Here is a 144,179-nt window from a genome sequence, read left to right as displayed (position 1 = left end):
TGCTCTTAAACTCTCTAAACGCTCATCAGGCACCGGCATATCCAAAAGTGATCTCATGTATGCATTGATTATCTTGTGGGTTTGGCCATAACGATTCTTTAAAAGTTCAATAGCCTTGTAGTAATTTGGGTTGGTCATGGTGAGGCCTGAAACTACGTTTGCGGCATCTGATTGCAATAAGGACTTCAAATATGAAAATTTCTGAATGTCGGATAGTGTACTGTTATGATGAATTGTCGATTCAAATGAATCCCAGAAATATTGCCATTCTAATATATCTCCGCTAAAATTTGGTAGCGTTAAGTTGGGTAGGCGATGATTTTGGCTTGAGGTTGAACTTGTTTGTGACGGCTCCCGACTGGAATGCGTAAATGGGTTTGAATGTGGTATAAACTCTTGGGCATTACTATCTAGAATTGAAGAAGTGGCGGTGGCGACGGGTTTCAAGAACTTTTTGTATTTTCTAATTTTACTTTCTAACTCTAAATAGTACTCATCTGTTTCTATAATTTCATCAGTAATTCCCTCCGAGTCCACTGTATTCAAAATCTGTTCGTCAATATTGGCTAAAGTTTTCTTTTTCTTTTCAACTGCTTCCAATAATGTACATATTTCCTCCGGGTCTAAAGGTGTATCAACGATGGCGTCCTCCAGTTTGTTAAAAACTTTCGTCACCGCTGCTCTGTTCCCCGCTCTCAACGATTTTAATCTGCTTATGTCCATTCTCTCTCTCCGTTGGTCACGGCACCAATGTTGGGTTTTGAGTGTGTTTGTACTTCGCGTTGTGTTCGTTTAGGGTTTGACTAACAATAAATACAATCGTGTGGTTCAACATTCATTCAAAAGCATAGATTCATAAGATACAATATACATAGTAACGCGACGTCACATCGTCAGTGGCGACGGCACACATACGAACGCATAACGTTCCCGCAATCCTCGACACACAGCTAATCAAATGCTTACATTAGCACACGACAGGTGCAACATGGGTATCAGGGTCATCTGACCATGCTGGGCCATGTGAGAGGGGTTCGTTATGATCAGTATTGTTTTCATTGTTGTTTTATTGGACTTGTTTTCTTTTGGTCGTTTTAGGTTGCACTTTGTAAATACAACTGTTTCTCAAACCACGCCTATTTTGGGGAGATATAATTAAATTTTTTTACGTATTGTTTCCCAGTTATGATCTGTATGTTTCAACTCATAGAGACATAACTTGGGAATGTTACCAGTAAATATACACATACATATTGGTGGCATTGAAAGATGTGGTGGTCCTTAGGTCAAGGAAAGGGTAGTTAAGAAATTTAGTGTTAAATTAAACTCTTAGAATTTCGGAGCATATGAACGTTGAAAATATGTCGCACAGCCCTATATTTTGACCTTTGAAAAAAATAGTAGTGCATATAAAATTTCCATTGTAGGATATCTTTTTTTCAAAACTTCATTATAAAAGTGATACAGTTTAAGTCGTAAAAGGAGTCCCTATGTAAAATTGCATTGTCAAAATTTACTGAAATTAAACCTGTAGGTTTTTATGCCATGCATTGCAAGTTCGTTTCTACTTTTGAGTTTGAATATCCCTTCAAAATATTCATATAGTTAAGACGTCTTACAAAATAACATTAAATGTTTCCTTTTTTTTTTTTTTATTTCACAACGAATAGGAATCACACAATTTAACGTTTGTCATCTTGAGGGATTATATTATTTTTTCTCTCATTCGAATGATAACTCTTTTTTCATAACCGTTTTACAGGTGTTTTATGATGATTATGTTTAGACTAAAATGTAGGAATCATTTACTATTGAATCGAAACATCCTTTTAAGGGACATTGAATGACATCTCCCTTATAAGATTGTAAAATAGTAGAAATCAATCAATCTGAATCTTTACTGATTTTTATGGAAACTGCAGGAAATGGAATATAAATAACACCTTGTAATCTTAATGCGTTCACATCGTTTTTATTTTTTAATGTGTAATCAGTTAAACCACACAAAGTAAAAAAAACCCGCCAACAATACTCAGTCAGGACAAAACTATAACTTTTGACATGAATAATTGTATACACTTGGTTGCAATAAAAATTTTATAACATAAAGATACATTTCGTAAATGGTTTACGCACAATAAATCTGAAGGAGATTAACATTGTAATAACTACGATCTTTGTCTGTAGCCATAGATATAGGAAGATGTGGTATGAGTGCCAATGAGACAACTCTCCATCCAAATAAAAATTTATAAAAGTAAACTATTATAGGTCAAGGTGCGATCTTCAACACGGAGTCTTGGCTCACACCGAACAACAAGCTATAAAGGGCCCAAAATTTACTAGTGTAAAACCATTCAAACGGAAAAACCAACGGTCTATTCTATATAAAAGAAAACACGAAACGAGATACATTCTCATTTGAACTCTAATCTATAGTTGCTAGCTGACAATTTTAAATTGTTTTCCTTATTCAAATAAACTAAATGTATCTTTATTTGATGTCTCAATAAAATCGTTAAAAAATAATTTTTAAATACTTCTACGAAACTAATACCAAAAAGGAAGTTTTTTTTGAAATGCAATACAGTCAAATGGGTATTTATGAATACATTTGACAAACTCGTCTCTGATATTTATGTGAAACATTTCCTGATCCAGTCATATTAAAAGAGTGTAGAATTTCCGAATGACTGTTTTCGATCATGGTTCATAAAAATTTGTAAACGGAAAAGAACATTTATAACTGTGTATTTAAAGAATGTGTACACTAATACCACAAAAAAATTCAGAACAATAGAGTAGAATAGAAATGCTACCAGCTCAGCTTGACAATTAGTAATTTTTTGGTCAGACATTGGAGATTTAACAATACAAAATGTAGGTTATACGTGTTCATTCTGTCCAAAGAAGTGGAAAATGAAGATAAAGGATCAATAAAAATGTATACAGTTATATACTGTAAATTTAGCAGTTATGCGAGGTTTTTATCTATTAGAATAATTCTTAAATAAATTCACACAATAATTTCTGGATTACAGTATTCAACCAAAATATGAAAACTCTAGAAATTGAATACATACAAAGCTTTTCACACCATCCGGGTATTATTACCGGGATTTTTAAGGCTGAGATTCACTTAAAAAAAATTTAACAGCGATATTTCGAATTTCCAAAACTCTTTAAGTAGTGTTATTTGGTTTTACAAAATTTATATTGCCAATTAACTTTTCTGTTTCGGGTTTTGTTGAAACAGGGTCAAATTGAATCTTTACTGGTATCGTTGTTTCCATACTAACAAAAGAAATTGACTTTAAAGTTTTTGTCATGGCACTTGATGAGTGCCATAGCATGATATTACATTGTCCTTCTATTGAACGTCTCATTTTATTCAAAACTTCTTGACCATTTTCAGTTGCTTTTTCAATATCCAAAATTTCTTGTTCCAACTTCTGTGATTCTTTCATTCTGTGTTCATCAATAGACTTCAAATAGGAATCTTTTGTGTCATTAAGGGCATTAACGATGACATCCACTCTTTCAACAATATCCTTTTTAGCCTTGTCTGCTTCATCTTTAAAGTTTTTTAGAGTCAACCGAGAAGTGCTGATTTCTTGTTTAGCCCGTTTAATTTTGTCTTCCGCTGCTGAAATATCTTGTTCCAAGGAAGACCGGAATATTGGAGCTGCTGCATCGATATGACAGCAATCATGTTTACTTTGATATGGAAAACAAATGTCACAGTTCCGTGATGCACAAACACTGCAGTAATACATAAACTTTTTATCGTGTTTACAAATGGATTTCTTTACTTCCGTATTGGCAATGTCGGTATCTTTAAAGACATGATTACTGAAAAATGTAGATTTTAAATGTGAAATTTCACATATTTTACAAAAATATTGCTTACAATTGGTGCAGAATCTACTTCTCGGAGATTTCTCACAAATGTCACAAGATTTTACAGGACACTGTGCCATTATAATATCAAGTGACACGTACCTTAAAAGCGAATAATCTTCAATTGAAAGTCACGGTTTTATACAAGGTCGAAGTTTGTGTATCTGGTTGTTAAGTATAGTCAATCAATAGTATTCTGTCTATCGAGTCAAAACTGATAAACTTGATTTAGGGTTTAATCTTATTTATCTTTCATATGGTTACATCGAAATGAATAACGGCTTGAAAGTAGTATACCTGTATGAAGTCTTTACGTTTACATATTTCTATCAATCATTCAAATTCAAACACAAAAAAGACCATCATGAAATGGAATTACTTTAAGAGCTAAATTGCCGAACTTGACTCTACATATGTAAAATTGTCTCATTCATAGTATATTTATAAGAAGTATTAAAAAAAATTGTTTATTATTGAACAATGCAAAAGGGTTTTTGTGTATTTATTGTTTAAATAAATTTTGTGTATTTACAGTATATTCTGTACTGTATTTATGAAAGGAGTTGGGATCTGTCTCGCGGGATCTGTGAATTTGTTCATTCATTGAGGGGAGATTGCGAAAGGGGAAATAATGACTGAAACCCAGAACCGGGTCCTCTTTTTCTCCCTTTTTTTCTAAAACCCTATTATATCAAAGCTTTTCGGGCTTCATTTAAAAATTTTATCCCACTGAAAATTGGTATTTCCATGCATCATCTATACAAAACCAAACAATTGTGCACATCATATAGCTTGCAAAAAAGCCCATAGATCAATAATTTGAATTTTATTTTGGAAAATATTATGATATGAACTTTATATTTTGCAAAATATCGAAAACCCGAATTCGTTTTCTTTCAATCGATTTGTGACTATTGAACAGCGGTATACAATATAATACTGCTCCTTTTTTTAATACATGCGTTTTAAATAGTTAATAATTTGGGTTTTTTGTGTTTTTTGTAACTCATTGGTCAATGGGTTTCTTTACATGAACATAAATAATAAGTCTACATGCAAGACATCTTTTTCAATTCGACGGAGAAAACCTTCATATCGGCTAACAATCATATTAATGAATTAGTAAACAACATCGAATTTTGTAATGTTGCTCGACTGGGATGAATGGCGGACAATTTTGAGTGCGTATGGTGTATTCGAAAGGCAGACATTTTGCCTATAAGATATATTTGCAATCATTATTTTACGGATTTTTTTTTAAATAATGTTCTTTCATGGCATATCAAATTACACACTAAATATATACGCATATAAAAAGAATATTAAGAACGACTGCTTATGAGACAACTATACACCAGAGACCAATTGACATGGATGAATGGAGTTCTAGACTAAAAATTCAAAACAAGCATATATAAATAGCTTTTCCAAATTCGACTGAGGAGTTCTCCAATAAGACTAATCAGTGACATCATGGTACCAGTGCTATCATGTTACTATTTATTCTTTAATAATAATTGTAAACTCTGGTAACGGTCTTCTACATTTTTGTAGTTCTAATACCAGGTGAATCTAGGAAGCTTATTTTTCCAATAAGTGTTTCTGGTTCGGGTCTCCTTGAAACTGGATCAAACCGGACACGTGTTGGCAATGTTTTCCAATCTCTCATTCCAGAAATTGATTCTAAAGTTTTTGTCATGACACATAATGAATCCAATAAATTAATGTTATTGTTCCCATCGACTGCTCTTTTAATCTTATTTAAAACCTCTTGGCAATTATTAGTCGCATTTATTCTTTTCTAAATTTCTGGTTCTATCTTTTGCGATTCTTCCAATTTGTACTCGTCGATTGACTTCAAAAAATCATTGTTCATGTCCTTTAAAGTACCCACAATGACACCAAAGAGGGACAAAAGATACCAAAGGGACAGTCAAACTCATAAATATAAAACAAACTGACAACGCCATGGCTAAAAATGAAAAAGACAAACAGACAAACAGACAAACAATAGTACACATGACACAACATAGAAAACTAAAGAATAAACAACACGAACCCCACCAAAAACTAGGGGTGATCTCAGGAGCTCCGGAAGGGTAAGCAAATCCTGCATCACATATGTGGCACCCGTCGTGTTGCTTATGTGATAACAAATCCGGTAAATAGTCTAATTCGGTAGGTCAAATTCGTGAAAGGGAAGGGGATTGTAGTTACGACGTAAGGAACATATCAGATATCATTTGTGAAACGGTTATTCCATAACGGTCAACCAACTCGTGATGGCGTCCGTAAAATTACACGTTTTACAATAATGAGTACAAAATTCCTCGTGCTGTTCACAAACAGGTGTTTTTACTTCCACGTTTACTTTATCGCCATCCTGAAAAACGTGTTTCCTGCAGGGTCTAATTTTCAAATGTGATATTTCACATGGATGACAGAAAAACTGTTCACAGTTCTTACAAAACCCCTTTGCAGGAGAATTTCACAGATTTCACAGGATTTAACAGGATACTGCGCAATGTTTTCACTTACGGTCGTCTTTTTTGTTTGTTTACCGAGAGACACAATTTCATATCGTAATTCAGATTTCAACATGTTTATACAGGAAAGAATTCATTGGATTTTATCAATATTTGACCGCATTTGTAATTCGATTAAAAAATACCGTTGAATGTGTTCAATAAATTCTGCTGTATATATTCTTTTTTCCTAATTTTTCATTTTCTGCATCCTTTTATTTTGTCTTGTTTTGAAGATCTGAACAAAAATAAGCCTATGTATGTTAATTGTTTACTATATTGTGCGGGTTTTGGAAACCTTGAAGGCACCCCGGTTATTGCAATTGACTTCCTTGTGTCGAGGTCTTTGTTTGATCGTGGTCTCAAATGTCAGCCCATTATTTTTATTTCGTTCCAATGAAATAAATTAATAAGGAAAAGGTATCCACATTATTTGCAAAACTCTAATAAAAAAAGGAGATGTGGTATGATTGCCCATGAGATAGAAATATGGTAATCTTGCCAATGGTACAAAATCCAACAAAAATATCTGGATTCAAAGGCCAATATAAGACCTTCAACAATGAGCAAAACCCATACAGTATAGTCAGGTATAAAAGGCGACATCATAACAAAATGCTTAACATTTCAAAACGAAAAGAATCCGCCCCCTATTTTATGAAAAAACAATAAACGAAAATCAGAAATAAAAAGTTTGACATAAATACCGAACACGAGGGCAATTTCAAAAAGGAGGTCCATAAAAACTGACAAAATAGAACGTTGGACTTTATCAACTAACAGAAACAAATGTCACATTCCTGCCTTGGTACGAGCATAATCCAATGAAACTCGAGTGTTAAACCTAGTTTTATAGCTGGCTAAACTTCCTATTTGTATGATAGTTGTTTATAGCTATGTAATACATGTTATGTTAACAAAATAAGGTGATCAACCCAAACAGACATAGCAGATCAATGTGACAGTAATTGTGATCTTGCAGCTGAAACTGTGTAAACAAACCTTTCTGACATACTGACCAAAATATTTTATACAAACATACAAAACATCTAAAAAATGATGTTAACAAAAACGTTTTTGTAATGATAATACACACACTCATACGGTTTATAATATATACTTTCTCGATAAATTACAAATACAGTAACATATAAATTCAGACTACAAAATTATATAACAACTTTGTATAAGTCACATAGATTGCAAGACGCATGAAGAATCGTACGACTAATAGGAATGTAATACAACAAAATGCTCAGGAATGTATATCATTCATACTTATTCGTATTTATCTTATTTAGTATTTAAACTTTCCAGGTCTTACCAGTGACAAACTGAAAACGTTCAAATATTTCAATATAAGTTTACATCGATCGTCCTAAATTTGTATGATTTCTGTACAACAGAACAGTCCTAACAAGGGTGTAATATCAAATTTGAAGTGACGGTTTGTTTCATGAACACTAAAATTTGCGAACCAAATCTCTGTCTCTGTGAAAGAATTTCTTTATTCCCGACTTTAAAGTTTTGAGTTGACGGATGATACTTTTACCTGTTCTTATCCTGTGGACACACCCATTTCAGCAAAAAACCTATCTACCCCCAGTAAAAGATTACTCTAGCTGTAATTGGCAAATTTTTATTTTAAAAAATTTGTGTCCTCAATGTTCTTCGTGTTTTGTTTTGATATGCGCGTCACTGTTGAGTCATTTGTTGACGAAACGCGCCTCTGGTTTATACATTTCAATCCTGGTGTCTATGATGAGTTTATTTACACCTTTTTAATTCGTTCAAATTTGGAGCCGACTTGACATTTCAATGTATTTGGTGGTAAACGTCAGAATGGAAAACGTTAATGTAAAGTCACGTAACGTTATCGGGGCACCTGTTATTAACTGTCTAATTTCATAATGCTGTAAAATAAAGTTTTGTCGTTTTCTTGACAGTAAATTTCTTTCATATCAATAATTTGGCTTAAATAAAAAAAAAAAAAAAAACCGTTCCACAAATATTGACGACTTTCAAAAAACCCTTAAAAAATGCAAACAAAAATAATAGGTTCGCAACTTATTTTGTTATTTTTCAAAAGCCAAGAAAACATCTTGTAAGGGTATTTCGACTTGCACGTCGTAATTATTCCCATACACATTTCCTCGTGAAGCTTTACAATAGAGGAGCGAAAGATACGGGAGGAACGCTCAAACTCATAGATTGAAAATAAACTGATAACATCATGGCTAAAAATTTAAAACAAAAACTGGTAGACAGACAAGTAATAGTACACAAGACACAAAAAGCTGACCTAAAAGGTATCATGTGATTAATTATCTCTATCAGGATTTTAGATTGAATAATCAGACATTTGACTTCTTTGTTAATATTTATTTGTTTTTATAGTGATTAAGATTAAAACACAATGTTGACTGCTGTACCCATATTTTTGACATATTTACCTATTATGTCTTTTTGTTTTGTTCACACATCGTTGTCAATATAATGGATTTGGATGCGACTGTCATACAAGTGAAAGGTTTAGCTAGCTATACAAACAGGTTTAATCAACCATTTTCTCAAAAAAGAAAGTGCCTGTAACAACTCAGGAATATGTCAGTTGTTATCCATTTGTATGATGTGTTTAAGCTTTTGATTTTGCCATTTGGTTGAAAACTTTCCGTTTTGAGTTTTCCTTGGAGTTCAGTAATTTTGTGATTTTGCTTTTGAAAGTTAACATGATCGTCTTTTTATACCCTTATCACAAAAAAAAATGAGAAAATTTGTATCTAAAGCTAAAATTTAATTTATCTGAAATAATCTGACTTAATACAGGCACAAAGATTAGGAGGGTTAAACAATCCTGGACCACATGCTGTAATGGTAAAATATACACGTAAGACGTGGTCTTACAATTATGCCTGAATAAATTATTAATATTACCAATAATTGAAAAGTTTCAGGTCGACGGGTTCAAACCGACAAATTTTGACAGCAGAGAAAACTGTGCAACTTATAATCGGCATGACTTTATCAGATGACAATACCAATACTAAAATAAGGTTTACGCATAGTTTTATACTATAATTCAGTCAAGGACCCGCGACATCACGGGTGTGTTCTAGTAATTATTATGATGTCATTATTTAAGACAGATGGTAATAACATTGACAATGGAAACGGGGAATGCGTCAAAGAGATAACAACCCTACCATAAAAGTGGGATGTAAAATACTTACAGCGGATTTCATTGAGTGTGAAGCCAAATGTAATATCTTTGGTTAGCTTGCTTGTTAGCTGAACCGTGAAGTCATTGTTAGGTCAGGCAAACTACCCTCCTTTAAGCGTATACTAGTCCAGCAGATAACCAATCTATCTCTCTGTTGGACTAGGCTACTTCGAAAGGAGGGTAGTTTACCTGACCTAACAATGACTTCACGGTTCAGTTAACAAGCAAGCTAACTAAAGATATTACCTTTGGCTTCACACTCAATGAAATCCGCTGTAAACGTATAAGATATCTGCACGTTGATTTATATTTACAATAGATGTCCTTGTACCGATGATACGATTGTTTTCACAAGATTGTGATATATCAAAACCTGATTTAAAAGAATTTTAGAAATACAGAGACTTCTTTTGTTAAATGTAATTGTTCTTTACACGAGGTAATCGAATACGTTAGGATATTTAAACAGCATAAGATTGTGCAAATAGATTGTCACCATCTAAAAAGGGATAACTAACAATAGGAAGGCTTACGTCATTTATTGATCGTACATTTTACAGTTAAGCTTCCCGTTGAAGATATAGATAACATGATCCAATAAAGGGTAGTATTCATTGTTAGTATAGTTTGATTCAAGGTCAGTTCAGCAAGATAAATCTCTTTAGTGTACACATTAAAGTCGTCATCATTGAGAGCCAATATATCATTCAAATATCTAATATTTTGTATCAGATGTTATTTTGATGGGTCTTTGCTGATTTAAGTCATACATTGTTACTAGTAACAATACAGAAAAGGGTTCGCAATTTGAGGTTAACGGTTGGTCTCAATTGCATTACGATAATTTGACGATATCCGGAATCTCAATAGAAAACTAAAATATTATCTAGCAAAAATTCAAAAGCAGGTTAAATTGACAATTTTTTTTCTTGTCGTTGTTCGTATAAAATAAGCTAAAATAGGCTTTATTTGAAAAAAAAATTCCCATGTTTATTTTTATTGAACTAAGTGTAGTTGTAAGTAAACACACAGTCTAGTGTGACAGAATGGCTTGAAAACGAAACAAATCTTTATATTATTTTGTGCAGCTACGGAAGTCAGTAAATAGTTTGAACATTTATGATATTCGGTTCTGCAGAAAAGTTTATGTTTGTTACAGGTATCATTTTCTGAAAATTAAGATAGTTTAGAATTTATGTTATTTAATTCATGATTTCTTTTTCTAGTACCTTAATATGAAATGAACGTCAAACAGTAATGATATCATGGATGTCATTTGCAGCCTTGTCAGCATGGACAAAAACAAATTTCTTGGCGAGTTATTTTTAGCTTACGTTTGATACTAAAAATAAGGCTATTGTGTTTGTTGTTAATAGTAAAATGTGTTTTCAAATTTTAAGTACGAATATCAACTATGATCATTACCGAATTTAAAAAAAGATCGATGTTATGGTCTCCTGTTATAACAGGGGGAATGAGGTCATTATGTATTTGGAATTTCTGCAATTTCATGACGTAGATGTAGTGTAATCATGGTAATTGATATTAACATTTTTACACTCCTCTTCGTAATCAATCACATATTTCCGGGTTGATTTGTTTAAAAACATTACAAATAAGAGTGAGCTCAGTACTATCAAAATAACCAGTAATTTGTTCTTTTATCATTAAAACTACCGGCAATATTTCAAAAAATCAAAACCTTAATTGAAAAACTTGATTTTAATGAACAATTTTGTTTGATCCTCAGCATGTTAAGGGCGATTATTTTTTTTTCTTTTAGAACAGCAATATGCAATTACAATTTTTTTTGTCGATTTCATACTTTAAACTGTAATATGGAATTGTGTTGCAAAATTTAATGTCATTTATTAACAGGTAAAGAGCAGGACTTGGTTAACAGAAAATGTTTGTGATTAGTTTTTTTTAATAGTAATTAGTTTCAAACTATTTGTATTGTTAGTGCGATCTACATCTACAGCCTTGACACTAGTTTTTACGAACAGTTTTAGAACCTTGAATCAAAATGTTAACAAAATTAGTTCTTTGTACATTACCAATTTCAATGTTATTATCATCAAGATCGAGAGTATAGTCTTGTAAAACTATGAAAAATGTTCTTGTGTGCGTTTATACAAATAGAGTCCTGTTTCACATACGTATTTTATACCGCATTCCTGTTTGATTCAGGTAAGTAAATTGTTATCAGTTTCAACATTTAAGGAAAGGAACATTTTCGACCGTTATACGCTGCATTGGAAGTGGAAAAACGGGGGCATTTAAGCCAATTTTTGGCATAACACTCATCGATAGAAGGGTAAATCCTATTTTTCAGATAAACGATTTTGAAGATTTACAAGTGTAGATACCCTTTGAACGAGTTTGGTTTTGAGAATTTTTATTACATGAGTTTCATACATAATTTAATGAAGTAAAATGATAAAACAGATCGGCTCAAGACGCCATGCATTATCCATCACCAAACACCCGACAAAATATGTCAACTTCAAAATCAGGGAACAAAAACAAATCGTCGCTGGGCTTCTAAAATGTTGTAAATTACGATTTTTTCAAGAAAAAAATTCTCACAAACAAGGCTTTGAAAATTTTGGCAAAATGCATGCTTCCAAAATGTCGTATGTGAACTTGAACATTTTTGTAAATAGCAGTGAAATAAAAACGTTGACATTTCTGGATTATCCAAGAACTTAAATTATTTTCACAGAAATAAAGAAATGTACAATTATTTTTTACCCAAAACCATTGTACAACAATTTTCAAGTTTTCATACAACATTTTGAAAGCAAACTTTACAAACAACTGACATTGGCAATTTTGTAATATGTCTTATTTCACACATTTTGAATGGTCTAACTGTATGCTATTTTGTGATAACAAAGATTTCCTCCCGCCCAGACCATTGGTGTCAAAAAGTATTTTTAGCCAAAAAAGTCATATACGACATTTTAGAAGCCCAGCGACGAAATGAAAATGTAACCAGGGTAGAGCCTGGCGTCTGACGTAATAAAAGAATGGGGCTGAATCATAAAAGATGAGTTTCAGGTAAATATTTCTAATGTAAATAACAAAGAGAAGTTCTCGCACGGACACACACTCCAGTAAAGTCTTGACTGATGGTCTGTATTTTTTTAGGAAATAGATGAACTCTATCAGACGTTATTAATATTTGTGCAGATGAAAGACAATACAATAGATTTGTATAAAAAGGGGGACATATTTGATGGTAATTCATATCTTGGAAGTTCAAAATTAAGATTAAAAAAGGGAAAAAAGCCTTGGGTGGGAGAACCATCTGGTAAATGTTTTTTGAATAATTTAATCCATGTTTGTCTTCTTGGAATTAATATTTGAAATCCTATCCGTTTTATTACAGTCATTTTAAAATAAAGCACACATATCAAACATTAATACATTAAACAAAATATACGTCTGAGTTTTCCCTTTAACCTGATTACCATACCTATTTTTCTTTTATCTAAACCAAAATTGATTAACATGTTTAACTTTAGCTTCCGAAAAACGACCATGACATTGGCTTGTTATCTGTGAATATTTCTTCTTCCTTCAGATAACACCAAATTGAATGTGATTCAGAATGGCAGAGTGTCTTAGGTCCTGTGAAATCTGTGAGAAATCTCCGGGAATTCGGTTTTGTATAGATAGTGAGCAGTTTTTCTGTGAGTCCTGTGAAATATCACATTTAAAAACTAAACCATACAGGGATCATGTTTTTTCAAATTGCCGACGACGCAAATCAAGACGTAAAAACATCCTTTTATTTTACTTACTTTTGTAATACATGTACATTGTTGATATGTAACACTTGCGTGCCAAAAACTCACAAGACTCATGATTTCTGCCTGATAAATTATGATGCTTCCAAACTGCGATCAAGCTTTGGTTACGAAGTACAAAAAGTGGAAAACAGCATAAGGAACGCGAAAGATAAAATTGAGTCTTCACTATCGATTCATAAACACTTTGAAGATCAAGCAGACAAAGCTAAAAGCAATATTGAGGAAAAGGTGGTTGTGTACGTAAATGCCTTCAATGACACAAAAAATAGGTGTCACAGTGAACTTGACATATACCAAATTAACGTATGGCTTATACCAGACAGTGACTTTAGTACCACTTTTATTACTGTAAATATACATTTATTTCAACATATACAAATCTTTCAACAAATTCGGAAACAATTACATTCATTCATACTCTAAATATAAAACCACAAACTACAATGAAACAAGGACTGACGGACTAATGAATTCGACAATGCACTTTTAAAATTACGCCATGAATTAATATCGCCAATAAAACAATTTCTAGCTGTAATTCAGTAATTTGAACTTTACCATAAAACTATGTAAAAAGTACGGAAAAGCCGTATTGCAGATTATGATAAAACTATCATAATATTTCCATTTAACTTTTAATGAATGAAACTCTATCGAGAAACTAAATAATATTTTCCAAATAACAAAATTAACTAACCTGTAAATATTGCTTTAGCTTTGAAGCGTCAACTTTGAAAGGCTGCTTTTCATTTAATGAAATCCTAAATCTCTATATAAAAATAAGGCGTACACATATTTTCCCGCGCTCGTGCAATAATATTTTATTTTATTTAAATCGTTCAGGTGTGAAGTGACGTGTATATGAAATTGTGCAGTGACGTATATTAGAAATGTCGTCAGTCTCAGTCAATCGTCATAATGAGTATGATGAAACAGACAATGGAATGAATGAATGGATGAATGAAATGAACTGATGAATAACCATTTAATATACACATAAATACGACGGTGACATAGGTATTTAGATTCAATTGAAAAACACAAAATTGAACAATCAAAGCAGAAGAACCAAGAAATTTTGATGCTGAAGAATGAGAAAGACAGACAAGAAGAGGTTCTAAAGAAAACTAAAAGCTTGATTGATGGACAAAATAATACCCTTCTATTGAGTTCATTCAGTGACATGTCAAGAACTTTACAGTCAATTCAAGACGTTCATATGTGGACATCAAAACCATCACATGTCCAGTTTGACCCAGTTTCAAAAAAATTAGAAGTAGATACACTAATCGGGAAAATAAACTTCCTAAAACCAGTGATTGAAAATATCCAAGTAGGTGATAGAGTTCGGTTAATAAAACAAGGTGTACGCATAAGATCTCAATATTATGACTCATATATTTGTCTGTCAAATCAAATTGGTACGGTTTCAAACATATCAGGAAGAACTGTATACATCAATTTTCCAAATTATTATAATTGGAGTGGCTTACATTCAGATTTGCAATTACCATGATGTTATTCCGTCTTCCTTATGAGTGCGAATGCTGACTTAACAGTACTTACCCTTCCGGACCACCTGAGATCACCCCCAGTTTTAGGTTCGTGTTGCTACAAAATGAGTTATATAAACATTGAAATATATTTGTAACTGCATGAAGTATAACAATTCAGACTTTTTCAGACAGTATATGTTAATTTTTTATAATTGTGTTATATATGAATGTGTATGGTCGGAGTATGTTTCTGTTCGTAAGAGAGAGTTGGTCTCCTTTTACCAGTATTTTGTATTTTTGTTTGTGATGTCATCTTTGTCTGATGAAAAAGTAGAAAATTGAAGCAGCTGTGTTATTTATCTGTCAGCATTTGTCTTTCGTGTATAACTTTACAAATAGAATCACCGATAACTGAAAAGTAGGTTTAAACTATTGACGACACTTTAAAATGGTCTTTTCACATGTCAATTGATGCGAATCTTGTTAAGCGATGTTGAAATGTCATCAACAGACAAAAAAGACAAATTGAAATAACAATAAAACAATAAAGAGAACTCCAACTTGATTTGATCGTCTACAGATACGCATGCATCAGCTACCATGCGAATCTGTACTACTCGGTCACGGGAATGAGACTCAATCGATAAAATGACAGATAAGACGACACTTCTGAAATTGAAAGATCTAAGACTTCAAAGACATATTATCGTATCTCAATTTCTGACGGTGATTGTTAAAATTTAGAAGTAGCCATTTCAGTCATTCTTCCTCATAGATCTGTTAATACAGTGCTCTTGTGAGGAGAATACTCCTGCTTATGAAGTACATATATTAGGTAGTGTGAATATGCACGAGCGTAACGTATCAATCACAATGTTGTAGGTTGAGAAATGTGAAGTTGACAATTGAAAAATCGAAATCCCCACATTGTGATAGAATTATATTTGATACCCTAATAGTTTCGGAAGTATCCTTCGTTCATTTTCACTGGTATATATGAGATGCAAGCACTCACAGAAATGTGGATTATTGAGTGAGAGGACATCATCAATATTTCTGAACGGCGTAAAATTAAATACCGCTGAAAGATTTTTTTCTGTCTCCGAGATGGTTTTTCATTAATTAAGTGCAAAACAGGTCGCCCGGTAGGCGTGCACAAAAAAGTACGCATTGGAATACGTCAAAACTTAACACAAACGTTTTCCCTTAGATCTGACTGCCATTATTCTATATGTATTCGGTATATTTGTTTTTGTAACCAGTGTATTTCTTTAGAAAATAAATTTTTCTGGGCCTTGAAAAACCGCAGAAAGAGTACTGTAATAAGTATGTGACTTGGACGTGTGTTTTTGCCTACGTGAGAGTCATAAGTTTCGCTCGAAACGAAACAGTTGAAGATATAGCAGATATTTCGGGTTTTTAAGAATCCACATTTGAGTAACAACGCATAGAGTTTATAGAATTTTAGAATAAAAACAAATTGTTTTAAGAAATTTGAAAAGCTTTTTGGTCAAACACCTTGACATAATAATAGTAATATACATGTAGGGGGTCTCATTGGGGGGTTCCGATCCCGGATCCCGCTTACTGTTTTGTCAGATTCCCGTATCCCGCTTACACTATGTACGTAAGCAATTCTCATTTTTTTGTCATTTCCCGGGTCCCGCTAGACCTCATTTCCCGTTTTCACGACACAATAATTTGACTTTCCCGTGTCACGCTTACCAAAAATCGACAATCCCGCGTCACGCTTAGACCCCAATGAGACCCACCATGTATGATTAACATGTTGAAGTATAATTCATAACCTTTCCAATGTGTATGTGTAAGCGTTCTTGATAAAGGTAAATCCAGAAGAGTGATTCGGACGCATCAAATTTATAAAGTGTTATTTTTATGTTGTTGTATTTGGTGGGTATTGATGGTGTAAGACAGAAAGTTTACGAACTTCATACAGGAGCTTATTAAGCTGAAAGAATACAGATGATGTTCTCTCATGTGTCTATGTTGAACGCATTTATTCCATCAAACTTTATATAAAGGATACAGTTAAGTCTGCCTCAAATCTTTAATTACATCTAGAAATCGACAATGTGGGTCGGTTGAGAACAAAATAAATGAATTCAGACTCCCAATTGTGAATGTTCTATTTCTATTTAGCAATATTCCAGCACAGCAGCACCTATATATAAAGTAGATATTTCACAGTTGATAGTAGCTTGCATTTTCTATAATAATTGCCTTGTTAGAGGTGTGTTGCTTACAAGGGAATTAGATCCCTTTGAAAATGTTACGGACGCCATCACGAGTTTGTTGAATAGAATAGAATATCTGTTTCACAGAAGACGACGGATATGTTTCATTCTGTTTTTAATACAATCTTGTTGTAAAGGGACAAGAAATAATGTTGGCAAACAGACATGTATTTATCAGCTAGGAAAATGATAAGATATTTAAACAGATTGTCTTTTCGTGAAACAAGAGTGCACACGCTGAAATGTCTCGCCTTCTTTACTTATCATTGATATTATTTTGATAGTCCTAAATATAAAGCTTTATTACAACTGTCACATGTAAACTTAACATTAACCAAGATAACTAAACATTGACCAATGAACCATGAAAATGATATCAAGGTCAGATGAACCATGCCAGGCAGACATGTACAGCTCATAATTATGCTTCCATACTACAACAAATATAGTTGACCTATTGCTTATAGTTTAAGAAAAATAGACCAAAACACAAAAATTTAACACTGAGCAATGAACCATAAAAATGAGCTCGAGGTCATATAAAACCTGTGCGAATGACATATAGATCATAACATATTTCCATACACCAAATATAGTTGACCTATTATATATAGTATTAGATAAAAAGACAAAAACTCAAAAAAATACTTGGACCACTTAACCATGAAAACGAGGTCAAGGTCAGATGAAATCTGCCCGCTAGACATGTACACCTTACAATCATTACATACAACAAATATAGTAGACCTATTGCATAAAGTATGAGAAAAACAGACCAAAACACAAAACCTAAACTATAACCACTGAACCATGAAAATGAGGTCAAGGTCAGATGATACCTGCCAGTTGGACATGTACACCTTACAGTCCTTCCATACACTGAATATACTAGACCTATTGCTGATAGTATCTGAGATATGGACTTGACCACCAAAACTTAACCGTGTTCACTGATCCATGAAATGAGGTCGAGGTCAAGTGAAAACTGTCTGACGGGCATGAGGACCTTGCAAGGTAGGCACATGCCAAATACAGTTAGCCTATTACTTATAATAAGAGAGAATTCAACATGACAAAAAATGCACTTTTTTTCAAGTGGTCACTGAACCATAAAAATGAGGTCAAGGACATTGGATATTTGACTGACGGAAACTTCGTAACATAAGGTATCTATATAAAAAGTATGAAGCATCAAAGTCTTCCACCTTCTAAAATATATAGCTTTTAAGAGGTTAGCTAACACCGCCGCCGCCGGATCACTATCCCTATGTCGAGCTTTCTGCAACAAAAGTTGTAGGCTTGACAAAAAATCCTTTTGTTTATAAAAAATAGACATAATTTGTAATCGTTAATTCTCAAATTAGTTACTTTCTATTGTTCGCGAAATTACCAGATGGTTAATAGATATATTAAATATTATATACCTTGCAATTTTTGATGGAACATAACGTTAATTGATTGTTCCTTATGAGATTAAGGTTTTCCTCTAATTTTCTTTGTAAGATTCGTAACTGACAGTGTGCAAAACATGTAAAAGACAGAATTTCAGCTTGTTATGTTCTAATGATTCTATATGCACATCTCCATCAAATTGTGTGACTTTTTAAAAATCTAGTTCTTTGGACAGGATTTCATTTAATGGAAAGCAAAATATGCAATGGATCAATTCATGACACAAAATCACTGTTTGGCGCAAATGCAAAACCCAAGAATAGCGCTTTAATAGATATTCTTCGTGTCAAAGTTGATTTAAAATTGTCACACGGTCAACATTGTTCTATTCAATGCTCAGTAAACAACATTTCCTGCTTTTTTGCATACTTACGTTTTGGTGAAAGGAAGACAACTCTAATTAGAAATGTTGCACCACCCTTTTATCAACCTTGCACGTGCATCAGTGGACATAATAAATGAAAATAGGGAGATATGATATGATTTCCAATGAGACAACTATATACCTTGTATGCTATATGATATAGAAATAAAATAATATGCCAATGATAATTCCGATAAACAAATGAAGAACGCTTCGTTCAGACGTAATTTAGATATTAGTTTGATAACCCTTATTTCATGTATTTTGAAGCAAACATTGTATTTGTATACGTGTAAGTCAGCAAGATCAACTGATAGAATAGTTTGTCTTTAGCTGTTATCAAAAATAATTATAGCATGTAATTATATTTTCTGGTAATTTCTCGTAGTTATTGTCCAAATGCAATGTTTTATGAAAGATCGACTTTCAGGCATGATGATTTCCTATTGAGTTTCACAGTCAATACTAATGGAGTATAACCCGTCAACACAATTCATATGGCAATAATAAGTAATATCGTTGAAGTCTAACTTTTCAACCTCAAGATATTTTTTTGTTTTGTTGTGGTTTTGTTTTATTTTATTTTGTTTTGTTTTTTTCCTTATTAATGTATTTTGGTTGGTGTCTCATTGACGATTACTCTACATCTCCGTTTATTCAGATAGTAAAAAAAATTGTTCAATGGCATTTGAGCAGTCCCTGACGGGTTAGCTTAGGAATCCGTCCGAAATTATACTGAAATCCAGACAAATATAACAAACTAATCTCTTCAAATGAAGCTATATATTCTGAATATCTATGTAACCTCATCCAAACAAAAATCAACAAATCAACTATCCACCAGTATTTTCTAATTGACAAACGACTAATGTCAAGTAGAAAATAGTATATGCATGTTCAAGAAGAGGACATAATAATGTGAACTTTGTCATGACTGACACGCTCAATCAGATTTTAAAACCAATACGTAGCAATTCAAAATAACATTGACTGCAGACATATCGACCCAACCAGACACCACTGTCCCATATCTGGAGATGAGAGTATGTGAAGAAGGTGTGGAAAACATATAAACCCTGTCACATTCGGTATGTGCCTGGTGAAAGTGAAGAACTTATAATTCAGAGGTTGTCGATAGTCTGCCTGTCATATTTGTGTTCAGTTTATTTTGTTTGGTAAATAAATCAGGCCGTTGGTTTTCTCGTTTTTCATTGTCTTCATTTTTTCATTGCCTTTTATAGCGGTAGCCTAAACGGTAGCCTTGTGATGTAGACACTGCATGTTTGTCTTTTAGGTCCTGGTACTTTCCGATGAACTTTTTAAGAAAATGGATGAGCCGTTTTTGACACATATTTTTTATCAGACACTGGTGACGTTTTAGAAAGTCTTCAGTAGCAGTTGTAAGCTCTTAGATGTCGTATGAGTTGTGAAATGTAGACTCCACACGCTGGTGAAGTAAGAATATTATTGATAAGATAAGAAACATTTGTAGTTTCAAAATTGAAATCGTCTATTTTGTCATAAATTCTGGTACTTGATATGACCGTTGTGGTCAATTTCAAGGTTACTGTCTATAAATAAGGCTGAGGAAGCTGTATCTGTGGTTTCTGAGTGTCTTAAATTATTATCGATTGTAGTTGCTATAAATTAGTGTTAGCGTAACAGTCGACTGAAAAGAATATTTGTATAAAAAGGGGGCCTATAATCAGAAACAAGCCTGACCAACAAATAACTCCATTTTTTTTATTTAAACATTTAGTGTCGTTTATTTTCGGAATTCGCATTGTCAAATGTGAGTTAGTTATAGCTTTGTTGACAGAAGTAATTGTACTATTAGTTCGAATGATTATTTTTTACCTATTATCATGCATGTATTATGCCAAATTTGTTTTTTTTTTAAGAAAAAATTAGTATACGGTGTGTTGTATTTTTGGCTGATTTTTTGTTTCATTAAATTTCGACTTGGTGTGGTTTTTTTTTTAGTCGTATCATTATATACAGGGCAATCTATAATCCATACAAAAAAGGGATGCGTCAGAATACAAAACTACACTTTGTGAATGCTAGATTTAAGGCGCATATCTCCTCTATTTGTATTATAATTTTCAATACGATGCGTCAAAAGCGCTTTTCACGGTGTCTTTTCTTGATTTATCTAGCAACATCAGGAACGATCAAAACCGAATATTTAAAGGCAAATTTGGCAAAATTTATTACCAGAATCAAACAGAACTAGTCATTAGCTAGATGGTGGTCGTTTAAAATATATCCTCCAGAACTAGAAATTAAAGAAACAACAGACACGTCTTCCTCTGTTTCATTTTTAGAACTATGTACCTCGAACTTGACATAAGCGTTCATCTCAGTACCAGGATCTATAACAAACGAGACGATTTTAATTTTGAAATTATCAATACCCTCCACCTTAACAACAATATACTAACTTCACTTGCATTTATGAAATCAACCTGGTTTTATAGCTTGCTAAACCTCTAACTTTTATGACAGTCGCATGAAATTCCATTATATTGACAACAATGTGTGAGCAAAACAGACAGACAAAACAGTCACAGCGAGGCTTCAACACTGAGCAAATCTCAACTCACTTCAATTTAAATGGTCAGCAAATCATATTCCTGCAATTTATATAACGACATTTTGGAAAAAAAGGGAGATAACTTTAACTAGAAATGTTCCGTCGTCCATTTCAGTGGAGGTGGATGTTGGACATGAGTAAGGCAACATCGGAAATGAGGGGAAGGAATCGGGCACCACTAAAAAGGGAAGAAAACATAGGGGTATTCTAAGGATACTTTTTACCGAATATTGTACAGGAAAACGTGGATGGGAGTTAGGGGTAGGGAATCGGAAATAAGAGACACACTGTCCATGTCCTCATTTCAAATACTTTATAAGTTCACTTGCTTCGTTTTTATCCCGTGTTTATTCAATTAAAGATGAACGATAAATTTCGATTTTTAAATTGTAAATATCATCAATATAATAAAGTCATCAAATCAGTTTTTGAATGTCAAATTGTTACCTAAAATGTCGACGAAATTTCATCTTATCTCCAAAGATCACATTCAGTGATAATGCATCGCACTTACAGTTTTAACATGAATCGCTTTCAATAATTGATATTCAAGATTATGTTGCTTTAATTACACATATTTGGACTTTAAACATGTTAGTGTACACTGTGAAGTAATGTTATAATGACACTGTGTTGAATCATACAAATAAAATGAATTATTTTGTATTTTCAAAATTTTAACCAACACAGTTTTTCGAATTCTCCTTTATCAACCATAGTAATATTCACGTATGACAGTGAACATGATCTATCTGAATTCGCACTTTGTATGTGATAAAGTATACAATAAATAGTTATCAAAGGTACAAGGATTATAATTTAGGCAGCAACCATTTGATTTTCTGGGGGGGGGGGGGGGGGGGGGGGGGGGGGCTATGGTTTTTTTTGGAAAAAAAAGTTTGTTTCTAGTTTTTGGAGAAAAAAATAATTTGTTTTTGATTCTGAGAAAAAAATTGTTTGTTTCACCCTCAGCTGCCACTATATGTAATGCTAAAATTGAAAGAAATAAATTGTGTTCGACTTGTCGCGAAAAAAATAGATAAATTTGTCCAGAAAAAAAAACATAGCCACCCCCCCCCCCCCCCAGAAAATCAAATGGTTGCTGCCTTAGTACGCCAGACGCGTTTCGTAAAAAATATTTTCATTTACATAACTTAAATTTTGATAAAAAAAAAAAAATACACGTTATAACTGTCATGCGTCCATAGCGCTTTTTTTATTTGTTTTACTTTCATCAAGAACGCTCAAAGCGAAATATTTGTATAGATTTAGTTGAATAGCACTATGACCAAAAGGGCATAAAAATAATTAAGTTTTTTAATAAGTACTAAATTAATAAATGGACATTTAAACAAGTTTGTTATAAATCATGTCAGTACCGAAATATGAATACTGAGCTGATGATATACAATGATACATGATATACTCGAAGATTGATAGTTTTGGCATTAATTTAATCGTAGTCATATTGTTGACAAACTTCAACTTCTGGTATGAATCTCAGATTATCAGGATCAGTTTCAACCAGATATTCGTTTGGATTTACAAAGTTCAAATTTCCGGTCAGATGATGAGCGTTGGGTTCTGCTGAACATGGAAAGAACTGAACCCGCGCTGGTAACTCTGTACCCATACTAACTAGAGAAACTGACTTTAAAGTGTTCGTTAATTCACTAAAGGCTTCCATCAGAATGATATTATTTTGTCTATCTATCGAACTTTTCATTTTATCCAAAACTTCTACGCCCTTTTCAGTCTCCTTTTCTATCTTCATAATTTCTTGATTTATCTTCTTGATTTCTTTCAGTCTGTGTTCTTCGACTGATTTCAAGTAAGTATCCGTCGTGGCATCAAGAACATTTATGACTACAGCAACTCTTTCCACAATATCCCCTTTAACCTTGTTTGTTTCGTCTTCAAAGTTTTTGAGGGTTAATCTAGAAGAGATGATTTGCTGTTTGGCTCTACTGATGTTACCTTCAGTTGCTTTTACCTTTACGTCCAAGCAAGGTCGCGTTTTTGAAGCAGCCTCATCTATCAGGCAGAAATCGTGCTTTTTATGTGCTATCGGCAAACACATGTTACAAATCAATGATGTACAGGTATTACAGTAAAAGGTAAACTTTTCCTGGTGTTGGTTACATATGGGAGTTTTTTTACTTCCGCATTGGCGTCTTCTGCATCTTGAAAAACATGATTCCTGCACGGTTTTGTTTTCAAATGTGATAATTCACATGGCTTACAGAAAAACTGTTCGCAGTCCATGCAAAACCTTTTTCCTGGAGAACTCTCACAAATTTCACATGGCCTAACTGAACACTGTGCCATATTTATATAATCTGATTGGCTTATGTAGGCTAAATATATGGAGATAAATAATATCACAGTCGGTTTTTTTTTATCTACACATAATTAGGCGGAATATCTGATATTTATGAAATTGTGAATGCATTTTTATATAAAACTCGATGAACTGCATCTAAAAGTCGAAAAAATAGTGTATATCTTGTACTTCCAAATTGAGATACAATCATTTAATAATTAATATTAAAACAATAATATACAGATATAGTATGTACGACTAACGCCGTTTTAAAAAAAAAATATTCAATAATATTAGTTTTTAAGATGCACGTCATATTATAGATTCATACGTTCATATGGAGAAGAACATGATTTGAGCATGACATGAAAGGGATAAGAAAGGTTGTTGACAAACAGACAAGTATTCATATTTTTTATTATTTTTTTTTATCTCATTGTTTGTATTATATCATGAAAATTATTGATGTTGTAATGTTTATGCCCTTTGGGGCCCATAATTGGAAATAAAAAATATCTTCTATAATCTAACAATGGGTAGAAAATAAAAATTCTTTCAACAGATGATCCTTCTTGCCAAAAACAATTTGCATTATTTTTTTTAACAGAATAGTCATAACTTTGTTATTTATAAAAATTACTATTGTTTGTTTTTCACATTTAGCATTTAAACAGTAGCATGCTATTGTTCGTTAATCACCTATTATCATAGCGAGGTCTACTGCTACAGACACGGGTTAACGAATGAAACACTTTGGTACCATACGAGATCAAAGATTAAAGGTAATAAGAAATGACAATTATGTATCGTCAGTATATCCAAAACGAGTTTCCAAAGTGTGGCCAGGTATATGGACATTAACATATATTGTTTTAATATACCCGGATTAAAATTTGCCATTATCTGCTGAAACATAGTCAATTAATTCTCCCCTTTTTGGATTACGGTTATCCTTTTACGTTATATTTGCAGGACCTGAAAGATTACAGAACATGAAAAAGAGATATTTTCATCATGAATGATGCTAATTATTACTCCATTTAACATTGAAATACTAGTTCGAAAACTTTTCCGTCCCCACGACTCCAGCTTGTCTGGCAAAACAGTCGTTGGGCTTCAGATTAATCTCGGACTGGCCAGTGGTATGCATTAAACTACAAAAGTAAGATTCAAATTCATCACACAAAGTATCACAAACATGAACAAAAAAAAGAATAACACTTTATTTTACTGATTATTGTTCTTCGTCTCAAAGAAACAGCGAGCCCCGAACACGATGCAAAAACTCTGACTTTGCTACAAATTCGATGGTCAATCAACACCATGTCCTGTACCATATATTTAAATGTTGGTTAAACAGTTAAAGGAAGATAACTCTAATTAGGATTTGTCTTCAACAATTTCAATTACCTTGCAAACTTCTAACGCCGATCGCTTCTTTAGAATGCTTCTACATTTTGTTAAATAAAATAGTTATCCATTTCCATCCGTTGTTTCTTCTATGCAGAAAGGAATATAACTTTTAACACTTCAACACAGTTTTGAATTTTAAATTAAGATTTAAACACGGGACACATATATATAAATATAAGAAGATGTGGTATGAGTGTCATGAAATATGTGACAACTCTCCATCCAAGTCACTATGTGTAAAAAGTAAACAATTATATATAGGTCTGGGGAGGACCTTCAACACGGATCCTTATTAATCGCTGTTTTTTTATTCAGGTAATGGCACATTTATTCACTGAAACTTTATTATTCGGAGAAGGGTCAGATCCACGAAATCCGTTTAAATATATCAAAATCCTGACAATTCATATAAGTATCACACTGCATGATTTGATTTCGTTTTCAAAATATGCACAAATATTCTATCCTCAGACAAAAAACAACAGCAATCGTGCTATCAACTGTCCATCGAACTTATGTATTGGTGATGTTTTAACGTCCAGTGGCAAATATTTCATTCATATATAAAACAAGAATATAATATAAAACTAATATGAACCTGCTTTATTCTAGAGTGACTTGCATTATAAAAGGATCCCTTACTTTATTCTAGAGTGACTTGCATTATAAAAGGATCCATTACTTTATTCTAACTTAAAGTAATAAGATACTTTAAATTAAACACGAAAAAAAGACGAATATATGTGTTATATATTCTATCTTGAATGTTTTTTTCTATAAACACTGATAGACTTTCTTTTTTTATAAAATCTTATTTCACAAATATTTATTGTTTTCCCGTACTCTTATTCGCCAACAGATTTTCTGTATTTTTAAATTACAATATTGTGATCGATAATGACAGGTCTTATCAAGTAAACGTGTTGGGTATGTGTGGTAGAAACAATCTTTATGTATGTGCCTGTCCCAAGTTCAGTGGTTGTCGTTTGTTTACGTAGTACATATTTGTTTTTCGTTCATTTTTTGTATATAAATAAGCAGTTTTCTCGTTTGAATTGTTTTACATTGTCATTTCGGGGGGTGCATTTCATTTGCGCCAATTTTTAAAAAATCCAATCTTTCATTTGCGCCACAAGGTTATATTTCATTTGCGCCAAAAAATTAAACTTCATTTGCGTCATTTTACAGGTAAAACAGGTAATATATAACAGAAAAGTTAAATATTCATTGCTCTAAAAGGTTTGTTTATGCAGTATTCCCCCTGTTTGAATTGAGTTTGAGTAAGTTCATACTCTTTTTCTTTTACAAAACTGAGAGTAACAAAGCCATGATTTCAAATTATATGTAGTGTTCACATGTTTGAGCTGTCAAGATATTCATTGTCAATTCAGAGACAAACAGATGATAAGTCTGTAATTGTTGGTGACCACACATATAGGTATCTTATGTTCTGCAAAATGGACAGTGGCGGATCCAGAACTTTTTCTAAGGGGGGCCCGCTGACTGACCTAAGGGGGGGGGGCCGCTCCAGTCATGCTTCAATGATTCCCTATATAATCAACCAATTTTTTTCCACGAAAAGGGGGGGCGGGCCCCCACGGCCCCTGGATCCGCCTATGATGGAGGCAAGTCGCTTAGGTGTAAATAAAAATAGACCCAAACAGCCAGAACAACAATTGATATGTACTGTAGTTCCTTTGAATAAATATGGTATCCACTTAAGAGGCGACATTTCCAGACATAAATACAACGGGACCGTCGCTCACAAGTTTTGTGAAAGGAACAGACTTACTATAGTGTACAGTGCTTATTACTGTCTAAATTTTTTACTCCAGTTATATAGTGCTTTCTTTTATATTTTATAAGAGGTTTTACGATAACAGAACTGGGTTTTATCAAGGTTTATCATAACTTGTATGGTTTTATGAAAACTGATTTCTGAATATATATGTTTAACTATGCAAACTTTATCATTAAAAGTCTTTTTTAAACACTTTTTTGCACTATTTACCTGTATTTACCTGTCATATTAGCGAAAATGAAAGGTTTCAGTTTTGGCGCAAATGAAATATGGTTTGGGGCGCAAATGAAAGATTGTTTTGGCGCAAATGAAATGCCAATTGGCGCAAAAGCAAAGCACACTTTCGGGGCCTTTTAAAGCTGACTGCGGTTTGGGCTTTGTTCATTGTTAAAGGCCGTACAGTGACATATAGTTGTTAATTTCTTTGTCATTTTGGTCTCTTGTGGAGAGTTGTCTCATTGATATGGCGTTATACATATAAATATATATCAGTTAACGTTATCAAGGAATTCGGTCAACAGAAGAATTTTTAAATGAAATCATATCATAAAACCAAATACAAAATAGAAATATAAAGTTAAAGCTTAAGAGATTACAAGTTAGGATAAGTAAGATGACGTGTCCACTACGACCTCAAGAAACGAGTCTATAAATTTACAAAAAACAAGAATGTGTCCTCAGTACACGAATGCCCCACTCGCACTATCATTTTCCATGTTCAGTGGACCGTGAAATTGGGGTAAAAACTCTAATTTGGCATTAAAATTAGAAAGATCATATCATAGGGAACATGTGTACTAAGTTTGAAGTCGATTGGACTTCAACTTCATCAAAAACTACCTTGACCAAAAACTTTAACCTGGAGCGGGACAGACGGACGAACGGACAGACAGACAGACGGACGGACGAACGGACGAACGGACGCACAGACCAGAAAACATAATGCCCCTCTACTATCGTAGGTGGGGCATAAAAATCGTGATAAATTAAGAGATCGCAAGGCCGTAACTACCATTGAGGCAAGTGAGGCAACTGAAATTTCGACACAGATTTTTTTTTTGGGTAATTAAATACGAAATATAAGTCATTTGTTGTCCTGTCTCAACCTTAATTGTTATAACTTGTCATCATTCCTTTTAAATTTTTCTTCCAGTATATAACTCAGCATCCCAACAGGTGATGTTCAGTTTCGATTACATTAACCTAGTAGCGAAAATCCTCATGGATATCTGGTTAAAAACAGGCTCTGCATGGCAGAAAAAGAAATAGCGATACTGAAGGTAAAAAAGGAATAATTCTAGTAAACTAATGTTGTTTGTGAACAGAGTCTGAGTATCGAATCTAACTTCATTGGAACTTTAATCCAAAGACATAAAAGTAGACTGACAAATCCAGTACTGGGTATCGCAAGGGGGCAGTCCTGTCTGCGTATTCATTTCTCCGTTTCACCAAATTTACTCGTTCTCTTTACAGATAAACAACATATAAATAATATGAAACATGCATGGATTATCCATGTTTCTTAAATCTTAAAAGTTGAAAGAACATCCCGTATTTCAATTTGACATTATTGAGGAACGGTAGGAAACGGGATTTTGTTTTTACTTATATTCGGGACTATGGAATTTCATGTCTTTATTTTCGGGATTTCGAAATCGGACACCCCAACCCTTAAATTTATAGATTCTGAACTAAAATATCTTACCACTAACTATTTCCAGAAATAATTTGAAATCACGGACCTCCATGTAAACGTCGAAAACTCTATTCCAATTCCCCTGTACCCATTTCATACAAGTAAACTAACTCTAAATAGAATAATCTATACATGTATCTTATTTCTTTCTATCCCTTGTTTGTTTACTCTTTGTCAGCATAAAAGCGAGTTTAATATTTTGTAACAGCGACTGTATGATGGTGATTACAGGAAAGCTTAATTCCCTTTTGCAAACGAAACTGTTACTACCGATACTGCTACCGAATTACTGATGGAGAAGAAATCAGAAGAAGGCGTTGATGATAGTGTGTTACCGCTAGAAACAGACTGCCCCGAAACGACTAAAATCTTGGAAAAGTGCATGCATGAGTGGCGAGAGATTAATATGCTGTCTTGCCATGCTCCATGTCCATGGCGATAAGGATGTCAGAAGACCAAATATTCTGAAACAATGTGACAAAACCGGTCATAGAAAAATTGGCAATATCTACTGAATCGATGTGTGTTCTATGTTCTGGCGACAGACTCACATTGATGTTTGGATGTTTATGTGACATATAAATTTATAATAAATAAAGATGTTAAACATTTGGTGTTAGTAAATGTCTTTAAATATGAAAAATTTATATAAAAAGTGTCCAAATTTAAAACATTATCAAACTCTCTGGAAATGCCTAGAATGCAGGATTTTGCACCATTCATTCCATGAGTACCCTCCAAAATTTTTCATAGACAGAAAGGAATGCATGAGCGCAAAAGCACGATGAATTGTATTATATGTCTCTGCAGTGACTAAGCATTGATGAGGGGAATAGGACCTTTATCGGGACTCCGGGATCGGGTGTTTTTAGGATCGGGATTTGGGGATTGACCCTTTCGGGATCCGGGAATTCTTTTTTCGACTTTCGGGATGTCGGGATTTAATTTTATTTAACCGATTTGGGACCTCAGGTTTTCGTGTTTTTAAGCCCGGGATTTCCAACTTGTGGTGAGATAATTCTTTCGTTTATTTCATATGGACAAAAAATGAAATATATATCAACGATAAATGTTAGACAAAAAATGAACAAAACAACCATGGACATTGCATGCCCATTACTGTAAATATACCGCAACAGTAGAATAAGATCCATGGAATAAGATGATTCTAAGATGATGAAGTAGTTAAATAAAGCAAAATTACAAGGCATTTAAAAATAAGTTGAAAAAAGCTTGTCCTGGTCGGACTGACAATTTTCTGCATTTGAGAGCTTTAAGCCCCCACCTAGACCCTTTTGTCTAGACCCTTTTGTCTAGATTAGTTCCAGTAAGTTTTATATAGACTAGTCACAAAATATATATAAATCCTTGATACCGATTTCGTTAAGACATTTATACAAAATGTGACAATTTAACAAAGATCTATATCTTATTTTTAAATGGTGAATCAAAAATAATTGATTTATTTCGTTTATACCTTTTTTTATATGTGTGAACAATTGTCTACCTTAATTTGAAGAAAAATGATTAATTGAAAAAATGTAAATTGATACGGAACTAGAAATTCCGAGTACCTGTTTCGCGTTGCATTATGGGAGTATTTCTGACGTCACGCGGCTAAATGTAGCATTAGAAGCTCCGTTGGAGTGAGGATTTTACCTTTAGAAAGGGATTTTACCTTGAACTTCTTCCTCTTTTATGGTTTTAACACAGAAATGACATATTTTAGAATTGATTGTCCATAATATGCACTAGATTTTCACGATGTTTAAATGTATACCGCTTTTTAAAGCTTGTAATAGACAAGTTGAATATATAGACAGGAGACACAATAATCTGACAGATGTGCCTGATGATATTTTACGCTATACACGTTGTTTAGAAGAACTTTTATTAGATGCAAATCAGCTGAAGGATTTACCAAAGGTAACTATATCATACAGTATGTTCAAATGTGTTTATTTAAAGCAAAACAACCGGTAATCTAACATTGTTTATATTATATTTCAGGGTTTTTACCGACTTGTTCAGCTTAGAAAACTAAGTTTAAGTGACAATGAAATCGGCAGAATCGCACCAGAGATCTCAAATCTTATTAACCTCATGGAACTTGATATCAGTCGGAACGGTAAGTCTCTACAGTAGCTAGAATATTGAAAATTGTCTTTGACAGAAGGCAATCGGAAGTAGACCACATCCGCCATTTTGGATGCATGAATCGAATGGGTGTCAAAATTTCTGTTTATAAATTTGACAGATTCACTTGAATATAAATTTTATTAAACATTCATTGAATGTCAAATACAAATGACTACAGCTTACACACTCAACTTCATAAGACAATGCTAATTGAATTGATATTATGGAAAGGGAAATAACTCTGTTTGACCTGTTCATCATCTTGGAATGTATGGCATTTTGTCAAGATGCAGTGGACCACATCCACCATGTGTTGATGTTACTCACAAGATAAATCAGAATGTTAATAAAATTAATAAAACCACCTGTTGATATACACAAGACTGTTTGTAGTCTGTTTATATACAAACATTAGTTAGTGTTTCCTGCAGCTTTTAAAAAGGGCAGGGTAATTGTTAGCTCAGAGGGCACATTAAGCGCGATGGACAACAATTTTAGGGCACTTACTTAACATAAACAGGCAATTTCTATAAAATGGATTCATTTAAAACATACTAGTTTATATTTAAAGATGTCATAGAGAAAACCAGAGAGAATGTGATTGCTTTAAACGAATGTCTACAGGAGTGATTCCAGAATAATAGCGTATACATATTAACTGTGAGGAATAAGCCTGAAATCAAAGTGAAATTGATGATTTACTCCCATTTACCTTATGGAGGCAAAACGCATTCGGAAAAAATACTATATTAAACTTGCTTGGATGCATTATTTTCAAGTTATACTACAACGGAGATCTATGAACATACTGATATGCCTGGACTGGGAATAAGACACCAGGGTTGGGGGGGGGGGGACCCCCCTTTTTATCTGTTGTTATCTGTTGTATCTAATATACATTTTTTTTTCTAAAAATCTGATTGAAAACACAATCCTACTTTTGGGGACAGGTTACACGTGCCTACCCTTTTCCCTAATTTCCTATGAATTAAAAATCGCCGAACAATTTAAATGAAATATCGTGCATAATCATATGAGGACCTTACTTTAACCAAACTTCACAGAAAAAATAAATTCAGGATCTTTTGTAATCATAGATAAAGCCAATAATGAATGGCCCGACTATTTACTTTACAGGAAATTCATAGGCAGAACAACAAAAGAGAGAATCATTTTTGCCCCCCCCCCCCCCCTATAAATACCCAGATTCCTTTAGAATATTAGAATAAAAAAAATCGGAATCAAATGTATATTTTTTTTATTTGATAGGGTTCTTTTTCATAAAACGATGTTAGACAATATATTTTAAAACAACTTGTGCTTTATTTAAAACCTTCAAAACACGATGTTATATCTTCATTTTATTTTTGGCCGGACAAATAGCGAAAACCCGTAAAAATGCTATTCCTCCAGCTTGCCGTATGAATAGACATTTTTGACTATTTGTCCGGCTAGCCGGACGAATAGCCACTGCCTTATTTTAAATGTCTATAAATAGCCAGACATAGTTGTCTGTTACTTAGGTGTTTTCCCAAGTATTTTTCCCGCCTAAAATGATCATGTGACATGTTTGTAAACAAAAGAAAACATTTGATCAAGGAATTCATTTATTTTCTGGATTATTCTGCTTTTAATAATTTAGTTTGGATTTTTATTCATTTCATTTAAGTACAGTCAAGCATTTGTATTTAAAAAATAGTTTGCAAAGAATTTTTACTTTGCAATTTGACAAATGTCTCATGATCGCCGTTCATTGGCTTGTTCAACCATGCAAACAACGTAAATTATGTAAATTAGAAATCTATCAGCTGTAAAAAAAAATTATCTAAGCATCACATCGATGTTTTATCATTAATCTTCTAGGCAAAACGATGTTTCTGGGACTTGGGGGATACAATCAGGACCCGTGATTAGTTATATGTATTCACTATTCAATCTATTGCAGTTTGCTAATCAGCTGATTACGAAATCGATTACAAAATGGCGACCTAGTGAACTTTTGTTTTGAAGGGAAATAACTCGAGCGGTATTCATAAAATATGTCTTTCAGTACCGGTTGTTAATTACGACGATAAAGGCATGGCGTCAGGAATTTCGACAAAATTAGGGCAGGGCGCCAATTTTTTTTCCCAAAAAGGGCAGGGCGTCGAGAAATCGCGGCAGGGCGCCATTACACGCCAAAACCACCTGTAGGAAACACTATTAGTATTTGGGATAGTATAAATATCTTGCAATTTATTCTGAGCTTGGTTAAACATGATTTATTTTTTACACATTGTAATTTTTAAACAACCAAGGTATTTTTTTTTAGAGGCTATTACTCATTAATAAAACATGACTTTACCCATCGAGTAATAACTTGAACTTTACACATTAATCTTGTGACTAGTTATATTTATTTAGCACAAATGATTAGTCAAAATAGATCTGATTTTACCACTAAAAAATGTAGACATTTAAATTTGAAAATCGGATCGTTTTTAGTGACAACAAATTCTATTTTCTATATAATTGCAATTTTAATACCATGCAAACTACAGTGATGTGATATGTATTATGATTGACTTTGTCAATGAGACATCTATCCACCCAATTGAAGTGGATGTAATTAATTAAAGGCAACCATTCAGCAACTAGAACAATCATACTGGAATGCATTAAGTTTTCTTTAAAAGGCCCTGACATGAAAAGTGTGACACACTTCAATTGAGAAACCTAATGACCTGATTTATTACAAAACAATTACGAAAAACAAATATGACAGACATGAACCAAGAAAACCACTGAGCAACAGGCTCCTGATTACATATTGAATTATCAGCAAAATAAATTTGTGTATTGTTTAGGTAAATGATTACACCATCACACTGCAAGTTAGTAAACAGATAAACAAAAAGGTCTTTTTTAAAAGACCCCCACAAATCATTGCACAAGAAAACTAAATGTTTTAATAAATAATTGAACACTCTCCAGGTTGACTAAGTAGTTGCAGTTATTCCTCATTTGTTGACTTATTATCTTTTTGTGTTGCAGATATTGGAGATATTCCTGAAAATATAAAATTCTGTAAAAACTTGCAAGACTTCGATGTCAGCAGCAATCCTCTCACAAAGTAAGTCTTTTGTTATTATCAGAACCTACTGTTATAGTGTCGAATACTACCAATCTAGGATACTGCCAACTGCTGTCAGGTCAGACAGTAATAATGCTTGATACTGTAAAAGGTTAATATGGTACTCACAAGGTCAGTATACAGGGTAAGCCACTATTCTGATGCCCCAGACTAGTAAAATTTCATTGGGACTAGTAAGTTTTTGCAAAACTTTGTTTGGTCCAATAAGAAAAATGTCAGAATATTGGTTTTCGGAATAGTAGTTGAATTTTTTTTTATTGCAGACTGCTTGAAGTTTTTTTTATGGTAATATCATTCTTGCTTGTGTTGAGTGAAACATTACATCAAAGTAAGCCAACCATGATGATTTCTGTTGGTTTAAAGTGCCAATATGTATAAGTAATGAAAGAGTATTTAGAGAGAAGCAACCACAATACCACATTCACCAATTTGTGTCTCTATGTTCTCCTTCAGCTGTGAAATATCATCATCATTGTGGCTATAGAATATGAATTTAACCTGGCATTAGTACATATATACATGTAGACTTCAGAATTATTGAAGTTTACAAGCAATTCAATTGGTATTATGTCAGTTACATTTTTTGAACAATATACTGTGATACATGTACCTTGGAGTGATGGTATTTGCAGATTTATCTGTAAAGCAGTGAACACGAAAAGATTGAACTTGTATGAAGGTTTAGTCTGTGATATGTGGTAAATTGTGATTTATATCTAACACCAGGCAACAGTTGTGTCCGCTTGTTCCCCTTCACAACTCTAGACTTCCCCTTTTGATCTAGCAACTAAACATCTTAAACGTTAAATTCTCAAGGTCAAAAGTTCCACTGGTATATTTTTGTTCTTTCTCACTGCAGGGGTTTCATTATCTTTCATGTTGACTGGTACTTTCCATGTTTCTAGGTGGTACTTTTCAATTTATTCCATGAATATCTTATATAAAAATTCCTACATTTAGGCGGTACTTGTCAATAGCATAGGAGGGTAAAAGTACCGGGTACCGCCTCCTAATGAATGGCCTGTCTCAGAACATGGATTATGCCTCAATTTACACATTACTTTTAGTCTCTACTGTTAATGTTAAAGCTTGAATCCTGCAATACCCAATTTGATAGTTTATACAGAATTCTCAGCCACAGCCTATTTAACATTAGTGTACTACACAAATTCTCTATTCATAAATTTTTACAAATGTTAACTTCTCGTAAATTTAATTCAAACACTTTTGAAGGGACCTCCACTGAGTACATTTACTGTTGATGGTTGAATTTCTCTAGGAATTTCAAATTGTATACAATTTATAGGGGAACCAAGCATTCATTTGAGTTATAATTTTATGATGCCCAATGAGTGTAACCACATATCGCGTACTTTGAAGATTCAGGCTTTGAGCACTATACGTACCCTGTTCTTTGAAAAAGCTGTCAGAAACGCTAAACTATAATGACTATCAGTACTTTTAGGCTGCACAATCTAAAAGTGTCATGAATATTTCTTTACAGATTGTTAAAGAAACATTATTATATATCAGTGGTGGATTCAGAAATTATCATGAGAGAGGGGCCTCAAAATTTGTTTATTCGAGGTGGATTCAGAAATTATCATGAGAAGGGGCCTCAAAATTTGTTTATTCGAGGTGGATTCAGAAATTATCATGAGCAGGGGGCCTCAAAAATTTGTTTATTCGAAAATTAAGAAAGGAGATTGGGTTCCATCAGTGGTTTGAAAAATTAAAGGTCATTTATCAAGATGCACCTGATACCACACTTAATTAGCCTTAAACAGTCTGTTGTGATCCTTTCATAAAGAAGCAAGTTTGGTGCGGGTCATATTTGATCCTGAATATTAAGTCTATTGTACTAAGATTAAAAATTTTTTTAAATGGAAAGTGAAAAGACTAGTATGAAAGGGAGACTAGTCGCTACATGAATGTCAATATTCACATTTTCTGAGGAAAAAAGGTAAATTTCCCACCTAGTCAATGTTTAACAGGGTTTGAAATTAGCAAGGGCCCACTTGCCAATGGCCCCTAAAATTTCTGCTTTTCTTATATAGGACTATATATGTGGGATACAAAATTTAAGCTGTGGGCCACAATTGCCCAAGTCTTAAGTTCAATCCCTGTTTAACTGTATATCTATACTAGCTATGATTCATTGTAATATTGGTCACCAAATCCTAATTTGAAATTTTAACTTGAAATAGGAGGCACTACTTTAAGGCTTTATTTAACCCACTCCTTTCACAGAACTGTATTCTCTCCTCAGGTCTAACTTATTTTTGTTAGTTGATTACCTACATTTATATCCCTACAGAAGCTCAGTTCTTCTCTAGGCACTCAGGCTACCACCACTGACAGCCACTACATACATGTTTTTACCACAACAGTGTTTAAAGTGGTGTTAAACACCAATCTATTAATCAACATGTCACATGATATAACAGGGTATTTGTACCCCTCCCCCCCCCAGGCCGTTATCTCCCGTATTGTTGCTTAATTCAACTGGTTCTGAGGATTTAATATGTTTTATGTTAAAATAATGAAAGCCTTAAAACCCAAAATTAAATTTATTTAGACTTATTTTTTTGCATTGATGAAACATAATTTACCAACTGCTTATCTTGAGCAAGTTCAATGAAGGGGAAATAGTAACAGATATATCATTATGCATTTTCTTAACAGTTTCCTAAAAATTTGAATAAATTGCATAATACTGTACAAAATATGCATCAGCTGAATTTAAATAGTTTTGAAATACAAAAACCTACTAACTCTTAGTATTTATGTAGTATTACATATAATTTCTACACCTAAAAGTTTGTTATGAGAACGACCAACATTTAATATTTATCTACATGTATGAGAGCAACTGTATTTTGATACGGCCAACCAAGGAAGAATTTGTGACAAATTGAACTTATCAAATTAAAAAAAACATCTTACAGGGGGCACCTGTTTATAAAGTATTTGATCCCAATCTTTGTAAATATTTACTGAGTATGCAGGTCAGTCTTGATTACTGATCTTTATCTACATTTATTTATGTGACAGGGAAGGATTTAAACAACCATCTAGATTAAATGTTCATTGTATCTGTGCATTACAACAGAATATTAGGTGTTTTGATAAGCCATGACAAGGTCAAAGAATGTTATCTTACAGCTTATTAGACCAAATAAAAAAATATGTGTGTTTCATATTATCCTTCCTACCCTATATTTTAAGCTAAAAAAAGCCTATCATAAAGTTTTTTTGTCACTTAACTTTTCAATTTAAGCACTGTTTAAGTCAGAATTTCTCTCCAATAGATCTAGACTTGATGTAAATTTAAAAGAAAATCCCTACCTACCTACCTACCTACCCTTTCTTTTCAAAGATAACACACATATTATTTTATTTGGCCTTACATCTTATTATTAAATATCCTTAAGTGGCATTTGTATTTTGTAAAATAGTCATTTTACATGTTATATTTAGCATGTTGAAAATTAACATGCAGTGTGTATATTGTAAAATATATTTATATAAACTTTTAACATGCACTGAATGTCTTTTGGATCTACATGTATGTTACTGTAAAGGTGAAAACCTCCTACATTTGCATTTAGGAATATTTAACATATATTTAATTTATAATTACATGTGCTGTTCAATAGAATATATATACATTTTGTAAAAGCTACATCATGTGTACATTGTGTACATTGTAAGTCCAACATGTTAACCTTTTTGGCACCTTTGAATGTCTTCAATCAATAAGGACTGTCTTATAATGATCCTGAAATAAGACAAAAACAAAAATAGAAGCTTGTTTATAAAAAGACCTCATTATATGTTTTAAAAAGGAGTAGGTACATGTACTAGTAAGGGAATTTAATAATTAATATAACTTTGAATTAAAGACTATTTTGGACTTATTTAGGTTTCAATTAAAATACCAATTAATGTTCTATTTGTTTTTCACCTACAATACCAATTTATATTCTCCCCATTAATCCTGGGATTTGAAACAGCACTGTATCCCTTCATATTTATAATACATGGTATTATAAAATGTGTACAGCTAGACTTGTGTTATAATGTTCTATGGTGTTATAAAGCCCTGGGGAGAACAGTGATTGGGTAAATACCAAAATTAGGTGAAGTTAGAGAAACTTTTACAGACATAGTTTTTTTCCTGGTCTGGCTTGAAGTAGGAGAAACTTCAGTGATATTGATGACTCTGTTTTTTCATCGTTATTAATCTCGATTAAAAGCTTTTATATTCCCATACCTCATCCATCAAATTAGGATTAAAACTTTTGCCTGTAAATCATGATAGCTGTCATATTTATAATACAATAATTTGATATCACTAGAATGTTTTCTGGAATCCTGTCATCCCATCCATGTTGAAGCTTCAAATTGACATAGCACATTTGATTGATTTAGCTAGACTTTGGCTTAGCTACAGCTTATAAGGAGATTTTTGTGTCTATTTTCGATAAAGTCAGAGTGTTTGAAAATATCAAACAAATAAAAGTATATTTATGTACTGACTCAATGAGGACATTGTACATCAGTATAAGAAGATATGGTATTAGTGACAATGACACAGGAAACCATTATTGTTCAAAATACAGCCTTCAATAGGAGCCTTGGCTCACACATAAATAGCAAAACATTTCAAACCAACACATGAAGTTTTGTCATGCGACTTGTTTAGAAAGTTTTTTTTCTTCAAAGCTATACAAAGGCCTCGGTGGCCGAGTGGTCAAAGAAAGTACTACTGTAATCACTAGCCTGTCAACACTGAGTTTGTGAGTTCGACTCCAATCTTAATTGACTAGGATTGTCAGTTTTCCTATTGAAAGTCAGTGGTTTTCTCTAGGCACTCGGGCTTCCTCCACCAATGAAAACTGCCTCCCACAAAATAGTCTAAAAGCAGTGCTAAAAAGTGGCGTAAAAACACTAAAAATCAAATCAAATGAAAGCTTTACATGTGTAGTTAGAAATTCCATACGGACAAAGTATGATAATGTTGATGCTTTGGCAGAAATATAGGCACTTTTAGTTTGGTTATCAGAAATTATTTATTAAAAAAATTTGAAAAACATTATTTATAAAAGCATGAAAACCGATAGACTAGGGTATGGCTGTGGTGTATATTTATGTTATAAAATAAATATAAACTGCACATTCAAAGCTATTCTAATTTATAATTTAGACAACAAGACAATGATGTCACATAATGACAGCACTTCACTTGTATAAACCAAAGAGTTGAATTGTAAATTCAAAGAATTGAATAAGTTTACTTTATTTTCAATCAAATGTTTAAACAATGGCTATTATTATTCCTCCTTCATTTCTAATCCATATTCCTCCTTCATTTCTAATCCATTGTAGATGTTATTACCTTTATTTTTTTGGGTCCCACTTTTTATACGACCGCAATTTTCGTCGTATATTGCTATCACGTTGGCGTCGGCGTCGTTGTCGTCCGGCGTCCGAATACTTTTAGTTTTCGCACTCTAACTTTAGTAAAAGTGAATGGAAATCTATGAAATTTTAACACAAGGTTTATGACCACAAAAGGAAGGTTGGTATTGATTTTGGGAGTTTTGGTCCCAACATTTTAGGAATTAGGGGCCAAAAAGGGCCCAAATAAGCATTTTCTTGGTTTTCGCACTATAACTTTAGTTTAAGTTAATAGAAATCTATGAAATTTTGACACAAGGTTTATGACCACAAAAGAACGGTTGGGATTGATTTTGGGAGTTTTGGTCTCAACAGTTTAGGAATTAGGGGCCAAAAAAGGGCCCAAATAAGCATTATTCTTGGTTTTCGCACAATAACATTAGTTTAAGTAAATAGAAATCAATGAAATTTAAACACAATGTTAATGACTACAAAAGGAAGGTTGGTATTGATTTTGGGAGTTTAGGTCCCAACAGTTTAGGAATTAGGGGCCAAAAAGGAACCCAAATAAGCATTTTTCTTGGTTTTCGCACCATAACGTTAGTATAAGTAAATAGAAATCTATGAAATTTAAACACAAGGTTTATGACCATAAAAGAAAGGTTGGGTTTGATTTTGGGAGTTTTGGTCCCAACATAATAAGGGGCCCAAAGGGTCCAAAATTAAACTTTTGTTTGATTTCATCAAAATTGAATAATTGGGGTTCTTTGATATGCTGAATCTAACTGTCATGACTGTGTATGTAGATTCTTAACTTTTGGTCCCGTTTTCAAATTGGTCTACATTAAGGTCCAAAGGGTCCAAAATTAAACTTAGTTTGATTTTGACAAAAAATGAATCAGTTAGGTTCTTTGATATGCTGAATCTAAAAATGTACTTAGATTCTTGATTATTGGCCCAGTTTTCAAGTTGGTCCAAATCGGGGTCCAAAATTAAACTTTGTTTGATTTCATCAAAAATTGAATAAATGGGGTTCTTTGATATACCAAATCTAACTGTGTATGTAGATTCTTCATTTTTGGTCCTGTTTTCAAATTGGTCTACACTAAAGTCCAAAGGGTCCAAAATTAAACTTAGTCTGATTTTAACAAAAATTGAAATCTTGAAGTTCTTTGATATGCTGAATCCAAAAATGTACTTAGATTTTTTATTATGGGCCCAGTTTTCAAGTTGGTCCAAATCAGGATCTAAAATTATTATATTAAGTATTGTGCAATAGCAAGTCTTTTCAATTGCACAGTATTGCGCAATGGCAAGAAATATCTAATTGCACAATATTGTGAAATATCAAATTTTTTTTTAATTAGAGTTATCTTTCTTTGTCCAGATTAGTAAGCAAGAAATATCTAATTGCAAAATATTGTGCAATAGCAAGATTTTTTTTTAATTGGAGTTATCTTTCTTTGTCCAGAATCAACTTAAATCTTTGTTATATACAATATACAATGTATATTCACTTTTTACTACCAACTGATAAATTAAAATAATCTTTACCATTCAGTGATAACAAGCAGTTTTTTTACATCTTAATATTTTATGATGTATTTAAATGAGTAGTTATTGTTGCAAACTCCATTAGAAATTTTAATTGAGATTAGTTTTGGAATAAGGGAAAGGGGGATGTGATTAAAAAAATTGGGTTCAATTTTTATACGACCGCAAATTTTGAAAAAATTTTCGTCGTATATTGCTATCACGTTGGCGTCGTCGTCGTCGTCCGGCGTCCGAATACTTTTAGTTTTCGCACTCTAACTTTAGTAAAAGTGAATGGAAATCTATGAAATTTTAACACAAGGTTTATGACCACAAAAGGAAGGTTGGTATTGATTTTGGGAGTTTTGGTCCCAACATTTTAGGAATTAGGGGCCAAAAAGGGCCCAAATAAGCATTTTCTTGGTTTTCGCACTATAACTTTAGTTTAAGTTAATAGAAATCTATGAAATTTTGACACAAGGTTTATGACCACAAATGAACGGTTGGGATTGATTTTGGGAGTTTTGGTCTCAACAGTTTAGGAATTAGGGGCCAAAAAAGGGCCCAAATAAGCATTATTCTTGGTTTTCGCACAATAACATTAGTTTAAGTAAATAGAAATCAATGAAATTTAAACACAATGTTAATGACTACAAAAGGAAGGTTGGTATTGATTTTGGGAGTTTAGGTCCCAACAGTTTAGGAATTAGGGGCCAAAAAGGGACCCAAATAAGCATTTTTCTTGGTTTTCGCACCATAACGTTAGTATAAGTAAATAGAAATCTATGAAATTTAAACACAAGGTTTATGACCATAAAAGAAAGGTTGGGTTTGATTTTGGGAGTTTTGGTCCCAACATAATAAGGGGCCCAAAGGGTCCAAAATTTAACTTTTGTTTGATTTCATCAAAATTGAATAATTGGGGTTCTTTGATATGCTGAATCTAACTGTCATGACTGTGTATGTAGATTCTTAACTTTTGGTCCCGTTTTCAAATTGGTCTATATTAAGGTCCAAAGGGTCCAAAATTAAACTTAGTTTGATTTTGACAAAAAATGAATCAGTTAGGTTCTTTGATATGCTGAATCTAAAAATGTACTTAGATTCTTGATTATTGGCCCAGTTTTCAAGTTGGTCCAAATCGGGGTCCAAAATTAAACTTTGTTTGATTTCATCAAAAATTGAATAAATGGGGTTCTTTGATATACCAAATCTAACTGTGTATGTAGATTCTTCATTTTTGGTCCTGTTTTCAAATTGGTCTACACTAAAGTCCAAAGGGTCCAAAATTAAACTTAGTCTGATTTTAACAAAAATTGAAATCTTGAAGTTCTTTGATATGCTGAATCCAAAAATGTACTTAGATTTTTTATTATGGGCCCAGTTTTCAAGTTGGTCCAAATCAGGATCTAAAATTATTATATTAAGTATTGTGCGATAGCAAGTCTTTTCAATTGCACAGTATTGCGCAATGGCAAGAAATATCTAATTGCACAATATTGTGAAATATCAAATTTTTTTTTAATTAGAGTTATCTTTCTTTGTCCAGAATAGTAAGCAAGAAATATCTAATTGCAAAATATTGTGCAATAGCAAGATTTTTTTTAATTGGAGTTATCTTTCTTTGTCCAGAATCAACTTAAATCTTTGTTATATACAATATACAATGTATATTCACTTTTTACTACCAACTGATAAATTAAAATAATCTTTACCATTCAGTGATAACAAGCAGTTTTTTTACATCTTAATATTTTATGATGTATTTAAATGAGTAGTTATTGTTGCAAACTCCATTAGAAATTTTAATTGAGATTAGTTTTGGAATAAGGGAAAGGGGGATGTGATTAAAAAAATTGGGTTCAATTTTTCTCATTTGAAATTTCATAAATAAAAAAGAAAATTTCTTCAAACATTTTTTTGAGAGGATTAATATTCAACAGCATAGTGAATTGCTCTAAGAGAAACAAAAATTTTAAGTTCATTAGAACACATTCATTCTGTGTCAGAAACCTATGCTGTGTCAACTATTTAATCACAATCCAAATTTAGAGCTGAATCCAGCTTGAATGTTGTGTCCATACTTGCCCTAACCGTTCAGGGTTCAACCTCTGCGGTCGTATAAAGCTACGCCCTGCGTAGCATCTGGTTGCTATTGCCAAAAAATTGTATTTGTGGATTCATGATTTTTTTGTTTGGCTTTAAATGCAGTCTGCATACCAGCATATAGAAAACTTATATTTGATTCAACATTTAAATTCATACAAATGAAACTCATGTTAAATTTTACCTCATGAATAATGATGACTCCACAGTAATCAGAAGATACTGGACATTGCTATTACCCTTTCTGATCTTACTTACTTTCTCTTTAAACTTTTGCCTGTTTTATCATTTTACAAACCGAAAAAACTTTCTCGGACTTAAAGTGTTGGTTGGTTTTGATTTTTGCATTGATTTTAAGAACTTTTCTTTGATAACATATCTATAAATACATTTTGTTTTCAGATTACCACCAGGGTTTACACAGCTCCGTAACCTGACACGGTTGGGATTAAACGATGTTTCCTTGGACCGACTGCCTCAGGATATTGGAAGGTAAGGTTAACTATAGATTAATTTATTAAATTTTTTTTCGAAAAATTTCCGGTGACAAGTATTTCATGCCTATTTGTGACAATCAAAGGATAGAAACATGGTTGGTGTACTATATATGTAGATTGATTAATTAAATTTTATGTTGAATGTCCAGTGACAAATATTTCTTGGTTATTTCTGAAAGTCACACACAGCATTGGAATTTGATTCTGTACATGTGCATGCTACGCTTGATAAGCAGATAGTGCTGGAAATAATGTATCATTAAGAATGAAATTAAATATTTGCCTTACATTGTTTTTATCTCTGTCTGCCATGCCTAAGTTTTAATTCTATTTATGATTTCTATTTCCAGTTTATCCAACTAAGTATCATTAGAACTATGTGAAAATATGATCAGGAATGAGTTTATTTCTATTTATGATTTCTATTTTCAGTTTATCCAACTTAGTATCATTAGAACTACGTGAAAATATGATCAAGAATCTTCCTCAGTCTATTTCATTTTTAAGCAAATTAGAGATTTTAGATTTAGGCAGCAATGAGATCGATGAATTGGTAAGTATCATAAGGCCAAATAGAAAAAGATGTGTTTCTTATTACATGTACCCTACCATCCTCAAAAGTAGCCTACCCTTAAACAAAAATTGACATTTTTCAATAAGCAGTTAAACATGTTAAAGTCAGAATGTCCCTCCCATAGACTCAATACATGTAAAAACAAGGGTAAAACTATATGTCCCCGACAACTTTGTTGCAGGGCCATAAAATTTTTTAAAAATCTGTACCTACCCAATATTTTTCCAAAGATGGAATAGGAAACATATATTTTTTTTTGGCGTAACTGAAAAATATCCTAGATGGTAATATATATAACTTTTCAGGCAAATTCTTTTGCCATAATTAGTGAAATTTCTAGCAAAATAAAAGAACATAAGCCTAAATTTTGAATTAATTTAAAAAAAAGGGTAGGTATGGATTTGAACGTACATCAGTTTTGTTTGAATTAAGAAATATTAGATTTTACTGTTTGAAGGCTAGTCAATCTTAAATTTTTATACGACCGCAAAATTTGAAAAATTTTTCGTCGTATATTGCTATCACGTTGGCGTCGGCGTCGTCGTCTTCGTCGTCGTCGTCGTCGTCGTCGTCGTCCGGCGTCCGAATACTTTTAGTTTTCGCACTCTAACTTTAGTAAAAGTGAATGGAAATCTATGAAATTTTAACACAAGGTTTATGACCACAAAAGGAAGGTTGGTATTGATTTTGGGAGTTTTGGTCCCAATATATTAGGAATAAGGGGCCAAAAAGGGCCCAAATAAGCATTTTCTTGGTTTTTGCACTATAACTTTAGTTTAAGTTAATAGAAATCTATGAAATTTTGACACAAGGTGTATGACCACAAAAGAACGGTTGGGATTGATTTTGGGAGTTTAGGTTTCAACAGTTTAGGAATTAGGGGCCAAAAAAGGGCCCAAATAAGCATTATTCTTGGTTTTCGCACAATAACTTTAGTTTAAGTAAATAGAAATCAATGAAATTTAAACACAATGTTAATGACTACAAAAGGACGGTTGGTATTGATTTTGGGAGTTTAGGTCCCAACAGTTTAGGAATTAGGGGCCAAAAAGGGACCCAAATAAGCATTTTTCTTGGTTTTCGCACCATAACATTAGTATAAGTAAATAGAAATCTATGAAATTTAAACACAAGGTTTATGACCATAAAAGGAAGGTTGGTTTTGATTTTGGGAGTTTTGGTCCCAACAGAATAAGGGGCCCAAAGGGTCCAAAATTAAACTTTGTTTGATTTCATCAAAATTGAATAATTGGGGTTCTTTGATATGCCGAATCTAACTGTCATGACTGTGTATGTAGATTCTTAACTTTTGGTCCCGTTTTCAAATTGGTCTACATTAAGGTCCAAAGGGTCCAAAATTAAACTTAGTTTGATTTTGACAAAAAATGAATCAGTTAGGTTCTTTGATATGCTGAATCTAAAAATGTACTTAGATTCTTGATTATTGGCCCAGTTTTCAAGTTGGTCCAAATCGGGGTCCAAAATTAAACTTTGTTTGATTTCATCAAAAATTGAATAAATGGGGTTCTTTGATATACCAAATCTAACTGTGTATGTAGATTCTTCATTTTTGGTCCTGTTTTCAAATTGGTCTACACTAAAGTCCAAAGGGTCCAAAATTAAACTTAGTCTGATTTCAACAAAAATTGAAATCTTGGGGTTCTTTGATATGCTGAATCCAAAAATGTACTTAGATTTTTTATTATGGGCCCAGTTTTCAAGTTGGTCCAAATCAGGATCTAAAATTATTATATTAAGTATTGTGCAATAGCAAGTCTTTTCAATTGCACAGTATTGCACAATGGCAAGAAATATCTAATTGCACAATATTGTGAAATAGCAAATTTTTTTTTAATTAGAGTTATCTTTCTTTGTCCAGAATAGTAAGCAAGAAATATCTAATTGCAAAATATTGTGCAATAGCAAGATTTTTTTTTAATTGGAGTTATCTTTCTTTGTCCAGAATCAACTTAAATCTTTGTTATATACAATATACAATGTATATTCACTTTTTACTACCAACTGATAAATTATAATAAATAACATTCAGTGATAACAAGCAGTTTTTTTTACATCTTAATATTTTATGATGTATTTAAATGAGTAGTTATTGTTGCAAACTCCATTAGAAATTTTAATTGAGATTAGTTTTGGAATAAGGGAAAGGGGGATGTGATTAAAAAAATTGGGTTCAATTTTTCTCATTTGAAATTTCATAAATAAAAAAGAAAATTTCTTCAAACATTTTTATGCCCCACCTACGATAGTAGAGGAGCATTATGTTTTCTGGTCTGTGCGTCCGTCTGTCCCGCTTCAGGTTAAAGTTTTTGGTCAAGGTAGTTTTTGATGAAGTTTAAGTCCAATCGACTTCAAACTTAGTACACATGTCCCCTATGATATGATCTTTCTAATTTTAATGCCAAATTAGAGTTTTTACCCCAATTTCACGGTCCACTGAACATGGAAAATGATAGTGCGAGTGGGGCATTCGTGTACTGAGGACACATTCTTGTTTTGAGAGGATTAATATTCAACAGCATAGTGAATTGCTCTAAGAGAAAACAAAAATTTTAAGTTCATTAGAACACATTCATTCTGTGTCAGAAACCTATGCTGTGTCAACTATTTAATCACAATCCAAATTTAGAGCTGAATCCAGCTTGAATGTTGTGTCCATACTTGCCCCAACCGTTCAGGGTTTAACCTCTGCGGTCGTATAAAGCTACGCCCTGCGGAGCATCTGGTTTTAATTTTTCTTGAATTATTGCATTCTGGCTATTTTCAATACAATTGAATTAACATGCACCAACAATTTTGAATGTGCCATTTTTAACTGAAGATAATTTATTTATCTTGCAGCCAGAGATCATAGGGACCTTACCTAGCCTTCAGGAACTATGGTTAGATGGTAACGATCTCACTGAATTACCTCCGGTAAGTTTATCAGAATTAACAGTATTCCTATCACTACTTAAAGCTTTAGTACTGAGTAAATAATTCAATATTACTCAATTAAGGTAAATTTAAAAATGTTGATTTTTCTGTGTTGTGCTTTATCATGTTTATGGAGTGTTTTTTTTTTTCCGTTACCATCATATCATTATGCTTGTGTGCAATTTTGAAGAAATTAAATCTCAAACCAACTTATTTTCACTGATACTCATTCCAGTTGAAAATTTGTAAAAAAATAATTAAGAATTCCTATGATTATCATCCTACTGCTTGTAATTTTAAGTCCCAAAATGGCATTAAAGGGACCATTACAAAACAATTGTTGGGTAAATCACACAAAATTGCAGTTATGAATGCAGTCTTACAGGTGATTATTAGGTTTGCCTTGATAGTATTTCACTTAAAGAAAATTACATGTAGCTTGGAAGACAGCAAGTACATGTACATGTATACATGTGTTAATTAAGGTTAATTGAACACACTTGAGATAACAGACTGATCAAGGTCAGGATAGCAAATAATAAGTGGACGAGAGAAGAAAAAATCATTGGCTATTGTAAATCAACAATTTGTTTTGTATCAGATTTAGTAAGTACATAGTTACAACAAACTATGAAACACCATGTCGTGATAGAAAGATCATATATTTCTAATATTGTAAATAATTTAAAATGAATATGTTGGTTGTATTTATTTATCATTGTCCAAATGATCAATTAATTTTCCAAACATGACACTTTCATCTGACAGTTATTTATATTGTGTTTGATGATATGGATTTTTTATAAATAAAATAGTAAAATTGATTTTCTTTTCTGAATACTTCTAAATAATGTCTTTTTTTGCTGTTTTATTTTGAGAATAGAAGCATTTTACACATCTTTTTTTAGCTCACCTGGCCCAAAGGGCCAAGTGAGCTTTTCTCATCACTTGGCGTCCGTCGTCCGTCGTCGTCGTCCGTCGTTAGCTTTTACAAAAATCTTCTCCTCTGAAACTACTGGGCCAATTTTTACCAAACTTGGCCACAATCATTATTAGGGTATCTAGTTTAAAAATTGTGTCCGGTGACCCAGCCAACCAACCAAGATGGCCGCCATGGCTAAAAATAGAACATAGGGGTAAAATGCAGTTTTTGGCTTATAACTCAAAAACCAAAGCATTTAGAGCAAATCTGACATGGGTAAAATTGTTAATCAGGTCAAGATCTATCTGCCCTGAAATTTTTAGATGAATCGGACAACCCGTTGATAGGTTGCTGCCCCTGAATTGGTAATTTTAAGGAAATTTTGCTGTTTTTGGATATTATCTTGAATATTATCATAGATAGAGATAAACTGTAAACAGCAAAAATGTTCAGTAAAAAAAGATCTACAAATAAGTCAACAGGACCAAAATGGTCTGTTGACCCCTTTAGGAGTTATTGCCCTTTATAGTCAATTTTTAACCATTTTTCGTAAATGTTAGTCATCTTTTACAAAAATCTTCTCCTCTGAAACTACTGGGCCAAATTAAACCAAACTTGACCACAATCATCATTGGGGTATCTAGTTAAAAAATTGTGTCCGGTGACCTGGCCAACAAACCAAGATGGCTGCCATGGCTAAAAATCGAACATCGGGGTAAAATGCAGTTTTTGGCTTATCACTCAAAAACCAAAGCATTTAGAGCAAATCTGACAGTGGTAAAATTGTTTATCAGGTCAAGATCTATCTGCCCTGAAATTTTGAGATGAATTGGACAACCCGTTGATAGGTTGCTGCCCCTGAATTGGTAATTTTAAGGACATTTTGCTGTTTTTGGTTATTATCTTGAATTTTATTATTGATAGAGATAAACTGTAAACAGCAAAAATGTTCAGCAAAGTAAGATCTACAAATAAGTCAACAAGACCGAAATGGTCTGTTGATTTCTTTAGGAGTTATTGCCCTTTATAGTCAATTTTTAACCATTTTTCATAAATCTTAGTTATCTTTTACAAAAATCTTCTCCTCTGAAACTACTGGGTCAAATTAAACCAAACTTGGCCACAATCATTATTGGGGTATTTAGTTTAAAAATTGTGTCCCGTGACCTGGCCAACCAACCAAGATGGCCGCCATGGCTAAAAATAGAACATAAGGGTGAAATGTAGATTTTGGCTTATAACTCTGAAACCGCAGCCTTTAGAGCAAATCTGACATGGGGTAAAATTGTTTATCAGGTCAAGATCTATCTGCCCTGAAATTTTCAGATGAATCTGACAACTTGTTGTTGGGTTGCTGCCCCTGAATTGGTAATTTTAAGGAAATTTTGCTGTTTTTGGTTATTATCTTGAATATTATTATAGATAGAGATAAACTGTAAACATCAATAATGTTAAGCAAAGTAAGATTTACAAATAAGTCAACATGACGGAAATGGTCAATTGACCCCTAAGGAGTTATTGTCCTTTATAGTCAATTTTTAACAATTTTCATAAAATTTGTAAATTTTAACTAACATTTTCCACTGAAACTACTGGGCCAAGTTCATTATAGATAGAGATAATTGTAAGTAGCAAGAATGTTCAGTAAAGTAAGATGTACAAACACATCACCATCTCAAAACACAATTTTGTCATGAATCCATCTGCTTCCTTTGTTTAATATTCACATAGACCAAGGTGAGCGACACAGGCTCTTTAGAGCCTCTAGTTCCTATTTTGGTCCAAAGATTTTAAAAAAAACATAAAAAGTCATGATATTGATTCCCATTTCAATTTAAAGCTGAAGAATAGTTTATGGATGACGATTTGATATTCATGTAGTTATTGTGACACAATTTCTATGGCTTATCAAACAAACTACTTGCAAGTAGGGTTGTTGTCGCTTTGACACATTCCCCATTTCCATTCTCAATTTTATTTGCAATTTCTGAATTTGCAGTATATGAGTTTAAAGTAAACTTTACTGTTAGTTTGCATTTAGAACACTTGTTTCTCTATAATTGTACAGTTGATAATCCTCATTGATTTACATAGAAGCTTCAGAATTTCTTCCAATCTAAGAAAGTAAATGTTGATGCTAATATTGTTAATATTTGTCGTTAAGATCAGGTTTTTTTTACGATTCGTGTTTGATTACTGATCAGTGAATTATTACAGAATTGCCTCAGGGCTATTCCAGAAAAAAATGTAGGGGGTGGGGGGTTGGAAGGCAGTTTTTGTCAGCACCCGCCACCCAGACAATTGTAATTGAGAATTATAGTGCATTATAGTGTGAAAAGTTGCTCTGATACCCATCACCCATGTATTATTAATACAATGTGTCTTCCAACTTTTCACACTATAATGCACTATAATTCTCAATTACAATTGTCTGGGTGGCGGGTGCTGATAAAAACTGCCTTCCAACCCCCCATACATTTTTTTCTGGAATAGCCCTCAGAATTTCTTCCAATCTAAGAATTTAGAAAGTAAATGTTGATGCTGTTTTTTATTCAGCTAATATTGTTGGTTGATATTTATCATTAAGATCAGAATTTTTTTACGATTCATGTTTGATTACTGATCAGTGAATTATTACAGAATTGCTTCAGAATTTTTTCCAATCTAAGAATTTAGAAAGTAAATGTTGATGCTATTGTTTATTCAGCTAATATTGTTGGTTGATATTTATCATTAAGATCAGAATTTTTTTACGATTGGTGTTTGATTACTGATCAGTGAATTGTTACGGAATTAATATCTGACTTCCTACAGAGGATCTTTAATTCTATTTTCTCCCAAAGGATATTGACCATATTGTTGTACAATATTGGTTACATCTGTACATCGAGATGTTTCCGAGTTGTTATTCCCATGTCCTTAACTCGGGATAATTTTGTTATCTCCTGTCAGTTTCGTTTATTGATTATCTTTATTTAATTGGTCCTTGATACAGGAAATCATCTATATATAGCTTGAAAACTTCTCGATATAAACCTGTCCATAATCAATATAGGATCTTTAAGGTTAAATTAGTCGATGTCACAATTATAAGACGTTGTAGCACTGGGTTAATGAGGCATGATCCTACTTAAGAAGGACTAGATTGATAATGCCTGATTCTACTTGGGAAGGACATGCCATTTTAACTGGATTAATCACGTCAATAGACCAGATGTAACTCAGAAGAAATATCATCTACAATTTAAATTTATAAGAAAAATATATGAGGACCCATTGGAGAGAATTTTTAGTTCCTTGAACCTGCTTTTATGTGAAATATATTATAAATCTGTGTAAGGGTTATTCCATTAAAATGTATGCAGTAAGGGAAGTTAAATTATTGAATGTGGGTCATGAGTCTTTTTATGCCCCACCTACGAAAGTAGAGGGGCATTATTATTTCTGGTCTGTGCCTCCGTCCATTTGTCCGTTCGTGTGTCCGTTTCAGGTTAAAGTTTTTGGTCAAGGTAGTTTTTGAAGAAGTTTAAGTCCAATCATTAGGGCTTGAAACTTAGTACACATGTTCCGAATGATATTTTAATGCCAAATTATAGTTTTTACCCCAATTTCATGGTCCACTAAACATAGAAAATGATAGTGCGAAGTTCAGGTTAAAGTTTTTGGTCAAGGTAGTTTTTGATGAAGTTAAAGTTACATCAACTTGAAACCTAGTACACATGTTCCCTATGATATGATCTTTCGAATTTTAATTCCAAATTAAAGTTTTGACCCCAATTTCACAGTCCACTGAACATAGAAAATGGTAGTGCAAGTGGGGCATTCGTGTACTATGGACACATTCCTGTTTCAATATGTATCTATTACCATTATGCAAAATAATTTTAGAAATGGTTCTTGGTTGTAGGGATATTTTAAAAAAGTCTCTTCCTTCTCTCCCTTAAACATTTAAATGGAATAGTCTAAATCAACGAAAGATGGCTTGAAACTCCTTCTTAAAGCATAGTGAACCGCTCTTCCTTAAACATTTAAATGGAATAGCCTAAATCAACGAAAGATGGCTTGAAACTCCTTCTTTAAGCATAGTGAACCGCTCTCCCTTAAACATTTAAATGGAATAGTCTAAATCAACGAAAGATGGCTTGAAACTCCTTCTTTAAGCATAGTGAACCGCTCTCCCATAAACATTTAAATGGAATAGTCTAAATCAACGAAAAAGATGGCTTGAAACTCCTTCTTTAAGCATAGTGAACCGCTCTCCCTTAAACATTTAAATGGAATAGTCTAAATCAACGAAAGATGGCTTGAAACTCCTTCTTTAAGCATAGTGAACCGCTTTCCCTTAAACATTAAAATGGAATAGCCTAAATCAACGAAAAAGATGGCTTGAAACTCCTTCTTTAAGCATAGTGAACTGCTCTCCCTTCCTTATAAAATATTTACCCAGACACTTTTTGTCTGCTCATTAAGACCCTATCCCTCACTACCACCACTCTAAAAAAATTCTTATGTCCTCAAAAGGTACTTATTACTTATTTGATTGTAGAAGAATATAAGGACTTTTTATCCCCTTACACTGCCTTAGTACCATGGCTGATAGACAAAACTAATTAAAAAATTGTGACAAACTGCTGTGTGACTTGTCTTAAATGATTGTTTATTGATTTTCTCATCATATGGTGATTTTACAGCAGAAATGTCACATGACTAGGGATATGACCGCTATGACAATGTTCAAAATTACATAAAAAAATATCCATATTTGGAAGAAAGTATTGCTTGTCTTTTGATCCGTTTCCTACTTTGCCATGGTGTCGTCAGTTTATTTTCATCCTTTGAATGTAATTGTCCCTTTGGAATCTCCCATTCCTGATTAGGTTCAAATACCTACTAAGTAAACATCCATATTTGGAAGAAAGTATTGTTTGTCTTTTGATCCATTTCCTACTTTGCAATGGAGTTGTCAGTTTATTTTCATCCTCTGATTGTTAATGTCCCTTTGGTATCTCCCACTCCTGACTAGGTTCAAAAATACATACCAAGAAAACATCCTATTAGGAAAAATGTATAAAATACAATATATGACAAATGTTATAGATGAGAGCATCTGGCATATTCCTTGGTCAAGCCAAGATCATGTTAGGTTTTGATATATTTGAAGAGAAATGATTATAGTTTTGTTAGAAATTGGTCAAACATGGTGCTTATTTTTGTCCATTATCAAATATGTAGTTGATTTCAGATGCCTAATATTGTTAGAGATTAAATTTTCACCTGACTTCAGCATTTAAAACATTGTCCAAGATTGGTCCTACCACCAGAATGGTATTTGCTAGTTCCATTGTAATCAACATGTCATCAAAAGACAACTATTTCCATCAAATCTGAATTTTTCTGTAAAACCAGTCAAAAGATATTTAACATAAAAAGTTTCTGAATAAAGCATAATACTTTTGTGTCAAACAGTATTCCAGATTTTTTTGTTGTAATTTTAAAATCCCTAATATTTGTTTGTTAAAAAGACAATTCCCAAAGGGTCAGGAAAATCCCCATCAAATCAATTAAATCTCATGCAACTGAATATAACTGATATCTATTTCTTTGAAAGAAGTTAAATCCATGTTTCCATCAAATAAGTCTAATTTCCAAGGGGAAAATGATCACATCTTAATTTTAATGGATCATGCTTCTGCAGGCTTTTGTAAGTTGGAAATTTGTAATTATTCAAATCAATAAATTTTGTTGGAGACGGACATTAAAATAATTGTTCAACTTGCACACCATGCAAATACATTTAGAGATGATTATTGCATTACAGATTAGTATATATAAGAAGATGTGGTATGAGTGCCAATGAAACAACTCTCCAAGTCACAAATTGTAAAAGTAAACCATTATAGGTCAAAGTTCGGCCTTAAACATAGATCCTTGAACAGCAAGCTATAAAGGGCCCCAAAAATACCAGTGTGATACCTTTCAAACAGGAAAAATAAATGTTCTGATCTAAATTAAAAAATTCGAGAAACTAGAAACACTGAGTCACTTATGAATCACATCAACAAACGACAACCACTGAATATCAGGTTCCTGACTTAGGACAGGTGCAAATTAATACATGTTTAAATATTTTTAAACAACTGCAAAAATTTTGCTTTTGTATTATTTTATGGCAATCCTAATGGGGCTTTTCCTGAGACTGCCTCACTCTCTGCATTTTAAAAAGTCCATCATATCTGAAGGTTTTCATGGTTTCTATTTGATAATGTTCGTCGTTAAACTTTTGTAGAGATACATGTAGATTTGTTATGTAATATTATTGGCTTGGAAACATTGTGGTTTCATAATTGCTTAAAGCCTTTCAAACTTGTTTCCAAAATGTAAAAATATAAGACCCAACACCTGAAGTGGTGATTGTGAGGTAGGGTAAAAACGAGTGGATATCACTAGGTTATTCAAAGTCATCTTTAAAAAAAACGAATATGTCGACAATTTCCAAAATGAACGAATTTGATTTCCTGCTTAAATTGTCAACTTCTAACCTTGAAAAAAATATGAATATTTTTGAAATTGGCATGAAATACAGGCAGAATTTTGATGATAACTGTAGCCATTGAATGATAACCTTTAATAACACAATCTATTATTTTACCGATTCTATTATTTGACCATTTTACCGTTAGTATTGAATTGATGATAAGATAATTAACAGACAAAACCTATATAACCAGGAATGAAGATTGGTTTATTGATTTTATAATTCAGTTTTATGACTTGTTATATGGGGATTTTTTTGTCAATGGTAATGAGGTATTAATGAAGTGATCGTAGGCCTTGAAGATATACATCAGAAGTCTTACAGCTGAACACTTGATCAACAAGTTAAATGAGCAGTAGACGGTTCTTCAGCACTGACATGATTAATACCATATCTACTCTAGAATTGACCATTTAGAAATTGTTATGGTTAAAAATTCCTCAGGCAAAGTTGACCTTATATAATTTGACCTTGATTTTTATTGATTTTACAATAAAAAAATGGATCAGATAGCTCTTCAACTTTTTTTTGTTCTTTTGTATTTTGTTGAACATTGATATTTGGTAGTTCACATTTGCTTATGAAATCCCTGAAAATCAGTCTGCCATGAATAGTAACTAGTACTTATAAAGTAATAAATAGCATCAAACCAGTCATCTTGATAGTTTGAAATTTTTCATTTTGTGCCTCACATCAGGTCAGGCAAATGAAAAGTTTGTCCAGACCGAAGTTAATTGGCATGGCAGATATATGAATATCACATAGAAAAAATATGAAAAAAAAAATACAGACAGGTAAGTACAGATTTATCATAAACAAGGTTTTTACTTTAAAAAACCATATTTGCTCAGGCATATTTTGGGACCTTTTATAGTCTTTAAGGTACATGAACCAAATCTGCAGGACCTCTACTACAATTGGTGATCATGTGCAAGTTTAGATTTAAAACAGTATGAATAAATAAAGCAATCATAAATGTTTGCTTCAACTTTTTCTTTCCTTCCTTTCAGGAAATTGGCAATTTGAAGAAGTTATCTATCCTTGATGTATCTGAGAACCAGCTGGACTACTTACCAGAGGAACTTGGTGGTTTACAATGTTTGACAGATCTGTGTTTATCTCAGAACTGTTTGGAGAATCTTCCTGATGGAATTGGTAAGGTTGATGATAATTCAGGGTTTAGATGTGTTTTTATGCCCCACCTACAATAGTAGAGGGGCATTATGTTTTCTGGTCTGTGCGTCCGTTCGTCCGTCCGTTCGTTCGTCCGTCTGTCCCGCTTCAGGTTAAAGTTTTTGGTCGAGGTAGTTTTTGATGAAGTTGAAGTCCAATCGACTTCAAACTTGGTACACATGTTCCCTATTATATGATCTTTCTAATTTTAATGCCAAATTAGAGATTTTACCCCAATTTCACGGTCCACTGAACATAGAAAATGATAGTGCGAGTGGGGCATTCGTGTACTGAGGACACATTCTTGTTTTCTTCAGTTTCTATGTTTTGCCCATTATTATCTACTCTGTAAACCCCATCCAGGTCCACTTAATTCCTAGCTTTCTAATTTTATATTTCAATCACCATCTTTTCTGTAAATTTATGAAAAAAAAATGCTTGAAACTTGTCTACCCATAAACACAATCACAGAATTTTTTTCTCCAAAATGTCAACTAAAAAAAAGGAATATAACAATTGAAATTAAAAGTGATGTGACTAGCCTTTAATCAAGAGGCATAAGCTGTCAATCTCATGATCTTGGTTGAGTAAGTAGACGCTATGTAAGAATGGAGAATATATTATTTTAAAGTTGTATGAGCAATGGCACATTTCATAACCATGTAAATTTTTGCCCGTCTCCCATCTGTCATAGTACATTGACTTTGAGTATATTATTTTTTAGGACGATTGAGAAAGTTGACGATATTTAAGATTGACCAGAACAGACTGCTGAACTTGACCCCAACAATAGGAAAGTAAGTACCAAGTGGTATGGATATAAATGTATACTATACATTCAGAAATGATTAAATATTAATTGGGTGAATAATGCAATAATATTAACTCTTATTCTGATAACTGATACATATATCTGTATGCGGATGTTTTGAAACCCTAATTCTTAAATTTGGTATATGTGTTCATTCTTCAAAAGTCAGAATTGGGCAATGCAATCTCTAGTAACAGGGGATAGAAGTAGAGTTTCTATCGATTATAAAGGTGAAAAAAAAAGTGGGAATGTTTGTATTAGAAAACAGAGATTCTGTTTTATAAATTTTCAAATTTGGAATTTTCCTTCTTGATTTTTTTTATATTGTGAACAATTTGATCTCATTGTCATATTTTATATTTTTCAGTTGTGATAACCTGCAAGAGCTAATAATAACAGAAAATTTACTATCAGTGAGTATATTTTCATAGATTAATCACTATAAATTTTACTGCTTTAACAGTACTTTAAAGTTTCAGACTCTCCCGAAAAACATTTTAATCAATTCACTGCTAGTTATCCAAGAATGTTCAAATAAGCAATTATAGGCAACCATACGGTCTGTAACAAAAGAAAAAAAAAATATACTGTTATAACAAAGACATGAAACTATTGAATTGAGAAAACTAACAATCCTGCTAATCATCTTAATCTGTGAAGAAAAAAAATAACAAGTAATGATATGTTGATAATGTGGATTGAAAAAAAATGTGTTTATAATTTTTCAGGATTTGCCAATTTCAATTGGGAAATTAAAAAGTATGACAGTTTTTAATGTAGACAGAAACAGACTGACAGACATCCCTGTAGAAATTGGTAAATGTCTACGACTGAATGTGTTATCACTACGAGACAACAGATTGTTGAGGTTGCCACAGGAATTAGGAAGATTGGAAGATTTACATGTCTTAGATGTGTCCGGAAATAGGTATAGAATCAAAACAAAATATTATCAGGTTAAAACTATTTAGTGAAGGTGTTCAGAGAAAATACACAAAGACTGGGAAAACAAAAAGGGTTCCAATGATACCATTCACTAGATATATTGTACAGATATATATTTTGTCATATTATGATTTAGAACACATATATATACATGTATGTTTACATTTGTCTAACCAATTATGTCTAAAGTAGGAGGAATGAGTATGACAATTGGTCCGAGACCACAATTGTCGTCCCTTGATTTTCGTTGTTCACGAATATAGTCCCTAGTGTTGACAGTGGGTTACTTGCTTATGATTTTTATACCTCTACAAAATTTATTTCTCCATGTTTTATGCCTCAAATTGAAAGTAGGGGGTGAAAATACACTGTAAAAAAATTTGGGTCCAGAATTTTAAAGGAAAGTAGTCATTTGGTCCAGCTGGAAAAGGTTAAAAATTAGCACTTCGGAAGCTGTCAAAAGATTTCAAGACACCCTAAACATAAAATTGTCCATATTTTAAGTTAGAGGCGATGAATTTTTCTATAATTTTGATATAATTTGTCCCAAAAGTAGAACAACACACTGAAAAAATTTCATTGAGAAAGCGCTGGTGGGATTTTTTAAATTTTCATATATGTTCTAAAAGAAATGTACTACGAAATAATTGTGGTCTCGGACGAATGTTAGTATTGAAAAATCTATCAGATTTGTGACTATCTTTCCTTACTACAACACATCTGTTCCTTTCATAAGAAAGACGTAAAAGTTTTACTTTTAGAAAAAATTGAGTTTTCAAAGGAAACATGTAAAATTGTTATTGGTGCAATTTCCATACTTGAAGAGGATTTCTTATTAGAGAAAATTTTGTTTTATGATATTCAAGTTATATGTATTTTAACTAATAATTCTGATATCATTTGCATATCTATAAATACTTGAATTGGATTTGTCAATTAGAATTTTTCTCTTGGTTTACACTTCGATAAACCATGTTTCCGAAACTACTTTCGTAATCTATTCATGCGCGATACACATTCTTGCAAGGATACTGGGATTTTCAGCAAATTGAGATTATTAAACAATTGTATGACAGCTGTTTCTATTCTAATGCATATATATAATAAAAAAATAAATAAAATAAATGCCTTAAAGCTTCGAAAATGTATATAAATAAAATTTTGATAAAATTCCGCGAAATTTCATGAAGGATTTGGCGAAGTTTACGTCATGGCAAAACAACACGTCACACAAATGAAAATTTTCAAGGGAAAGATTATTTCGTTACGTGTACGCTTCAAATTCGGATAATATCTAATTAAAATGAAGTTTTTGAGGTAGGTGCTATTTCATTTTAGGTTCTGTTGCATTTATCGGACATTTATGGTTTTTAGAAAGTCAAGGTGGCGGCGTACTCCTTAGTTACGACATGCCATTGTGCTTTGGCGGTAAATATAGTAGCCGTCAAACAAATAATGTAAATTAATAATGGCGTATGTTTGGCTGAAGAATTATAAGGATTAAACACATTTTTTCTAGAGGTTATTGATGTGTAAACCGGGGCGATTAACTCACAAACTGAATAAAAGTCTTTTAAACACATTTTTTCTAGAGGTTATTGATGTGTAAACCGGGTCTCTTACTCACAAACTTAACATAAAAGTCCTTTGGACTTTTATTCAGTTTGTGAGTTAATCGCCCCGGTTTACACATCAATAACCTCTAGAAAAAATGTGTTTAATCCTATAGTAAAGTAGCAAACATAAGTTGCTGTTATAGTATATTGCTTACTACATTTAATGAATCATAATGTGACATGAGTTGAAAGATAAATCTGACTTAGGATTTTCCTTTTCGTTTCAGGTTAGAATATTTACCTATAACTGTAGCTAATTTAAATCTGAAAGCTTTGTGGTTGTCTGAGAACCAGGCAAAACCCATGTTAAAATTCCAGACAGATTTTGATGAGAGAACTGGGCAACAAGTCCTGACATGTTTTCTGTTACCCCAGCAGGATTTCCACACAGAAAGTATGGGTAGGTTTTATGGTTATAAATTTTCATAGTTTTTGATATTATAGAAGTAAACATTGAAAAAGTTTACCATGTCCGTTAGTATGCCTCAAAATTGGTTTTGCTTCAATAACTTAAGTTTTCCTAAAAAAATATGATGTAACTTACACACAATGCTTGTGACCATAAAAGCAGTTCAATTTTGAATTTGGTTGGCATCACTTTTACCTTTCTATAGTTATGCCCCATTACAAATGGAAAAAAATACTCAATATTTTTTTCTGTTCTCTAACTTGAGCTTGCCTCAATAAATCTTATACACAATGCTTATTGCCAGAAACTACAATCATGTATGAATTAGGGTCGCATCATTTTTATTGTTCTTGAGTTATGTTCCTTGATAACATTATATGCAACAAAAGGACACATTTCCCATTTATGTTTCTTAATCCTATGAAAATGAAATTTATCAACAGTATTACATGTGTTCACTTTATTTGACAGAGAATTTATTACGTGGTAGTACAACAACTGACCAAGACAGTCGACTAAGTGATCATATTGAAAGACATAGAGACAGTAAAATCCACTTCGATGTACCAAAAGAAGATGACACAGACACAGAAAGTGAAGGGGTTAGTTTGATCTTGATTGCACTGTTATGAAATATACTTTTATTCATGCATCTGTATTGAGATGATGGTCATTCTTTAAAGGAGCAAGTAGCTCCAAATGGTTTGATACTACCTTTCCATACATACAATTTTTTTACAGATAAATATTTTTGAAAAAGCCAGAGGTCGTACAACACTACAATTTCAGATGGAATTTTGAAGAGGCAACATGTTATCTATGCCTTCTTTTCTCTTTTTGATCATATTTAATCATATCTGTAAGGTGTCCGTCAACTTCCCAAGTTCTGTGTTTGAAGGCTGTAGGAACTAAGCTTGTGCTTCAGAACAGTCTTGATGTAAATCTTAATATTACTATTGAATGCCAATTATACTGTATAGCGGATTATTTTCGGGGATGTAAAATTTCGTGATTTTCATTGAATAAGTATACAAAATATTTTGGCAGTTATTATTTTGGCGGATTCAAAACTTTTATCAATACCTTTGCATGTGCCGTTTTAAAATGACGGAATTTATTTTGGCGGTTTTGTTCTATACTCAAAAATAAGCGAAAATTTGAACCCTGCAATAATAACCAGTATACAGTGTTACAAATGCAATGTATGAAATGTTAAAAATACATAATCAAACTTAAGCTGTTTTTTTTTTTTTTTTTGTTCTGATTTTTGACTTTTTTCCCCTCCAAATATAAAGAAAAGTTATTATTCACTAGGATGCAATGCAAACTGTGTTTTTAAATCCTTTCAATTCTTTTATCTGCAAAATAATGCTATGGAGCACAGCTTCATTATTCAGCAGCTTAAACAGAATTTTTCATCTTTATACATTGTTATTGAGGGTTGGGTGGCTTTCTTCATGTGAGTTAATAGGGGGGATTTCGTTCCAAAAAATCAAATATTACCTTTATATTTGATGCTAAGACTGTTGATGCTCTTCATTTCTTCAAATGAACTTAAGGTGGTACCTAACACTACAGGGAGATAACTCTGTAAAATCAGTTAAACGTTTAAATTACGTTGTGTTAAGGGAATACTAAGCTTCTCAATGATCAAAATAAGTGTTTGTCAAACTGCTATATAACCAGTGTAATTTTTCTGATAAAACGGTTGGTTCAAATTTTTTGAAATTTTTATATTTTTGTAAAAGGGTCAAAGTAAATACTTTGTCAAAATTTAAAGAAAATTAAACGAGCCAAATTAATTTTAGTTAAAGTGTTGGGTACCACCTTAAAATGAATATAAAATGTTTATTTTATTACAAATTACTTTGAATTTTTTGCATTATCTTTATTATAGCATGTTTTGACATAAAAATCCAATGGTTGTTTATGGGTACTGCATGTGAATGATTCTATGCTTTATTGCATTGTTCTATCTTGTATATTTTCTGTATATATAGAGCCATTTCCAGAGGCATGATACACCTCACCCTAAAGATCTTAAGAAACGCTTCTTGAAAGGAAAAACATCTATTGACGGCCACGTCATCCCACATCAGGAAAAGAAAAAGGAGGTAATGTTCTAACAACGATTTATCTCTTTTAAATGCTACCTTAAAAATTATACATTATTAAATTGTTTATGTATATATATAATTACATAAAAATGATTCACTGTAGAATTGAATGTTTGGTTTTTCTGACCTTGGCCTCATATTCTTGGATCATGTTAAGTTTATGTGATACTTGTAATAAAGCTTTCTATTTAGGACTATCAACATAATATCAATGGTTGGTAAAGATGGTGAGGCATTTCAGTGTGTGCACTCTTGTTGAAAAAATATACTGTTAACCAACTAATTTTCACGAGCGATTTATTTTCGCGACTTTCACAAGTAAAAACATATTGCGAAAATAAAAAACTTGAATCTATTTTCATTTAACCACACCGAACAAAGATGAGAATGGCAAAAATAAATCGCCACGAAATGAGTTGGTAAAGGCTAAACACAAAACAGAGTATCCGCGAAAATAAGTATTTGAAATTTTAACAAGTAACCTTTAACATTTTGTTATGAGGCCTCATGCTTTACTGTAAAATGAATTTTCAGATTTACTGACTCAGTTATCAGCAAGTAGAACCTCACAGTTTATTTGAAAAAAAAACTTTTTTGGAATACTCTGTTTTCAGTACTTGCAATATTTTTTTGTTTCAGGATCTAGTTTTTATGCCATCACGAGACAATGATCCCAGATGGTCTATGACTATTGATGTAGAAAAACCACATACAGAAAAGAAGAGTTCTCACCAATCAGAACATCCACCTGTTATAAAAGGTAAGCTAAGGCTTAACTCAAAATGAGTATAACAATACTAAATAACGGTTTCATGATTAAGTGACACAGGTATTGTACTAGGCAGAGTGTTTCATTATTGAGAGGGGCTCGGAGGGGTCCTGATCCTGAAATCCCAGGCTTAAAAACAGGAAATCCTGAGGTCCCGAATTTAAAGAAATTTAAAACCCGACATACCAAAATTCTAATAAAGAATTCCCTGATACCGAAAGGGTCTATCTTGAAATCCCAAGCTTAAAAACACCTGATCCCAACGTCCTGAAAAAGGTCCTGTCCCCCCCCCCCCCCCCCCCCCCATCTTTCCTGTCAACACTGAGGTTGTGAATTTTAACCCAGGACGTGACAGTCTTAATTGACTAGGATTACCAGTTTTCCTTTAAAGTTCTTTATACTGTAATTCATTTAATTTTGTGAGGACCATCTTTCCTGCATTAACAAAAATTGTATGTTCATGTGTTTTTTTTGTACATGTTGTAAGTCATCTTACAGGCCTACTCTATTGATCCATTGAACATGTAGTTATGCTTTAAACACAAAATCAAAAAAAAAAGTTGTATCCAAAGAATAATAAATGAATCCATGATAAATAATTTTGTAGTTTTTAAATGAGATTTCGTATAAAAGAATTTGAAACTCGGAATTTGCTCTAGTTTAATACTTTTATGGATTTTTGTATTTTTACTTCAGCTCCAGAATTAGAGGGACCACCTCGTTACCATGGACCCTCTGATCATAGACACAAACAGGAGAGTGAGGAGGAAGATGAAAGGGAGCATGCTAAAGAAACACAGCCTCTTATCAAGGAGGTCATTATCTCTGAGGCACCCAAGGTCACTTATGAGGAGCATAATGGTTACTATGACGACCAAGTAGAGGAAGAAACGCACGAGAAGAGTGAAACGGAGCACGAGAGGCAAGATCAGGATAAAGAGGAATATTCAGATTCTGATGAGGTACTTATAAAAGTTTTGTAAATTAAGAAATAAATGCAATGTTAGTGTTAGTAGTTGAAATAATATCTATCATTAATTAATTCAGTGTCACATCATGTTAAATAATATCTACCATTAATTAATTCAGTGTCACATCATGTTTTTGTCTTTCGGTTTGAAAGAGTACAAAGAACATAGATAAATGTAATTAGATACGGAAACTCATTTATGACAGTTTCTTGCTAATACTAGGTTACACCATCAGAATTTGAATAGAATAATAAAATATAAACTAGGAGACAACTATCCACTGAAGCCCAAATGCCAGGGAAAATAACATCTATATGTAACCGTAGCGTCTTCAAGAATGAGCAAAATCCATACTGTACAGTAAGCAGTAAAGATTTCAAGATAACAAAATATCAAATTATTTAAAAACGAAACAACTCATGTGGGTTGAAGTCATCCATAATAACATAAGTGGATAATCAGTTATGGGAGGCAGCAAGCAATGAAAACCACTGGTTTACAGGCCTTGTTGTTTTGAAGAATGTGGTGGGTTAAAACATGTTTGTCAGAGCTTTAAAAGATGATTTATCAAAAGCACATTGATAAAATATGTTTATAGTCAATTTACTGACAATTTGATATGTATGCCCTTCTTAATTAGCTTCTTCAATATCAGAGAGTTTCATATTTTATTAAAACCAACATATGATCTTTCTTTTTAGGAAAATGGATACAGAGAAAAAGTTGTTGGATTTGATGTAAAAACGGAAGAAAACACAGAAAGAACAACCGGCCTACGTCGAAGAGACACACCCTACTACAAGAAAAACAAAAGGGTTAATCTCAAGGACGAACAATCAAGGGATAAAGTACTGGAAATCTTGGCACAGATTGCTGCAAAGAAGGACGGAGGAGAAACACAGGTTAGATAGATGTCAAATCTTATATTGATTTACAGGAAAATGCCTTAAGTGTGTAGGTAAAGATAATATTTTTGGTTAGCTTGCTTGCTAGCTGAAATAATAGACTAGTCTGACAGATAACCAATCTATCAGTCTGTTGGATTAGACTACTCTGATAGGAGGGTAGTATGACTGACCAAAGATATTACTTTTATCTACACACTCAAGGCATTTTGTTGTAATTCAATACATGTTTAACAAATTTTCTGACAACCTAAATTTTGAACTTTTTAATTATTCATTTATTGAAGACTTAATTACAAAGCTGTACATTTGTTTACCAATTTTCTCCATTTTCTGACAAACTAAATTTTGAACTCTTCATTTATTCATTCATTAAGCCTTACACCTGTTAACCAATTATCTGGAAAGATAACTTTGGAACTTTTTTAATTATATATTCCTTGATGATTCAATTTCCAAAATGTGTTTAAAGTAGAAAATAATAATTTGTATGCTTTTGTTTACTATGCATTATATGTTTTTGAAGAAAAAAAAAATTGAACAGTTTTCTTGCAACTTGTGAATATAAAGGTTGTTTTAAGAAGACACTTGAAATGAATAATTGGTGATTGGTTGTATTTTACATAAAAGGAATGTTTTTAAAGAATTATATAGAAGTTTGAAAATTTAATGATATTTTGTGGATGCACAATTTAAAATGAAAATGTGAACATTTTTAACAGAGTGACAGTGCTGATGGTGAAAACAAGGAACCAGAAATGGAAACTGAGCTAATAAAGATCCAGATAAACAGGCAACCAGGTCAAGGTCTGGGTATCTCCATTGCTGGTGGCAGAGGTTCTACTCCATTCAAGGGAGACGATGAGGTCAGTGATAATGCTTATGTGTTCATTTTTGGTAAAGATTGCATGAAATGCAATCAAAACTCTACGGGACTGACTTAATATCAAAATCCAAGATTTATCACTACCTTTGAGATGCACAAAATATAGTGCATTGGTTATATAGACAATAACTGTTTAGTGTCTTTAAATATCAGCTGTATTTGTACGAGGCTAGGAAACAAGGTGTATGCGAGCTTTTAGCGAGCTATTACACTTTCGAGCCGAGTACAAATACAGCTGATTTTTAAGACACTAAACAGTTATTGTCTTTATCCTGCAATTAATTCTGTATATTGTTTGTTTTGAAAGACACAAAAGCACATGTTTTGCATTTATTTTCGATTTGAAATCCCTTGAGGCCCATGTAGTAATACGTACAATACAGTAATCACACATTCAGCTGCAGATGGGTTCGCAAAAAAAGAATCTCGAATGGTCAACAATAATACATCGCTCAAGCTGAATAATTATCTATTTTAACATATCAATTAATTTCAACAGTAAAAACAAATAACAAAACATTGTCCAATTTGAAACAGGAGTGTACGAGTTGTCCTACGCTTCAGACTCGACATTCACTAAACATGTTCTGAAATCGATAGTTAACTTGTCATCGTATAAAAGTCTGCTGTTCATGTGTGTATGACTGTTATCAGAAAGTTGGTGTGATTCTTATCTAAAGAGATGTTTGAAAACAAACAGAACGTATAAAAGTAATTGTTAATTCGCAATTGATACGTCAGTGGAATGCGACTTCAATACACATTCTTAGGTCATGCAGGTTCATACAATACTCAGTCCGGCAGTGGGCGGAGCTTTAAAGCGATATCTGTATAGTATACAGATACAGCATAGCGATATCTGTAGGACTGTATCTGTATAGTAGGACACCCAATTGCAAGATAAAACATTTTATTCATTTTATTCTTGAATATTTACAGAAGTTTATCAATGAAATATATGTTCAGTATTCAAGTCAATAAATATTGTTATACTTTAGATGTTAAAGAAATTTATCATGAAGCTGCTGTCACATAAACATAAACCATACATGAAGTCAACATAAAAAAATAAATGCCAAATTATGATTTTTTTTTAATACTGTTTTCATGTTCTGAATCACTGTTAGTGTGATCAGGACATAGTGTCTTATGCACACATTATTGTTAAAATATACTTCCTATACAAAAAATAACAAATCTGTATACTTCCTATACAAAAAATAACAAATCTGTATACTTCCTATACAAAAAATAACAAATCTGTATACTTCCTATACAAAAAATAACAAATCTGTATACTTCCTATACAAAAAATAACAAGACTGTATACTTCCTATACAAAAAATAACAAATCTGTATACTTCCTATACAAAAATAACAAATCTGTAAGGTTTTATTCATAAGCAATACCATTATTGTTTCTTTATATCTATTCCAGATTATTATATGTAACATGCCCTTTATGCGGAGATCATTGATTTATTAAAATGTTCATATTTATACATATTACTGACTTTTTCAGAGTGTGTTTATTTCGAGAGTTTCAGAAGACGGTCCCGCAGCAGCTGCTGGTGTCACAGTCGGAGATAAGTTACTTTCGGTAAGATTATATTAATTCTACAAATTTCTTGGTGTAATCATGTTTGCTGGTTATGCTTATTTGGTGTCTTACACTGAGTATTTATTGAATTTTCACTTTTAAATATAATCATTCTGAATTAAATTCAAACCCTAAAAGTGTGATGGTACAGTTATATTTCATTAGCCAAAATATTGAAGTGAACACTGTATAAAACTGAAAGTTGAAGAAAACAGCCTAACAAGCACTTACACAGAAAACTAATGATTTTATCATTTCTTTGTATTCCAAATGCTTGTTTGAATTCACTTGAGAATTATAGATTATCGTTGGTGATCTCAACATAATTGTTTTTCTCGCTTGAGCCAGTAGTTGAGATGACCAATGATAATCTGTTTATTGCTATTTTACCTCTGACGACGTTGTCAATTTCATGTCAATTTCATTAGCAACACCACATGTCTCCTTAGTTTCTAGCGATAATTTTCCATCTCACAAAAAAAGATCAAAGGAAAAATGCACAGAATAGCGATAATTCAAATTATTCTATTGAATTAAGAATTACAGTCTTCAGGCACTTTTGAATTGGGATAACTACCTACTGAAGCAATTATATAATTATTGTACAAAAAAAAAATTGACACCTTTCATAGTTAAAATTTAGAAGAGCCTTTCCTGGGTCCCATGTATGTTTTAATTGTACAACCCTAACATTATTCTTCAGGTAAATGGTGTGAACCTGATTGATGCTGACCACTATGACGCAGTAGATGTACTTAAGTCCAGCGGAAATAATATAACAATGGTTCTTGGGAGAGAGAAATTGGTTGAACCAAAGGAAGAGGTAAATTTTGAAATTGTCGTACAAATTGACATCAGATAGCAATAGATAAAAGAAGATGTGGTATGAGTGCTAATGAAACAACTCTCCATTCAAGTCATAATTTGTAAAAGTAAACAGTTATAGGTCAAAATAAGGTCTTCAACACGAAGCCTTGGCTCACACCAAATAGCAAGCTATAAAGGGCCCCAAAAAATGACTAATGTAAAACCATTCAAATGGGAAAACCAATGTTCTAATCTATATAAAGAACGCTTATGGTGGTTTCACACATACATGTATCAGTTCAGGAGATTTTGGTATCCATTTATAAGATGGACATAAAAAAAAAGATATTCAAAGGTTAATATTTAAAAAAATTGCAGTTTCAAATGTACTAGGAATTTTAAAAGTAAAATTTCTAGGATCACACTAAAAATGACCTACAACTTGCAAAATCCTCAAAAAACTATAAAATAAGTTATATTTATTAAGATTATTCCTTTATGACAAAAGGTTAAAATTGCATTTGTACCTTTACAGTATCCTTGCTTTCCTTCTTTGGATACTGTTACCTTTTAAAAGTAATGCAGACCAAAACCTTTCATTTCAGACAAAAAAACTTATTTCTATTTAATGCCTCAATTGTCATTACTACCACAACATAATTCATGGACATTTTAAGAACCTTTCAAGTCCAGAAACTTTGGTCATGAACTATGCTATACTCTAAACCAACTAGCTTTGCAAGCGATTTATTTTCCTGAGTAGCCAGTAGAATAATTTCCGAATATGAAAAACTATATTAAGTGAAGGAGTAGGTTCAGCAAGACCCCTTTTTGGCCCCAAAATATAGCAGTTTTATAAAATTGTTAAAATGTAAACTTTTAGCTATTTAATGGAAAGTAGAATACTTCTGTTACATAGAAATGGGCTGTTTTTGACAATACAATGCACATGCAACCTTAAGAGTTTAAAAAGAGTCCAAACCTTTCATCAGATGTACCCAAAGTTTGAGACTCACGAAATCAAATCGCTGCGTAATGGACTAAAAAGGGTAAAAGTATCCCCAAAATAAGTTGGTTTACAGTAATAGCATAAATAAAATTTAGATACAAAAATAAAACCTACTTACTTCCTCTTGTATTTCTGCCAGGAAATAGAAAATATGTTTGTATTTTTTTGGCGTAATATTGAAATACATTTGTTACTATTTATAGGAACCAAAAGAGGAAGAAGAGGAACCTACAACAGGATTTGCTACAGTTTCGTTTGAACAAGAACCTGGAACAGAAGTTTATGGAGAGGTATTGTATAAGAGTTAACTTCATAGATATGGATAAAATTAGTCTGCACAAAGATGGATGGATAAGTCTGTTTCGTCATTAATGTTAAAGAAATAGTTCATTCCTCCATAAATTTTGCAAAAATTAGTCAGTTTTTTCAGAGCTGGATTAAATAAATTTATTCACAGACAATTTAAAGATATGAAGAAATTTTTAATGATTTAAATGTGAATCTTTGTTTAATAGTATGCATTTTGATATCAGAACATTTATAGTCTTCTAATATTTTTTTTCAATTTCAGAAAATTTCGACAACATTACTACGTGATCATACAGGGTTAGGATTCAGTATTGCAGGTGGTCGTGGATCAATACCATTTAAAGGCAATGATCAGGTTTGTGTCAAGACCAGCTGCTAATTATATTATACACATATCACTTAAAAGATCCTACCATAAAAAAGCTAAAAGCATCCTAAAGTGAGGCTTGAAGCTTTTACAAAAAAAAAAAAAAAAAAAAAAAAAAAAATTATTTTGAGATGGGCGTTCTTATTTTATGTAAAGAAGATGAAGTTTTCTGGGTTTGATAAATTTTTATTGATATTAGAAATTTGAATATGTTGTACAATCAATTAGCTTGTTTATTGATAAATATGAAATTGATGTAAGCTTTGAAATGCACGCTGGACACATGCTTTGACATTTGTTTGCTCACAATACTTTCTTCAATCTTATTTTTCTATCATGTTGGCAAAATATTCCAAATTTTAGGAAGGGGAAAATTGAGATTGTTCTTTCAACTTCTTTGATACAATATTTCCTTAGAAATATACAGAAAACCTAGTTTGCTTTCCTATCATAACATTTTCTTAAACCAGTTTGAGCTTTGTAAATACAAGACCAAACCCAAGAGAAAGGAGGGGGTTCCAACCATATATGCAAATACACTGATTGTCAAAAAACAAGGGAGATTTCATTTGTCTGTCAACACTGTCCTCTACTCATTAAAAGGAAGTAAAATTGATCAATTTTAAAACATGAAAACAAAACTGAAGAGTGGGTTATTTGAAGTTTTGAGGCTATGATTGAGGAAAGTATTGAGCTATAAACTCTGTTCATTATTGCTGTTCCTTCATTTTGTTTTGTAAATTTATTTTCCCCTCAGATATTGATGTGATTCTAAGTGAAAAGTAAATGTTGTACTATTATGTTTTGTACTATATTACAGGTTTTTACTTTTTCAGAAAACTTGTATAAGATTATATATATTTTTTACACGTATTAATTTTGACCTTTGAAGGTCATTGAATGTAGGATGTTGATGTTTTTTTGTTGAATTTACAGAAAGTTTATTCCTTTCTGGAGGTTGGTAAAGTATTGTTGGCATGGTAACCATTGAATGTATTTAAGTTCCAGACTTTCTAGTTTTACCTGGTTTAATAAATGAAAAAAAAAAAAAAAAATGTACATCTTTTAAATAGGGTACCATACTTTGTAATATCACAATTTTGAATGACAGAGGTGTTATTTTGCCTGACAAAAATGGTGAAAGATTTAATAAGTTGGAGGCTAAATTGTGATTTCTTAATATCTGTTCATGGTAGATACTGTCGGATTAATCTGAATCGCCTTATTCACAATCATTTTTGACTAAAAGAATAATAGACTTTCAAATATTATTTGGTAAGGTCATAGGACTAGTTACTGCAGTTTAAATTTTAAGTATACCAATATAACTCATATACAAAAAAAGGTTTATGACTGATTTGGTTGCATAGATCATTTTATCATATTAGATCCTCAAAAGTGTACATTGCAAAAGTTCTAAACTGTAGCAATAGGGTCTGTTCCAGATTAAGTCACAATAGGGATGGGAGACTCACAAATTGATAAATTGTGGGTGTTGCATTTTATTCTGAACTTTTTAAAAAAATTAAAAAACAAAAAAAAATATATAATGGGTGGTTTGAATCTGAACAAAGATCCTCCCACCCCCCTATCATTTAAATATGGAACAGTCTTTTCAATCAAGTTAAGAATAATGTAAGTTATATAAAACTATATAACCAGGTAAAACTCGGCCCAATAAGCATGACAATTTTTAACAGAAACTTCTCAGTGTTGTTAAACTAACTTATCTATCCGACAGAGACCTCCAATTCAACAATATATACTCGACCTCGCAGTCTGTAGATTTTAAGCATCTTGTGTAGAAACAGTTGTTTTATAAGTTTATTTACCACTCTTGACTTTATGGATGTTTGTTATTATGATTTTGAGTTTGATCTTTATTTTTTCGTTAGTTTTAGGATTTTAGAAATGTTCTTTTGAAGGTCTTGAATGACTGAATGTTAGAAGTGTATAGTTTGTTTGTTATATTACATGTTGTTGTTAAGCTTTAGGTACATGATATTGGATCAATTCAGAAATTAGATTTTGTGAAAGACTGATTTATTTTTGTATACCAATTTTAGGGCCATTTAATAGCAAAATTTCTGAATTGTTCACATTATCATTTGACATTAACATGTAGTTTGCTTTAAGCTGTATTTGAAACCTGTAAGTAAATTTGATAGAATAATATTTTCCATGTCTAAGGATCTTGAATGAAAGATGGTGCATGCCTTATGGCCTTGACCAGAAATTATTCATTAGTTACAAAGCTATTAAGAAATTTCATGAAAATTTGAGAAACATTACATAAGATTATGAATAGTTATAGAAACACAAAATCATCCAATCACGTGTTTAGGGTTTGCTGACCAAAACTAATTTGGAGCTTTGACACTTTCACCAATATTTTAGATTTTATAATTATACCTCTCTCAAACAAAGTTTTAATGGCATACCGGTACATTGGAATCACCTTGTCATCTGCTTGACTGTCCATTTGCCACATAAGTGCAACTCCTCCTTTACAGCTAGATGGATATTTATGAGGCTTTACACAGTTGTAGAACTGCTTGAGGATGTGCATATAACGATATAATGCTGGTCTTACTATGGGACAAGAAAAAGGTTACCAGACATGACTGGTTTTGCTGAACAGAAGTGACCCATATAGGAGGTTTTGACTGTATTCTGCAATAAATTTAAAGTTTTTTGGTGGAGGCTAAACTCATAAATGGATTTATTTTATTCAAGCAGATGAGGAGAGCATGAATGTATGCATCTACAAATTTTGTCTGAAATCTAGTATATAAATATCCCCTATCTTTGCAGGCTATTTATATCTCTCGTGTGGTCGATGGAGGGATTGCTCAAAGGGACGGTAAAATTCAGGTTGGCGATAAACTTTTATCTGTGAGTATATTTTTTTAAGCAAGATTATAAGCCTAATACTGTGGATTCATTTATTTTTCATGATTATCAATTTTCATGGATTGTGGAAAAATGTAGGTTCTTGGATATTTTGTTGATTTGAGTCTTCACGCTGAGTGGCAGCCTAGGCAGCCCAGGCTGGTAAAATTTCTCTCGGGCCTGTAAAAATCATATCTACAGGCCAACAGAATCTAACTAAAAAATTTCAAAAATTGAGCTCCGGGCTTGTAGATTTAATAGTTCAACATGAAGATTGGATTTCATTGTTTAGCTTGAAAATAAGGTAATTTTGTACGTCACTGTACATTTAAACACTTGGTTTTCTCATACCAAAAAAATCCCCAAAAATTGGTATCCCACGAGTAATCATGAATCCACAGTATGTTCTTATTGTAAGTTTAGGTCAATGTGATTTACTTCAGACAGCTTCAGATTTAAGGCAAGTCTTATGAAAATAAGGGGATGTGGTATGATTGCCAATGAAACAACTACCTTGTTGAGTGAACTTAATTTTAATGTAGTGCCCAACATTTCATATGTTATTGAATATGGATTTAATGAAATACAGTTGTTTCTCAGCCGACTGCAACTTATTGACAGTAAATGCCAAAAAAAAAAAAAACAAACAAAAAATTGGAAGTTGTTAAAGAGAAAAAAATCAAGTACACATAATAGAATGTGAATCTTTATTTATTTTCTATACATGTACATGTATATATACAACAAAGGAAGACACATATGCATATTTTTGGTGTATTTGCTTTTGTAAATTCAGAAATTATTGCAAATTTTTTTTTATTGTGAATAATGTGACTAAGTCAGTATGGAAACGATGAGAACTCACATTCTGAAATATTTATTTACATGCAGCTTTCTTTCAAAATAATTATTCACACGATTTGGTCATATCAAAATCCCAATAGTAACTGCATGTTATAATTTCTGAATTTACAGTTATTTACTGTAAATTCAGAAATTATCGCGTGCATTTATTATTGTGATTTTGTCATTTTAGACTTAAATGCAATTTTAATTTATAAGATTTTTGAGAAAAATCCTGCTAAATTCATATAAATATTTCAAAATGTGAGTTTAGATTATTGTGTTTACCACTCTGTCGCGTTTTTCGCAATAATATAAACATGGCACTAATATCTGAATTTACAGTATTCTATAACAATGGATTTGACATGTATATTTTTGGTGGGTTAGCATTTAATTTATTTAATTTATTTGATATATTTGATAGATTAATAGTGTAGATATGCAGGATGCCAGACACGATCAGGCTGTTGCTCTGTTAACTGGTGTAGATAATGAAATTCGATTGGTTGTGTATAGGGAGAAAGTTGTCCCAAAGGAGGAAGCTGTGGTGTCGCCACCTAGTGGTGAGAAACTGGAGAAAATAACTCAGCCACTAATAAGCTGGCAGCAAACACCTCCCACAACAGGACTTAATGATACATTTTTGATTACTCAGTCCCCTGTGGTGGCCTCATCACCGGCAACAATACCGAGTGAAACCTTTACAATGACCCAGTCATCAGTGGTCTCGTCTGGTCCTACTGTTCAACCCATCAGCAACAGTCCAAGTCCATATTCGACTGCTACACCATCTTCATTTACATATCAGTCACAGAAATCTCCGCTTTCACCTCATCAAATTTCACCGCAGGCTACTTTGTCACCTCGTCAAGAAACATCGCCATCTGTTAGTCCACGTAATGTGTCCAGTGAGTGGTCGACGACACCCACTACTGCTGTTCAACCGCCAAGATTTGTTTATCCTGGTTTCAAATCACGGACTACATCCAGCAGTAAAACTGTAGAAAGTAAAAACATTGAAAATGAAAGTAGAAATAGTCAAAGTGAAAGTAGGAATATAATGCACGAACAACAAAATAAAACAGTAACCTTTGAAAGGGAGACAATCAAATCAAATCATGTGACTTTTAACAGCAGTGATTCTTCTAAGCATGCAATAGACAATATAACAATAGTGAAGGCCGGCGGACCTTTAGGTTTAAGTATTGTGGGAGGAAGTGATTTATCTAGTCATCCTTTTGGCGTAGATGAACCCGGAATTTTTGTGTCAAAGGTAGGTTCATCTTATTTTATATTTGGATAAAGGTTAAGCAGACTAGGAAAATATATCTTGGATTTTAAACTGAAAACTAAATGTATGCCCTGTATTCAATAGCATATTGTTCATGCTGTTTGTTTGCAGGTCCATCTATTTGTTTATTTATCTATCCACCCTTCTGACAGAAGTCCATCCTGTATAAGGATTAAAAAAATATTACAAAATTAGGAATTGGAATTTAAGTGTTAGTGTGGCATGGTGTTCATATTCTAATCACCCCTCCAGCTGTCTATCAACTTGTCAGCACAACTCCTGTTAGATGGATATTAATGAAAATTCACACAAATGAAGAACACTATCAAAGGATGTGTATGAAGGAATATGATATAGTGTCAACTTCTTAAAAGGGAGATAATCAAATTTACTTTTTTTTTAAACTCAGCTATTCCATCAGAGTGTTACATGTATGTGGGAGGGACTTTCAAAATATACCTACAATCAAGAACGTTTTTTTGGATAATTTTGCATAATGGTAATAGATACATAAGACCCATGACCCACATTCAATAATTAAACTTTCCTTCCTACCCTCCCACATATATTTAATGGAATAACCCTTATAGAATACAATGGCTGCATGTTCCTTTTACAAGTTAACTCATAGTTCTAGTTTTGATATAGTAGCACTACAATTTCATAGGTACATAGTAAATCAATTTTTTTTTACAGATAAATCCTGATGGTGCAGCATCTAGAACTAACTTAAAAATTGGTGATAGAATTTTATTGGTAAGTATTTGATCATTAATAAGGTTTGATAAAGAGAATGGTATGAATAATGTTTACAGTTTAATCGAGACACTAAGATTTCTTCTAGAATAGTTATCTAATCCCATATTTCGTATGATTAACCAATTTATTCATCATGTGTAATTTATTTCTCTTATTCAGCTGTCATATACAGCAATTTATTTTTACCAATTCTTATCTTAGTCTATTTATACGTATAAAAGAAGAATCAACTTTGAAATATTTCCAATGATAACATCCTGAGTGTCAAATAAATAGGTCCCTCTGCAAATAAAGAAAAAAAGAGTGTCAAGATAACATGGGTAAGGGCACAGGGTGTTGGGTTTAAAGGACACGCACTTCACCCTACACTAATACAGGCTGGTAAATTAGTAGGACATATCATATATATGAAAGATGTTGTAATTTCACTAATATATAAATGATAATATTTTTTTGTTATTTTTTTCTAGGTGAATAGTAAAGATGTTACAAAATGTAAACATCAAGAGGCAGTAATGGCATTAATAGCTCCTACTTATGATATACATCTAGTTGTAAGACATGACCCTCCTCCTAAAGGATTACAGGTTGGTTCTCTCAAATAGACCTTGTTAATATAATGGCATTAATAGCTCCTACTTATGATATACATCTAGTTGTAAGACATGACCCTCCTCCTAAAGGCTTACAGGTTGGTTCTTTCAAATAGACCTTGTTAATATTTTGTATTCTGCATGTTGGTGTTAAACAATAATTTCTTTTTCAGTTAAGTATAATGGATTATGAAGTTCAATTTTTCTCTCAGCCATTGAGAGACTCTGCCTCAGTATAAAAACCAATGCTTATTTTGGTAAAATTTCGAAACGACAATAAATAGTCTTAATTATTTCCCCTTGACTCATCAATAATGAGTTATTATCTCCCCTTGATAATATCAATCATGAGTTTTGCATATTTTTCAGGAATTATCAGTATTCAAGTCACCTGGTGAAAAGTTAGGGATGAGTATAAAAGGAGGTTCTAAGGGAACATACAATCCTGACGAAAAATTAGATGAAGGAATATTTATCTCTAAGGTGAGTTTTGATGTCAAAATAAAAAAAAAAATTGGAAGGATTGCCAAGAGACAACTCTCCACAAGAGACCAAATTACACAGACATTAACAACTATATGTCACTGTACTTCCTTTAACAATGAGCAAAGCCCTAAAGGCATAGTCTGCTATAAACGGCCCTTAAATGACAAATGTAAAGTAATTCAAACAAGAAAATTTAATAGTTCTCTTCGTTCACATCTGTTGTGCTTTGCTGATAATCAAAGCTTATTAAAACTTTCCATTACTTTCTCAATTATGAAAATGTCTCTTAAATCCTTAGAAAAGTTTAAATTTAAGTCTGGTCCAAAATGAAAAGTAAAGAAGAAATATTTTTTTATTTGAGCATATTCTTTCTTTACAATTTAGGAAAGTCTTAACCTTGTATAAAAAAAAGGAATACATTTTACTTTATTACATTAATGAATATAACTGATGAGTTATGTTTTTTTTTAGGTAAAGATTGCATAAAATACAATCAAAACCTTATGAAACTGACTTGATATCTAAATGTTCCAAGGCTTATCATTACCTTTTTTTTACACAAAATATAGAGCATTGATCATAACTTTCTATACATACTATCCATGAACATTTCCAGAAATTTATCGATGTAATATATGCTCAGATATTCAAGGCAGGAAATGATGTTTCACTTGTCAACAAAATTACATAAATTTTGCAAGGTGCAGGAATCTTATATCTGTTAAACAATATAAATAATGTCATTGTTAACCTCATCTTTAAATAAAATTTGATTTATCTTCCTTTGTCTAGAATAGCTGTTAAATTAACAACAACCAATGCAATATCTAATTTTACTTCCAACTGATAAATTGAAGCAATCTTTACCATTCAGTGCTATCAAGCACTTTGATTATTATTAAGTCTGGACTGTAATCTACATATAATTGTGATATATGACGAAATTGCAATATATGGTAAAAATACAGAAACCTGCTTACCACCAATACAAGATATTGAAAAATAAACATTTGTAGGTCAAGAATGAATATCTCTATATGGTATATAGCAAGTGCTTTATAAATTGTGAACAGTAAAATGACTTATAATTTGCATCATTTCTATTTATAGATCAGTAGTGATGGAGCTGTAGCTAGAGATGGTAGATTGAAAGTAGGTCAGAGAATTCTGGAGGTAGGTTACTTACAGAGAAAAGTATTGAACCGATAACTTTTCAACTTACAATCAAATTCTAAGAATCTGAAACAGAACAATTTTGATTAAAAAATGTATACAATTTAGAACCTGTATAGGCTATTTTATATCATATAATTGATCCGCAATATATGTATAATTTTATTACCTTGACCATTACTTCTTTATGTTGCAAATAAGCTCATCATAGCTAGATACCAGGATTACAGAAAAAATATGCCAGACGTCTGTTTGGTCTTCAAAATACTCATCATTGATGTTCAATTCATATAAACCTTAAAAAGGTAAAAAAAAAATCATATTGAAAAACATTGAAGACCAAAAATTCATAAGGTTTTGACAAACATCTGAAGTAATAATCTATTACTGAGGTAGAAAATCGGTAGTATTTCAATATTTTGTAAAACAGTAATTTACATTTATGACCATATCATCAACACAAAAGTGCTGACAATTGGGAAGGTAAAAAATGCTGAATAAAAATGATTTTGATCCAATGTTTTTTTTACTTTAAGGTGAACGGTACAAGTTTGATAGGAAGTACTCACCAAGAAGCTGTCCGTGCTCTTCGTAGTGTAACAGACAAAATGATCATTATGATCTGCGAGGGGGAGGATCCTGATTCACCTAATTTAACATCACCTGATTCACCAAATGCTCCAGTACCGCCAAGATTACGAGACGGATCTGTGTCAAGCATTGACAAAGATGATGAAGACCATAACATTATTCGCAAGGTAAGATAAATGATAGTATGTTGTGTTTATCGTGTGGTAGAATCTTTTTTAAAAGCATGATGCGTGTACGAGTCGTTGAAGCATGATCTTTAATTGATTAACGTGTTATCGTGATTTACATGGATACATGAGTTTTTTATTGCAGATTTTAGTTCTTTTTTTCGCTTTTACAAAAATCTAGATAAAAAGACATTGCTTATATTCTACATATTGAAGCAGAGAGAATGTGGGAAAAACAATCTTCATTTTAAAGAATTAAGTATGCAATTTGGGGAGGAATCATTGAATAAATTCCTGTATTTAAAAAAATAATTACAATCTTTTGTGGTATTTTCTAAGTTTTTTATATATTTTGTTTGCAAAATTTGATAAAAACAATGAATATGATATTTAACAAAACTTCAGGAAACTTACCATGTTTACAGAATTTGGAACCAATCTATGGTAACCATAGTAACATTTGTGTGATGATTTCTTTTTAATATGTAGATTTAATGACTAATTCATAAACAATTACACCTTTAAGTGAGAGAGTTGATGTTTGCATTTTAGCTTTATTTACATTTCTTGCATTTTTCTTATCATACTTAATAAAAAAAGATTCTTGAGCAAATAGTCAAATTGTGTTTAACTAGGATAAAAACTGTAAATGGAAGTCGCTATGAATATAAAACTTTGGCTCTTTTTTCAACGTTAGAAATAAGGTTTAAATCACACACATGTATAAATTTCAGCTTGCCACACATACATTACCTAGGCTGTTCCATTTCAAAATTATGTCACCATCTTTATATAGACAAATTAATAGTTTACCATTTTCACTGTACTTGATACCAACTCAAACTGAAAATTTCAAAGTGCCTTCCCTGGCCCCATTTAGATCTATGTTGAATAGCCCTTACCAAAGATCTTAAGTCAAAGCTTGAATGACTAAAAGAAGACAAGATTCTTTATATCATTGAGAGGTCAAGTAATGATCTAGCTGACCCAATTTGTACAGTACTTTTTATATACAAAGAAGTAGATAATAGTATGGTAGAGCAAGAGTGACTCAGACTGCATAAAGTTTCTATAAGTTCTGATAGTTAGGCTTGTGTTTGTTTTTGTGTTTTACATTGCTGATATCTGCCTAATTACAAAAAAAATGCTTTTTAATTCAATTACCCTGAAATGCTTTAACCCTCACCTTATCCTTCTTGGGGAATAAAAACAATCATCTTCTCCAGGGAATGCAAAAGTTGAAATAGAATATGAATGTATTGATCAAACCAGACTTAAATACTTTGCCATAGTTTGACTGATCTTTGGAATTAAAAAAAAAATGTAGTGTTCAGAAAATTTTAAAATGAGAATTGAATGAGGGAAAAAAATAGACCTGAATTGTTGATCAAAACTGATTAAAATATTTGGATCAGTCAGGCTATGGCTGTCAAGCTTACTTTTGATTTTGTTTGATTGACGAGTGTGTGCATGATTTGCTTGTTAACATTAGAGTTTGCATGCTAGTCTGTTGTTGTGTCCACAGGAACAAGAAATGGTCAGAGAAACAGAAGAGTGGGAAAAGGAACAACTTGAATCAAAGGTTTGCAACAAACTTAAGATGGTATCAAACACCTGGACTAAAATTTCATAAAATCGCTTAAATTTTATAAAATTTTGACAAATTATTTACCAGTGATATTGTTGTCTTTTTTTCTCTACCATTTTCATTGGGAAAAATGCATATTTTTTATTGAAATTGGGAAATTTGTATATTTTATTCTAAACACATCTCCGATTTTTTGCTGACCTTTGCTGTCTTTTTTGCACTGTTTTTTCATGTATATTTTGGTTGTCAGACATTTTCAACCTGAAAGGTACTTTTCGGAGAGGGGAAAGAAACAGAAGCAATGATGGTACTTAATGCATTTAAAACTACATGTGATTCTGATAAAAAAAACCGGATCCCAAAAGTGCTCTCTAATATCAAAATAATAACATGAATACGATATTTATATACATTACTACCAATGCCATCACTGTTTGGGGAAAATGTAAAACTTTTTGGGAGGAATTTTAAGCCATATTTTTTAGTAATTGGGAATTTTCTCTAGGGGAAAAGGCCGAATTTGGGCTGTAATTTGAGGCAAACAATATCATTGTTTACTTAAACCCTCTGAAGAAGTAAAAAAAAAAATCAACACTTTAACCACTCACTTTATCAGAAAGCTTCATTGGATATACTGCAATCTGACAAACACTAATTTTGATCATTGAGAAGCTTAATATTTTCTAAACGATAGAATATGATAAAAACGTTCAGTTGATTTTTGTCGAGCCTTCGACTTTAGTCGAAAAAGCGAGACTAAGCGATCCTACATTCCGTCGTCGGCGGCGTCGTCGGCGGCGTCAACAAATATTCACTCTGTGGTTAAAGTTTTTGAAATTTTAATAACTTTCTTAAACCATACTGGATTTCTACCAAACTTGAACAGAAGCTTCTTTATGATCATAAGATAGTATCCAGAAGTAAATTTTGTAAAAATAAAATTCCATTTTTTCCGAATTTTACTTATAAATGGACTTAGTTTTTCTGCGGGGAAACATTACATTCACTCTGTGGTTAAAGTTTTTAAAATTTTAATAACTTACTTAAACTATCCTGGGTTTTTACCAAACTTGGACAGAAGATTGTTTATGATCATAAGATAGTATCCAGAAGTAAATTTATTAAAAAAATAAATCCATTTTTTCCATATTTTACTTTTAAATGGACATAGTTTTTCTGCGGGGGAACATTTCATTCACTCTGTGGTTAAAGTTTTTAAAATTTTAATAACTTTCTTAAACTATCCTGGGTTTGTACCAAACTTGGACAGAAGCTTAATAATGATCATAAAATAGTATCCAGAAGTAAATTTTGTTAAATAATAAATAGATTTTCTTCCAGTTAATAAAATTGAGAATGGAAATGGGGAATGTATCAAAGAGACAACAACCCGACCATAGAAAAAACAACAGTGGAAGGTCATCAACAGGTCTTCAATGTATTGAGAAATTCCCGCACCCAGAGGTGTCCTTTAGCTGGCCCCTAAACAAATATATAGTCCAGTGATAATGAACGCCATACTAATTTCCAAATAGTACACAAGAAACTAAAATTAAAATAATACAAGACTAACAAAGACCAGAGGCTCCTGACTTGGGACAGGCGCAAAAATGTGACAGGGTGAACCATACATACATGTACAGTCTGCAGTTGTTATTAAAACATTTATTAGATTCATAAACTATCCTGAATTTTAACCAAACTTGGACAGAAGATTGTATCAAAAGGAATATTTTATTGATTTTTTTCCTCATTTTTGTTGAGTCTGCGATTTACAGCAAAAGTAGGCGAGACACTGGGTTCCGCGGAACCCTTACCAATTTTTACAGAGTTATCTCCCTGTAGTGTTATGTACTGTAAATTCAGAAATTATTGCAAGGTTTTAATTAATGCGAATAATGCGCTTGAGTGAGTATCTCAATAATAAGAACTCTCATTCTTATATCTGATACATACATCTGTATGCAGATCTTTCTGACATCGCAATAATTAATCTCGCACTTTTGTCCATTGTTCAAAGATCGCAATAATAAATGCACGCAATAATTTCTGAATTTACAGTACCACCTTAATATCAATCATTACACTACTGTCTTCAACAGAAGTGACAGAAATAAATAAGTTCTGACATGTAGATTAGAGATGTTCTACCATTGAAAGAAGTGAGAATCAAATGAGGCAATCTTGCAGCAGTTAGACCCATTATTTGTTTCAAGTACGGTACAGTCAAACTTGTATACAAAAATTATCCTCATGACCAGAGAAAACTGAACTTATATAAGAGAAGTGACCTTTAAAGTTCATAATGCAAATGTATTGCTACAGTGTGAAATAAAAGAGGGTGAATTTTGCAAGATATATTTTCGCTTAAAAGAGTTGACCTGTAGAGCAGGTTTTACTGTATTTAGAATGTCCATGATGTACTATTGTTGTGATGATTTTATCTCTACTTTTGTACTTTTATCTTAAAATCTTGCATTTAAATGCAATGTTATTATTTTCAAATGAAGTATTGAATATTGATCCATGGATGTCATCAGATCAATTCTGTATACAATTATAGTTTGTCTATAAATAATAAATAATTTTTAAAAAAGATATGTGAAAAATAAGATATCTTCCATTGAAAAACGATCATTGTTTTAACAGGCTACTGAAATTATGAACAATATCTTCTTGTATCGGGTAAAGTTATTTAACCAAAATTGACAACTTAACTTTGCTTTCAATTTTAATGAATTCATGGAATGTATAAGCAGTAAATGAGATGATTTAAACACTTTTGAATAGCTGATGTCCTATTTTTGTAATTCAGAAATTAATAGATTTTGTATATTTAACCGAGATTGAGAGAGGTATTTTCAATTTACTTATAGCAACAAGAGAGAAAAGATGCTCAGATTAAACCAGGTACAGAAATTTCTCCCAGCAAGATTCCTAAAGCAAGATTTGATCCCAAAATAGTAAGTGTTTATTGCATATAAAAAAAAAGATGTGGTGTGAATGTCAATGAGGCAATTCTCAACAAGAGACCAAAATAACACAAATTATCAATCACAGTTCACTGTACGGCCTTCAAAAAGAGCAAAGCCCACACAGCATAGTCAGCTATAAAAGGCCCCGAAATGACAATGTAAAACAATTCAAATGAGAAAACTAACAGCCTAATTTAGGTACAAAAAATGAACAAAAAAACAAATATGTAACACTTAAACAAACGACAACCACTGAATTACAGGCTCCTGACTTGGGATAGGCACATACATACAGAATGTGGTGGGGTTAAACATGTTAAAGCATGCCTTTTTTTAGTTTGGGTCATTTTGTTTTCTAGTCTATGAATAAATGTGCTTTACATTCAGCCTTTTTGTTCTTTTGTATCAGTTAAAGGTTGTTTGTGAAATGAACTTTTAAAATTAAATGCCAAATTAGTTTACCCTAATTTCCCTGTTTACTGAATGGGGAAATGTGAAAGTATGATTGGTACAAAGTATCCACTTGATAATGGTTCATGTTTACTAGGGAAAATAGTTTAGATATATACCAGAATACTCTTAATTTTTAGCTCACCTGTCCCGAAGGGACAAGTGAGCTTATGCCATCACTTGGCGTCGTCCGTCGTCTGTCGTCGTAAACTATTTCAAGAATCTTCTCCTCTGAAACTACTGGGCCAAATACTTTCAAACTTTAACTGAATGTTCCTTAGGGTATCTAATTTATAAATTGTATCCGAAGTTTTGATCTATCAACAAACATGGTCGCCATTGCTAAAAATAGAACATAGGGGTCAAATGCAGTTTTTGGCTTATAACTCAAAAACCAAAGCATTTAGAGCAAATCTGACATGGGGTAATATTGTTTATCAGGTCAAGATCTATCTGCCCTGAAATTTTCAGATGAATCAGACAACCCGTTGTTGGGTTGCTGCCCCTGAATTGGTAATTTTAAGGAAATTTTGCTGTTTTTGGTTATTATCTTGAATATTATTATAGATAGAGATAAACTGTAAACAGGAATAATGTTCAGCAAAGTAAGATTTACAAATAAGTCAACATGACGGAAATGGTCAGTTGACCCCTTTAGGAGTTATTGCCCTTTATAGTCAATTTTTAACCATTTTTCGTAAATTTTAGTAATCTTTTACAAAAATCCTCTCCTCTGAAACTACTGGGCCAAATACTTCCAAACTTTAATTGAATGTTCCTTAGGGTATCTAGTTTGTAAATTGTATCCGAAGTTGTGATCTATCAACAAACATGGTCGCCATTGCTAAAAATAGAACATAGGGGTCAAATGCAGTTTTTGGCTTATAACTCAAAAACCAAAGCATTTAGAGCAAATCTGACTGGGATAATATTGTTTATCAGGTCAAGATCTATCTGCCCTGAAATTTTCAGATGAATCGGACAACCTGTTGTTGGGTTACTGCCCCTGAATTGATAATTTTAAGGAAATTTTGCTGTTTTTGTTTATTATCTTGAATATAATTATAGATAGAAATAAACTGTAAACAGCAATAATGTTCAGCAAAGTAAGATCTTCAATTAAGTCAATTTGACCAAAATTGTCAATTGACCCCTTAAGGAGTTATTGCCCTTTAAAGACTTTTTTCACAATTTGTTCATCATGTTGACTTACTTTAAAAAATCTTCTCCTTTGAAACTGCTGTATCAATTTCAGCCAAACTTAGGCTTAATGAGTTTCAGAGTATCTAGTATAAATTTTATATTTTATTTCCTTGTATGTCAAGAAACATAGCTCCTATGGCTAAAATAGAACATAGGAGAAAATGATTATTTTTTTTGGCTTTTGAAGAAAATAGGACGATCCAAAAAACATTTAAATAAATTGAAAAGCCAAAATAATCATTGATGAGAGATTTAACCAAAAGAATTAAGGTGAGCGATTCAGGCTCTTGAGAGCCTCTTGTTTTGTAAAGAAGATGTTTGCCACAGTTGCAGTGACAATTGCATTTTTTTTTTAAAATACTGTTAATTCAGAAATTGTTGCATGCATTTATTATTGCAATTACTGAAGAATGGGCAAGAATGTGAGTTTAAATATTGGGATTTTAGGAAATAAAACAGCATAAAAATATATGTACTAGATATTAGAATGCAAGATCTTATTATTGCAGTACCCACAGAGTCGCATTATTCGCATTTATGAAAACCTTATGAACACCTTATGAAAACCTTACAATAATTTCTGAATTTCCAGTATGGCAAAACAATCCTTTTTGATATGTGACAGTTAATCCAAAATAATGGTCTTAGTTACCTATCTGAAATATGATACACACCTTTTCTAAAGAATTGAAATCAGCACCGAATATAATGTTCAATTTAACATGTGATAAAAGATGAAAATAAATTTCTTTTCAGAATACTGGATCTGTAATTAATCAAGTGCCTCCAGATCAAAAGTCTAACCCTCCAGATGTCATTCCTGTGGTAAGCCAATTCGAATTGTTGTCACATTCAGCCAATCAAAATGTTTGCTTTATGCAGATTATTTTGCTGGGTTAGAAAATGAAAGCCCTGTAGTCTGAATTCTTTTTGTTTATTTTTTCTGGTGCTGTGTATATTTAGTTTGGATGGACTTAGCTTTCTGAAATATTAGTTTTTCATTTTCATTTCTGTATTACATATTTTTTATTTATTAATGATAAATGTATGATTGAATATTATATGATTTCTGGTAATTGTTCGGACTTAAACTTAATACTTGCTCATCACTTTTCTTCCACTGTTTCCACTACTTTAATAATTTTCTGGCAAAGCATATTTATTTCTTTATTCTAGAACTAGACTTCATTTGTCAGTTCAATTTAACTGACACATTTAGGGAATGGGAAAAGCAAATAATCTTAAATAAAAAAAAATGTTGTATAAAGAACAAATTGATAAAAAAAAAATCTACTCAAATTTCAACAAAGTGTTAAAAAAGGTTTATTTTTCTACAGTTTTGTGAAATTTTAAAATTGTTTTCCCTGCTATATACTAAACTTTTGTTAATCATTGATGTTCAGTGCAGATGATATCTTGTATCCCTTATGTAATACTGTATAAAAAGAAATCACAATTACTTCCCTTTGTTGATATTTCCTTAAAGTCAATTGTTACGTTAACACTCATTAGATTTTTTTTTATACTCCATCATTTAAAACATTTTCTCATTATTTGGTCACAAACTTACATGTGCAAGACTTGGAAAAGAATTGATTATTTTTGAGATTATTAAAAGTAAATGATTGAACAAAGTTATTTGGGAGATTAAAATGTATGTTTAAAGCATGAACATTTTCTGTTTCTTTTTGCATGTGTTTTTTCTGCATGTGACTGTGGTTTGTCTTATTTATATAGACACCTGTGAAAACTGAACAGAAACCTGTCCACTCTGACCAACCTGTCCATTCTGAACAAACTCATGTCAAGCGGCCACCTGTTCCTCCAAAACCCCTGGCAAAACATGAAGAATTAACTGTTTCGTCTAGAATTCCTACAGTCAGACCTGTTAGTCCAGCTAAACACGATGACTTGACATCAAGTGTGATCAAACAGTCCAGAATTCCTACAGCCAAAGTGGCTTTCATGGGTATGGAGGAAAGCTTTGATGAGAAATCATCGCCCGGTACTTCACCAAAGCATGATAATTTGACAGCAAGTGTAATCAAACAGTCACGTATACCAATGGCAAAATCTCCATCTTTATCGAAAGAAGATAGCTTAGGCGAGGATTCATCAATGAAATCAAACACGCCTTCACCGCCATCTAAAATAGACACTGATACTGCTAAGATATCCCGTATTCCAATGGCATCACCGCCACAAAGTGCTAGAGACAGTAAAACAAACCTTGACATTATAAAACAGTCTCGGATTCCTGCAGCTAAGTCACATGATTCAGATGATCCAATCAAACAATCACGTTTACCGACTGCCAGACTGTCAAAGCCAGAACTACCATCTAAACCTAAAGTACCGAGCAAACCCACAAATATCGGTGGACAATCTTCTTCTCTTGATGCTATTAAACAATCGCGACTTCCTGCAGCCAAACAGGTTGAAATTAAGGTATTGTCTTTATTTTATAATGACCAAACAACAGTCTTGGTTCAGGCAGGTATTAAATGTACAAGCATTGTTTGAGATTGACTGCATTAGTTTTCTGTTGTGACAGTTGTGTGAAATTACAGTAGTTTTGTGAACTTTGTGCATGGCAGTAATTGATAGCTTCGTTGTATAAGTGATAGATATTGGAATGATGAACATGTATAAAATGTTATCTGTTGTTATCAGATACCTTATATAAAGCAAGTTAAAGTTGTGTTTTGTTCCTGTATGTTGCGCTACATTAAATTTTATGTGATTACGGAAAATCTTAGGTAAAAAGCGGATACCATATTAAGCTAATTATCAAGATGTTTTAACAGCGAGATTAAATTTTGTTTTGGCAAAGTTTTAAATGCATACAAATTCAGAAATATCGCTTGATTTTATATTCTTTACCTTGATTATCAAGTTTTAATATTTTATGATTTTTACTGTGTATAAAGACTTGTGATGTTTGATTTGTAATTCTGTGATGTGTAATGTGTAGGAGAACCTGTTGATTTGAGATTGGTCACCAAAAATTGCCTATTGAGTCACTAGCCTTTCTTTAACTTTTCACAAGATCTTGCCTGCCTCAAATTCCATCCCTCTTTCTATTTTCTTTGACAGTTGCTTTTATATTATGATTTTTCTGTGACAAGATTTTTATTTAATTACCTATATTTTGACAGACACCAACATCACCAACCTTACCTCCTCAGATTGAGCACGGAGAAGAATTGCCATTTAAACTGAAGAAGAAATATTTTGAAAAAGAGATCAAGGAACACACTGAAGAAAAACCATCAGGTAATTAACTGAAACAGTTTCTGATTGGCTGTTATTCTGTTTTAAACTGAAAAGATTTCTGATTGGCTGTTACATTTTTAAACTGAAACAATTTCTGATTGGCTGTTACCATGTTTACAGAGTTTCAAACTGAAGCACTTTTTGATTGGCTGTTACAGAGTTCCAAACTGAAGAACGTTCTGATTGGCTGTTACAGAGTTTTCTTTTTGTTCACTAAAAAGTCAAGTTGAATAAGCATGTGATTTTTTCAGTGCATCCAGCAACTTTGTAGTTTCGTTGTAAATAACAAAGTCTCAAAAGATATTTAGAGTGGATATTTTACGATATTTGCCAGTATTTTAACTCAGCATTTAACATGTCTTTAATGCCTATTAACTTTTTGAGGATTTCTTGCATTTAACCAAGCTTCTCTTTCTTTGATTGTAACATTGCTTTATAATACTAGAGTTTAGGCTATTGATACTTTTTCTGACTTTTATATATTGTTGTACTCTGAGATGTATATATATACACATGTATAAATATATTTTTATAGTGAAAAAGAAAATCGTTCTCCCAACTGAAACAGGTAAAATTGTGTGACATCTAGGAGCTAAAGTGTAGTTAAAAAGGATGCATACATTTTTCTGCTCTCCCAATCAACAAGTTGGTCATACTATGTTGGTAAACACATCATGATTCAGGGAGAAATTTGCCTCACAGCTAAATTACTTGAGTGTGTGGAATACATGAGTCTGATTTACATTATGAAATAAGTATTAAAATTACTCATGCACCCAATATTATTGATAAAATTAAACCATAAAGGACTGTCATACAAGTGTCAGGTTTAGTTAGCTATAAAACATGTTTAACCCAACAGTCACGAATATGACACTGTTGTTCACAAGTTCATTTGGTTGCTTATGTTTGATTTGTCAGTTTTATGGACTTCCCGTTTTCAATTTACCTTGGATTGAAATTTGGTATTTTTGATATATATTTTTAAAAGAGCACCAGGATTCATTGTCAAGCAATATGATAATGATTTTCACTAGTGCTTTCATAAACCATGGATCACTGACCAATTAAGCATATATGTAAAACAAGCTGTAATTAATATTAACACACTCAGACATTTTAGTTGTGAACAACTTTAAGTTTATTCTTTGACTAATATTTTAATGTTGGAAAGTGGAAATAATCTTATTACAGAATGTTGATGAATGGGGTTTCATAGTGACAGGGATACTTTATTATTTATTCTCTGAATCATGATGTGATAAGCACAATCCGAATTTGAAAGCTTCACAAATAAGTCACAAGAGTGTGTTTTGCCAGATGTAAGCATGGTTTCTTTTGACTGATAATCTATATTAAATTTATAATGATGAAAATCATGAAATTTGACATTAACATTAATTCACACTTTTCAGTGAAATAAGTTCACTAATACACAGGACTTTGTATAAAAGTTACCCATTAGATGGCAAAATTTTTAGAAAATGTCTGCCATTTTGAAAAAGTAAATTTCTGTTTCATTTTAATTAAAAAATGTTATTTTATCTTTTTTTTAAATAAGTTTATAATTGTATATATCTAAATTTTCGAAAAATAGAAAAAAAGCCCCAAAAAATTGAAATGTAATTTTCAACAGTTAGAATAATAAAAATAATTAGGGGACAAAAATTAGTGTCAGAGATCCATTTTATTTTATTGTTTAATTATAAAAATATTGGTACTGGCATGAATTTTGTAAATTAGTCCTTTTAACTCATCAAAATGTATTGGATAGAAATTTGTACATGTTTCTGTTCAGTGACAAGTATTACAAGACATGCTAAAAAGTTCCCATGCTTACTTAAAATATTATACCCAGAACAGTTTTAATTAATCTTAATTTTGTTATTATTCTTGAGATGCACAGTTTTGTTTAAAATTGGTTTCTTTTCTGCAGTCATTGGAATCTATTTTGCTACCTTATTTGGACATGTATGTATTGTACACATTTTGGACATGTGTATATTGTACACATTTTAGACATGTATGTATTGTACACAAATGTGTACTATACATGGTCGAAACTTGTAAATATAGCAAATTTATCCAAAAAAAAAAAGTACAGAACTGTGCATTGTGGAATAATGGCAAATAATTACTAATAATGCATCAATAACTGGGTCAGGATCCCTAATAGACCTTGAGATGAGGAACTCAGATGACGTAATTAAAAAAAATATTAGTCCGCCATACAATTGTGGATGCTGTGATTTTAAAAATGGACATAAATGAACAATAAGAACTGTTTTATAGAGCTGGTGTGATGAGAAAAGAAAGATGTAGATTTGACCTGAAATAAATTATTAGAAAGGACAATTTTTTTATTGAATTTTATGATCAGAATTTTGGGATTATTTCATGAGGAGACTGACATTTTTCACCATCTTCCGGGGTCCATCAATTCGCGAAAAAAGTAATCTCACTTGCCACCCCGAAAATTTAACCAGACATGTATAAATGTATCAGCTTCGATATGAGCCATCATACATGTTCAAGTAAACGATATGGACTGAGCAACGGAGGAAAACGTTACCATTACGGCCTATGGAGAATTAATTGTAAATGTATACCCAACTCACACATGTTGCTTGACCCTGGCACTTTATCAGGAGAAAATTGTTAGATGTACCAACTGCCACAAAAAAAAGATTTCAAATCAAATAATTTAACTTGGTTAGAATTAATGGACAAAATATTCTCTCTGCAGTATGAGTATGAAAGATCAGCGTTGAAGAACATAATTCAACAACAAAATAATTAAACAAGAAAACTGATTGGATAAGTTCATAACAGCATCAGAAAACCTTTATTTTAACCGGATCTTAGTATTTTGGTGTACAGCTTTCGAAAACTTGTTCAACATTTTGAAAATTTGATGACTTTTATTTTGACTTAACTGATGTAATTAATTGGTCTTTTGAATTTAGAGAATATTAAAACTAACAAATGAAGTACATTGGAAGTCGTCTTACAGAAGAAAAAAGAAGAAAATGCTTTGCCTTCTACAGTATAATGATTGAGCTATTGAATGTTTATTAACAATTATATTATATTATATGCATGCTTGAATTTAATATAAGTTTAGGAAATTGGTGTCTATTGATCTATTGTAACCATTGATATTTGAGATGAAGATTGGAACAAGAATTGGTTTGGAGGAGGGATTGAAATTAATTCATATCACTTACAGTCAAGTATACTAAAATTATAAAAAATGTCAGAATGAATTACTATAAATGCAGATCCTGTGTTTTTATAATTGCAGATTTTTAAACAATTGACGAGAAATTAATTAATGAGAAATTGATTGTGTAGATTTAAAAAATATGGAACACAATAAATGTTATCAAAATTTAAAAAGTATTGATTTTGGGAAATACATCCAGTCAAAATTTTTTTCGCAAGAAGAAATGAAATAATTGCCAAAATTTAAGAATTTACAGCAGTCGATTTCAAATTGTGAAATACATGTAAATCCTTAATTTAAACAGGAAATTGATTCAGACAAAGCTATAATCAAATACAAATGTATACAGCTTTCAAGTTTTGCATGGTCAGAGTCTGGTTATGAACTTGCAATAGATCAATAGACACTTGTACTTGCTTGGCTATTTATAACTAACCTAGCTAACATTGTTACAGCTAAGAAGTTTACGTTCTGGTCACAGCATGAGTTTGAGAAAATGAAAGAGGCAGAAGGTATATACATCTGTAGGAATTGTTTACAGCTAATGTCCTGAAGCATGTAAAGCAAGACTTTGGTTAGCTTGCTAGCTTTGTTTTTGTATTGTACAATTGTAATTGGGATAACGTCAAATCAAATTCAAATATAATATATATACAGGTTAAAATATGCCTATATATATTTTTTGAAGATATCAATGTTAATAGCATAGCTAGAATTGACATTTATACAAACAGAACAAGCAAGCCTACCAAAGTTTTACTCTACAAGGATCAGGAAATTAGCAGTAACATAAACAGAAATATTATTCAGAAATAGATTATTACTGGGATTCATTTCTTTTCATGTTATATTTTTTTTTGCGAGCACAACTGGTATTTTCGTGGATGATTTGATTTCATTGATAAAATGATATATTTTGTTGAATGATTAATATGTGGCCATATATAGTGTTGACCAAATCTTACAAACAATTTGACCCAAACCTAGTTCTATTTTATTCTCATGGTTACCACTTTTTTTTGGAGCAAAACTGGTATTTTCGAAATATATACTTTGTTGAATGATAAATATGTGGCCAAACATTGACTTTTCTGTGTGACACAGTGCCCATATATAAGGTTGACCAAATCTTGCAAACAATTCTGCACAAATCTAGTTCTAGGAATTAAATTTGCAGTGAGCTTTTGCTCATTGTTGAAGGCTTCATTGTGACTGAGAGGAAAAACTGCAATAAGAGCATTTTCATTTGCTTTGGTTTTGTCAAGTGTCCGAAGTGATTTTCTATCTTGAAATAAAATACCATATCTCTTTAATTTCATGAAAATTAGATTCTGTGTATAAAAACAATATTATGTAAAGTTGGCACAGTTTAAACTGTGTAATTGTGATTTCTAGATTTTTCTGCAAAATTGTGATTACAAAACATTCAATGGGAAGATCATTTTGTGCTGAATTGCATTATGCTAGTGATTAAAGTTTGTATACATACTACTTATTCCAATGGTGAAGCATACCTAATTAAGTAAATTATTGAATTATTGTAGAAGTTACAGTTTCCATATCCTTAACAATGTCATATAAAATTGACAACAGCATTTGAAAAAAATCTAATAATTAAACTTTTTTCAAAAAATCTAAAATTATAAAGCTTGAATAAGAATTCCAATTAATTGATTACTGTAATTGAATACCCAATATGATACAGGTTGTTAAATAGGAAAAAAAAAGAAAATTTTATATAAGTCCCAATATTATTTATTACAGAAATGAAAGTAAATAGTATGACGACAGAGGAGCTGGTATCTGATGTCACTAGTCAGGTCAACTCTCACGACGATTACGAAGGCGAGATTACAAGGTAAATAGGTCAGGTCAACTCTCATGATGATTACGAAGTCGAGATTACAAGGTAAATAGGTCAGGTCATCTCTCAAGATGATTTAAAAGGCGAGATTACAAGTTGAATAACTCATGTCACGTCTCATGAACTCTCAGAATAAAAATAAGGTGGATAGTTCATGTCAAAGTTGATTTTGAAAATATTACCTAGAATACATTCTAAAATGAAGTTATACAAAGGTAAGTAATTTAAGCTAGTTATATGATCATGATGGTGGTGAAAAAAAAAAAATAGTATTGTGTATAGTAAAGCATACATATATTTTAAGTCACAGTTTTCTTGCACAAGATAAAATATTTCAGCCATTAAGATATTGAAGTTGTGTCCCTTTAGTAAAAATTCCTATAATGGGTATTGGAGTTGTGTTCCTTAGAAAATAATAATGAGGCTAATTCTTATTAATCGGAAAGCTTACAAAGGAGGTAGTATAATCAAATGGATCGGCATGTATATTGTAACAGTGTTAAATATACCATTGCTTGCTCAGATGTGATCTATATATGTGTTCAGTAAAGTGTGTATTACAGTTTGTGTAATTAGAGAAAGGGAAATTTACATTTGCACACAGGTCTTTTACGACATTTCTAAACATTTTTTTATTTCAGAATCCAATGTGAAGTTTTACCTTTCATTTTTCCATTTTAAAGATTCTAATTGAAATACTATCTAGAAATTTACAAATAAAGAATAAACATTTGAACAAATATAGCTGACATCATGGAAAAACGTATCAAAATCGTATTGATTTAAATTGATTCGTATGATATTGTGTGCAAATGTAATTATAATAAGTGCAAATGTAATGCATCTTCTGTAATAACAGAATTTATTATAAATTAAATTGGAATATATAAGAGTTTGTCTGTCCAGACTGGTATTGTCCTTCTAAATAAGGGAGGAATTCTTTTCAGTTTGTCTGTCCAGACTGGTATTGTCCTTCTAAATAAGGGGGAAATTTTTTTCAGTTTGTCTGTCCAGACTGGTATTATCCTTCTAAATAAGGGGGGAATTTTTTTCAGTTTGTCTATCCAGACTGGTTTGTCCTTCTAAATAAGGGGGGAATTCTTTTCAGTTTGTCTGTTCAGACTGGTATTATCCTTCTAAATAAGGGAGGAATTCTTTTCAGTTTGTCTGTCCAGACTGGTATTGTCCTTCTAAATAAGGGGGGAATTCTTTTCAGTTTGTCTGTCCAGACTGGTATTATCCTTCTAAATAAGGGAGGAATTCTTTTCAGTTTGTCCAGACTGGTATTGTCCTTCTAAATAAGGGAGGAATTCTTTTCAGTTTGTCTGTCCAGACTGGTATTGTCCTTCTAAATAAGGGGGGAATTCTTTTCAGTTTGTCTGTCCAGACTGGTATTGTCCTTCTAAATAAGGGGGGAATTCTTTTCAGTTTGTCTGTCCAGACTGGTATTGTCCTTCTAAATAAGGGGGGAATTTTTTTCAGTTTGTCTGTCCAGACTGGTATTATCCTTCTAATTAAGGGGGGTATTCTTTTCAGTTTGTCTGTCCGGACTGGTATTGTCTTTCTAAATAAGGGGGGAATTTTTTTCAGTTTGTCTGTCCAGACTGGTATTGTCCTTCTAAATAAGGGAGGAATTCTTTTCAGTTTGTCTGTCCAGACTGGTATTATCCTTCTAAATATGGGGGGGGGGGAATTCTTTTCAGTTTGTCTGTCCAGACTGGTATTGTCCTTCTAATTAAGGGGGGAATTCTTTTCAGTTTGTCTGTCCAGACTGGTATTGTCCTTCTAAATAAGGGGGGAATTTTTTTCAGGTTTTCTGTCCAGACTGGTATTGTCCTTCTAAATAAGGGAGGAATTCTTTTCAGTTTGTCTGTCCAGACTGGTATTGTCCTTCTAAATAAGGGGGAATTCTTTTTAGTTTGTCTGTCCAGACTGGTATTATCCTTCTAAATAAGGGAGGAATTCTTTTCAGTTTGTCTGTCCAGACTGGTATTGTCCTTCTAAATAAGGGGGAATTTCTTTTCAGTTTGTTTTAACCACCTTTTCTGATTTCTTAACAAACACTTTAAAAAATCAAGAAAAATCAAGAAATTAAAAAAAAGATTGTATTGCAATGTTGTAAATGAGTTGCAATTTTATATTTTTATAATGATTGATTTCAATAAAAGTTGATGTTGTTCAACATGCTTTCTTAATTGCATGTTGCCCCACATTTTCTCGGTTATATAATTGTCAAAAACAACTGTTTTTCTAACTTAAGGACAGTGGAGATATGTCAAATAATAAGATATTAGTTTCAGAGAAGATGTTTTTTGTATTCGAAGAGCAATATATAGTGCACCTTTTGTGGAAGGGAATATTTGTTAAAGGGAGATTTTTTGCACTAAAAGGGAGATAATTTGCACAAATATTTGTTAAAGGGAGATAATTTGCACAAATGTTTAGCTTTTAGTGTTGTCTGTCATGTGTCCTCCCTTGTGTTATGTCTGTTTCTGTGATCATTTGATGGCCAATGTTAGAATTGTATTTTGTAGATAAAAAAATTAAATTTAGAATCTGTTGAATGATTTATAAACATCTGTTTCTAATTTAAAGTTAAAATGAACAATTAAAATATAAAAAAAGTGAGAGAATTATTTAAAACAATTTTTAATTCACATTAAGAATAACTGCATGCTTGTTGCATGATACTTGTAAATTTCGACTATAATTCTATACTTAAATGCATGACTAAGAATTATTATTTTGGGTAAAAGAAATAAGTACAACTAAATTAAAAAGAATTATTATATTGGAAAAAGAAATTAAAAGAACTAAATAATAAAGAATATATATATATATTTGTTAGTCAGGAAAATTTAACTTATAGTGAAATTTGTTTTGGTAAATTAAGTAGAGTTATTAAAAATGAAAATTTTGTTAATGTAGTCCATCCAGAATACCTGTGCGGACACTTAAAGCTGAAAAACGCATGCAGGATCGTCTCGAACAGGAAGGACTTGAAGCGCCATCTACTGAGGACAAAAAATTATCTCCTGCTGAAGACAGGGCGCTCCAAGCAGAGAAAAGGGCAGCGTGGCGTGCCGCCAGGTGTGGCTTTTAAGTTGTTGATCGTAGAAATTGAGATTTGTTGAACTAATTAAGATCTTTATCATAAATAATTACATAATAGCTAATAAATAACAGCTTCAATTATAAGGCATACAAATTCTTTATTAATCAACAACAAAAATGATCACCAAAACATGAACATGTGCTTGGAATTTATTTCTGTTATTATTTTTAAGGATAAATTGAAGTTCATCTAAAAGAGAAAACAAATAGTTCCAGCACATTTTCATAAATAATTAAATCTCTATGTATGTATAAGTCTTCCTAATGTCACAAATGATCAAATGTGTGCTTTATCTGCAAGATTTTCATCAAGCTTGTTCTGTTTTACTGTGGATTCATTTATTTTCGTGGATACCAATTTTCGTGGATTGAGGAAAACTTACATGTTCGTGGATATTTAATTTTGTGGTTTTGGAGAAATCTGCATACAAACCTATAGAAAATTTGGTATTCGTTGAAGATTTAATTTCGTGGTTCGTCTGTTCCCATGAAATCCATGAAAATTGGTATCCAACGAATAATAATGAATCCACAGTATACAGCAATGAGGGTTTTCAGTTTAAAGGGAACATTCCTAATGCTTGTCAATTAAAATTTGGTCGGCTAGTTTGCTTTGTTTGTAGTTATGTTTGCTCAAGCGTTGTATAAATTAAAATGAACATCTGCTAAAATTAATAAGGTTTAACTCGGTCAATTCTATATTGTTTGCAGATGTCAATCTTAATTACAATGCCTTAGCAAATGTTTATACAAACAAAGCAAGCAAACCTACCAAATTCTTTCTCTAAAATCATTAAGAAATTAGCTCTAACTGAACTTTAAAGGAAACGTAAATTTAACAGCAACAGTTTTCAAATACAAACTTAGTCTCGGAGCTATAATTAAAATTTTGAGTCCAGTAGTAGACAAAATAATTATGGGAACAATCTGAATGAAAATCTTGCATGATTGTAATACTATATCCTCTGTGTTTAGTTTGCTATAACACCTATAACACTAACTACACAATTAACACATAATATACACGTGTAACTAGAAACTCAGTATTGCACATTTGTATCTAACAATGTCTGTCTAGAACAATAATCTTTCCTTCTAGCAATTAGAAACCATGTGACTATAGCAACTTGCCTGGTTGCTTTTTCACAAGTCTGAATTTCAAGGACAAGATCTGGGTCAAAGATCAGCTTTATCAATCACTTATCTTATGTTTTGTGTAGGAAGAGTGCTATACTGTTTACACCTTAATGAATCATAGCAACAACTCTATGATGGTGCTATATCTCTATGCCTATTATATCCTCATTAACCTAGGTCAGTACAAATTTCTGGTCCGTTATCTCAGTTTTCTAACTTCCAACCTATTATATTTAGTGTAGATCTGCTCACTTTCTACATCTGCATTTGAACCTTTGCCACTGGACACAAAGCAAAAAACAGTCAATATTCTTAATATGGAATAACTTGAACAATTAAAGTTATTATTGTTACAACACAATTTCAACAATTGAAATTGTGATCTTAAATTAAGGGTGTGAAAATTTTATAGATAAAAACTACTACTTTATTTCAAGATGAGCTGTGGTAAAAAAAATTACTCCCTGGCTTTAGGTGATGGGTTTTTCCCAAGACTGTAAGTATGTAAGTCCCAAAATTGATTTTTGTTCTCTCTCTTTATTTTGCCTTATCAATTGAAATTTAGATGTAATGCTGGCTACCACCAAACACAGATCAAGTTAAATTTTGGGTGGTGATCCTTTCACAGTTGTTGAGTAATGTCCAATTATAAGTGGAAAAAATGCTGAACTCGTATAGCATTAACTCTTGCATATTTACAACCATGGACACATTCTTCTTTTCTGTTTAGTCAGCAGACTCAGCACGATATAGATGTAAGAAAATGTGGTATGAGTGCCAATGAGACAACTCGCCATCCAAGTCACAATTTGTAAAAGTAAACCATTATAGGTCAAATAAATTTTAAATCTGAATATGATTTTGTTGATATAGAATGAAGTCGTTAGAAGTTGATGCCATGAAAGCAGAAGCTGTGATTGCCAGGGCCCAGGAACTTAAGAAAAATACTGCTGTAGATGTTGCCTTTGCAGGTAATATTTATTTTCAGCCTCCTTTTGATTTTCAACCTCCTTTTGATTAACAATTCATTTGAAAATTTTCACCAATTTTTATACGACCGCAAAAAAAAATTTTCGTCGTATAATGGTATGTTGTCGTCCGAAGACACATTAAGTTTCCGGACAATAACTAGATTTAGTGAATGGATCTCTTTAAATTTTTACCAGAAGGTTAAATACCACTAAAGGAAGGTTTGGATTGATTTGGGGGGTTATGGTCTAAATAGTTTAGGAATTAGGGGCCAAAAAGGGGGCCCAAAATAGGCAATTTTGTAGTTTTCAAACAATAACTTGTGTTTAAGTGTATGAATCTCTCTGAAATTATACCACAAGTTTCCATAACATGACGGGATGGTTAGTAATGACTTTGGGAGGTTATGGCTCAAAATGTTTTGGAATTGGGGGCTAAAAAAGGCGAAATTAGGGGGGAAAAAAGGGGAAAACTAGGTTTTCTGGACAATAACTTTAGATATAGTGAATGGATCTCTATAAATTTATACCAGAAGGTTCAATACCACTAAAGGAAGTTGGCATTGATTTTGGGGGTTATGGTCCCAATAGTTTTGGAATTAGGTGCAAACAAAGGATGGAAACTAGGTTTTTTCTGATCAAAGGACAGTTTAAGACAATTTAAAAGCAGTGTAAGGGAGGTAAATCAAAAAGAGTTAACAAACAATGTTTGGTATGTTCGGATTTACCTCCCTTTCACTTTCTGTAAATAATGTATTAAGAAATGTCAGGTTTTGGACTTATTGCAAAAAAAAGGGGGTGGTAGAAGTTTTCAATTTTTTCCCCAAAATTTCTCAAATTCCAAATGTTTGTAAAGTTTGAAGAAGAAATCTTTAATTGCACAATATTGCATAATAAATTTGTAAGATCTTGACATTTGTTTTGTGTCAGAAACTCATATTATGTCAAGAATTTGATCACAATCCAAATTCAGAGCTGTTTCAAGCTTTAATGTTGTGTCCATACTTTCCCAAACTGTTCACGGTTTGACCTCTGCGGTCATATAAAGCTGTGCCCTGCGGAGCACCTGTATAACTAAAAGGCTTTCATTTCTTTTTTCAATATTGAATAAAGTTAAAAAAAAGAATTCTGCACTTTTGGCATAAAACCTGGAAAACACCCCTCTGTTTTTGTAGTTCAATCTACTGAGGCAAACTCTTTAAATGAGTTTGTTGCGTCATAGATCTTGATATAATTTGTTTATACACAATATTGTATGTAAATTTCTGTGAGTTATTTAATGAAAGGGGAGATAATTATATTAATACAAAAAATAAAGATGATGAATTTATAGAATTATAGGGACTCGTAAAAATATTGTTGACCGGACATGTGTATGTTCTTATTCTGTAAAAATTAAATGTGCAATTTGCACACCATGAAGTACCAGAAGTGGCTTGTGAAAATCACAGCCAAAATAATTTTTTACTGTCTTGTACCTTGTGGGTACTATAAACCCTCAATGAAAATAACTGGAAATTTGAGATTTAGAGAGCAGGCATCAGCTGAAAAATTAACTCCTTATTTGAAGTGTGACATGGTTTTTTTTTTGTATTTTTTAGAAGAGGAAGAAAATAAATTGAATCAGAATGGAGAAAATTCTGTAAGTTTTATAATAGAAATTTGTATATATAACCCATATACAACTTAACTTAGTAATAGAAATAACACTGTCTGCCCTGTACTAATAACATCCATACCATGGAGATTTAGTCTTTGAAGAGGTTAAGTGTATCTATACTAACATTTAGGATTTCTTAATCACTTCTTTTTGATTTACATCAAGAAAATATAGAAAAAAAAACGGAAATTGATCTGTCCACATACATGAAACTAGTATAAAAAAGGTTTTGAATAATATTAAATGTTGAATAGCTTGATACATAATTCAAAGTGAGGCCCTGAAACTATAAGCTCTATAATACAATACTAACCATACTAACACTGGTTTCCAGAAATGTTTACCTTTCTATGCTAACCTTGTTGTACAAACCAAAGAGGGGGATACCAGAGTGAAAGAAAGTTCACAAGTACTCGATGAAAAAGTTTCTAAGAGAACAATGGAAGTTGTAGATGAAAAAACGGGAAAGAAAACTCTTAGAACTTTTGAAGTTAGTGAAAAAATAATTGAACATGAGGTATAAATTTGTAGTATTTGGGCTTGATAGAGTATTTGCTGTATTGTAGCTTGGATGCTTCCCTTTATTCAAACTTCCTGCATGAAGATGGAATCTGTTAGCATAAAGATTACAACATTGGCTCATTTTAAAAATTGCAGTATTTAACTGCTATTAAAATGCTATTATTTGGTTATTTTTACCCATAGAACCCTGAAGTTTTGGTCTGTGGGCTAAATTCTTATGTTAAAAATTTTTCGTTGTTTATTTGGTGTAGAGCTTTTGGTGTTTCAGTAATACTTTGAATTTTGTGGTGCATGGATCTGTTGTAAGTACTGTTATATATTGTAGTTTGGTGTATTGTAATTTAATTAATCTTTTAGAGAATCACTAATTGAAATGATTTGTATTAGAGTACTTTTAACAGTGGCGTATTCAGATTGATTGATTGATGTTTGCTTGATGCCGCATGAGTGCAAAAAGGCTATATAGCGGGGTAATCAGAATTTTATATAGGGGGGAAGCTCGCTGACTGCAATATAAGGGACGCGCTACAGTCATTTTTTCGTGAGTCCCTATATAATTAACCATTTTTTCAGAGGAAAAAGGGGGTCTCTTGGCACCCCTAGATCCGCCTGTGTTTTAGTGTATAAATCCTTAAAACTTAAAAAGAACAAAACATCCAAATTGTCAAGTTTATTTTAAGGGCTGTATTGTAAAAAAAAAAGGGGTGGACACCTGCTTTTACAAGAGGGTTATCTGATCTAATTGTCCATAAAACTACAGATCACAATTTTTATGCACCATTTATGGGCATTATGTTTTCTGGTCTGTGCGTCTGTCTTTCGTCTGTTCGTCCGTCCATTCATCCGTCTGTCCTGCTTCAGCTTAAAGTTTTTGGTCGAGGTAGTTTTTGATGAAGTTGAAGTCCAATCAACTTGAAACTTAGTACACATGTAACTTATGATATGATCTTTGTAATTTTAATGCCAAATAAGGGATTTTACCCCATTTCCACGGTCCACTGAACAAAAAAAATGATAGTGCAGATGGGGCATGTACTTAGGACAAATTCTTGTTTGGATATTTATATCTGATACAAATCTAGGTTGGCCATACTGTAGACTGCATGGTCAGCCCAGCCAATTAATATGCTTCCTGTTAGATACACACACACATTTCTATGGATGTAATGCACGTTAGAAAATTGTCCACCCACTCTCTCTCCTGATTATTAACTACAAATCACAGCTTCATGACTTCTCATGCCAATCTTCCCCTATTTGAGCAATACCTTAAGATGCATTTAGGTCCATAACTATCAACATCTTGTTTTTAAAAAAAAGGAAAGGATTGGGAAGAATAAAATGAAATAAATTTTCAATCAAATAGTTTGATGGATATCTTCTTTTGTATTGTACATTAATAGTATGGTCGTGTACTCTCTCATTCACATATACATTTTATTGCCTTCTTTTCATATATATTATACATATCTCCTGGTACGCATAAACAAGTTATAGTTCAATTTTGAATGTGTATATTTCTGATTAAATGTTATAGAAAGAATTATTTGTCTGTTTGTAGATAGAAGTAACAAAACAGAATATAATAGAACTAAATATTGAGGGAGGAGAGTCTGCGTCATGAAAAATATAAAGGTAATAGATATTATATTGATAAACAGAAAACTGTACTGCCATATTTATATACCCCTGCAATTAGCCATCTATTGCTCAAATAACAGGTATATAAATAAATTTTTCATTTATTTGTACTTGTACAAATAAAGTCTCCTTTTTACCCCACTTCCATGTTGAGCAAGTGGTAATATGAATATTTCTGTTTCTAAACCAGTTCATTTTGGGTTCCTCTCGCAGTCCGTGTTTCAACGATATCAATTTCTTTAAGAAATTAAAGACAATGATTTTGTTTTAATAACGTTTCAAGTGTTCAAGTGTCAGTCCATTCATCCATCAGACTGTCCGTCAGCACAATAAATATTTTTCTTCACATCCTTCTCTGGAACAACATTACAACACATGCATTCAAACATGAGGGGTACTTAACATGGCAACACATGAATTCTTTTTTTTTTTAACACACATAAATATTTTATTCCTAAATATTCTCTATACAATTACCTTAGTCCAGGTAACGTGCTAAGGGTCCCTGTTTACAAAATGAGCATGCATTCTTATTTAGAACTGTGTTCAACTGCATTGTATAAGAATTTTTATACACACTTGATAACCTTTGTATTATGATGCCAATATCTATCTGTCTGTCTTTTCATCTGTCCGTTCATACTTCATATGGCAACTCAAATTTGCTGATAAATCATTACAATAATACTGTCTGTTATTTTTGGATAATGTGGATTCATGTATTTTCGTGGGTACCAATTTTTGTTTGATAAAGGAAAATGTGCATGTCGTGAATATTTAATTTCACGGTTTTGTCGAAACCTGCATACACGCATACAGAAAATTTGTCATTCATTGAACAATTAAGTTCGTGATTAACCTGTTTCCGTCAAATCTACGAAAAATTTGTATCCAACGAAAAATAATGAAATCCACTGTACATAAACATTTATTATCTTTTACTTTGATGAATTGTTTATTATCTTTTACTTTGATGAATTGTTTATTATCTTTTACTTTTATGAATTGTTTCTTGTATTCTGCTTTCAGATTTAGTCAAGAGCTCAAGAGAAGCCATTCCTCACACAGCCAAATGTTTAGATAATTATATTTTACGGAGTGACCTTTGACCTTAAGAGGATAGTTATATATTTTATAACATGATGATTTTATCATTACCCGTTTTTATACATTGACAAGTTATTTATAAATTTTAAAAAGTGTTCATAGATATATATATATATAAATATGTATAATTTCTTAATATGTGATAATTGTGTTTTATTACGGCAGGAAACATACATGTATTAACCAGTTTTCTTGCAGGTTGTATTAATTTTATTAAAAGCCAAATAAGTAAATGCTTTTTGCAAAACTTCGGTTCAGCTTTTAAAGGTAAAAATAATCCTAACTCAACTTGTTTTTATTTTGGAAGTACATAATTCGGTACTTGTAACATTTTAAATAGTGCTTGATGAAGCTTTTAAAATATTTTTCAATAAAATAAATCAGAACTGACTTGTAATGAGATAATTGGTTAATATATGTATGGTTACTGTTTTAATATGAAAATTTATTGTGAATTTGTTTTATTTGTTTTAATGATGTAATGTAAGGTTGATCTGATTTAATTTTAATTTCTGGTTTGTTAAACGGTACGTCTTGTCTGTTGCTTTCCGTCCAAAATCTCTACACTGACAAAAGAGGTCCAGCAGTTTCAAATAGAATGGACCTTTAATCATCGTTATTTAAAGAAATTATTCGAAATACATGAAGTTCAATCTAAATTTAAAGTGAAAATTTTTCATTCAAAGATAATAAGGACATTTTTAAGAGTTTGTTTGAAAGGGGACAGTTTGAAGTTAGAACAGTTTCCGATTTTTCTCATTTAAAAGAAATTTAAGATTTGAATGGAATGGAATGCAATGTTACATATACTATTAACAGGGACTGGCAAATATGGATAATCAATGCTTTTAATGTATTAAAGTCAACAAATCAATTGTACAAACATGAATTTTACATTGATAATAAGCATACTTTTTTTCGAGAGGAATTAGAGGAAAACTGAAATAAAATTAAATTTTCAATATACATGTATGCAGTGTTTTTTGAAAATGAGAATAGTAATATTTAATAACAGTCTATGAACACACTTTTATATGAAATATATATTCACTAAGTTTTTAAAATAATAATGTAGTTTTAAGATTATAGACCCATTTGAGATTTTAAAAAGATATTTTCATAATTAATATTGATTAAGTCATGATAAGTAGTGGAGGTTATCTCCCCTGGCTAACTTTCTGCATGCATTTGTAGACAAAAGAATTCTGGACTTCTGAGGAAATATATTATATAGACCTTGATTTGAAGATGAACTTACTATATTTTAAAGTGTTTTAAAATAAGGATATGATCAAGCTTGTGTTTAATGAATGGAAAAACAGAAGTTAGGAAAATGTTCCTTATTAGGATACAATAATTATAAGCAATTGGGCAGATGGAATAATTAATGGCTGGATTTTTATTTCAAGTATAAATTGTAGTTATATACCCCAAATATACTTACGTGAAAATACATTGCAAAACATAACCCTACATAGTGGTTTCATTGTATTCATTATTTCATAAGACATAATTTTTTTCCATCATGTTCATGAAATTATCAGATGCATTTTCTCATCGTCAAATTCGTCTTTGAGACATTAAACTGGCATTTCTACATAAAGGAAATTACTGGTGCAATGTATGAATGGTGGGTTGTAAAAGTAGCTTGATTCCCCTTTAAAAAAATCTCTTTACTTTCCCTATAATAGTACATGTAGAAGATACTGGCCTTTTGTTGAAAACATTTATAAAATGGACAAAACTTTATCATTTCAATAAGTCTTGTACATTTATTTTATGGTTTTGAACAACTTGACCTGAGTGTTTATTTTTTCGAAAAAGAGGTTATTCATGAAAGGGGATAGTTTGATTAATATTAATTGGCAGAGCAAAGTTTTTTGTGATGTAATATTCTGTCTTATTCTTTTTTTTATTATATAGAAGTAGAAACAAGTAGGATTTTAAATTTTCTCTTAAACATTTTCTTGCCATTTTTGTAGAATTTGCACCTTTTTGAGAAGCACATAAATAGAGGCTTTATTAGATAAGTACAAATCTTTCCATTTGATACAATTTCTAAATATAGATCAAATGGGTTTTTCCCAAATTCTTAAAATAGAGAGTCTGGCAGGTATGTGAAGCGTAAATCTTTGTTGTATTTGCTTGTTGATTTATTTGTAAATTTTTTTTTAATTTTATAGGAATGTCTTCTCAACTATTTAACTTTTTCTTACAATGAATTCTGTTTAAAATGGTATGTGTTAAATTCAAATTGCTTAAATGGAAAAGCTTGATTCAATCACTTCTGAACTTTACCATCTGAATGATTTAGATGTATTTAAACTGGCATTATATTTTTTAAAAGGTTTTGTAAAAATCAAAATAGAATTGAATCCTTTCAAATTGATAGGTTAAGAGATTATTGACATTTGTCATGAAAGAAATAACAATAAATACATTATATCAAACTTTGTACATACATATATGAAATATTGTTTATTCTATGAACATGATTAGATAGTAACTAACTTGTTAAAAACAGCACATTATATGTACAAATTATGATCTTTTTTGTAATTATGTTTTCTTCCAATTTTAGGCAGGATGAAATATATGCCTTGTAAGAATCTTGTAAATTTGTATGATAACTTTTACTGTACATAAAGATATATTTATATAAACTCATTTATAAGGTCTTGATAAAGTTAAGGCCTTCCAAATACTAACAGTGGTTCCTGACCGTTTTTAGTATAGTTTTATTTTTATTTGTTATAATTTGGCACTCTTTGTTTTATTTGTTTTAACATCATCAGTATATCTGTTATATATATAACAGCTTTTTTAATCTTCCTTTTTTCCACAATTCATTTGCATATTTTATAGTCGATCATAATTTTATACATCATTTAAAAATACTACACAAATTTGTCTCGACAAAGTGTTTGTTGCAGCCTTTATAGCTACATTGGAAAGGAATAAGGATACATGGTTATTGTAGTATTTAGATGAAGAGACTTTGCCTTAAAAAATGTAGTTAATTTATCAACTTCGTTATTTATCCATTTATAGGAAGAATTGTCAAGTTTTTAACCTTCAATTGATAATGTTAACTGTTGGGACTCGAATGAGATATACTTAACTAATGTAAGACAAATGTGCCCATTTATGTGTTATATATTCTCTGCTAGGAGTTCAAATTGTTGACCAAAGGTCACTTGCATATCATTAGTTTAATAATATTTGTGTCTGCTTCCAACATGAGAGAACACTATGTATAAACACCAAATATTGTGGATTCATATATTTTCGTGGGTACCAGTTTTTTCGTGGATTGAATCAAATTTGCTTATTCATGGATATTTGATTTCCTGGTTTTGCCGAATTCTACATCCCAGCCTATTAAGGAAAATTTGTTATTCTTTGGACATTTAAATTTGTGGTTCACCTGTACCCACGAATTCCACAAAAATTGGTATCCAACGAATAATAATAAATCCACAGTAAGAGTTATGCAGCAATAATATAAGGTATATGGTGTCTGGTCTATATTGGTGCATAATGCATGTAATCTTACTATGGAATAATTAATTGTATGTATGTAATTTTATATTTATTAACATGAAAAAGGTATTTAAAGATTACAGCTGGGATTTTGCTTAACAAGCTAAGATCAAAATTAAAGAAACAGATTTGCTTCAATGCTAGATTTACATGTTTAAATATTATGGCTAGGATTTTGCTTAATAACAAGCTGAGATCAAAATTAAAGAAACGGATTAGCTTCTATGCCAGATTTACATTATACGGGCATTAAAAAAATATGCTGTCTTTGTGTCCATCATTGTAGTTGTAATATGTGAAGTAAAAAATTCAAATTCCCCTTTCCCAACTCAGTAAAACTCTCCAGCTTTTTTTTTTTAACCGAGTTGGATTTGACAGTCTATGAAAGAAATTAATGTACCAGTATATAAATTTTATATAATTTTGATAAAGACCAACTTCATGTGTTAGTTATGTGCATTTTACACCAGGAAAATAAATAATGGAAAACAATGTCTAATTATTGTCAATTGATAATTTGTATATCTACTTTAATCAAAAATTAATATTCACATTTTTTTTTTTAAATCCACTACATAACCCAAGTTTCAGCCATTTTAGCGCAGACTGCTTTTTTTAAGCGTACAGTGTAAAAGCTTTTATACAATATTTTCTTTTAATACACTTCACATTTAAATACAATTTAATTTTGTTTTTATTTTTTCTGCAGATTTTATTCCTAACTATTTTAAGGAGTTTTATATTACTTGTTTTATGAAATTTGTTTATTGTGAATTTTTAAATCTGTTTTTTTTTGTGTCTAGATTTGCTAGCAAGTATCTGTATTTGTACTCCAGCACCAAGTTAATTATTTCTACCTTTTTATGTCAACTTTCTGGTCAGTTTGACTCCAATTAGTATTACAGATTTATTCAAATTTCAATATTTTTTGCTATATGTTTTAAATAACATTGTATACACAGAAGTATTGCTTAATAAAAGATATCAAGCATGTGGTTTTAGTTCCATGTTGTTACTGTCAGAGCTACAGTACATTTGTGTACCAGTTTGTGATCTGGTTCCTTCCTTAAACTAGACCAGCGGTACCAGATTCAGGATCAAACTGATCAGAAACTGACCCTTTTACAGCAGAAGTTTTTATTATAATATTGATAGCAGTTTTAAAGCTTGTACAAATGACAAGTGAAATATTATTACCTGTATTTATAACATGCTCAAGTAATTATTCCGTGTTTAACAAAATCTGGTTTGTAAATTCTAAACATAAAAATAAAGTATAAAAGTGCAGTTGAGATTATATTTTATGACAGTATCTTTCAGTCTCTGCATGTCTGATTTTTCAGGCATTTGGTGTTAGTTTCAGTTATATAGATATAAGAAGCTGTGGTACGAGTGCCAATGAGACAACTCTCCATCCAAGTCACAATTTGTAAAGTAAACCATTATACCAGTAGCTCAAAGTACTGCCTTCTACACAAAAAATGAGCATGTAAAACCATTCAAACAGGAAATCCAATGAAAGCTCCCTCACAAGCAAACAACCCATTATTGTAAAATATAAGGGCATACACCACAAGCCAATTCACCATTGACACAAAATACCGGTAGTCTGTTGAATTGTAGGGTATTAACACCGAAGACCAATTTGAAGTCTTGATTGACTCTTTATCTATAGATCAATGAAATTTGGTTGATGGGCATACACAAAGAACAAAAAGATGTTTTACATTATAGATGCTGATCTTTTTCGCCAAACAAGCACACCCAAAAATCAAATACATTTCAAATTGTGTCTAGATGCTTCTTTTTTACATATTAAAAAAAATGCTGATACTGAGCATTCATCTTTTATGGGGTGGTCATGATTTTTGTCTCACCATCAAAGAAAGTTGCAGAATACAAGTAATAGGAATTGCAACCTAGCTATTTGTATGAAGCTTTATATTTCAGAAGGTAGAAGACTGTGATGGTTCATACATTGTATGCAGATACCTTATGTTATAAAGATTCTGTCTGTCATAAGTCTATTGTCCTTTACTCATTTTCATGGTTCAGTAACTGCTGGGGGAAAGAAACACAAATCCTTACTAATTTTGAGTAAAAGGGCAACTATTTGGTATATAGACTCCTTGCAATGACTTCATTATAAGGTGACCATATCTGACTGGTAGGTTTTGTCTGACCAGTGATAAGTTTTCAGTAGTTATGTCATTTCTTTTAATAGATACTTTAAGCAATATAAATTCCCATTTATTGGTGTATGGAATGATGTAAGGTGAACAAGTCTGTTTCCTGGTACCTTTGATAACTATTTACACTGCTGGTGGACGTATCACCAGCCCAGTAGTCAGAACTTCGGTGTTGACATGAATATAAATTATATGGTAATTTTAATAAATCCTGTTGTCAAAACTTTAAATTTTTTCGAAAACTAAGGATTTTGTTATCCTAGGAATAGTTTACCTTAGTCGTATTTGGCACAACTTTTTGGAATTTTGGGTCCTCAATGCTCTTAAACTTTGTACTGGTTTGGCTTTACAACTATTTTGACCTGAGCGTCTCTGTAGATGTAGATGAAACATGCGTCTGGTGTATTAAATTATAATCCTGGTAATAACTAATTTCAAATAACTTTGACCTAATTTTTATAGATTATTGGTCCATGTTAAGATTTTGTGTATGGAATGATTGTAATGTATTCATGTTTGTCCAGCATGATTCATTTGAACTTATGATATTTGTCGTAAAACCTTCATATTACAGACCTTCAACATTAATTTCATTGTGATCATATTAAAGTTATTATAGCAGACGAGACATTTCAGCTCTTGATTTCCTTAGCACAATTTTTTCTTTCTTCACTTAGCTTATGGAGCAAGCCATTTCAGGAAATTTAGAATCGAAACAATTTGAAAAAAAACCCAATAAATACAAATTTGGAGTTCTTTGATTTGACTTGAACAGGGATCGAACCAACAATCACAAGACCACTGAGGCCTTTCTCTTTAATTCAGCCTTACTATAAAAGCTGTGAAAGCATTTGGTAAAACATGATGTTAATAACTCCATATCAGAATTGTCACTTGATATTGTAAGGTGAAATATTTTACCACATCGCTATGCAGCCTAAGGCCGTTAGTTTTCTCGTTAGAATTGTTTTACATTGACATTTCAGGGCCTTTTATGGCTGAGTATACGGTATGGGCTTTGCTCATTGTTGAAGGCCGTACAGTGACCTATAATTGTTAATTTTCTGCGTCATTTTGATCTCTTGTGGAGTGTTCTCATTGGTAATCAAACTACATTTTCTTTTTTTTATATAAATCAACATTTTCAGCTTTGACACTCTTATTGGTCTACAGTCGGAATAACATCTCCTTGTCTTACACTTAAGAATTGAATGCTTCTTTTTGTAACTTTATTGGGGTGTAAAAGCGTTGACCGAAGTACATTTTGTATGAAGTGCGGAAGCGCTTCATTCTAAAAATGTGCGCACGGTCAACGCTTTTACAACCCTATAAAGTTACAAAAATAAGCGTTCAATACTTATAATTACATTTTTTTAGCTAAGATCATGAAAACACAACTTACATCAAGTTTTTATTTAATTTACCTGTGCACTTTATTATGGGACCTCGTGTCATCATGAATGATAAGTGATTGTGTGATACAACTGCTTAAGGAATAACACGTGATGTGCAGTTAGCCAATCAGAATAACGTATTATAATGAAACATACATCTAATGTAATTATAAAGTTTTAAAACTTTAAAGTTGTGCTTTCTTTCCAGAAGTGGCAATTTGTATGAACACATTTGGGATAAAAATTTAAAAAAAGTTCTTAACAGGTTAAGTTTCAGACCAAATATCAAATTCTTATTAACTTTTATACCAAAGTGGTGTTCTATCATATATGTATTTAAAAAAATCTCTCAGTATAAACATGACCAATACCAGTTCTTGACCTGCGTAGCTGCATGTAATTGATTGAGGTTGAATGATTTGAGTTCAGGGGGAATTTCACGTTTTGCTATTTGAATTGTACTTAAAAAGAACACAAGTTTGTGGTCTGAAAGAAATGTAAGCATCTTGAGATATGATGGAAAAAGAGATAACTCTTGTAATGGTAAATATCTAAGAGCTGTGTCAGTGGTTGTTTTTTTTTTGTGTAATGTCTTCAGACAGGGAAGTTTGGACTGTTATCTCATCTTTCATACTTTACATAGTGATTTAGAGTTAGTCATATATACTATAAACACATTATAACTGTTAATAAACTGTTATCACAGAGATATGTCTCACTTTATGGTAATTTCAATAATGCAAATGTTGAAATTAAAATAGCAACACTTTAACACGTAAGCTTTGTAAATGTTCAAAGTCAATGAACCATGACTGAAGGTACATGGCTTAACAATCTCCATGGAAATGAGATGTGCCAATGCTAATACAACTGCATACTATTGACTAATCATAAGTAGTTCCCTTTAAACAAACCTAAATGTAAACTAATACATGTAAACTAAGCAAAATTTAAAAGTCAATAGACCATGACTGAGGAGGCGGGGCCAAATAATCTCCATGGAAATGAGATATGCAAATGCTTATACAACTGCATACCGATTATCATTAACTTACCACTAGTGGTTCCCCATATACTGACCTTATCACAAACTAATACATGAAAACTAAGCACAAGTTTCAAAGTCAATAGACCATGACTGAGGGGGCAGGGACAAACAATCTCCATGGCAATGAGATGTGCCAACACTAATACAACTGCATACCAAATATCTTTGACTTAACACTAGTGGTTCCCCATAAACTGACTAAATCACAAACTAATACATGAAAACTAAGCAAAAGCTTCGAAGTCAATAGACCATAACTAAGGGGGCAGGGCCAAATAATCTCCTTGGCAATGATATGTGCCAATACTAATACACCTGCATACCAAATATCTTTGACTTAACACTAGTGGTTCACCATAAACTAGACCTAATCACAAACTAATACATTGTTGATGCCAGAAACGGCATACCTACATTGTATGTATCGCTTTTTACTATGTCAAGCGAGACAAAAACTATGTTGACCTCTTGACTTCATTTTTTTTCGTATGAGAGATATATGAGAAGGTAAATATATATAGAAGTAAAGCAAATTTTTCTTAGATTTATTGTAAAATTAAAAAAAACAAATAATAAATAATATTAGCACTTTTGTTCAAAATCAGTTTAAAAATGTTTAAATATCCTAATGTTTACTACACAATCACATTTTTTTTTTTTTAAATTCTGTTATTCTATTGCAGACATGCAAAAAATCAAAATCAATCACAGTCATTAATATTAAGAATACAATGTATCTTATATATTGATTTGTCATATCACATTTGTACATTTGAAGATGAATTAAATATCTTAGACCATAAAATCAATCATTAATTTTATGCAAGTCTCTTTCGACCCACAATGAAAGAATATCCGCCATTTGTTGACTTCCTTCCAAAACAAATGCATGGTCATGATCATCTTTACATAAACGAGTGTCTGCATGAGGAAATTTGTCTCTGAATTCATAATAATATGACTTTGGACACCAGTGATCGTCAGAACCATAATAGAAGCTTATTTTCGACAAATGCCTCTTAATCAAATCTTCATCAAGTTTTTGAACTTTCTGCATTTCCATGTTTGCCATATACATAACATTGCTTACACAGAATGAATCGAATAACGACATGGAGGCATTATAAATACAATCTGGCACCGTCTTGCCACGGAAATACCATAAGATCAGCCTAAACTGCATATGAGGGGAAAGATATGAGAGTCCTTGCACAATTAATGCTCCAAACCATCTTAAATATTTCAGTAAAGGTGTCGCCACTTGTCCTTTTGGTGATTCCGCCATTCTTTCTATTGTTGGAAACAACATGAAACATCGTAACACCTGGTGATCAAGATCATCTAATAGTTTTAAAATCATATAACATCCTATGGAATGGCCAATTAGAACAAGTTTTACATTTGTTGGAATGTTGTCTTTTATAAATGTAAGCTTGTGTTTGATTTGCCCTTCCAATGAGCAGACACTGTATGATGCTTTCTCTGCAAATAGAAAAAAAGAAATTCACATAAATAATGATAATTCAGAAATTGCTGTGGCTGATGTTGGATTAATAATTGCAACTTCAAGATTTTTTTTTTTTTTTATGATATCGAAATTGTAAAATGCAGTTGTTTTTATCTAAGAAACCTATCCTGTAGCACGTTTTGGGTTTTGGACAAAAAACATAAATAATTCTTTACAAGATATACAGGTCCAGCCCAAATATCAAATCCTTTAAATATACCTGATGCTGTGTAATAAAAAAAAAATCTTCTCTCAGTTCAATGTAAATTCAGAAATTCTTGCATGCATTTATTATTGCGATTCTGTCATTTATAAATGTTGAAAATGCGTTTTAAATTTTAGCGATATTGAGAAAAATCCTGTTTATTTCATGTTAAAGATTTCAAAATGCGAGTTTAAATTATTGCGATTGTAATCCTGTCACATTTTCACAATAATAAAAACCTTGCAATAATTTCTGAATTTACAGCAAACAAAATTAATACCAGGTGTGTATGTTAGTGATTAGGGTTGGATGTATACTGAAACATAACTTAGCATTCTTAGCACTGAAGCAAAATTATAAATATAATTCATAATGTCATCAAATTTGTTCAAACCAAGAGGACAAGTCTAAATACTACTAAACGCTGTGTTCTTGTCTTGTCAAAATTTTCAAGTCTTTAGGGATATAACCCTTGACTTATAAGTCACTCACAAACTGATAAATGATCTGATGATGCATGTTATTGATTAACATAAACATGAGGAATATCTCTTGGTGGGTTATTATTTTTTGTTTATTTTTTTTGTGGGCATCTATCTTCAACTTTTATTAACCCCTTTTCATTATCATATGTTCTATGTTTTTCTATATATAATCCCAGAATGAAAATGACCTACCTATAGCTAAGTTATCTGCAGATTTTGGTATTGACACATGTCCTGCGTGAGAAATAGTCCAGACTGGGATGGTATATTTACTATTCTGATAGAGAACTTTCATAAACTCATCATAATACTCGGCTATACCAGGATTTCCTGTAAAAAAAAAATTATAGAGAATTTTTATGAAAAACATTTCAACAGATTCAACTTTTTTTTCCTTTAAAAATGTAAAAATATAAGTGAACCAACACCTGAAGTGGTGATTGTGCGGTAGGGTATATGTTTCTTTATGTGTTTGTACATGTAGGGTATGTGTTTCTTTATGTGAGTGTACATGTAGGGTATGTGTTTCTTTATGTGAGTGTACATGTAGGGTATGTGTTTCTTTATGTGAGTGTACATGTAGGGTATGTGTTTCTTTATGTGAGTGTACATGTAGGGTATGTGTTTCTTTATGTGAGTGTACATGTAGGGTATGTGTTTCTTTATGTGTTTGTACATGTTGTTTGCAATGAGTATTATCTGTGTTAATTTTTTATAAACTTAGTATGCAAGACAAATTATAAAAAAAGAAGATGTGGTATGATTGCCAATGCGACAACTCGCCACAAGAGACCAAATAGGGCATCTTCAAATGACAACATTTTAGCCCCTTTGAACATACTGGCTTTCCGTATTTTATGTTCTGGAGGTAAATCAATTGGACTAATAAAATCAATGTTTACATTTTAATGTGGTGAAAACCTAAAGGGTAAGACATGGTTTAAGTGCTTGTTTGTTTTTATTTATGAATACAAGGATATGTACATTGTTACATGAAAGTCGATGTACATATTTCTTACCTGGTATAATGAGAAATACAACCCCTGACTGTCCTAAAGTTCCATACTTCAGAATGTGTGTTGGCATACCGAGTATATGGACAATTTCACTTTTTCTATGTATATCTTCCATTCTGTATATTTATTATCTAAAAAAAATAATAGAAATGTATGTCTTCAAAATTTTTAAAATATTAAAGTAAAAATAAATCAATTATAGTATTAATATTCTAAATCATTTTAAAAAAAGTTTGTAGGAGTCAGCACCAGACATAACACATGTAACAATACAAAAGAAATCATGAAGAATGGTGGATAAATTCAAGACACATTACACCTTCACTCAAATGAAAAGATGCTATTCATTATTTAAAGTTGACATGTTGAAGTTACATGTTCCTTCCCTTAACAAAGACTGGCATCTGTCTTTTGTTGCTGAATAGCAAGACATCATAGTCTAGCGGAACACACATCCTGGTCTCAAGGGTTTTCATGCTGTTAGGAATGCATTTTGACGTCATAATTTCCATTGATAAAGCATTCATAGTACAAATTCAGATGACGTACAAAACCAAATGATCTGGCCATACATGAGGGTAGGATTGCCCTTTAACATCAGGCGTCAAATGGTCATTTTCAGCTACAGTTAGCATCAAATTGTTTAAAATTTTACCATGATTTGCAAAATATCCTTATTTTAATATGTCAAAGGTCTCAAATAATTATCATTAAGTACTGTAACATGTGTAATGTTTTGGAAAATAAAATCATTGTATTTTTTTATTGTCTGAAAGAACACTGAAGAAAGTGTTCATTTTATCGTCATGCGCCAAAAAATAAACGTCAGTTGGCAAGAATTTTCACCGTTATTCATCATGAAAGTACCTCCATTACAATCCTGATACATTGCACATGTGGGCTGTAATGGGGGTATATTAGCGTTAAGAAAATCTAGCCAAATGACGTTAACTTTAATTTTTGGTACACAACAAAAAATTTACACTTTCTTTAAGACAATAAAAAAAATCAATTGATAATGACGACTCATGTTTAATTATTTCCAGAACTAATAGTAAAAATTAATTATTAGAGACCTGGTCCATCTAACAAATCACAATGAGACTACTTTGACGAATCATGGTAAAATTTTAACCAATTCGACTCTGAATCGGGGTCCGTTCGCACTCAATTACTTTCGCGCCCATTCAAGTTCGCCTCCTTTCACTTTCCAACCCTACATGTTCACACCCAAAGTATGTTCGCACCCTACACATTCGTGCCCAATATTCGAATAAAAATTGGGCATGAACGTGCAGGATGAGAAAGGAATTCGGGTGTGAATATGTGAGGTGTGAATATTTAGGGTACAAAAGGGTATTGGGCGCGTAGGGACCTAATACCTTCGACTCTAACGGTTGTCAACAAAATTTACCGTTTGACGCAGGACGGTTAAGGGCATTTACACCTTATTGCAAATTCCGGTTGGCACATACTACAATCACTTTTCCATTGTGGCTTCAGAGATTTTGTTTTATGACATCAAAATTTTACGGGAACCTGTGTGATATCCAGTAATGGCGGACAAATAGTGATAAGGTGTATTCCTACACTCATATACCTTAATTATATCGCTATTTGTCCCTCATTTATACTGGACATCACACAAGTTCCCAAAAAATTTTGATGTTATAATAGAAAAACCTGACGCCACAATAGAAAAGTGATTGTTGTATGACCTCAAAAGCTCAAGCGGGACAGATGCAGGTCAAGTCATCTGTCGCCAGTGGCAGTGTCAAGGGTTTGGATGGGGTTAAATAATTAAACAATAATGCCCTTAAAAAATGAAGATTAGAGAATAACGGGCCAAAAAAATGAAGTTTAGAGAATAACGGGGTTAATTTTTTAATGATTAGAGAAAACAGGGGTGAAAATTAAATGTCTACAGTGTAACCGGAGAGCACGTATCTACTATATAAATTCATATCGTCACCACCGGGATTCGAACCCCGGTCTTCTGCGTGACAGTCAGTGCGTTAACCAACTGAGCCAAAGAATCGATTCCCTAGCTCAGTTGATTAAGACTGGCTAAATATGTTCTACCTGTACTAAGAGGAAGCAACCCTGCTACACTATTCCATACCTGCCAACTGTCACTATTTCCGGGGGATTTCCCCCATGAAAGCTCCCAAATGGAAATTTTGAATGAGCAATTTTGTCCACAATCTTAAACAAAACAGTTAAATTTATAAATGCTATAAGCCATTAAATGTATGAAGAAGCCAAAAAACAACATTATAATGCATTTAAAGGCACCCTTTAAGGTTTTTTGGGACCACAAGAGTCCTCCTGCACCTAAAACCCCCATGGGCATTTTGAAAAGTTGGCAGGGATGCTATTCCCCCACCACAAGAGTCATCATATCTTAATATATGACTCTTTACAACACAAACCCTTGCTATACTCCAGAAAACCATCATGGATTTTTAATCAGGTGCCAAATGTAACCGGAGAGCACGTATCACCTCTACAAATTCATATCGTCACCACCAGGATTCGAACCCCGGTCGTCTGCGTGACAGTCAGTGCATTAATCCACTGAGCCAAAGAATCGATTCCCTAACTCAGTTGATTAAGACTGGCTATATATGTTCTACCTGTACTAAGGGGAAGCAACCCCACTACAACAGAATAACAGACTCCCCCTCCAGACCCTCAAAGTGTCGGATCAGTAAAGGAGCAGACATTTGAATTATTAAGATTGACTTACTATTTATTCCCTAAATCATATACAAGTTGAACGATTAAGGGACAATATGTTATTCGTTATATTCCCTGTCCATTTCCAGGAGAATCAGCTCAGCACAGTTCAGAATTTAGACTGTACGTCAAAGTTTAATTCGCTTCCATCATTGAAAAAAATCGTATTAAATTTTATAAAATGAACCACTTCGGCATTTGCAATATACTTTTTTAGTTTTTTCTACACTATGAAAATTGACAAATAATATAACATCAACTAATATGTTCCAATTTTTCTTAATTTTCACAGGTATGAGCGCCGGTTCTTTTTTCCGGGAACCTCCACATTGAAGAGTATAGTTATTTTATGCAATGACTTTATGCAACATGAACTCTTTCAGGCAGTTATTTGTTTTATCAGTCAAAAATCCTGTTTTGCAGTTTACTGTTAGTCGACAGGTAATGTAAAGTTACATTTTCTACAGGTTCAGAAACTTTGACGGTTGTCTAATATTTTAATAAAAAGATATATGCCCTTGGTTGTGACAGGGGACAGCTTAGGATAAAAGTTTAGCAGATACAATGTATTACCATCATGGTAATCTAGACTCACACAAATGAAATCATCATGTAAACTGGGTATCTATCATGTTCTGTTAACAACAGGTAATTAAAGGTGTTTATTGGGGTCTCATGGGGGTTCTGTATGAGTGGCCGTTCGTGTCATTAGCAGGATATTCTATCGTGTTATTTTTAATAACGCAAAAATTAACGCGTTATTTTTCAAAACAATAACATGTTAATTCTCCATTTCAAAACTAACGCATTATTATACAAAACTATCGAGATATTTCATTTTTGCTATTAATTTGAAAAGTTATCAAACTAACGTGTTAGTTTTCATAATTAACGCAATATTATTTATTCAAGTATTCAAGTGTTATTTGCAAAACTATTGCGTTACTTTCTTAAACTAACGCGTTAATTCTTCATTTTATGAAAACTATCACAATTATATGCGAATAAGTTTGATCCAATGAGAGTCTGTGTTGTTTCCATCTTTTGGCATTAGAAGCAAAATGACTAGAATCCACAGAGACCGAGATAGATTTTTACAAAGAATAAAAAAGAAAGTAGATAATTGCCTCAGATTGGAAAATCAGACATTTTAACATATTTTAATCCAGAAAAAAGAACAACTGTACAAAATACAGGTACAGAATTAAATAACACTAGAACACACCCGTGATATCGCGGGTCCGTGACTGAATTAAAGTATATAACTATGCGCAAGCCTTATTTTGATATTAGTATTGTCATCTGATAAAGTCATGCCGATTATAAGATACGCAGTTTTCTCTGCTTTCAAATCTTTCTGTTTGAATCCGTTGAACTGGAACTTATCAATTATTGGTAGTATTAATTAGTTGGAAAACAAAAGGTCCTGGAATGGAATATTTTTTAATCAACAGCATTGCCCTATATTAGTTAAAAAGTTGAATTCTTTGATTCGCTGTTTTACGTCATGCCCGCTAACAAATTGAAAACTGTACCTATACGCCTTATTTTAGTCCAGATTTTTAGTATTCGTATTGTTATCTTAGAAAGTTTTACTGATTAAAATGATACAATAGGTATCAATTTGACAATCTAGTAGTGTCAACCCTGTGAATATGACCCGTGTATATAGCATATTAATCCTGAATATACCGTTTGGTGGTGCGCCTGTCAGATGCGGAAAGTACAAATAAGGTAATAGGTAACAGGTGAATATACTATTGGTATCAGTATCGGACTCAACCCGGAACTTCTTAATTATTGGCAATATTAATTACGTGGAAAACAAAAGGGCCTGGAGTGGTGTAATTTTTAATCTACACCTTTGTACTATATTAGTTATATATAAAGTTGAATTCTTTGATTCGTCGTTTTTTTACGTGATGACGGCTGACAAATTGGACCTCGTAATTTTAGTATTATAGATAAACAAGCAAATTAAATCGCAATGTCTTTTTCAATAACCTATTGGGGAAAAAAAATCTTAAATGAAAGTAATAAAATATCCCTATACAAAAATATTAAGATTATCTTGAAACAAAAATTTTACCTAAATCATAACCATTCTGACTACAGAAATCTATTTAAAAAATTCAGAATAAGCGAACACACTCTTTTAATAGAAAATGGTCGACATCTAAAGATCCCTCGAGATCAGAGATACTGCAAATTCTGTAATGAGATATAGAGGACGAAAAACACTTCTTTCTCAAATGCGATAAATATAACTTTTGTAGGAGAAAAAAAACATTTCAACTCCATGAAAATCAATTCTGAATGGAAAGATACTGCTGCTAAAGATGACATGCTCAAACTTAAAATATTACTAAACCCCTTATCTCACAGTAAAATTAAAAGTACAGTTTCCTTTATAAGACAGTCATTAGAACTGAGGACGGGAGACCCAAAACAATAATTTGAACTGCTGTTCTAATATTATATTGTTTATTTTTGTTTACACATTATGTATGTCACAGATCATGTTTTTGATTTATATGGCAGTAAAAGTATTTGATTTGAATTTATTTTGAATTCTTAGAGACGGAATATCCAATAAACCATGAAATATTGAATTGATTTCAACAGAGACATTATATACCTCTGATTCCAACTACAATACAATAGTTTCAGAGGTGCATCCCTTCGTGTGTGTTTGGGTGTGTGTAAACATTGAGGGCTAATAGATATGTAAACAGTTAATGGATTAGATCATAAGAGCCATTAACAACGTCTAAATTACAGTTCAACATGCCCTCTCTAGGGACGACATCAATAGTCCAATGTAGGATAAAAAATATCACAGTTTTTTTCACTGACCGACATGACGGACAACATGCGAAAATGGATGAAATTTGGAAAATTAGGCAGGACAAGTGTTTTTAGTAAAAACAAAACACAAGATAAGCAAGCTTGCCAAAAAAATCAAGATAGACTAATAAAAAAAACCACAACCAGACAGAGTGAAAAATAAAAAGACCGGACAGAGATAGCTAAAAACAAATGCAGACCTTAAATTTTCATCCTACAAATGGATAAGGTATACCTTATATTAATGACCCCCCTTTTTTTTATAGGTGTACTTAAAAAATATAACATGCTAAACAAAATTGTATCAAAATTAATGCTAATGTCTAGACATTTCCAAGCCTTGTTTTTTATGCGAATAAAACAAGTGTCTGTTCCCAGACTACATCCCTCTTTCCTCAACATCATCGTCTGCATCAACCCAAAACTTTTAACCAAAACCACGGACTTTCAAACTCTTAGCCAGAACGAGGGAAAATAAGAATACCCTGAAAGGAAATCCTCATCTTTGTGTTCAGGATCTGTAGCAGCCCTCTCACTCGTGTCCGGTTGATCAATCCATGAAGTTGCGCCAGAGACATTTTCAATTTAGTGGCAAATTGATGTGTTATCTCCTCTGTCTCTTCGGATTGATTATCCAGTCTCACTGAGAGGAACAGCACTTGTGATTGGATATCGACATTGAAAAAAACTAACAAAACATATCGTGTGTTTCCAATAAAATATCACGTTTGTAGAACTAATGCGATAGTTTTAGACAGGAACGCGATAAAATGTAGAAATAATGCATTAGTTTTACAAAGTAACACGTTAGTTTTACAAAATAACGCGTTAGTTTTACAAAATAACGTGTTAGTTTAATAAAGTAACGTGTTAGTTTAATAAAGTAACGTGTTAGTTTAATAAAGTAACACGATATTTTAACAAAATAACAAGTTATTTCTTAATATCGCGTCAATGATAAATATTGCATTATTTAAGAAAATTAACGCGTTAGTTTGATAATATTTCAAATAAATAGCAAAAATCACATATCGCGATAGTTTTTGTGGTAACGCTTTAGTTTTGGACAATAATGCGATAAAATGAAGAAATAGTGCGATAGTTTTAAAAAATAACGCATTATTTTCTCTAACGAGATAGAATATCCCGCAAATGACATGAACGGCCACTCATTGTTCCGATCCTGGATCCCGCTTTACTGTTTTGTCAGATTTCTCTATATTGCTTACACTATGTAGGTAAACAATTCTCATTGTTTTGGAATTTTCCCATGTCCCCCTAGACTTCATTTTCCCTTTTCATGGCACAATAGGTTTACTTTCAGGTGTCACGCTTACAAAAAATCGGCAATCTCGTGTCATGTTTAGACCCCAATAGGACCTATTTTATCTCAGCATGGTCGCAGTCAACTGGCTGCATGATTTATTCATCTCAGCAAGATAAGTTCATCAAGGGATGTACATGTTTTATTATCAAGCATTGTATTAACAGGAACTCCTAAAAAAAATCAGCACATTCCTGTCACTACTGAGAGAGTCTGACTGTCTCATTTAATAGGTGGAGGTTTGAATAAGCAGTGTTTGCTTTCAATGATAGAAAGTCCATCATATGAGCTAGTTATTACGAAAATTAATTGTATACTTTACCTCTAATTTGATTGTATGTTTTTTTTTTCTTTTACAGTTAAGTAGATACTTGCCTACTGTCATTAGTCCACTTTCACGACCACTTGACCAATCATATCCAAATCATCAATGTAGATGTCCAGTTTATTCAGTAAGTACTTGCACAAAAACATGTATTTTAAAAGTCTCTTTCATGTTTTTAAAATGTTTTTTGTAATTTTAAAAATTATCTGACTGCATTCATGGAAAGTTTTAGTCAAAATCAATAAATGCATTTTAATTTCATAGCATTGTTCACATGCAGCATTCTCTAATTTATTGATATTAAATTAATCTGACATGTACATGATGTTTATCTATTGTCAAACCATCCATGTAAAAATGTATTTCCTCATTTACACCACATTGAGTGACTTTGAGAAGTGATCTTGTTATGCAAAATGTTTTATGTTGACATGGTTTTTCATTTCGGCAAATAATTTTTGTCACCTCATCTAAATTGTTAAAAGAAAAATATGGGTCTAGCAGTGAAAATTTTGAGTAAGATACAAATTAAAAAGAATAAGAATGCATTTGTTACGTATTTCAGAATCTCCAGTCTAGATCTTTCATTACAAGACTCAGAGAAAAATTATTATATGGTAGAGGAAAATTGAAATACAGCAAAAAGGTATTGTATATGTTTTTAGAAACTCTGCAGTTTGACATAATATAACACAACATTTTAATAATTTAAAGCAGATTTTATGCCGAAATAAATGTTTTTTTTTAAGAATTGTGAAATTTGAAAATAAACAAGGCCTGAAATAAAATATTGTTTGTTTCCCCAATCCTAACCGACCCTGCGAAAACTGTGCTACACATAAAATTTTATTGTCAAAACTAAGTAGAAAATTATTTTATTCCTTTCTGATTTTCAGACTTGCTGCATCGTTCGATATTGTAAAAGCTTTTTGGAAAAAAATAAAATTATTTCCCTACCTACCTACCCACACCTTGCTTGGGAGGGTCGGGATTGGGGAAACAAACAAAATATTAATTTAGGCCCAATAGGTCATCCATATTATTAGTTTATACTTATGAGGTTAAATTACAGTAAATGAACAATGCCACATGTTTTAGAACAATTTGGATACAAATGTACCAAGGACATGCTAGTTAACCATCAATGAAAACCACTAAAATAATACATTTTCTCAAATTTTTATCCGCATTTTTGGGACAAAAATGTTGGTTAATAATTTGGGGATGTACATGGGCGGTTGAGCGGCAGCCAAATGTTTTTCTTGCATTTTTTATCAACCGTTCAACCAAAGCTTTTAAAATTTTAAATGTTGTTACTGGCAACAAAATTGAGGTCAAGTTCATTAATGACGTTTTTGACTGTTTTTGGCTGTTTTTACCATTCCGGAGTTATGGTTCTTGAAAGATTGAAAAATGGTGTTTCCAGTCGTGTCCGTGCATTTACTCATGAACTGTTCAACCAAAGCTTTTAAAATTTTAGTATATTGTTCCTGATGACAAAATGGAGGTCAAGTTCAATAATGGTGATTTTAACTTTTTCTGTTCAGGAGTTATGGTTCTTGAAAGATTGAGAAATTGTGTTTTTAGTCATGTTGTTGCATATACTCATACACCATTCAAATAAAGCTTTTCAAATTTTAATATGTTGTTACTGATGACACAATGGAGGTCAAATTTGATATTGACGATTTTCTCTTTCACTGTTCAGCAGTTATGGTTCTTGTGATATTGAAAAATGCCAGGACACACTTAAATGATAATCAATCCAGTTTGCTGTTGCCCTGACAGCCTCTTGTTAATTATTGTGTAATAAAACAGAATTTATTTCATAGCTACTACATATCACATATCATTTTGTAAGAAGACTGATCGGTTAGTTTTTGTGAAAAGATTTCAGATAATTGACACTTAAATTCATGATTCAGCTTTACTTACAAATACCACAAAATATTTATCAACAAATACCAATGAATTCATAGTTTACATGATATTAAATAGAAATATTTTATATTTATTCTTTTAGCATTTAATGGTCAGTGGCACTAACCTGTATTTTTTGTATCGTAAACAAATCAACAGCATAGATTTAATGGAAGGTAGGTATATCAAAAACTTATTGTTATTGGTCATGTTAGTGGCATGCAAGACGAATATAAACAAGTTTGTTTTCAGCATGACAAACATGTATCTCCTGTAACTTAGCATATTCGGTTATCTCCCTTCAGTGTTCATTCCAAAAGGAAAATCTATGTATTTATTCAGATTTGATGTCAAAGATTTACTGCAGGAAAAGGCAAAATAATTCTAAGACCTTTTGTTAAAAGTCTGAAAAAGTAAAGATGATGTTAACTAATAGTAATAGCTATAACATTTCGATAGGCAAAACCTAGGAACTGTGTTTGAAATCTTTCACATCTTTATAAAGTTTGACTCTTATTCTTATAGAAACTAAAACACGCCTGTGACATTATGGGTCTGTGACTGAATCAAAGTACCTAGTGGATTTTTAGTATTCATATAGTCATTTGATAAAGTCATGCTGATTATAAGGTGCTTGTTCTCTGCTATCAAAATTGTTCTGTTGTAATCTGTCGTGTTATTCTTATTACAACCTGAAACTACTTATAGATGTATTTCTTTGGTCAATGATTGAATTTAGTAACATTAATCCATGTTTAATGACAAAAAGTTCAGGTGTGATTTTGACTAGTATATATAGCAAATCTAAAATACACCCTTTGATTTTGTTTTCAGAAATAGGTTTACCTGATACCTTTAACTCTTGGTATTTGGTAGCAGAATTACATGTCTGGTAAGTAATTACTGTAAAAACCATTCTCTTTATTTAATTCTTGTCCAAATACTACTTATATGACCACTCTATAGTCTGGCATTTCAAATAAATGTAGTTTTATATTTTCTAATTTATGGCAGTTTAAATCATTGTCTTTCCTTATTTAAAGTAAATGTTGGAAAAGTGAATAAATGCTTAATGTCATCAAAAAGAACTTGTTTGAAAGTCTTCTTTCATATGAATTTTGTATAGGTGGATGATTTTTATTTTTTTTATTTATTTTTTACAAAGAAGGTCTAACAATTTTATTTCAGTTACATTTTTCAATTTCAAGGTTGGTGCCTGTTATGATATTTAAATCAGTTGCATTTGTTTACACCTGTCTTAAGTCAGGAACCTTTTATTCAGTTGTTAATGTGGTTCATAAGTGTTTTTTGTTGTTTATAAAGATTAAAGAGGGTTGAGATCTCATAAACATGTTTAACCCCGCTGCAATTTTGCACTTGTCCCAAGTCAGGAGCCTCTGGCCTTTGTTAGTCTTGTAAAATTTTAATTTAAGTTTCTTGTGTATAATTCGGAGTTCAGTATGACGTCCATTATCACTGTACTAGTATACATATTTTTTAAGGGGCCAGTTGGAGGATGCCTACAGGTGCGGGAGTTTCTCGCTACATTGAAAACCCATTGGTGGCCTTTGGCTGTTGTCTGCTCTATGATCGGGTTGTTGTCGCTTTGACACATTCCCCATTTCCTTTCTCAATTTTATTATAAATCCATTGTTAGAAAACAAATCTGGGTTGCAAACTAAAAATGAAGGAAACACATCAACTATAAGAAGAAAACAATGAAACAACAGACCCACAGTTGAATAAAAAAATTGAAGGGAGAGGGGTCAATCACTAGGTGAGCACCTGTCTTAATCTCTGCCTGCCTGAATATTTGTCAAGAGATTATTGACATTAGGAAAATCCTTCTAACTTACTTTGTTGCAAATTGAAGCCTTTAACTTTCATGCAATGGTACTTTTAAGTGTATTGTATTTCTCCTCAACATTTTGTAGGATGATAATGTATAGGTTAGCCAAAGAAGGAGAGGAAGGCAGACATTCAAGGAATGGCTTAGTCAAAGCTATGTGGTCAGATGTGGATGTCAGAAGTAGAAATATAAAGGTTAGTCTGACTTTAAATAGAATATATGTTAGTTTTATTTATGTAAAGACCTAAAAGCCATGCCATTTGTTGTTCACCTGGCTCAAAAGTTTTTTTAAACAACTTCACATATTGATCTGATTTTTAGTATGTGAATCTACTATGATAATTTACAGATGAAGTTATTTTTTTGGGTTTTGCTCAAGCTTTTAACATTTTTAACTTTCATGGAGGTAGCACATAAACAGATTTAAAAAAAAACAGACTTTCACATATTGAGCCGATTTTTAGTACGTGAGTCTATTATGATGAGTCACAGATCCAGTTTAAGTTTCGTTGATCTCCATTGAATTATGCTAAAAAAACAGGTAAGCATTGCAGTATAAGCATTTTATATGATACTTAGCCTATAAATCTATTTGTACTCTCTACAAAACAGGAGAAAAGCCCAGCAAACCTGGCTTACTTGCAGTTTCTAAAGCTCATACAAATAAATTTTATATTTTCTGACAATGTACATATATTGTTTATGTTCTGCTTACAAACAAGATTATTATTATCTTTTATATAGGAACATGGTATGGCGGGAAGAAAAAACGCTTTATATAAACTCAATGACCATTTCTATACTGCTTTGCTGACATATGAAGAGGTAACTACACACGTTTTTTTATACAACCGCAAAAATTTTAATTTTTTGGTCGTATATTGCTATCATGTTGGCGTCGTCGTCCTGCGTCATCGTCGTCGTCGTCGTCCGAATACTTTTAGTTTTCGCACTCTTACTTTAGTAAAAGTGAATAGAAATCAATGAAATTTTAACACAAGGTTTATGACCACAAAAGGAAGGTTGGGATTGATTTTGGGAGTTTTGGTCCCAACAGTTTAGGAATTAGGGGCCAAAAAGGGCCCAAATAAGCATTTTCTTGGTTTTCGCACTATAACTTTAGTTTAAGTGAATAGAAATCTATGAAATTTTGAAACAAGGTTTATGACCACAAAAGGAAGGTTGGGATTGATTTTGGGAGTTTTGGTTCCAACAGTTTAGGAATTAAGGGCTTTTTTTGGGGTTCTTTGATATGCCGAATCTAACTATGTATGTAGATTCTTAATTTTTGGTCCCGTTTTCAAATTGGTCTACATTAAGGTCCAAAGGGTCCAAAATTAAACTTAGTTTGATTTTAACAAAAATTGAATCCTTGGGGTTCTTTGATATGCTGAATTTAAAAATGTACTTAGATTTTTAATTATTGGCCTAGTTTTCAAGTTGGTCCAAATGGGGGTCCAAAATTAAACTTTGTTTGATTTCATCAAAAATTGAATAAATGGGTTCTTTGATATTCCAAATCTAACTGTGTATGTAGATTCTTAATTTTTGGTCCAGTTTTCAAATTGGTCTACATTAAGGTCCAAAGGGTCCAAAATTAAACTAAGTTTGATTTTAACAAAAATTAAATTCTTGGGCTTATTTGATATGCTTTATCTAAATATGTACTTTGATTTTTGATTATGGGCCCAGTTTTCAAGTTGGTCCAAATCAGGATTCCATATCAAGTATTGTGCAATAGCAAGAAATTTTCAATTGCACAGTATTGCACAATAGCAAGAAATATCTAATTGCACAATATTGTGCAATAGCAATTAATTTTCAATTGGAGTTATCTTTCTTTGTATAGAATAGTAGTTGATAATATATGTTGGAAATTTGCCAGACATGACTATGATGTCATTTTCTATTTTAATTTGCCAATAACTTTATGTAAATAACTTCATTGGAAATTTGCCAATATAAAATGTTGCTGATGAAGTTTTTTTTATTGTTTTATACAATAAACAATGTATATTCACTTTTACTACCAACCAATCTTTACCATTCAGTGATAACAAGCACTTTATTTTACATTTTAATATTTTATGATGTATTTAAAAGAGTAGTTATTGTTGCAAACTCCATTAGAAATTTGAACTGATATCAGTTTTGGAAAAAGGGAAACAGGGATGTGAAAAAAAAGGGGGGGGGGTTAAATTTTTCTCATTTCAGATTTCATAAATAAAAAGAAAATTTCTTCAAACATTTTTTTGAGAGGATTAATATTCAACAGCATAGTGAATTGCTCAAAGGCAAAAAAAAACTTTTAAGTTCATTAGACCACATTCATTCTGTGTCAGAAACCTATGCTGTGTCAACTATTTAATTTTAGATTTAAAAAGTTTGAAGAAGAAATCTTTAATTGATTTGTAAAATCTTGACATTTGTTTTGTGTAAAAAAAACCCATGTAATGTCAAAAATTTGATCACAATCCAAATTCAGAGCTGTATCACGCTTGAATGTTTTGTCCATACTTGCCCCAACTGTTCAGGGTTCGACCTCTGCGGTCGTATAAAGCTGCGCCCTGCGGAGCACCTGGTTTTTTATTTTTGTGTAGCTAGATTAATGTGACATTGACAAATCCCCCAATCTCTTTTTATTCACATGTTAATATCTCCTACATCTACACCAAGGAAGTAATTAATTTAGGAGGGTTGAGGGGTTGGAGGGGTGTCCAATTCCTGATTTGCCAAAAAAATAAATACCAAATACTAAATTTTCATGAAATATTGTGTTCATTCCTATGATTTAAACCTAAAAATTCTGATAAAATTGCAGCTAAGTAAAGAACTAAATCCTGAATTTTGTAAAAAGGTCCTTCTAGCACTCAGTTGATCATGAAGATAAATAATAGAAAACAGGAAAATATGCCTTGGAGATTATCTCAACCAAATACAACATTCATAATTTTTAGCATTTACTAATCGGAATAAAATACATGTAGTTCTGGAGAGGCTGTATGATTGCCATTGAGATATATCTAGAAGAGATCAAATGATATTGATATAAGCAACTATTCAATAATAGGCATATACTATACCTTATAGTCAGCTATGCAATGACGGCATGACAAGTTGTAAAACAATTTAAAAAGAAAACCAGCCTGATTTTTCAAAAAAAAAAAATAAAGATACAACAAAAATGACTATGACTGCAAAGAAACAAAAGTTTATGTGTATGCTCTGATTTTGTACAAGGAACTATGCATTTCTCTAACATTAAATTCAAACAATGTGGATTCATTGTTATTCGTTGCAAACCAATTTTCGAAGATTTCCTAGGTGCAGTTAAACCACGAAAAGAAATGTTCAACGAATGACAGATTTTCTTATGGCTTGTATGCAGATTTCCGCAAAACAACAAAAATTAAAAAACCACGTCCATGCAAGTTTTCCTTCACCCAAAAAAACCTACAGATTTTTAGACTTTAAGCATTCTGACCCAACCATTTGTTAAAACTTACGTATAGCTGTTAACTTCAGCTAAATGGGGGTGAATCAGAGTGTAAAAGTACTCCATTTTTTCAGGGAATCATGGGAACTGACAAAGATTTAGCAAGTGCAGTATGGAACATGTTGTACAGTAAGAAAGATATAGATCCTGAAAAGTTATCACAGTGTGTAGGATACATCAGAAAACAGGTAAGAACTTTAATGCATTAAAACGTAAAATTACAAAAATACAGAGTTTGCAGGAAAATCCAAAATGGAAAGTGCCTAATCAATTTTGGTCCCCGATGCCCTTCTAGTTCGTGCTTCATTTGACCTTTTTAACTTTTTGGGAATCAAGCGTCATGGATGAGTCTTTTTAAGATGAAACCTGTGTCTGATGTAAATACAAAATTTAATGCTGGTTTCTATGATGAGTTTATATCAAATGGCAAAATCAAAAGCTCAATGGTAGGGTTGTTGTCTCTTTGACACATTCCCCATTTCCATTATCAATTTTATTATCAAACACATCAAATGAATGGACAACAACTGTCATATTCCTGACAAGGTACAGGTATTTTCTCATATAGAAAAGGACGGATTAAACCTAGTTTTATAGCTAGCTAAACTTCGCACTTGTATGACAGGTTTGTATAAGTGAGTGCAGACAGGTAATAATTCATAGAAAAGTTTACACTTATGTCATTATTTTAAGGAAAAAAATTTATTAAAACTGTTCCCATGTTAAATTTAAAAATAAACTATACATTTGATGTGTTTGAAGCACTATCCTAGTTGTTTCAGGAGCACTCAAACTTAAAACATTCAAAGCTAATGATTCTTTGATTTTGCAAAGTCTTCATAGATATTACCAATGTTATTTCAACTGATTGGGCGGAGCTTACGTCTTAATTTGCATAAGGACAGTCTATTTGAAGATGTGTGTGATAAGGATGATGGTTGTTATAATTATAATTGATTGCTAATCACCAATTAGTGTCACCAAAATGATATACAATTGAACTGAGTGAATAATATGGAACAAATAACTGGACGCTTCATTAATGTGTTTATCCCGAAACACCTGTTTATATTTGGACTGGTCTTAAATAAGTGAACAGTTAAACCCCGCCCAGTCAAGTGAAATAAATCAAATAATAACCCTAGAAAATTTATCAATTGTTTTGAATTCAAGGTGTCCCTTTTTCAACAAAAACTGGTATCAAAAGAACCATTATGAATCCTCAGTAATGTAAATAAATGAAAAGAAATCTAAATCTTAAGAACAAAAGTTTTATCAATAAATCAAATGTATTAACAAAGTATAACTAATAACCATCTATAAAATCAATAACCGGAGAAAATATGTTTAAAAGATTGATTAAATATTGTTTTACATTTCAGATTAAATATCTGGAAGAGGAAAATAGTAGCAGTCATATATTGGGATCAGGAATGATAAAACTACTTCCTTTTCAAGAACAATGAAATTATTCAAGGCAAGATACCTCAGTTCAAAGACTAGATATCTAGACAATTGTTGCCTTTGCTCTGTGGAACACAGACTTAAGGATGTTGCTGTTTTAATAAATGGATAAAAAACATATTTTCACAAATTTATCTATTTTTCAATAGACAGTATATCACAATTATGAAAAAAATTAAGATATATAGATTTGTCTGTTTTTCGGTAAAGATTGCATGAAATGCAAACAAAACCTTATAGGACTGACTTGATATTAAAACCTTCCAAGGCCTATCACTTCTTTTTTGATACATAAAATATAGTTCATTGATCATAACATTCTATACATCCTATTAATGAACATTTCCAGAAATGTATCTATGTACTATATCCTCGGATAGTCAAGTCACAAAATGATCTTACACTTGTCAAGAAAATTACATATCTTTTGCAAGGAACAGGAATCTTATATCTTTTTAAAAAATAAAATTTGTAAGGTTCAGTTGTTAAATCAACTGCAACCAATGCAATACTTAATTCTACTTCCCAGTGATAAATTGAAGCAATCTTTATTGTTCAGTGCTTAAAAGCACTTTGGTAATAAAGATAATAGCAGTAAAAAAAAATAAGAATCTTTCGCAGAATAAGATATCTCAGACCTTTTAATATGAAATATATTTGAAAAAAATTAATTTGGAAACAATACTATGCTCTAATTACAATAAAACATGGCTTTACTTGATTGTCATCACAATTGAAATTGCAACACCAGTTGTAATCTGAACAACCTTGAGGGTCAAAACGGACAGTTTTTGTGTTCCTCGGTATATTGATATTGACTTGTAGTGCCTACGAATGTTGAAATGTGCATAAAGCATGGCATGACAGTATTATTTCTTGAATATAGAATTGTGTACAAACAATTGAAACAAAGCGCCATGCAACAGTAAAGCATACAATTGGAATAAACCATGTACCAATCAGAATTGTTTGTTGAAAATCAAAATTAGAATAAAATTGTTGGAGGATGTTGATCTGCAGGTGCTGAGACATGTGACAACTATCAATGTGTCAGAAGAAGAAAAATCTACAAGGTTTAAAAACAAGCTAGACATCAAAGCATTTCATATAAGCTAAAAAGTTTGAGTTAATAAATATATTATGAAAGAAGTATAATAATACGCCTATTATAAAACTAGAGGCTCTAAAGAGCCTGTGTCACTCACCTTGGTCTATGTGAATATTAAACAAAGTACACAGATGGATTCATGACAAAATTGTGTTTTGGTGATGGTGATGTGTTTGTAGATCTTACTTTACTAAACATTCTTGCTGCTTATAATTATCTCTATCTATAATGAACTTGGCCCAGTAGTGTCAGTGGAAAATGTTAGTGAAAATTTACAAATTTTATGAAAATTGTTAAAAATTGATTATGAAGGGCAATTACTTCTTAGGGAGTCAATTGACTTATTTTAAGGTCTTACTTTGCTGTACATTATTGCTGTTTACAGTTTATCTCTATCTATGATAATATTCAAGATAATAACATAACGGCAAAATTTCCTTAAAATTACCAATTCAGGGGCAGGAACCTAACAACCAATTATCCAATTCATCTGAAAATTCCAGGGCAGATAGATCTTGACCTGATCAAGAATTTGACCTCCTGTCAGATTTGCTCTAAATGCTTTGGTTTTTGAGTTAAAAGCCAAAAACTGCATTTTATCCCTATGTTCTATTTTTAGCCATGGCGGCCATCTTGGTTGGTTGGCCAGGTCCACGGACACATTTTTTAAACTAGATACCCCAATGATGATTGCAGCCAAGTTTGGTTTAAATTGTCCCAGTAATTTCGGAGAAGAGTTTTGTAAAAGATTACAAAGATTAACGAAAAATGGTAAAAAATTGACTATAAAGGGCAATAACTCCTATAGGGGTCAACTGACCATTTTGGTCATGTTAACTTATTTGTAAATCTTACTTTGCTGAACATTATTGCTGTTTACAGTTTATCTCTATCTATAATAATATTCAAGATAATAACCAAAAAAAACAGCAAAATTTCCTTAAAATTACCAATTCAGGGGCAGCAACCTAACAACGAGTTGTCCGATTCATCTGAAAATTTCAGGGCAGATATATCTTGATCTGATTAACAATTTTACCCCATGTCAGATTTGCTCTAAATACTTTGGTTTTAGAGTTATAAGCCAAAATATACATTTTACCCCTATGTTCTATTTTTAGCCATGTCGGCCATCTTGGTTGGTTTGGCGGGTCACCGGACACAATTTTCAAACTAGATACCCCAATGATGATTGTGGCCTAGTTTGGTTAAATTTGGCCCAGTAGTTTCAGAGGAGAAGATTGTTTTGTAAAAGTTAACGACGACGGACACCAACTGATGAGAAAAGCTCACTTGGCCCTTCGGGCCAGGTGAGCTAATAAGTTGCAAAACAAAATCTTACAATTCATTTGGATTTGAAACAGCAACATTTCGTACCATTCACAGACCCCAAAAGTATATTAAGATTACAGAAAAAATATGTTCTGTCCTGAGATGGTCAGGAAAACTTTTCCACAGTGAATAGCTGCAGCATATTGAAACTTTCTTTTACCATCAGTAAATAGTCTCACTCTGGAATATCTATTCTGATATACACTCGTGTGATGCAAGATTTGTAATTCTATCATGCTGTTTTTGTGTGCTGTTAAAATTATTTAAGGTATTCGTTGGTTAACATGTCGAAATATACTATTATATTATTTATTTATGCATTTCTCTGTTCTGCGTGCTGTTGAATTTTTTTTTACTGAACTCCTACCATGTAATGATGTCATGGTAGCGGCATTTTTAACATTGGCAAGTTTGGCAAGCCACAAAACAGGTTTAACCATTTTTTCTCAAAATGTTCTGTACCAAGTCAGGTATATGGAAGTTGTTATCTATATCTATCTGTATGTTACATTGTTGTTTGTTTTTTGTTGCACTTTAGTTTTTGTTGTTTTGTTGTTTTCCTCTTATAGTTAATGTGTTCCCTTGTTTTTAGTTTGTAACCCGAATCTATTTTCTCTACGTCGATTTATGACATCAGAACAGCGGTATACGACTGTTGCCTTTATTCATATCTATAATTATTGGTAGTTTTTATACGACCATCTAAGGCGGGACGTATTATAGTATACCGTTGTCCACCCGTCTAACCGTCCGTCTGTCTGTCCATCGTCCACACTTCAGACAATTACTCAAAAACGCTTCCACCAACTTTTATGAAACTTTGTTGAATTGTATGCTCCCGTTCGATTATTATAAATTTCAGATTTTACGTTTCCGTGTTATGAATTTTTATGCTTAAAAGAGAGGGGATTTTCCAGTTTTCAGTGTCCAGTTATTTGAACACCCGTATACTATTGCCTTTAATTTTCTGTACTTTATTACTATGATAAAACAATTCTTTATTTAACAATACAAGCTATAGGTTATTGAGCAATTTATACTGATACAAATGTAACTGTTGCCCAATATACAGAATAAAGATAAATTCTGTGATTTAGAGTTTAAATAGTAACGGATCCAAATCTTCTTTTGAACTTGAAATTAAAATAAGATCTGATTTCATATCAATATCAATTGATTGAGGAGCTTTCATGCCATTATTGTGATTCAATATTGTCCTGCATGATTTTCTATCAGGTGAAAATACAACTATTTTATTACTAATCCTGCAAACAACATAAATAAACCCGTGTTTATCTAATGCAATTGCTGTTGGTTTATCAATGTTCTCGTGTTTAAATATCCAGAGCAATTCCCCTCTCAATGTGTAGCACTTAACCGTGCTATTAAAAAAATTGGTGCCGTAGATATTCCCCTTATTCAATGAAATGTAATTCGCACATATTCCTTCTAAGTTGTGTTTTGATTCATCTAGAAGGTTCATGACAATGGCATTTTTTTCATAAGGCATTGATATGACCAGAACGTGACCATCACCTGAAACTCCAGTACAATATACCTCGGGAAACTTAAATTTTCTTTCAACTTGACTTTTGTTTATATCAACAAGGGCCACTTCCCCATTAAAAGAAACAGCTACTGTACCAGCTTTCACAAAACACACACTACCAGGTGTCTTTTCAAATGACAACACCGTTCGGATAAATATCCCATTATTCTTAAACAAAAGCAAATCCTTGCTCACTGAATCAGCAATTAAACAATTACAATCAGGTAGTATGCAACAATCTGCAATACGTAATGATCTTTCTAAAGGTACATTTAGTTTGTTTGAGAACGATGGCTTTATTTGATCTATCGTTGACACAGGGACTAAATACTGAGCTTGATCTTCCCTTACCAAATTTTCCTGCACATTACAAGGACAGGTGTCGACTGTAATTTCTCCAAATGATTTGACATCATGTAGAATAGAAGCAAGATCAGGTGAAGTTGTCACATGCAAGTTACGTTCGTTTAAATTAAAACCACGCTTTAAATCATTAAAGTAGTTCCTCTCTTGTGATGTGATATTCTTCATTTCTTTCAGACCGACATAAGTTTGAAGTTCAGTTGCATATTTAGTCATATTTTCAAACTCGTCTTGCAATTTCTTGATCAGTTTTGCTCGTTTATCTACTTCGTGCAAGAGTGCTTCGATTTCAGGTTTCATTTTTGAATGTTCAATTTCTAGATCTTTAAGAAGTTCCTGTTCTAGTTGGTTCAGGTGATCATCGATCGATTTACGCATGGCTTGGATGTTTTGAATTGCCTCTGTTTTCTGCATTGCATTTATATTTATTCTGTTTCGGAAATAATCTTTTATCTCTTCAATATGTTTATCCAGATCTTTTAACTCTTTTTCCAGGAGAGGAACTGCATCTGATGACGTCACTTGTTTTAGAATGTCAGACAATGGCTTTATGGTCTGACATGTTTGATGTTCATCAGTGACGCAATTGACACAACAGGCGCAAACGTGGAAAGAACAGTATAGTTCAAACTTTCTGTCATGGATTTTACACATATTGCTTGTTCCTTTTATAAATGAAGGTAATTCATGATAACGTTCAGCCGATATTGTTTTATGGTCTTTACATGATGTTAACTTTGTATGATGTTTCTCGCAGTCAATACAAAGTAAGATCTCGCATTCTAAACACCACGTGACTGCATCACTGGTGACATCTTTCTCTTTACAAAGAGTACAGAATTCTTTACTTGGCGATGCCATTTTATATTGCTATTTCTGAAAAAAATGATTGACACATTAAAGACTTGTTTATTTCTGCTCATGTAACAGTTTTTTATAATGTGTTGTAAATATAATGGAATTTGATGCGACTGTCATACAAGTGGAAGGTTTAACTATTTATATAACCAGTTTCAATCCACCATGGTATACATTAGAAAATGCTTGTACCAAGTCAGTCATTTGTTATCCATTCGTTTGATGTGTCTTTTCTTTTGACTTTGCCATTTGATTATGGACTTTCTGTTTTGAATTTTACTTTGAGTTCAGGTTTTTTTTTAAATTTGTAATATTATTAGATGTATCTGATATATCACGGTAAAACAATAGATACGCAGTCTATAGTTCACTTAAAGGAGATATATAATTGAACAAAAAAAGAGCAATCCGATGGAGAATTGTTCCTTTCAGCTTCATCTTAAACTTACACTGGATAAAAAATGATAAGTCATACCTAGAGAATGCAAAGAGCCCATGTCATTCAACTGGATCTCAATTATTAAATACATTAAAATAATAAATATTTATTTTATTTTCTTACAATGTTCGCTATTTCATATGCCTCTTTAACTACTATAGTTTTTGCACAAAACATTAAAATACATCCTTATTCTGGACAACAGATAAATGTAGGAATCATCAAGTGATTTGGTCATGTGACGTTGCTGGTCATAATTGATATTTCAATATATCACTTATTTGTATTATATATGTACTTATATTTGCACCATATTTTTACTCTAAATATCCATGTTTACTATCAATGTGAATCTCGACCATAGTCGACCAAAGATTTATGATGATAAGGGGGAGGAACTATAGGGGCTAATAACATGATCATATCCTGAAGCACCTATGACTATAAGAGCCGAAATGCCGTACAAAAGGGACCTTTTCAACATATTCATTCTGTTAAACATATATATTCTTTCAAAACAGATCTACAAATGTAGGTGTTGTAGTCTTATAGTTCGTTGCTGTGTGTGTTTCGTTGTCATTTTTTTTGTTGCACTTAAGTGTTTCTGTTGTTTCGTTGTTTTCTTCTTATTGATGATGTGTTTACCCCAGTTTAAGTTTGTAACCCGGATTTGTTTTCTCTGAATCGATTTACGACTTTCGACAGCAGTATACTACTGTTGCGTTTATTTGCAATTGTATATGTATAAACGTATTAGCAGCAGTGTCCAAGTGTGAAACCCGACCTTAAATACATATGAATAGTTTTAGTAATTACAAAATGTGTTACAAAACCAGTGTACTATTATGTCAAAATGTTATAAGTATAAATGCTTACCCTTGGCAAAATGCTTGGATGGTGTTTGGAACTAAACTGTACTATGAAGTATAATGTTCAATATTTGTCCCAGTTGCCTTAATATGATACTATTTATATAATTTTATCGATTTAAATGATACTTGATATGTTCACATACCATTGAAATTCATCAATGGCTCTAAACCCGACATTACTTCGATTTAAATACACCGATTCGCACAATTAAACAATTATGTGTAGTGTGTACATATAAACAGCATTAAAAGTGTTAAGAGAAGCTAAAAAAGTAACAAAGGAAACGTATTCATGTGTACAAAGCGTAATGATAGTTTTGATTATAACTATAAGACTTTAATAAAATGATTTATAAATATTTGTGAAGGATTAGTTTTAATAAGACAAAAACGATATATATGATAATTGAATTCTTTTAACTTTAAGATTGATCAATGGATTGTACCCGACACTAACATTTCGTTTTAATTGAGATTCGGACAATTAAACAATTATGTAAAGTGTGTACATAAGTACAGCATTACAAAGTAAAAAAGAAGCTAAAAGAGACAATGAAAACGTATTTAAGTATACAAATTTAATGAAAGTTTAATATAACTATAAAGGTATAATAAACATTTTTCTTGATGAAAAGAAACAAAAGAAAAATTGAATGAAATTGATCTATCTTTTATGATCTATTATTGTATCTAATTTGTTAAGTTCACTTTAATAACGGTGCGATTCCGTATAGGTAGTTATTTTCGCGGGTGTAAAATTTAGCGATTTTCATCGAATAAGGTGTACGAAATATTTTGGCGGTTATTTTTTGACGGTTATTATTTTGTTGTGGAATCAAAACTTTTATCAATACCTTATCAATACCTTTGCATGAACAGGATTAGATTTGCGGAATTTAACATAGCGATTTTGTTCTATCCGCGAAAATATGCGAAAATTTACACCTCGTGAAAATAACCCGCTATACGGTATTAGGTACTGCCCTAAAATACATTATTGTTGGTTTCCATTGACATTTAGAGAGACACAACATTGAGTTTTAATAAAAAAAAAACCTTCTTCCTTTCGGTTGATTCTTTTCAACCTGTTTATTGAAGAAGGTATACAAGATTGTTCCGAATACCCATTGAAAACCACACAAACAAAGAAGATGAAGGTTTGTACCTAAGTTATTCTGCAGGAATGTCCAACACTAATTCCATCCTTGCATACTGTTTCACTACCTATCTTCATAATTCAGTTTAATATCCTCTTTTTGACGTAACGTGAGTGTTTTTGATTTCCTTTTATAATTAATTGACTTTCTTTCAAAGAAAATCCTAGTTTATTTAACACAGATGTTAGCAATATACGGTTTTGAATTATTTTATATTCCTCACTCTAATTAGGAGACATCTTTTCCGTATGCAGTAACCTTAACCATGAAACCTTTCTAATGCAACACCGTCTGTATATGAAGACGCTTACGCGTCGACAGTAAACTCAATTTGTGACCATCAAATCACCAATTGATGCCGTCGGAGCTTGACATTCAATACAGTTATCTCCAAATTTGCTGTTTATTTTTATATTTTCCATTTGCTCCCATTTATTTATTCATCTTTGTCATACCAGTTGTATATAATGCTACTGTGTACAAAAATTATCTTCAAAATTGATTGTTACATGTATTACCTTCCATCCACGTTTGTTAGACTTTTGTTCTTCATTCATAGACTTATAATTGTATTATATGTCTCTGATACATCTATGCAGTTGCCGATTTGTAAAAATATGCATAAGCTATCTATAAATGTTTAGGTTGTTTTAGCCTGAAATAAGCAAAGACAATTACAAATGTAAAATTGTACAACAACATCCAAAATGTCAACTTAATACAACATAAATGTATTAGTAAATAGTGTACATTTTAACCGGAGAACATTTTGACCAAAACGGATAATTAGCATGCTTAAGAGAGGTAAATAACAAGTTGAAAAACTTCTCAAAGCCAAATTTTCACCAATTATACCCAAAGTTCCAATAGTCTGCTGCACTCGTCGACTGATATTTTAGGGAGCTCTAAAAGTAAATTGCATTTGAGGACAAGGGGTGATAAAGGACACAAATCTTGAAAAATGTGACGTTTTAGAGTTTGCTGACGATTTAAAGTTTTACATTTATATTAAGTTAATCTCATTGATATCCTTTGATAAAAGAACTTGTAGGAAACTAGTTATGCCGGTATTTGTCTTTAATAACCGGTTGCAATATGATAATGATTTTTTCTTCTTATGGTTTACCTTTATGTAATATGCACAGTTTTCGACAGATGAGGGGTGCTTTATTTGTTCGATGTTCGAAAACCCTGGATCAGCTAATTTATACTAGCCGTAATCTCCGTCAATTGTTTTCAATTATCAGTGATATATGTTACATATTGTTTTAATAGGAGTAGAAAATGAATAAACGTCATTAAAGACCACCTATTTGGCGTGAAAGCTTTCTCAATTTGTGTCTCGCCGGCATATGATAACAATCCGACAGGGGCAGCAGTGACAGAATGAACTTTTTGTTTCAAACTTTATATTTTAAAAGGTTCAACATCTGAAGCTGTAAACATTGTATACAGATATCTTATATTATGAAGTTTTCGTTTGTCATATGTTCATTGTCTTTTATCTCATTTTTCATGGTTTAGTGACTGCTTTAAGTGATAGACAATGTGTATATACTTGAATACTAAATACAAAGACGGACATAGAAGGAATTTCAAAATACTACCACGGTAGTATGATACTTAACATCAGGTTTTAATAGTGTGTGACGCTATTTATGTTGACATTTGTTTTTGCAGTAGTACAGTGTTTCTGTCGTTTCATCACTTTCCACTTCGGTGAGTTCCCTCGGATGTGGTTGGTGACCCGGATTTGTTTCAGTTAAATTGGTTTATGACTATAAAACAGTGGTATAATACTGTTGCCTTTATTAAGGAGTTAGTATTATTCTCTTTTTTTAAAATAGAAATTAAGACATTGTATAATATTTGCCTCATGTATAATCTGTTGACCTATGTGGGATACTGGTATATATACAACACGAGTAGGAATATTCACGGTAATATCTGCATACTTACTAAAGATTATCAGTTAACTTAATGAATAATTAATGCAGTTGTCTTTTCCTCAACATAATATTTTTTGACGGTAATATATTATGCTAAACGTAAAACGATATTGTGTAATTTCCAATGAACCAAGGCCTTCAACAACGCACAAATTCCATACCTTATAGTTAGCTTTAAATGGCAAATGTAAAATCATTTGAACGAGAAAACAAACTGCCCATTTTATGCACTCAAAAGTTAAGGTAAAAAAACAAATATGATATACAGCAACAAACGACATCACTACATGAGGACCTTGGTATAGTTAATCATCATTTGGAGCAGTTCGCTTACCTCAAGAGCACCTGAGATCACCCCAAGTTTTTGGTGGGTTTCGTGTTGCTTAGTCTTTAGTTTTCTATGTTGTGTCTTCTGTACTTTTATTTGTCTGTTTGTCTATTTATTTTTAGCCATGGCGTTGTCAGTTTATTTTCTATCTAAGAGTTCGACTCTCGCTCTGGTATCTTTCGTCCCTCTTTTTTGATTCCTACTGTCTGTTTATCATATTATATGACCTAGACATTACAAAATGAAACCAAATAAATGAAAATATACTCAACAGGTCAATCAGTATCAACGACAACATAAAAAGGAGATCTGATTTCTCCTTCTTATGCAGATCTTCCCCAAAGAATGACATTGTTTTTCCATTTCGAATATTGGAATTATTTAAGGTTATTTTTCCTGCGTTGTTTTGGAAATATAACATGCAAAAGTTGTATGATTAAAATGAAAAACGTTAATTTGCCAACAAATCAATACATAAACAATTGCATAACATCTATCTTTATGTACTACTTATATTTAACAATATCTTTACCTTAAAGTTATTTTGATAATTTCTGCCGTCATATTGTGATTTCGCTGACAAGTTCTGTATATGTCTCAAAGCTTTTATACAAGAATTGCAGACCGATTTAGCAGTTTTAGTGACAGTGAATAATGATGAAAGTAATAACCAGTATCTGAACTTTGTTAATATGATATTTTGAATACTTGTTCAATTTAATAGAGGTACAGAGTAAAGAATGGTATATGAGTAACAAAATTGAAATGGATTCTCACATTTTTTAAGACGTGGCACTGTACTTTTCAATCCAAAATTAATTTGTTGGGTTTTGATGTTGTGTTTGTTGTTGTCATCGGATTTTTTTAAATGTCTTAACGTTTGTAGTTTTAAATCGGATTTTTTCCTGTTGTATTCTTGTGTTGTGTTGGGGCTAACTATTCATCCAGTTCATTATCTAATTACTATTACAATTAAATATTGATTAGTATTATAATGTTCACTGTTATTAATATAAGTTAGATAAGTCATACAAATATAATCTTGAATTTCATCCAAATTCTTTCTTAATTTTCGGAACACGTTTTAGAAATTTAAATGTGACGTCACTTTGGGCCTTGCATTGACTATGGCTAACAGGGCTGTGATTTTGTAATGTATTCGTTTTTATTCTATAGCTAGTTACCACTTCAGTTTAATCATGTATATCTATTATATGGTCAATTTATCAAATTTACTGTTTGCAAAACTATTTATCATTCTTGATCATTGTTGATAACAACGATGTTTTTGTCCCAGGTGGATAACCCTAGCCTCACAACTTTTTGGAACGTTTGGTCCTCGGCGATCTTCAACTGTAGTTGTTATGGCTTTCAAACTTTTAACATCTAGGCATAGTTTTGTGTGGACGTAGCGCGCGTCTTGCGTATACAAATGTTTTTTTTAACCTGTTACCTTTTAACGGCTATTATTCGTTTGTTTCTCTGTCCTATATTTTCTCCCATTTATCTGTTTATTTATTGTAACCCTGTCGTGTAATGTTGTCATATTAATGTTATAATTAACACTGCCATTAAATCAGGAGGTTTGGCATGCCACAAAACCAGGTTCAACCCACCATTTTTTCATAAAATACCCTGTACCAAGTCAGGAAAATGCCCATTGTTACATTATAGTTCGTTACTGTGTGTGTTACATTTCGGTGTTGTGTCTCTGTTGTGTTGTAATTTTTTTTCTTCTATCGATTTATGAATTTTGAACAGCGGTATACTACTGTTGCCTTTATTTTTCACCTTTAATGAAATGATAAATATACAAACGAGATAATGGAACAATAAATAACTAAGTAACATTCAAAAATACCAAACTATAGGTTATTAAACTGTATATGCAAATAATAATGTTACTGTTACCCATAATACAGATTGATAATCAATTCGGCGATTCAGAGTTTAAATAACAACGAATCCTGACGCTGGCTTCCACCTAACACTAACATAATTCCAGATGTCACGTCAATGGTTACTGCGTACGGAGCTACAATTCCATTATCGTGATTTAATATTGTCCTGCATGATTTGCCATCAGATGAAACTACGACTATTCTATTACTTTTCCTGCAAGCAACATAAACAAAGCCGTGTTTATCTAAAGCGATTCCTACTGGTTCATTAATGTCATTGTGTTTGAACGACCAAAGCATTTCCCCACTCAATTTGTAGCAGTTTACAATGTTGGACATGAAGTTGGCGCCATAGATGTTTCCTTTAAAAAATGAAATTTTATATACATCAATTCCTTCCAAATTTTGTTTTGAATCGTCTTGAAGGTTCACTTTAATAATTCGTTTTGTTAATGCCATGGATGTTAACAGAACGTCACCATCACTTGCAACTCCGTAACAGGCATCATAAAAATTTATACATCTGCCAACCTCATTCTTTTTTACATCGACAAGTACTGCTTTGTATGCTTTATACAAAGTAACAGCCACTGTATCATCTTTAATAAAACACATACTTTGAGGGGCATCGCGAAGTGACACAATAGTTCGGACAAATGACCCATCATTTTTAAACATTTTTAGATTGCTATTCGAGTCGGTGTCACCAAGAGCGATTAAATCACCACAAGGTAATATACAACAGTCAATAAAACGAAATTTTGTCTCTTTTGGTACACTAAGAATAGTTAAAGGCGTTACCTTTATTTCATTTAGCGTTGGAATAGAAACTAAATACTGAGCCTGATCTCTCCTTCCCGCATTTGCCAGAACATTACATGGACGGGTTTCAACTGAAACTTTTCCAAATGATTTGACATCATGTAGAATGGAATTAAGAGCAGGTGAAGTTTCCACGCGTAAGTTACGTTCGTTTAAATCAAAACCACTCTTTAAATTATCAATGAAGTTTCCCCCTTTTGATGTGATTTTCTCAATTTCTCTCAGACCTACATAGGTTTGAAGTTCTGTTGCATATTTTGTCATATTTGAAAATTCATATATCAATTTCCCGATCTGCGTGGCTCGTTTATCTATATCGTGCAAGATAGTCTTTATTTTGGAATTTAATTTGGATTCTTCAATTTCTATATCTTTAAGAAGTTGCTGTTCTAGTTGGTTTAGGTAATCATCGAGGGATTTACGCACAGATCGAACATGTTCAGTTTCCTGTTTTTTTTGTTTTGCATTTGTAACTATTCTATTTTTCAAGTATTCAATTATCTCTTCATAGTTTTCTTTCATGCCCTTCAGATCTTTTTCAAGGAGAGCAACCGCAGCTGATGATTTAATTTGTTTTAGAATTTTGTATAACGGTTCCATAGTCTGACATGATTGATGTTCATCTGTGACGCAATGAACACAGCAAGCACAAGAATGAACAGAACAGTATAGTTCAAACTTTTTGTCATGGATTTTACACAGATTGATCGTACCTTTTATGAATGAAGGCAATCCATGATAATTCTCAACCAATATTGTTTTATGGTCTTTAGATGTTTTATATCTTTTATGATGTTTCTCACATTCGTCACATAGAAAGACCTCGCATTCAGTACACCACGTGACTGCATCACTGGATACGTTATTCTTTTTACAAAGAGTACAGAAGTCCTTACTTGGCGATGCCATTTTTATATAATCATTTCTGAAATTAAAGTAAATACTAATTTTGGCTTGCTCAACAGTTAGTATCACACTTATACAAGTTTGAGTCAGTCAGAAAGTCAGTGAAGTAAAAAACAAACAACACGACAGAGGCATCTATTACACAACTTTCACATACCTATAAATCAATTTTTACTGTATATAGCACTTAATTAATGAAAACAGTTGTTCTTTAACACTGATTTTACAGTCCAGATCGAACTTATAATTTGAACCTAACTTTTTTTATTCAGTGATTGATTCTGGACTGTACACTTAATTTTGTCAAAACCGTTTGTAATTAGTTCAGTTTCGTAAAATTAAGATTTTTAAAGTTCCGCGGGTGTAAATCGCAGTGAAAAATACGT

The 144,179-nt window shown here is 32.1% G+C and overlaps 3 protein-coding genes and 1 long non-coding RNA gene across 17 annotated transcripts; 3 read left to right on the top strand and 1 right to left on the bottom strand.

The window, feature by feature from the left end:
• Window positions 1–13,451: 13,451 nt before the first annotated feature.
• LOC143054279 (uncharacterized) lies at window positions 13,452–15,302 on the top strand. Its single transcript, XR_012971622.1, has 2 exons — window positions 13,452–13,732; window positions 14,481–15,302. It is a non-coding gene; the product is annotated as an uncharacterized LOC143054279 (long non-coding RNA).
• A 15,150-nt stretch (window positions 15,303–30,452) lies between these two features.
• LOC143055509 (protein scribble homolog) lies at window positions 30,453–107,688 on the top strand. 14 transcript variants are annotated; one of them, XM_076228656.1, is made up of 43 exons: window positions 30,454–30,785; window positions 30,870–30,987; window positions 34,032–34,110; window positions 43,576–43,665; window positions 44,103–44,223; window positions 47,104–47,178; window positions 55,646–55,790; window positions 56,533–56,605; window positions 56,987–57,032; window positions 57,348–57,547; window positions 59,408–59,580; window positions 60,061–60,191; window positions 61,590–61,703; window positions 62,346–62,466; window positions 63,172–63,437; window positions 64,148–64,348; window positions 65,074–65,217; window positions 66,760–66,837; window positions 67,541–67,660; window positions 68,857–68,943; window positions 69,225–69,317; window positions 70,266–70,286; window positions 72,144–72,224; window positions 73,492–74,340; window positions 75,055–75,114; window positions 75,588–75,704; window positions 76,080–76,193; window positions 77,307–77,369; window positions 77,906–78,127; window positions 79,653–79,709; window positions 82,592–82,678; window positions 85,100–85,168; window positions 86,081–86,791; window positions 87,502–87,619; window positions 88,155–88,187; window positions 91,301–91,357; window positions 92,610–92,703; window positions 95,638–95,799; window positions 97,834–97,931; window positions 99,530–99,570; window positions 99,923–100,105; window positions 101,672–101,745; window positions 102,781–107,688. In XM_076228656.1, exons 1-42 carry the CDS (start codon window positions 30,624–30,626, stop codon window positions 101,732–101,734), a joined length of 5,937 nt encoding a protein of 1,978 aa, XP_076084771.1. In that variant the 5' UTR covers window positions 30,454–30,623; the 3' UTR covers window positions 101,735–101,745; window positions 102,781–107,688. The 14 variants fall into 14 exon arrangements, with proteins under 14 accessions (XP_076084783.1, XP_076084784.1, XP_076084785.1 ...); XM_076228668.1 differs by lacking the exon at window positions 86,081–86,791 and having other exon boundaries at window positions 30,453–30,785; XM_076228663.1 differs by lacking the exon at window positions 61,590–61,703.
• A 3,877-nt stretch (window positions 107,689–111,565) lies between these two features.
• On the bottom strand, window positions 111,566–117,105 carry LOC143055508 (lipid droplet-associated hydrolase-like). The gene is made up of 4 exons (XM_076228655.1): window positions 116,995–117,105; window positions 114,249–114,376; window positions 113,422–113,559; window positions 111,566–112,514 (listed from the first exon to the last, which is right to left on the bottom strand). Exons 2-4 carry the CDS (start codon window positions 114,358–114,360, stop codon window positions 111,838–111,840), a joined length of 927 nt encoding a protein of 308 aa, XP_076084770.1. The 5' UTR covers window positions 114,361–114,376; window positions 116,995–117,105; the 3' UTR covers window positions 111,566–111,837.
• Window positions 117,106–117,270: 165 nt separating this feature from the next.
• Window positions 117,271–130,402, top strand: LOC143055507 (ubiquinol-cytochrome-c reductase complex assembly factor 1-like). The gene is made up of 9 exons (XM_076228654.1): window positions 117,271–117,425; window positions 121,515–121,607; window positions 122,046–122,126; window positions 123,504–123,576; window positions 124,235–124,292; window positions 125,335–125,443; window positions 125,994–126,074; window positions 128,820–128,933; window positions 130,128–130,402. The coding sequence occupies exons 1-9, from the start codon at window positions 117,339–117,341 to the stop codon at window positions 130,209–130,211; spliced, it is 780 nt and encodes a 259-aa protein (XP_076084769.1). The 5' UTR covers window positions 117,271–117,338; the 3' UTR covers window positions 130,212–130,402.
• The last annotated feature ends 13,777 nt before the right edge of the window (window positions 130,403–144,179 follow it).

This window comes from Mytilus galloprovincialis, chromosome 12, assembly GCF_965363235.1.
Source record: "Mytilus galloprovincialis chromosome 12, xbMytGall1.hap1.1, whole genome shotgun sequence".
Lineage (NCBI taxonomy): Eukaryota > Metazoa > Mollusca > Bivalvia > Mytilida > Mytilidae > Mytilus > Mytilus galloprovincialis.
Note: the sequence above shows the minus strand (reverse complement) of the source record. Positions and strands in the feature narration are given on the sequence as shown.

Excerpts from the sequence above, each read along its gene's own strand:
- LOC143055508 (XM_076228655.1), bottom strand. The coding sequence starts at position 114,360 with ATGGAAGATATACATAGAAAAAGTGAAATTGTCCATATACTCGGTATG. Across the intron at positions 113,560-114,248 it reads TGTATTTCTCATTATACCAG|GAAATCCTGGTATAGCCGAG; the intron begins GTAAGAAATATG and ends TTTTTTTTACAG. Across the intron at positions 112,515-113,421 it reads TGCAGATAACTTAGCTATAG|AGAAAGCATCATACAGTGTC; the intron begins GTAGGTCATTTT and ends TTCTATTTGCAG.
- LOC143055509 (XM_076228656.1), top strand. The coding sequence starts at position 30,624 with ATGTTTAAATGTATACCGCTTTTTAAAGCTTGTAATAGACAAGTTGAA. Across the intron at positions 57,548-59,407 it reads TTAGATGTGTCCGGAAATAG|GTTAGAATATTTACCTATAA; the intron begins GTATAGAATCAA and ends TTTTCGTTTCAG. Across the intron at positions 66,838-67,540 it reads TCGGAGATAAGTTACTTTCG|GTAAATGGTGTGAACCTGAT; the intron begins GTAAGATTATAT and ends ATTATTCTTCAG.
- LOC143055507 (XM_076228654.1), top strand. The coding sequence starts at position 117,339 with ATGACTTTATGCAACATGAACTCTTTCAGGCAGTTATTTGTTTTATCA. Across the intron at positions 117,426-121,514 it reads AGTTTACTGTTAGTCGACAG|TTAAGTAGATACTTGCCTAC; the intron begins GTAATGTAAAGT and ends TTTCTTTTACAG. Across the intron at positions 121,608-122,045 it reads GTAGATGTCCAGTTTATTCA|AATCTCCAGTCTAGATCTTT; the intron begins GTAAGTACTTGC and ends TACGTATTTCAG.